The sequence below is a fragment of the Hemibagrus wyckioides genome, linkage group LG01 (genome assembly GCF_019097595.1).
Source record: "Hemibagrus wyckioides isolate EC202008001 linkage group LG01, SWU_Hwy_1.0, whole genome shotgun sequence".
NCBI lineage: Eukaryota > Metazoa > Chordata > Actinopteri > Siluriformes > Bagridae > Hemibagrus > Hemibagrus wyckioides.
Window position 1 is genome coordinate 17,350,748 of NC_080710.1, and position 144,179 is coordinate 17,494,926.

Below are 144,179 nucleotides of genomic sequence, written 5' to 3' on the forward strand. Positions count from 1 at the left end.
TCAACCCCTCTAATTAAACCTGTAAGTCCCTACAATTGCATCTCAGTTATTTAATTTCAAAACCAATGTGGTGGCATGCATAGCCATCATGACGATTGTGTCACTGTCCAAATATTCCTGGGCCTAACTGTAGATTACAAGTATTCATCTATTTCCTGTACAGCTTATCCTACACTGGGAGCCTGGAGATTATCTCAGGGGACTTGGGGCACAAGGCAGGTGACACCCTGGATGGGGTTCTAACCATCACAGGGCTCTCTCTCTCTCACACACACACACACACACACTCTCTCTCTCACACACATACTACAGACAATTTAGAGATCATCTGCCAGTCAGCTGACAACACCTCTTTGTAATGGGGAGGAAACCACAGAACCTGAAGAAAACCCCCAAGGAGGAAAAGCATGAAGAGAACATGCAAACTCCACACACAGGGCAGAGTTAGGAATCAAACCCCCAACCATGGAGGTTTGAGGCACATGTCCTAACCACACAGCCCTCTAATAAATATTCACTGGTGTTGTTTTTTTATTAGGATTAGGATTAAGGATTATCCTTATTGTCTAAAAAAAACAGTAACATATATTAAACAGGGGTGCACCTACTGAGGAGATGGTAGTTGGAGTCTCTCTCATATTTGAAGGTCAAATGACATGGTTCAGGTTCTTCAGCCACTCGAAGTAGGAGACGGTCACACCACCAGCGTTCAGGTACATGTCCTATTCAAGACAACAATAGAAGACTTTAATTTCCTGTTAAATGAAATGAGCACAATCATTCAACCACTGAAAAAATATTCCTCCTACTCACTCAGACTTATTTACTCTCCTACAAATCTAGCTTGCTCACATGCACATTTGCTCCTCCTGAACTCGTGAAATTCATCCTGCTTAAACTCTCTCTCAGACATTCTGTGAAAGAAAACTACCCAAGTGCTTAACTGATGAGAGTCTGCTAAAGAATGAGGAGGATGAATTGTGTAGTGTGATTTTAAATCCAGTAGATTTGTGTTGAATAAACTATTATACTCTTGACCTGGAAAGAAAGTAATGACGTGACTGTAAACTAAACAATCACCAGGATGGATGTCCAGCCCTGCTCCTGAGAAGTGGGTGAGATTGTACTATATACATTCCTAAACACTCAATCCAGTAAATTTAGATGTTCATAATGAGCAGATGAGCAATGCTAGGAACAACACATTCAAAACAGAATAAGTACATTCTTATAATAAAAACACTGGTTATTAAATGAACAACAGACTTACAGGAATCACCATAAGGACCATAAGAATCATGGAGGCTCAATGGTTAAGGCTCTGAGTCATTGTCCAGAAGATCAGGGATTCAAGCCCCAGCACCGCCAAGTTGCCACTGCCGGGCCCTTTGGCAAGGCCCTTAACCCTCTCTGCTCCAGGGGTGCTGTATCATGGCTGACCCTGCACTCTGACCCCAACCTCCAAGGATGGATATGCGAAGAAAGAATTTCACTGTGCTGTAATGTATATGTGACAAATAAAGGCTATTTCTAAATAAATAAATATGTCATGGCCATGAATTAAGTATTTGTTCCCACACCTTATGAGCATATTCATTATTAATTCATTCCCTTGTTTCAGTTCAATTCCTGCCATGTTTTACCAGTCTGTGCTCGTAGTATCATAAATCCGTCGTTCTTTTACTGTGCAGTGATAAAATATGGTGCATAAGCACTTGGTGGATTAGCGCTTAGTGCATAAGCACTTGGTGGATTAGCGCTTAGTGCATAAGCACTTGGTGCATAAAGAAATGGTCCATAAGCGCTTGGTGCATAAGCATTTGGTGCATAAGCACATGGTACATAAGCACTTGGTGGATTAGCGCTTAGTGCATAAGCACTTGGTGGAATAACATTTGGTTCATAAGCACTTGGTGGAATAACATTTGGTTCATAAGCACTTGGTGGAATAACATTTGGTTCATAAGCACTTGGTGGAATAACATTTGGTTCATAAGCACTTGGTGGAATAACATTTGGTTCATAAGCACTTGGTGGAATAACATTTGGTTCATAAGTACTTGGTGGAATAACATTTGGTTCATAAGCACTTGGTGGAATAACATTTGGTTCATAAGCACTTGGTGGAATAACATTTTGTTCATAAGCACTTGCTGGAATAACACTTGGTTCATAAGCACTTGGTGGACTAGCATTTGGTTCATATGCACTTGGTGGAAAAACAACAAGCTTGTACAGCAGGCTCCTCTCCCATGGTGGAACATCAGGCCAGAAGTGGGTAGCAGGCGATGCTGTCGTTTCACAGCGGTCCTCTTCGCAGTACTGCTTCTCCGGAAACTGTTTGCAGAGCTGAACAATGTCGCTCACGGACAGGTATTCAGCTGCCGCCAACAGATCCTTCACATTTCTCAGCGTGGACTTTGGACTTTGGTTTTTGTATTTATTCTTTCCTGTATCCCTTGATTGTAATAAAGAATTGAATGTTTGAGAGTTTTGTCGGGTGATGTTTTCCCACTGTTCCACACCTTGAAAAATGAACCTGTTTTGGTAGGGAGTTCCTGGGGTCTCCATTCATACCCTAGGTGGCGTAGTCGGTTGTAATGAAGGTTTTGCAAATTTAATTTAACCATTGTTGTGTAAGAAGCACAATCAAACCCTGACACATACATTAGGTGAGTGGAAGGCCAACACTTGTAGAAAGTGTGGTTGTTCTAGGACATCAGCAACTGGACATAGCCAGGACAAGGCCAGAATTTATTGGTCAGTGACAGACGATGACAAAAAATTAAGAAAACATAAATATGTTGCATATAGCGCTTGTATTCTTATAAAGTTACATGTATATTTTATATTTAAATATTTGATGTTTAAATATTATTTTTCTCTTTTGTTTATAGTTTAATATATTGCTATTTTATAATTCGTCCCTTGTATTTATTGTTAGGGTACATGTCATCTTTTATTTGAATTGTATTTGCACATTATTCAACTGTTGCTATATGTACTGTACTGTCTTTTGTCTTGCACTGTTTGCATCAAGTTGCACACGATGTACTTTATGTAGCTAGGACAGCTTACTTTCTGTCCTTAGCTCTGTGTTGTTTTGTAATTATATGTTGTTGTGTTGTTTATGTAGCACGAGGGTCCTGGAGAAATGTTGTCTCATTTCACTGTGTACTGCATCAGCTATATGTGGTCAAAAGGACAATAAAACTTCTTGACTTGACTTGATTTGAATGGATTCTTTGTTTAATCATTATTTATAAGTATTAGGAGGTTACTGCATATTTAGGTTTGTGCTTTTTCCTTCTTTTCCCTTCTTCCCCATTTTTTTTCCTTTCTTCCCCACCCAAAACAGACTATTATTCCCACAGACTATTGTTCCCACAGACTACAATCTGCTGAGGAGCGGTTATAGACTTGGAGGAAACAATGTGCTGCCCACTGTGATGACCAGGAACATGATGAGATTCTAAACTCTTTAAACTCCAAGAAGCAAACCATTTTTTTTTGTATTTTAAAGATTTTAATTTTGGGGTTTTTTTTTTGGCATTTTTGCTTTTTTGGACATTTTAGCTTGACTCCCTGAATCACAGTATGTGGTACGCGTTCTACCAGGTGAGGCACTTGAGATGCTTGAGATGATTTTACTTTCAATTAAGGCAATATATTTCTTACTGTCTTTGTTGCACTCATCTGCCAGCAGTTGTTCTTGAAATGGACCTCATCAATCTCTTTCCTGTTCTTCAAATCATCCCTTTTGATCAGACACTGGTCTTGTTCAGGATCAATATTGGTAAGTGGTTGTACATTTGACTGGTTACTGGTCAGTGTTGTAGTAAATTTGATTATTGCTTCAGTGGAGGCAACTGTGTTTAGACTTCATGTCAACAGACATAAAATAAATGCTAATGATGACTTGTATGAAATGTTTCTGAAATGAGAACTTTCTCCTTGAGACCATCAGTTATAAAAAATAACCTGCAAAACTATATTAATTATTTAATTAATTAATAAATATTGCCTTCGTTAATGTATAATTCATTGGAGCAAAGTTGAACATATTTGAACCACTTACTGAACAACTAGAAGGCTGTTTATCTCTCTGTAGGCATCATGCTCAAACACTGCATCAATCTAACATGTGCTTTGTGTATGTTTTCTGGCTGCAGAGAGGATCATCAGCCCACAGTGGACAACATGCAAGTCCTCAAGCTCTGTACGTGCTGTAGCTTCCAGTTTCTCGAACATCATGTCCAATTCTATCCCATGTCTTCACACAGGTCTGGACTCAGTGACTTATTCCTCTTGTTCAACCAGGGCAAGTTAGCCCTGATACATAATGTTTGTTTATTTCACCATGGATTATCCAATCATATGGACATGTGTCGTTTTTTCAAGATTTCATTACTAATTTGTGAGTATTGGACAAGTTATTTGATCAATTCAAACTGTTTTTAACACTGAATATGTACATGTTTTCTTGCTTTAGTCTGACTGATATTTTTGTGCCTTGGTTTACAATGGACCTTATTCACTTAGTAATTAATCATAAAAAGTTGTTGACAGTAAAATCTAGGCAAACCAACTGTAATGCATTATGTGTTGTACTGTGTTGTGTTATGTGTTGTTCTGGCTAAATTTGAACTTTACAATAAAATACCATAATATGATATACGGTTGTGTTGTGGTTTTTATCTGAGAAAGACTGTAATTAGGTTTACAGTATATTTGTTATTTTACAGTAGTTTACCCTAAACAGGTTTACATTCTGTCTTTTTTTTTTAACAGTAATTTGTTGTAAATAAAACAACAGTTCTCAACTGTGAAATTTACGGTTGCTAATAAAGCATACCGTAAAGTGGTGAACAGTGTCACCGTACAATTTATGGTAAAATTCTGGCAACCACAGCTGCCAGTATTTTACAGTAAAATATACGATTTTTTTTTTTACACTGTAACTATAATATTGTGTATGTTAAATGTAACATATGGCACTGATAAAATGTTTTGAAATGTATTCCCTTGAGATGGTTTCAATATCTTGTCTGCACCTTCTGCATAGCAATGTGTGCGTAATGAGGCAGACTGTGAACAGAATGGAGGAGGATGTGCTTATATTAACATGCAGATGAGGGTTGAGAGCTACAGGCCTACTTGAAAAGCATCTGTGCTCCAATGCCCCTGCAATCTGCCACTTCACTGAGAGAGAGAGAGAGAGAGAGAAACACACAGAGAAAAATGAATTATGTGGTTAACAGGGAACTCCTTGTTCAAACACACCACTAACATTTGTGGTATAATACCACAGCATCACCTCTTCTGTTTGGCATGATGAAAAAGAATGATTAAACTGAATTATATATTGTAAATATTATTGTTTTTGACACAACTGTTGTTCAGTTCCTGTACATCTGAACACCAGGGTATTATTAGGCCTCTTGAAGTACATATGGCAAGTTTTTAGCATGTGAGAATATATATTTCTCAGCACACATTTCTGAGGTCTTAGGCAGCAATATTATGTTCTGTCTATATTGTATATAGTTCTTGTTTAAATTGCATTCATAATATTCATAACTTATTACAATTAATTGAGTATTTTTTAAATGGATTGTTTGGTATTACACTTGAATACTTGCTTTGTCTATGAAAACGTTCAGAATGTTATACCTAGGCATCATCAGTATTTTATTGATGCTTGTTTGCCACCTAGTGGCGTAAATGTGATGTTATTCTGTTGCCACTGAACATGATATTGACATAAACTGTACTTTTCAGGAAAACTAAAACTAGAAAATCTGGCAAGATCATATCTCCAGTCTCCTCATAGTGAAATGTTTGTTGCCAGAAACATTGGAAAAGCACAGCAGCACACTCTTTATTAAAAATAATAATCATAAGCACCCTTAAGGTTTCTTTGATTTGCCCTTTAGTTTAGGGGTCTTCAGTCTTGAAGACTGTGTGGCTGCAAGCTTTCATTCTAACCAAGCAGGAGCCATGACTGATTCTACTAGTTTAATCAATTAATCTAACCAACATGTGTGCATGCCTGGCTAATTTGAGTGTGTGTGTGTGTGTGTGTGGTATAAAGTATAAATCAGAAAATTCAGTATGAAGAGGTCAAGTCATCAAGGTTGAGTGCCATCTGGTCCAGTGTAAATTCTCCTGCCTTTCCTTGAGGTTCCCAGGATCCTCCACATCCACTGCACCACTGACCAGTTTTTTACTAAAGATTTTACTAAAGATAAATGAAGATAAAAAAAATCAGGCTCAGGTATTAAAAGTTGGCACTTTAAAGCACACTTTGCATAATAATTTTGCAGATTACAAAAGACACAATTTGACTAAATATCTATGAGGAAATGTCTACTTCATTACAAAAGTTTATAGGAGCAGCATTTATGAATCTCATTAACATGTCATGAGAGTGTCATGTCACGAAAATGTCAAATTTTAGCCTCAAATGTCTGCTTGAGGATATCAGTATTTTCTATTTTATCGTTGTAAACACTCAGCAGAGACTTAATCAGCGCCATGAATCATCACTATGTAACTCCAGCATAAGGTGACAGTAAAAAGGAGTAACAAGTAGTATTTATTGGAAAGAAGCCACTAACACACACACACACACAAACACACAGACTTGTACGTGTTTATTTTTATGAGAGAAAAGAAAGCTGCAGTTTCTTCATGTGTAAAAATGTGGGCTAAGAAAAAGTTTTCTTCATGTGTCATGTTCTGGTCTTTAGAAATCCCAAGCGTGGTCATTGCCTCACTCTGGTGTGGGAGAGCTAATTACTGGGACTGGAGCTTTAATTAACAGACTTCTTGAAGTGTTCTCAAATGCCTTCTCCACCCCCAAGGCCAATGAAATCCCTATAAATTGCTAACATCCAGAGAGATTAAGGTAATTAGGGAACCATTATAACCACCAGATGAGTGAGTGTTCATGTCAGGCTGCCTAACACAAATCACTGCCCTTTTTCAGAAGTACTTTAATCTGCATCATTGATTTATACACATCCAATTACATACAGTATATGTAGCTTTTAGCACAAAACAGAAAAGCAGTGCCTTGGGTGTTACATACCACTTGGATTTTAAGCTGTGCTTCACCAGTCAAAGTTCACTTAAATTCATCCTTGTCAAGAACAACTAACAAGATAAACGGCTGTGATGCAAGAAACAACTCACTTTTTGTAGAGGCATGAAGGTGAAAAGAATTCTCAATATTTTACAGTACCCTGAATTATTCAACACATTAAATGTTACAGTGGCATTGAAATTATAGATTAGATTAGATTAGATTAGATTAGATTAGATTAGATTAGATTAGATTCAACTTTATTGTCATTGTGCAGAGTACATGTACAGAGCCAATGAAATGCAGTTAGCATCCAACCAGAAGTGCATAAGTGGCATATTTACAATAAATTAAAATAAGGATATACAGCTATGGAGGTGATATGTACAGGAGAATGGATGTCTTATGTACAGGTGTAGTGGGAAATATAAATTGTATATCATATATATATATATATATATATATATATATATATATATATATATATATATATATATATATATATATATATATATATATATGCATGTTTAAATAGTATTGTTATGTACAGGATAAAAATGTACAGTAGTGCAAAACCAGTATTTTTTTTAAAAATTTCTATAGTGCAAAGGTGCCAGGTGTAAAGCAGTGAGGTAAAGTAAATGTACACATTACAGTGTATCAGTGTGATCAGCTCTTCAGTAAGGAAACAGCCACGGGGAAGAAGATATTTCTCAGTCTGTTTGTACGGGCGCTAAGACACCAGAAGCGCCATCTGGATGGGAGAAGGGTAAATAGTCCATGATTCGGGTGAGAGGCGTCTTTGATAACGCAATACTCTGCAAACAAAGCTGTATGAAAACTAGTTTTCTTTTGGTTATTATGAGTTTAATGTGTTAGGTGATTTAGGATAAAAAAAATATCGGGGTGGAAGGTGTCACCAAGTGGGTAGACACACCTTGGTCAGCCCTGGACAAAAAACTTTTTTTTAAATTTTTTCCTAAGATGACAAAAACAAACATGACAAGATTTATAGAAACCTCACTTACAGATGTGTAACGCAGTGTCAATATTTTTTATAGCTGTATTTGGATTTAAACCAAATGCTCATGGCTTAAACTGGAAGGTTTTTTTAAGATGTGTGTTGGGCTGCTTATAATAATCTCACTTGTACAGTTTTTATTTTTGCTTGGACCTGCCTGGGACATTTCTTATGATTTAGCTGAAACTTTTTCCAAAATATACCTCAATCAGACAGTTAGCAAAGATGAATAAGTGAACCCTTAATGAATGTGGGCTTTCTTGGTCCTGCAGGCTTCATATTTGACCACTTGCTTGCAGGATCCCAGTTCCGGTGCACACCTCTCTAAGTCTTATCCAGACGTGAACTTTTCTGGCAAGCTATGGAAAAAGAAAACCTATGGAAAAAAAGCTATGGAAAAAAACCCCCAACCAAATAGTGCAACTCTTGTTTGTAAGTGTATAAGCAACTGTTCAGAACACATCATCTACATACCATGCCTCCTATTTCTATTTCTATTTCTATCTGTTTAATATATTATTCACTATCTGCTCATAGTGAATAATATATTCATATTTATTTACATCTCACTTACAAATCTCTCATAGGTTTAGTCACTTAGTGTCTCTTTGTATGACAGGCAAAATGGAAAAGCTAACTTTTCTTTCAAATCCTAACCTCTTATGTAGAATACAATATGAACTAGTTATAAGAAAACATCTAAACCCTGTTCTTCTTTTTTATTACATTGCTAGACTTGGAGAAGGCCTATGATCTTGTTCATCAACATTTCCTACAAAGGTACTGCAAGTGTATATGTTATCTGAATTTCCTGACCAGTGAGATCTAGTCTTTGTTTAAGTACACTGAGAGTTGTAGCTGTATTCCTGCCATTCAAAATAATTGAAGGTGGGTGTTGGACACTGTCAACAGTGTTTCTTGTCTTCATTCCTGTTTATGGTTTTCATGGACAGGATATCAAGAAGCGGCCAAGCTTGGAGAGTTATCCAGTATGGAGGGCTAGAAATAATATCCCTTTTATTTGTAGATAAGGCTGTTCACTTGGCACCTACAAACATTACGCACTCAAAAGTTTTGCTAGTGGGTGGGATGAAGTCAGCTAGGTCTGAGGCCATGCTTCTCTCCAGCAAAAGAGTGGGATGATACATTCAGGTGAGGATAGAGGCCATGCTCTTGCCAGAGGAGTTTAAGTATCTTGGGATCTTATTCCTGACTGATGGAAAAAGAGAAGGTGAGATGGACCAAAAGTCAACAGCAGCAGGGTTTATTTTGATGTGATTTGGGATAGGGTATTCTGGGTGGCCTGTGATTGTCTAAAACCAATGCTGTGGTTTGCTGTGCAACATTTATAATAATCTTAATCAGATTCTTCATTAAGTTATATAAACAATTGCCTCTAGTAAGTATAGGATTTTAAAAAGGCTTCATACAGTGAGGTCCAACAATCAGAGACTACATTCAAAACCTGGGATTTTTTTTATTTATTTACAACTGGAAATAAACGGATGCATTTTGATTTATTTAAAAAACAAAAAAGTAAATGTTAGAGATCATGAACATTTATAAACATCTATTTAATGTTCAAGATTCTTTGTCTATATAATGTAAGCAAGTTTGTAATATTGATGATGTTTATTGCTCTGAACAAAAGGTCAGATTTTCACCATGCCTGATCTGTTCTACTGAAGCATGTGTTCAATCTACACTAGAAAGGATATCATCTAAAATGGATCATAAGTTTTTGCATAAATATGCAGAGTCCATACCAGCTCGAGTGTACACTATTGTTAAAGCAAAAAGAGAACATAGCAAATACTCTGAAATTCATGTAAATATTTTAAATAATATACTTTTTGCTCAGATTGTTATCAATAATGTAATTTGATGTAATGAAAATTGAATGAATAAATTCATTAGAATTTTCTAATCACTAGTGCTCTCAGACTTTTGGATCCCACTGTACTGTATATATAATATTATTTGATATTCCTATGTAAACGAAAAGAAAAGCAAAAGCAATGGAGTTTTGTAGAAAATGCTGAGGGGGTGTCCATTTTGCAAAGCTCCCCTAATGCCCTACAGACCACGGGCCAGCCCTGACAATGAGTTTCACTAATGCACCTATAGGAGTGTTTATGTAGCACATAGTGTGTGGGTGCTGCTCCTGGCAATTTACTGCTCTAGAAAATTACCTATGCCATGGAATACACCGCTGGTTAGAGTGAATAAATGCACTTTTGTCGGGGAAAGGTAGAAAATGGTGTACAGCAGCCTCACTTACAAGCCAGGCAAACAAAGTTTATTTTCATAAGCATGCCAAATTGCAAATTATGAGTAAGTAAGCTGTGTAGGAAATCAAGTTATTGTGAGCCCAGAGCCTTTTTAACCTTAAATTATTTGAAATCTTTCTTTCTTTTGATCAAAAATATTGCACAAATCATTTCTTGTTTTTTTGTGCATACTCAGACCCTTTTCCCAAATCACATAATTTTTCTAGAATACACTTTCTGTTTGTTGGAAGGCAAGCAAGCACACACCTTGTGCCAAACTCATGGTCAATGGTAAATCTAAAAAGTCAGGTTCTTCATGCTCTCTGGCTAAATGGGTAATAGGTGAGGACAAATCCATGTGGAAGAAAGCCATGGCCCATTCCTTACTGCTACCACCACCCATAATAATGAATGCTTTCCTCCACGCTGATGATGGTTAATGGTGAAAAGCTTCCATTTTGAGCACATTTGACCATATGATGCACTTGATGATACCAATCATTTTGTTGCTTTGCTATAGTTGCCAATGTAAGAGACAGAAAACAAACGCAAAACCTTAGCAAAAGATTTCTAAAGGCAAAGCATAAAATGCTGGTAAGGAGATGCCATCTTGTTGTTTCTCATCTTTGCACCTTATTTAAACGATTGTGACTGGTCCATATTCACACAATGAAAAACCAAAAACAAATGTAGTTGTAGAATGGAGAATTCCACTGTAATTCCTCCACTGCATTAAACCCTCTTTAGGCGATTTTGGCATCTTGCTATCCTCTGCTTATCCACTAATCATCGAATAAGTACTTATTCAGTCTCTTCCTTTTTTAAACGTTTCTCCAAAGACTCTCCTTCTAAAGACACATAGGTACACAGCACAGTTATGTAGTAACAGAGAAGACTCAGCTAGACGTTTAGGATCCATGTGCAGAGGAACTTTTTTTTATAAAATCTGACCAAGGCTAGATATGAACAATAGACTAGTCAAGAAAAGAATTATCAGGCATAACATTATGACCATCGGTCTAATATTGTGTTGGTCCTCATTTTGCTGCCAAAACAACCCATTGACCCATTGTGCACTGTGTATTCTGACACCTTTCTATCAAAACCAGCAATTTGAGCAACAGTAGCTTGTCTGTTGGATTTGACCACATGGGTCAGCCTTCTCTCCCCACATGCATCAATAAGCCTTGGCCACCCATGACCCTGTCGCCGGTTCACTACTGTTAATTTCTGGCACCACTTTTGATAGATACTGACCACTGCAGACTGTCAAACTCACTCAAATCCTTACACTTGCCCATTTTTCCTGCTTCTAAGACATCTAACTTCTATGTTTGAGGTCAAAATGTTCACTTGCTGCCTAATATATCCCACCCACTAACAGGTGCCATGATGAGGAGATAATCAGTGTTATTCACTTCACCTCTCAGTGCCTGATCGGTGTATATGCATGCATGTATTTGCTTTAGATGTTTTAGCCAAAGCATTTGGGAGAAAAATGTTTTGACCAGGCTAAAAGTAGTTAAGTATAGCATATTTTGGAACATAATTGTTTATTTAATGCTACAATTTAATCATGGAAAGCAATTATTTCAATATGTCGAGATACAGCCATGCTTGTGAGTGAGTACATATATATATTTATTTTTGTCAAAACAGTACTCTCATGTCAATACCTGTAAGTCAGTCACTGTACATTCTTCAATCATTTCCAAGGGCAGTAAGCTGTATCTATTCTCTGCCTTTCAGGGGTGGATTCAGTTACATTTGTTCTTTATTTACAACATCCTCATAAGTCTGTGGTCAGATGCATAGACACTGGCTTTCAAAGATCTATTATACCAATAATTATCTATGCAGAACCGAGAACTATTTTCCACCTCAAAACATCTACTTGAATACCATATGTAGTTCGGATATGATTTATGAGTATGTAGTCTATGGTACCTGCAAGCTCAACGCTCAGTTCCTATGGTAACGTCCCTGCAGCATGCTCGGGCCTGAGTTTGGAGCACCATGGCCTTTTCAGTTAACAAGAGCTCCAATGCTGTAGGAAGGTGAGAAAAAAACAGATCAGGCTTTTGTGCTCCCACTCACACTCAAGTGAACAGACCTTGTACTGTGTTTGAATTGGCACATCATGGCTCGTCCTTGATTTTTGTGTTGCTTTTAGTTATATCAATATGTAAGTGGAGATTAACCCATGAATATTATTTCAAGTGTTTGAACTTTGTTTAGGTAGTGTTATTTAAATGTTAAAGCAATTAACCATAAAACAGCATGCATTTTACAACAGGTAGGCAAAACTTCAGTGAATTACTTGATGCATTTCAATTCTTGTTTTTCTCTTGATACCAAAATATGAAGTAAACAGAATAACAAAAGAGGAAGGTTTATTAGGATGTTCTTTGGGAGAGTGTGGTTAAGGGCAAGTCATCAATCTATTAAAATCTATACAGTCAGTGTGTAAACAAAGTTTTATTGCCAGGGAAACCTCTACTGTACATTTACTACACTGCACTTGCATTGCTTTTCAAAACAGATGCTAATGCATAATCATGATGTAGTCAAAGCCAGTCATCTGTGTGTAAATGAATGGGAGAAGGCTTCTACAGGCTCAGTGGGTGGTTACTTTAAGTACTTTCAGAATTTAACTTGAATAAAACTTGGCACAAAGAAAGCTAAAGTACACCAATATTTATAAAATTCAAACACCTACAATAATTCTGAAGTCTGCTTATACAAAAGCTTCAGCTATTGTTTTCATCAAACATCAGAATGGGGAAAAATGTCTCAGTGACTGATTAACACATTTTAATGTCATGGATGTTGGTGCCAGACATGTTACTTTGAGTATTTCAGAAACTGGTGAGAATGGGGCAAAAAAAATAAAAATACATCTGGTGCAGGGATGTCAAATATTATTCACCTGTTTATTTAACTGATCTTGGCTTTCAGTAGACTCAGGTGTGGCTTTGGCTCGGTTGGAATAAAATAACGCCCCCACACCGTCCCTTTGTGGATAAAATTTGACACCCCTTATCTAGTGAGTGGCACTTCTGTAGGCAGAAACACCTTGTTGATGGCCAGATTGGTTTGAGCTGTCATGATGGCTATGGTTACTCAAATATCCAATTCCAAAAGAATTTGAGAACACACATTTCTAACCTTGAAGTGGACGGTCTACAACAGCAGAAGACCACACAGAAGCTATGCACGGTACAAGCTCACCAAAAATATACAGTTCAAGATCAGGAAACATTTTTTCAATTTTTAGTTTTCCAGTGAACTTGTATAAACTCTAGAAGCTAGATTTAAAAAGCTCTTTTCCTCCATCTGCATGCTTTAATGCACTGTATTTTTGCCACGTGATTGGCTGATTGGATAATTGCACGAAAGTGTAGGTATAGAAGTGTTTCCTTTCAGATCTACGGATACAGAAAGTTACATGACCGCAGAATAAGAAGGCTATTGTGCTTCAGCCATGACACTCAGAGCCACACATCCTATCTTAATTTTATTACATTCTAATGCAGAGCTTTTGTTTCATTGTTGATCATCTTCATAACCTGGATATTTGTGTTAACATTATTAATAAATAGTCTAGTTTGATCATTTGATATTGATATGTACATCATATTCCTCTCCACTCCTGGCTAATTAATTAAATACAGGATGAACAGGGTTTTTTTTGCATGATGAGTAGGTGGGGGTCATAACAATATGACATTTAAATGTCATTCTCATCCACTTTCTCTCCTGAAACATAAGTCATGTGATCCTCGACTCCTACACCTTAATTTTTGAGCGTGCATTTAAGAGTACACATGTGCTCCAACACTTTCATTTAAGTTGTAGCCCTTGCACTGAGCTTCAGTCACATCTGACAAAAATCAAAAAAGATAGTGCAATAAGGTTCTCACTCCCATTTCCCCCCTTTATTCACCAATGCTTTACTTCAGTTTACAGAATTACATGTGGAAATGAAAGAAAGAAAAAGGGGTTACCAAGTGATATCTTTCCAGCAAATCATTTCTGCCGCCTGTAGCTCACAGTGGCCTTGGGATTGAATGGATATGCTTCACTCCTCCACAGCATCAGCTGAAAATTCACTTTGTGTTTACCTGTTGTCCATGGTAACATGGTGTGAGCAGAATGCTTGTAAGAACTCGTTTCTATCATCAAGAGAAAAGCATGTTGGCTTTATGTGCAATACAGTCCAGACACCTGAATAGGAACAAAAGTATCATTTAAATATGTTTTTTCTTTTTTTCTTCCTAATTTCCCTTTGTTGTCATGTAAACACATGTATTATTATCTAAATCACCCTAATAGCTTTCGTTATTTTAGCCTTACCTTCATTGCTGTACCCAAAGAGAACATTCAAAAAGATACAATATTGTTCTTGTTAGAGCTGGTCTTTCATCATTTCTCTATAAAATCTCACAACTCTCCTTCTCTGAAGAGCTGTTTCCACTCGGCCCCCCTTTTTCAAAGATAATTGGAGAGATGCTAAGAATGAAAGAGCACTATTAACTGCAGAATATCAGACAAGCCACCACTCTGATATTTACATGGATTTTACTGCATTGTTCCAAGAAATGAATTGCTGTGTAGACTTGAGAACAAAGGTGCCGAGAGTCCTGAAGCCAACCCCTTGATACTCTTATTCAGTTGTTCATTTAAACCTGTTATTATTAGTAAATGTCAGGAATTATTTAGTCACTACAGTCAATCTAATGGGATGTACATGGAGATTGTGAAAAGTACCTGTTGACAGGTACTAGGGGTTAAATAAGACAGGATAAAAATGTCAAGCCATGCCTCTTTCAAGAAGTCCAATGCTGTAAACCTACCTACTTCATTTGATACACACTGACGTTCAAATAACCATTGTTCCCAAAATGGCACTGCAGTAATTATGGTTTTGAGGTGCTATGTGCCACTGATACACTATGTACAATTTAAGTGGCTAATCACACGGATCAGGGGTCTATAAGGGAACACCGATGGAGGATCATCTCTGTAATTATGTGCTGCGCACATAATACTTTACAGTATGCCAGCTAGTATAATATCAAAGCTGCCGTTCTCTCTCTCTCAATCACTTTTTTGCCGTTATTTAAACCCCCTCAGATCGATTTGTCTAATGTAAGCTGTGAGGCTGAATATACTTTGGTAAACCATCAGCTAGGGAATAATGTTGTCGATGTGTCATTCAAGCAGATGCATGGATGAATGATCCTCGTATTAGCTTTACTGTAAATGTGTGTATCCACTCACAGCCTGTTGAACTCAGTGACTGCACTGTATTAAAGGCAATAATCAATTTATAAAACAGCACAGCAGAGCCAAAGCCAGAATCACAGGTGCAAATGTATTAACACTCGGGTTAACAAACAAGGTGGAGAGAGAGTGTGTATTGTGTGCTGTGAGAGCTGATAAGTGGGGAGGATCTCAGAAAGGGAGGGAAAGAGAGTAGGAAAGACGGAGAGAGAGAGAGAGAGAGAGAGAGAGAGAGAGAGAGAGAGGGAGCTCTGTGTTAGTGTTTCTCTGTGCACTGGCTAATGTGCAGGCCTGGGATGCAGTCAGGACTTTAGAGCTGTCATAGGGGTACTACAGAGGGGGCAGCCCACCTGCACCCCAAAACTTCTAATTCTTCATCTTGATCATCCTGATACACACACACACACACAACTAACACATGCTCTTCTGGACCAAGAAAGGAAGTTGTTCATACTCTCCAAACATCCATCTTCAAAGGACACTTGCAGAAGACTGACCACAACAAGTAAAGAACTATCGATCAAATCAAGATGACAGAGCCCAGCTCCAAAAAACAAGGATTTAAAAAATGTCGGAGTGCCACATTCAGCATTGATGGGTTCAGCTTCACGATCGGTAAGATTGGAAGAAACTGTGTGGGTTTGTGGGTCTGTAACACAACTTTTTCTTTTAATCCCATTACTGGCTGTTTGTATAGTGTGTTCCGATTGAAATGTCTGCAGTCTAGAATAGTAACGATTACTAAAAGTAATAGTGTTAATACCTGAACTACAAAAATAGCAGGTATTTGTGTATGAGGGAGTTGCTTGAAAGCGCACAAAGAAGTCTTTTTGTGCTAATGTGATGGTTTAATGGTGAATAAAACAGCACACTGTGAAAACTACTACAGTGAATGCTTTTGAGGGGCTTAGTGCTTCTACTAAAAATACTTATGTAAATAATGTTGTTTAAGCATTTCCTAAACTTCATTCAACAGAATCCTAATTTAAAATGGAGGCTTTACAATTTTTTTTTCTTTTTGGATCTGATGATAACTGTTGGATTTTACAGAAGTTTACATTTGTCTTATCTGACCTTTTGAAAAAGATTTTTCACATTCATGCTGAATAGAATTAGATTACATAATAGTCCCGTTTTTATGTAAAATGAGTCACAGTATCTTGCATTTGTATGGAAGCAGGCACAGAACAATACAAGCGAAGCGGCAAAATGACATGACAGTCGTTTTCAGAGAACGTGCAATGGTGGTAATTACAGCTTTACAAAGGTCAAGTGGCACCACTTATGTTACAGTAGACAATCAGTCTGTATGGAGGCAGCCAGAAACGCTAAAAATGCTCTGCACAATTTTACCATGCTTTACATCCGAGTAATCTTGCAGTCATTTATGAGATTCTGATGGCGTGCAGATGTGTTCTTCCATAGATAAGACACTTCCTCTGAGGACCTTCCTGTGCCATCGAGTTACCTTTGTGATTAATGTCTCCATGGCCACCACCAAAGTGGGGGAGGGGTGATGTCATCATTACACAGTGATTTTTGTCGCTTTGTAACAAACAAGTCAGTCTCATCCCCTGCCATATATTTGTGGGTTGGTGGGTTGCGGTTACCCAGCAGAGAGCTCATTAGAGTACCTGTTGGCTAATCAGAATCAGGTACAGGAGGTCACTAGAGAGATAGAAAAAAAGAACAGGGCTGGAGGAGGAGAAGAAGATGTGTGCCTGTCCCTCAGTGGGAGACCCTCAATCGTCATGTCATTACTGGAGTCGTCTCAGTAGCCCGGGGAGGAATCATTATCACTAATGAAGTGGCCTCTTCCTACCCCTGAGGACACACACATTGAACACAGTGCAGTCTACAGTCTACCTACTGACTAAGCTAAAAGAGTCCTTTACTGAAGACTTTGGATCCCTCTTTATTATCCATCTGGCACAGTGGAGGGCTTGTCCCTACTTACCACTGTGGCTGTTAAGTCTCGCTTTATCCGTCATTCCCTTTAGTTTCATTCTTCTTTCTGCGTATTGCATTTTACTCTTGTACCCACTGCCAAGCTCCACTACACATGCTATGTACACAGTCACCAGTCACTTTAATAGGAACACCTTTACCCCTGCTCAATTCGTGTAATAATCCAACAGCTTAATGCATAAAATCTTGCAAAAACAAGTCAAGAGCTTGGTAAATGTTCACAGCAACCATTAGAATGAGAAGAAATTTAATCGCTTTGACTAGGTGGCCTTGTTGTTGGTGCCAGATGGGTTACTTTGAATATACAGTATATGAAATTTAGTCAGAATGGTGCTGGGGAAAAAAACAAGCAAAATAAATAAATAAATAAATAAAAACTCCACTGAGTGGTAGTTCTGCTGGTGGAAATACTTTGGTGATGAGAAAGGAGAGAGAAACATTGTTTGAGAAACTGGTTTGAGCTGATAGGACAGATAACTAAAATAACTACTTTTTACAAATAAAAAATCCCATGCACCTCAGGGTTCGATGTGTGTGTATTCTGACTGCAGTGCATAAAATCAGTGCATGGTTCTGTGTATTGCACTGCTGCCATTTAATGTTTTGCATAATTTCATGAATGTGCAGTTGTACAAGTGTTCATATTTAACTGGATGGTGAGGGTAAATGAACTTTAAAGTGGTCACCACTCATTTTTGAAAATGTTAACTGCATATACAGTAGAGTCACATATTACATTCAGAGATACATCAATACATATGTATTGCATGGAAAGTTATCTGTATTCAGATTTGTTTCTTAGTTACAACTGAATGTGATTTGTAAAGACATTTTGCTTGATTATTTCTCAGCTGGTATTTGTAATGTAATGTCCAGCCCACTTTCCTCTTCTGTGTAAATAACACTTCCATGTGTGTACTGATTGACCTGCCCTGAGCATTTAAACTAATGTTATTTGAGACTTGCGTAGCTTGACACCATAAACAGAAATACTTGCTTTTAACCAGCAGATATGGCAGAAACGGTAAGATATATAAAATACACTTTGCACACACACACACACAGAGCACATGTCCACTGAACTGTTGACAGCCTGCAGTCCTGTGTGGGCTTAAATTATATCTCATTGCCTCATCTCAGTGTTCTCTCTCAGAGACAAGCCATTTCCCTCAGCATAAAATCCATAGAGGCCACTTACTGATGTTCTCTTATTTTCCATCATGACACCCACCCACACACACACATCCCTCCCTAGAGGCTGTCTTCACAACCAAACAATAATCTCCCTCCACCTTTACTTTCTGAAAAGTCCCAAAGGACATGTCGGAAAAAACGAGCCAGTTGCTGCCTGCATCAGAGCACTTTCTTTTTATTCCATTCAGTACTAACAGACTGAAAACTGTCAAGCTGCATTTCTTTCTTTTGAAAAAAAGACATATATTCATATATAGTGCTATCCTTCAGCGCTATAGGTGGTGTGTTTAATAGGTGTTTCATTCATCACATAGAGGTCAGTGAGTTAAACTCATCACCAGTCATCTTATTTTATATTTCAATCATGTGTGTAATGCAATACTTTGAAAATAATTCAGACCTGAATCTAAACAGAAGATTAATATCCAATCACTCGTGTAATGGTTATACACTATATTCTGTTTAGCTCTTTCTTTTGAGAATGTTAACATGTGAATATTTATGCATATACAAACGAGCAAAAATAATGAAAAAAAAAAAAACCCAGAATATTTTAATTTGCATACTTTTTTCAATAGTTTGCTTATTTACCTCTTCACTATGCCTCACTACGATACCTCAAAAGTAATAAAAACCTTTCCAACAATCTGAATCATGAGTGACATCATTTAAATTTTCGCTTAGTACTACAATTCACCCATAAACAATTCCCTAAAGTAGCTGATTTTTAGCTGTGTAAAATTTTACACAAGCATGTGAAGTAACTATTTTGCAGTAGCTGGTACTAAAGCTTTCATCTATAAGTTATCCTTTATAAGGCACTTTGTCTGCAAACTATGATGCATTTCCTTAAAGACTTTAGTGTGCAATTTGCTTGACACTAATTGGCGGTCTTAAAACTTCTGTTCCAGTGTAACAAAAGCTACCAAACTACAAAAATTCATGCACAGTACATTTATTAAGTCTGATGGAACAGATGTTTGTATATGCCATCCTCAAGGTATATGCTTATCTTTCTGTCACTCTTTTCAATCGCAGTCGCAAATGAAACAGGAGAAAGCCACCCCAGGCCTCTGGCACGCTTTGCACGTGAGTATCTGTACTACAACAGACCAAATATCAAATTCTTTATACAACCATAGATAAGATGTGCATAATAGAACTTTTAAAATAAATATACTGAAATCTTGAATTTGATTAATTGGAAGGAGTTGATACAGTTTCTATAGCAACACGGATCTGACAGCAGTTCAGCTTACAAGGCAAATCACTGATAATGTTTTAATATGTGATAACAGCAATTCATGGTGACTTGTATCACTCGACATAATCTAAGGCTAATCATAATTAAATATATAAATCAGAAATTAATTTGAATGCAATGTTAAGTGACTAAGCATAATATATTGTTGATATGGTGAAAGGAGCTGTTATTTAACAGAAAGAGTCTCCAGGGTGAGAGATTTGTCAAAGGTTAAGGGTAAAGCTTCAGTGATTTGGTTGTAAAAAAAAATGTTTGTGTGTGTGTGTGTCCGTGCGCGCGGGGTGGGGGTGGAGTGGGCGATGGAGTTGCTGGAGTGGGAAAACTGTTTATTTAGCTGCGTATATGCTAACGTATGGCATAACAGGACATTAGACATCATGTATATGTAACCAAAAACTATGTACTGTGGTATAACAGGAATTAAATATTTTGGGATGTGCTGGAAAATAATCAAATTCAAGGTGTAGGCATTTCTGCTCCATGTCAGGCCACATAACAATTTAATCAATGTCATTCATTATAACATTATTGCTTGCATAGTGATACAAAAGGCTTTTATAAATGTAAATTTTTATTTATAATATAAATCTCTCTACATATTATGTATTTCTGATATCATGAAGACATATCCTGACTGATAAGTGGTATTCAATTTTGTAATTTTCACTAAAAATGTACCTCCTTATGCTGTGTTTGGAAACGAGGACTTAACACTCAGTGAATGGTTTTCAGCCTGCATATGTGCAGCAAATAGGCTAGATGGCAGCATTAGCCAGCATCATGCTTTAGACAAGGAATTCATGTGCTAGTCACAGCTGGTTTTAGACGTGAACATCAGATCTACTTGCATAGATTGAACAGCAGGGGGAGATATAAATCTGTCAGTTTAGTGGTAGACCATGGAGGATTTTTTTTTAGCATACTGAAACAATCAAATACAGAATTTTATTTTATTTATTTTTTTGTTTATTTGTATATATCACATATAAAAGTTACAGTCAGACAACTTTATTGTTTATCTTTCTAATAAATTGATCTCCGTTGTAACTTTCCTAACCCTGTACCCTCTGATGATTGCAGGCTCGAAGTCCCAAAATGCCTTGTGGAACGCTATAACAGCAGGCATCGGGATCAGGGACAAAGATAAGAGAGGGATATTAATTGACCCGCGCAGTCCTGAGGAGATCCTCTCTGATGAGTTGCCTGCTGTGGACAGTCCTGATGCCATGGAGAAGACTGCAATCAGGTTTGGAAGATGTTACGGAATTTTATTCTTATTTTTTTTTCATCTCATCGAAACACAGCTCCTTGCTCAAGGATAAGGCTATTGGTGTAACCTTATGTCTATTCATTGCTTTGAATCTGATTGACATATGAGAGTGACCTAATGTTTTCAGAGCATACACCTGGTGTTTGTGAGTGCTGTCTCTTTAAATAGGGTCAAACAAAAAAATAATAAAATGGCTGCCCACTTTGTGTTGACAAAAAAGCTGTTTTGGGTCAATGGACATACTACACTGAACATGCTAGGATTATAGCAATCGAAATGTACTGTTTTTGAGCTCACTAAATGTTTGTGTGTGAACGCCTCTTTGTGAGTGCTTAGAGCTTAGAGGAACAGCTGGCAGGTGTTGATTGGAGGGTATTGACTGAACAGATCAATGAGACTTTAAGTCCATATGAGCATCACCTGATTGTTGTGTATGCTCTATGATAAAATGCTGTGATGGTTTCTCTCACATTTTCATTAGATATTTTATGTTGTTTGTGGTGTATACCGTTAATTACAAATGCTATACAGTGAAACAAAAAAATTCTTTTGTATATGACCACTCCTCATCGTAATAATTTACAGTTGCTATAATCACAGCCATTTACTTCACCCGACTGTATCTCCTTTTATAGCCAATTACCTGAGTCTGGCTAGCTGTGTAACTTTATTTATGTAAAGTCACTCTGGTTTTATGTGAATCTTTTACCAAGGGTGTAATCAAGTCATACTGTACATACACATATACGGTCCTACACACAGCATGTCAGGCATGCATTTCCGGGTTCCATGTTGCTACTTCCGGTTCCGGGACGCAACTTCCGGTTTCTGCCATTTTATGCTCCTCTGTCCTATATAAGCTAGCGAGCAGTCCATGCTCCTTGCCAGATGGTCTCTTCAGTCAGCCTTGAGCTTCTGAGACAGCTTCCTGCCCTTTTCTTCAGTTCCTGTCTGCCTGGTTTGTCTCTGCCTTCCTTCAATCAATGACTCTGCCTGTCCTACGTTTAACCTGTTCTCTGTATTTGGATTATTGGACTGTATGCTGCTTATGACTCTGCCTATCCTACGTTTAACCTGCTTTCTGGATTTTGGATTATTGGATTGTATGCTGTTAATGACTCTGCCTGTCCTACGTTTAACCTGTTCTCTGGATTGTGGATTATTGGACTGTAGGTGGTTGTTTCCTTTACTGATTCTACCAGCCTGCTGTATCCTGGTTTTTTCAGTTTCTTTTGAGAACTCTGCCATTTTTTGTGCCGTTCTTAATAAAGACTCTAAGTTTTGAACTCGGTCTGTGTTCTGCATTTGGGTCCTCACCTGCCACCCCTGACAGTACCATCTAGCCAACATGGACCCAGCAGAGCCACAGAACATGCAAGCCCTTCTAAGCTCCTTATCTGAGACCTCCACCTCTCACGAACGTCGTCTCCAGGATCTCGCCTCGGCTACACACGAACTGATCCGTCGCATGAATCAGCTTCCAGTCACTCCACCCTCTTCAGCTCCCTCGGCGACAACGACACCCACGAGCTCACCAGGTCATCTTCGGGAGCCACACCTGCCTTACCCCGAGCGCTTCTCCGGTGAACCAGGACTATGCCGTGCATTTCTCAGTGATCTTTGAACTTCAACCCTCTTCCTTCCCATCAGACCGCTCCAAGGTAGCCTATGTCATCTCCCTGTTGTCAGGCAAGGCCAAGCTCTGGGCAACCGCCGAGTGGGAACGTCAGTCTGTACTCTGCTCCTCCTTTGAGTCTTTTTCCAATGAACTCCGCAAGGTCTTTGACACCTCAGCTCCTCAGCAGGATGCAGCACGCTCCCTCTTTGAAGCCTCACAAGGGAGCCTAACCGTGGCGGAATATGCGGTGGATTTCCGCACCTTTGCCATCGACAGCGGGTGGAATGCCACCGCACTCTACGATGCCTTCTATCGTGGGCTGACTTCTGAGATTAAGGATGAGCTCGCTGCCCGGGAGCTACCAGCCGACCTCGATGACTTGATCGCCCTGGCTACCCGCATCGATCGACGCATTCGGGAACGCCAAACTGAAAGGTCAGCCCGACGTCTTGGACAACCCAACTACCGACCCACTGTCTCTCGCCCCCCGCCTTCTCCTACCCTCCCTGTCTCTGCAACCAGGAGCTTTCCTCTCTCCCATGCCATGGAGATCGGTCGTCGTCACTTATCCTCTGCTGAGAAGGACAGGCGTCGGGCCTCAGGACTATGCCTGTACTGTGGAGAGGCTGGACATTTTGCCGCTTCCTGTCCAGTAAAAGGCCGGGCTCATCGCTGAAAGAGGGGCCAGCGGCGAGTCTACGACCATCAGTCCCTTCCAAGCCACTGCTCAAGATCCACATCTCAGTTGACCAGCGGGGCTACGACCTATCTGCCTTTGTGGACTCCGGAGCCGACTCTGAATTTATGGATCAAGACCTGGCTAAACAACTAGGCCTTGAGACGGTGCCTCTGTTCTCGCCCCTCCAAGTTCGGGCCTTGGACGGCCACGTCCTCCATCATGCCTCCCAACGCACTAAACCCTTGCTTGTCACCATCTCTGAACATCACCAAGAGTGGTTGTCTTTTCTTCTGATCCCTTCACCATTTGCCCCTGTTATGTTGGGCTTTCCATGGCTCCGGAAGCACAATCCTCACGTGGACTGGACCAGTGGCCGTATTCTGGATTGGGGGACCTACTGCCTAGCCCATTGCCTAGGATCTGTACCTCCTACCAAGGTGTCTGACATGGACGAACCACCCCCTGACCTCAGCTCAGTACCCTCCGATTATCATGACCTGGGGATGGCATTCAGCAAGGTCAGAGCCTCCTCTTTACCCCCTCATCGCCCATATGACTGTGCTATTGACCTCCTGCCTGGCACTACCCCTCCTTGGGGTCGGCTCTACCAGCTTTCGGGACCCGAAAGAGAGGCTATGACCCAATATATTCAAGATTCCCTCACGGCCGGGATCATTCGTCCATCTTCCTCACCTGCTGGGGCTGGGTTCTTCTTTGTAGGGAAGAAGGATGGGTCCTTGCGTCCATGCATCGACTACCGTGGGCTTAATGCCATTACTACCAAGAACCGTTATCCATTACCCCTCATGTCTACCGCTTTCGAACTCCTCCAGGGAGCCACTGTCTTCACCAAACTCGATCTCCGCAACGCCTATCATCTGGTGCGTATTCGAGAGGGTGATGAATGGAAGACTGCATTTAACACCCCAACAGGCCATTATGAATATCTGGTAATGCCGTTCGGGCTCACTAATGCCCCTGCTATATTTCAAGCCCTGGTCAACGACATCCTCCGGGACTTCCTAAACCAGTTTGTCTTTGTGTACTTGGATGACATCCTCATCTTCTCCCACTCCCTAGAGGAGCATGTTCACCATGTCCGGTCGGTGCTCTGTCGCCTGCTTCAGAACCGTCTGTATGTGAAAGCCGAGAAGTGTGAATTCCACACCTCCAGCATCATGTTTTTGGGTTTCGTACTCTCGGCCGGTAGCATACAGATGGATCCCAGGTGGGTGGAGGCTGTGAGGGACTGGCAGTGCCCTGAAAGCCGTAAGCAGCTCCAGCGTTTCCTGGGGTTTGCTAATTTCTACCAGAAGTTCATCAGAGGTTACAGTGCCGTTGTGGCACCCCTGCACCGACTCACTTCCTCGCTACACCCCTTTTCATGGACTCCAGAGGCTGAGCTAGCCTTTGTCAAACTTAAGAAGCTCTTCACTACTGCTCCTGTCCTGATTCTTCCGGACCCATCACGCCAGTTTGTGGTGGAGGTGGATGCATCGGGGTGGGGGCCGTCCTGTCTCAAAGGGCTTCTAAGGACAATCGTCTCCACCCCTGTGCCTTTTTCTCTCACCGCCTTTCCCCAGCTGAACAGAAGTATGCCATCAGTGAACGGGAGCTTCTGGCTGTGAAACTGGCCCTGGAGGAGTGGCGCCACTGGTTGGAGGGCACTGAGCAGCCTTTCATTGTATGGACTGACCACAGAAATCTTGAATACCTTCAGACAGCCAAACGACTCAATCCTCGACAGGCTCGTTGGGGGCTGTTCTTTGGGCGTTTTAACTTCACCCTCTCATTCCGCCCTGGTTCTAAGAATAGTCGTGAAAGGGCATCCGGTTTACCATTCACCCCCGATGAGGATGACCCAGCTCCCGAACACATCCTCCCTTCGTCGGTAACCATCCATGCTCTTCATCTGGGGATCGAAAGGAGAGTGCAGCAGGCCATCGCAGGGATACAGATTCCAGGCAACTACCCCAGGAACAGACTCTTTGTCCCTGATCACCTTAGGTCTCAGGTCATCCAGTGGTGCCACAGCAGCTGCCTCTTTTGTCATCCCGGGGTTTCCCGTACCTTATCTACTCTCCAACAGCGTTTCTGGTGGCCATCACTCAAGCACGATATCCAGAGATTTGTGGCAGCCTGCCCCACCTGTGCTCAGCAGAAATCGTCCAGGACCCCACAAGCCGGGCTCCTGCGCCCCCTTCCGACCCCCAGACGACCTTGGTCCCATATCTCCCTGGACTTTGTCAACGGACTACCTCCTTCTGCCGGCCACACTACCATCCTTACGGTGGTGGACCGATTCTCGAAAATGGTCCATTTCGTGCCCTTGGCCAAGCTTCCCTCCGCCAAGGAGACTGCCCAGATGCTACTATTACATGTCTTCCGCTTACACGGGTTGCCTTGCAATATTGTGTCTGACCAGGGGCCACAGTTCACCTCGAGATTCTGGAAGGAGTTCTGTCACCTCCTGGGTACCTCCATTAGCCTTTCATCTGGCTTCCCCCCGCAGACCAACGGCCAGACGGAGCGTTTAAACCAAGAGTTGGAGACTGGGCTCAGAATCCTCTGTTCTGAAGACCCTACATCCTGGTCATCCAACCTCATTTGGGTCGAATATGCCCACAACTCTCTTCCCTCGGCAGCCACAGGCCTCTCCCCTTTCCAGGCCGCTTACGGCTATCAACCACCTCTGTTCTCTTCCCAAGAATTAGAGGCCTCGGTTCCCTCTGCCCTCGCTCTGGTTAAACGGTGTCGACGGGTCTGGAGGAGGACCCGCTTAGTGCTTCTCCGCTCATCCAAAAGCTATGCTCGATGGGCCAATCGTAAGCGCCACCCGGCACCCCCTTACCATGTTGGCCAACGGGTTTGGCTGTCCACTCGGGATCTGCCCCTGAAAGTCGCCTGTCGGAAGCTCGCTCCTCGCTTTGTTGGTCTGTTCCCAATCTCTAAAGTGCTCAATCCAGTATCCGTCCGACTCAAGCTTCCCCGGGCCCTTCGCATCCACCCTACGTTCCATGTCTCCAGACTCAAGCCTGTCCGAGCCTGTTCGCTGGTTCCCTCCACCAGACCCCCTCCTCCCGCCCAGGTCATTGATGGAGGCCCTGTTTATACAGTTCGCCGCCTTCTACGCTCCAGACATCGGGGTAGAGGTCTCCAGTATCTTGTCGACTGGGAGGGCTATGGCCCTGAAGAACGCTCCTGGGTGCCCGCACGTCACATCCTTGATCCCGACCTTGTTTCCCAGTTCCACCGCGAGCACCCTGATCAACCAGGAGGGGCGTCGTGAGACACCCCGTGGAGGGAGGGGTACTGTCAGGCATGCATTTCCGGGTTCCATGTTGCTACTTCCGGGACACAACTTCCGGTTTCGCGATCTCATTTCCGGTTTCCGCCATTTTATGCTCCTCTGTCCTATATAAGCTAGCGAGCAGTCCATGCTCCTTGCCAGATGGTCTCTTCAGTCAGCCTTGAGCTTCTGAGACAGCTTCCTGCCCTTTTCTTCAGTTCCTGTCTGCCTGGTTTGTCTCTGCCTTCCTTCAATCAATGACTCTGCCTGTCCTACGTTTAACCTGTTCTCTGTATTTGGATTATTGGACTGTATGCTGCTTATGACTCTGCCTGTCCTACGTTTAACCTGCTTTCTGGAATTTGGATTATTGGACTGTATGCTGCTTATGACTCTGCCTGTCCTACGTTTAACCTGCTTTCTGGAATTTGGATTATTGGACTGTATGCTGCTTATCACTCTGCCTATCCTATGTTTAACCTGCTTTCTGGATTTTGGATTAGTGGACTGTATGCTGTTAATGACTCTGCCTGTCCTATGTTTAACCTGTTCTCTGGATTGTGGATTATTGGACTGTAGGTGGTTGTTTCCTTTACTGATTCTACCAGCCTGCTGTATCCTGGTTTTTTCAGTTTCTTTTGAGAACTCTGCCATTTTTTGTGCCGTTCTTAATAAAGACTCTAAGTTTTGAACTCGGTCTGTGTTCTGCATTTGGGTCCTCACCTGCCACCCCTGACACAGCATATGTATTTGAACAACATACCATGTAGCTATTTTCATATACTGTACTGCATTACACAAGGCAACACACCCATTTCCATTAAAAATATAAATAAAATACTGTGTAAAAGTTGTAAAAACACCAGTTTCATTTGTATTTTACAAGTATATCAAGTATAACAAGTATATCCTAGCTAATAACATATGCGAACAGTGAGATGCTAACAGACATTAACAGCTGGCTAAATAGCATGCTAGTTTGCTAGTTTTTAATTAGTGTCATTAGTGAATAAATGAATAATTAAGATGAATACATTTTCATATTTTTCCTCAAAATCCCAGCCGACTGTGATAATACTTCATACAGATGATTTCTGCACTGCTAGCTACCTTGTTACTTTGTTTATATTATGAACAGTATATTAAAGACTGTTGTGTTTTTGAGCTTGCTTATTTCTTCCATAAGCAGAAATTAAATTAATACCAACCTTTATCACATTTTCAATCACAGTACTTGAAAATCCAGCGCACAAAAAGAAACAGTTGTGACTCTGATGGAAAGTGTGCAGTATTCAGTATGTAAATATGCCACGTTGAACACTGCCAAAATATAGCTTCAATCCTACCTGCTGATGTTGTCTGAGAGCGTCTGTGTATTTAGTCAGTTTTTGTTCCCTTTTATGACTTTTATTTTTGGTAAACACCATTACTCTGGCTAATGGATGCAGCCTGTCTAGAGCTAACCTGCTACACACACCATCCTACAGCACAAGCTGGTGTTTCTCAGCAAGGGAATAGTGTTTTTAATTGTCTTTAGGCCCGTCAAGCCAGGATGTTTCATGTCCCAATCGCAGTGTTTAGTTAGTACAGCCTTAGTAAATGTTTCTAGATGTTATCTCGGTCCATTTCTGACTCAGAGTGCCTCAAAGGTATTTGTCTATATTTCATACTGTCATCATTCAACTCACATTCCAGACTCATCAGACAACATTAGATAATTCTCCCTTTGAATATTTATGCCAAAACACCTTCTAGGATGAAATATCTTTAGGATCTCCAGTAAACTCCAGATAGCAGCCAGCGTCTTGACTTATCCTGACAGTCACAGCTAGCCTGCTTTAGTTCTAGTTATTTTGCTTGTATCCGTGTTTTGCTTTCCTTTATTTATGTTTAATTGCCATACTTACAGTACATCATACTTAATGTGTGTTGATATGTACTCCCTTGCTGTGGGGATGGACTTAACTGTGGTACCTCATTAATATGTATCTATATCACATCTAGACAAGCAGAATAGTAGATGAAGAAAAAATAGTTTTGAGTAAAGAGTAATAAAGACTGCAAGGGAATATTTGTTGTTTATTTCATAGAATCAGGTGAAGAACTGTGACTGTGAAGCAAAGGTGGAGGAGAAGAAGAGGAACAGCAAGCAGGAGCAGTCATAGCATCAATTATTTGATTCGAATTACAATGAATTTAACAGACATTGCCACTTTCAATGCAGATATCCAGGGTTATCTTCCTATCTTATGCTAGAAAATGTGTGTGTGTGTGTGTGTGTGTGAGAGAGAGAGAGAGAGAGAAAGAGAGATTGATATTTAAATGTTGCAGATGAAATGGCACTCAGTATTTCTGTGACTAAAAGATGCTTTGAAAGCTTAATTATTTTTCATGACCTTTCCCAACTCTTCTGGTGATTAGAAAACACTTTCAGCCAAGAAAATGTGTCTTCATGTATATCTGCTTGTGCATGAGTTTCTGTGCTTGATTATGTGTATCATTCAGGCTGTTGTGATTATATATGAAAATTATGAATAACATTTGGGAGAATAAAACAACTTAGCATACTCACCATACCAGCAATTCTGTACACCTAACAGAATTTTAGGTTAAGTTTGTTATCCATGCTCTTTGATTGGCAGGGATTGCACGATAAAGAGACCGAAGAGGCTGAATAATGAATGGCACTGTTCTGAAAGTATAATCCTCTCTCTTATCCATGTTGAAGTGACAGAGAGACAGCAAGAGTTATAGCAAGATGTACATACCATGCACAGAGACTCTCATTTTTAAGGTGGGAAAATAAAATTCCCCAAAATGCAGAGATATCTGTTTTTCTGCTTTTGCACAATTATTTAAATCCTTTCATTTCTATGGCTAGTTACACTGTTTCATAGATAGCAGCTACAATTACCCTTTTCATTGAGTCTGCGTCGAGCTGATGAGCATGTTAGATGTGCTAATCTACTTTACGAAAATAACAAAATTTCCCAATTTAATACTGTCTGTTTGAATGATCTAATCTTACAATTCATAACACATTTAATTTTCTAGCATGTCAAGTTGCTGAAAGGAAGTATGAAATCCTTCGGTGAGAATGAATGCTTGAATTTCCGATCGTGCATATGGTATCTGATTCTCTCTGGAACTTTTTTACACTTCGAATGCAGTTATTTTTCAGCAGACAGCAGTGGATGGTCCAGGGGGAAACTCATCATCAATCAGTCTAAGTGCGACAGTAACGGGGTACACACGAGAGACGGGTTTCTGCCTGCCTGCAACACAATGGCATTAGTTCTGACGTCAATGTGCCACTCGGCTTGCTATAAATACCCAACCATAAACAGCGCTCCAGTGAACTCTATAATGTTCTATTAGCACTTCATTGTGCATGTGGAGGCACTTGTGAAGGGACGCTGGGGAGCAGGCCTGCCTTACTAAAGAGCAGTACAGTGAATGTGAAAGGAGGAACAGTAGTTGTTTTGTAGGTGAGAGGGCTGAGCCATGTTAGCTTTTCATTGATACTACAAGCTATGCTGCAAAGAGAGAAAGATGAAAGATGAAGTCTGTGATACATAGTCCCTGTTTACTCCTCTTGCAACATGACATAACCCTTTAGTTCCAAACAGCACGGTTGAAAGAATGCTATCCAACCTTACTCTCTCAGGCTGTAACCTCTGTGCATACTGTCGAACATCATTTAGACAGTAAAAGCATCTCAGTGAGAACACACACAAATGTCACATCAACAGGGACCCAAAGCTTGCCTTTCAACAGAAAGAAAAGAGGGAAGAGGCTATCAGAGGCTCTGGGATTTTACCCCAACACATTGGTAAGAGTTTAGACATAGAGGACAAGAGGCAGCTGAGAGAAAAAAAAAGTTGTAGACTCTACCAGGGGATTGCATTCATGAAGACATTGTCAGGAAGCCAGGCGACCTTTCTCATAGTGTCTATATAAGAATCGTGATGTCACACCACAGATACTGCTATTCAATACAAAAGAAATCTTAAAATAATGCAGAGATAGACCTTTCAATTAGAATATACAGTAGAAACATTTCCCTTAGGTTACTGATGTATAATTCAAACTCATTAAGCAGATCGAACAATAATGTGGAAGATTAAAATACGGGAATCTCAAAGGAAATAAGGAAACCAGTTCGTCAACACTTCCAGTATAAACTGCAATCTGGTAAGCCACTGAATCTTTGAAGGTGAAAATAATATATTAGATTGTCTTGGTAACTTTCTTCTACAGATGATATGGAACATCTGTTTCCCTCCAAATGCCAAGTTATTTAGATGAGATATTAAGACCTTATCTAAAAATTCTAAACAGTAAACCCATCGTGACCTTTGGGTTGTCCATCACGTGTAACAGAGCAATTTCACAGAAGGTTACACTCACTGTTGCCGACTGCACAGTAGATCTCAATTTCTAAAAAAAGACCTCTCTTTATACATTGTAGAATAAGGAATTTGATTTTTAAAGTTTAATTACAGTTACATTTTTTTTCACCATTTCAGATTGCTCTCAATAGAATTTTCTTCCCTTTTGCTAGAATTCTTTACACATAGTAAACCCACAGCTCTGTCTCTGCATGTGGCAGTGGAACTGTGACTTCTGTATGTAAATTCAGATGTGATGCATTTGGCTGTCTGTGGCTTTACAGAAACAGCACCATTTGTCTCCCCTACAGTGGATGTATGGGTTGTTGCCTGAAGGTTTCTGTGGCATGCTTCTTTTGGCATTTTTGCATCATATAAACCAGAAGGGCTAGTGCATTTTGTGCATAACACTGCTGTACTGTGCTATTAGAAGTATTGGCCATGCAGACAGATGGCGCCTTCTTGAGATAAGACACAGTGTTACTGTCTTGCAATGCATGGAATCTGGAGAAAATAAAAAATAAATGAAGAAATATACAAAATTCATCTAATGTATATGGAAATACTCACAACAGCATGGTGACAGAATGGAGTCAGAATAGTCTTTCATTACGTCTCATCTGTCATTACCAGGCAGTTATTACTTCTTCAGATAGCTCTCTTTGCTAACTTATGGATGATTTGACCTTTGCTTTTTCTCCCCACTTCACAATCTGAAGGCACTCAAATCTTCAACAGAAGCGCATAAACGTTCACACAGGTGGGCGTAGCATTCTCATTTCACCCAAATGGCTTGGCGTTAATGTGCTTGCTCTCTGCGGCTTTTCTCTTGATTATCGTCTCTCTCTTAGCGGAACCTTTTGCCAGCTCCCTGATAGGACTGTGGCAGGCCAGGCTTATTTTAGTGGAGAAACCTAATTTTCCAGTTGACTGCCACCACCCTGGGGAAAATGAGCAGAGGGAAAGCAGAGGTTTGGATTGAGTGAGCATCTAAAGGCCAGGCCTACTCTCAGGGACAGAGTATGCAGCCAGACCAACCTTAGCCAATATAGTGAGCTGGCTGGGTTTGGGGTGTGGATTTAAGCCAAGTTGAGCACACATCACACAGATTACAGGGGATTATACTAACAGACCTCTTCCATGCTCTTTAGAGTGTTGGGATTATGGTAGAAATTGCATAAGTCAATGATGTAATAACGTTACCTCAATACACTGTGTATTTAACACTTTCCTAAAAGCGATAGTGTATAATATTTGAGCTGTGCTTAAACACATGCAGTAATTATTTGTATTTTCATTTGATTGTCAAATGAGGTTTGCAGTACCTAACTAGTGAGATTGGATTCTAATAATACTGTAATATTCTATACAGAGACTGCCAATACTATACAGAACTGAGTAAACTTTAGTAATCTGTGTGTGTGTGTGTGTGTGTGTGTGTGTGTGTAATTAAGGATTCAAATTAATTTTATTTGAAATTATTTTTTCCTAGTCTTAGTATATTTCTGTATCATTTAAAAAAACATTCGGATATAAGACAGTGAGTGGCGATGTCATGCTTGACCTTGTGTTATTCAGTGATGATTTGTGCTAAAGTGTCCTTAGATAAACCTTTTGTGACACACATCCTGTGACACTGCAGCACTAATGCTCACTGTGTAACCTCTAGCCTGAACAATGACCTCAATTAAAGATCAGTCAGATACTCCTTTATACGCTAGATTCAGCCACTTTAGGTCCTGAATGAAACTGAAATCAGTCAGAGATGTGTGTGTGTGTGTGTGTGTGTGTGTGCGCATGTGAGTGCACATTCTTTGTTCATGGTTTGGACAATTGAACATTCACAGCCTGTTTTTTCACTCGCCAGTGGTTGAAAATCAAAAAATCAATTGGCTGGCTTTTTGGGGTTGTCCTCAGACTCAGAGTACATTTAACTATCCACTTGATGGTCAGAGAAGAATAATTTATCCTCTTAAATGTAATGTCACCATGTTTGCCATGCATGTGATGAGGACTGGAGTAAATCACTGCTAGTTAAACACACGTACACAAACATATGAGCCCAGACCCAATTCTCATTATAAACATTTCCTCTGACCTGGCACTCAATTACTTTGGTGATATGGTAGATTCCCTGTGAAAACATGGTCTCATTAGCATGACTGCCAAGGTCTTTCAAAGGTGGAGAAAGATAATTCATGATTCAATTGAACAAGGACAAGGTGTCTTCGTCAACAAACACCTCATTCTATTGGACAAACATACTAGTGGGGGTTTATCACTGAACACATCATCTATTGACAGGCATGAGACAGGCAAGGACATTCCCATAGCAGCAGCCTGAAAGAAACAGCATGGTGCTCAATACGGAAGTGGATGTACAGCAGGTGAGTGCTAGATGCAGTGCTGAAGAAGCATTCAATCATTGAGGAGATGAAACTGCAGAGAGTCCATGAGATCATGTGGAGAGAAACTGCAGAAAGTACTCTTATTATCTGTAAATCTCAGGTGGGGAAATGAGCTACATGGCCTCTCTTGTGTTCTTGTCAATTTTTTCTCTCCACAGTATATATATAATGAACCATCCACAGCTGGAGGGTTGACCATCAGATGTGGTATAAGCAGAATAGCACACTTTTTCAGCACTGGCCTTATGCAAAGCACCTCACCTCACCCTCTGCATAAATTATTGTGCTGCATTTTGGTACTGAACCAAACAGGATCAAGGTCACAGCAAGGTCAAATGGCTGTTTTTTCTTCAGTAGATTCTTTCATGATTTAAGTATAATTTAAAGCTATTTCTGTCATACAAATTAGCAACATGAAGCATTAGACCTTGTGAAGCAGAAGCCTTTATTTGTTACATAGACATTACAGTGACATTCTTTCTTCACATGTCCCAACTTTGGAGGTTGATGTCAGAGGACAGGGTCAGCCATGATACAGTGCCCCATCAGAGGAGAGGGTTAGAGGGCCTTGCTCGGGGGCCCAGCAGCAGCTGCTTGATCAACAACCCAGGGCCGTAACTGCTTGAGCCGTGACTTAAGAAGTGGTGGTATCACTGTTGGTATCGAATTCAACTTGTATTTGTCTTTCCAATATTGATTAATGCAATAATATTCGTATGATTAATGTAGCCTAGTGTAACCTAGTGTAGCCGATCCACCCACAGGTATGAGAGGAAATCAGAGGATTTAGAGGAAACCCACACAGACACAAAGAAAATGCAAGAAATGCAAGAAAGTTCAACTGCAGATTAAACTGGGAAACCTTGAGCTCTGAGGTGGCAAGATTGTACCATTGTTTTATTCTTTAAATTAATATTTTCTAATTATTTTTGCTGTTTAATAAATGCTTCAATAAACCTGAAAAACAATCTGTGAAAAATTCAGCTTCATCATGAAGCATGAGTGTCAATCTTATTGATGAATGGACATTGTCTGCTAGTGAGTGTAAAACACTTTGTCACTCAATATGCCTCTTTTAAACTATGTGCAGTGCCACTGGTCATGATATCAGATGGGAAAGCTGCTGAAATCTAATATCAGTCAATAGCTTGACAATGAACTTATTAGGATTAAGCAATCCATATTATGTGGTCTCACTAATGCATAATAAGCATTATATACAGCAACTATTCTATACACACACACACACACACACAGAGATAAGCAGTTGCATTTGTGTTTAACATTTGCTTATTTTTTATATTATGTGTTAAAGATTATATGTTAAGCAGTTTTAGTTTCTCCCCCCAAACAGATTTTTTGGGAAAAAAGATGATAGAGTGAATAATGTGTGTGATTATAGACTATATTACATGTTACAGATGTGTCATTGACAAGGGCTGAGCAATATTATTCCATATACACAGCCCAAATACATATGAAATCTAGGGGGTGTGTCACTCTGAGTAATCATATGACGTGACCAATCAGCTTCATGAATCGACTTTTCCAGGATGCAAGGAGTCAAACCAGTGTACCATGCCATTCTGTCACTATGTCACTGGCAGTGCTGCTGCACTTGAAAAATGCAAAATTATCGGATTTAAGCTAAAATATTGGCTAAAAATGAATCTATATATTATACTGATGTCTTTTTGTTATTGAAAAACAATAATGCCTTGGCAGCTCATTATACCAGCCATCCCTGACTATGTGTATTGTTTTTGTTTTGCTTTGTCTAATGGGTTTTGAATAAGAGTGATGATTAGCACACAAATAACATGATATGACAACTGCATTATCTCATAGACTGCCACTGGAGTGGAACGTAGTGTCAAAACTGTAATGTTCCTCAAATAACCTGTTTTTTAATGCTGGAGAAAAGTGAAAAGTTTATATCAGGGCCACCTTTTTAATAAATTCATCTTTTTTTTCTGTGTTTGTTCCTTAAAGCATTTGATTTGAGCTTTATTTATCTCCAGTTAACCTAAATGAGCTTGGCTATGCTCTGCTAAGTCTGTCAACAGGGATGTCAGTCATCCGTGAAAATTCAAACTACTGAAAGGCACACAGTGAAATGAGGGCAATTAATCACTTGTTAGAGATATCAACATCCTTTCTTTTCTCGGCTTTGTTCATCATCTAATTGTTTCGTAAAGGGGACCCCGGAGAGTATTCAGTTCCCCTGACCTGCACACAAAAGAGACAAGACGTTGTGGGGTTCGTGAACGAGAGAGGGAGTTTGTCACTCAATATGCTCCTGCTCTTTTTAGACATCCAAACCATGCAGCTCTGAGCTGTCTGCTGCCATTCGGATAGGATTAAAAATTCAATAATACATGAGCCTGCTGGATGGTAATTAGCTTGTCCAGTTGGGTTTTTTACTCTTACCTTTAGATTCTATCAGTCCCTAAGGGTGGCACTGGTAGGAGAAACGAAGGAGAAGCACTAGGTTTTATCAGTATTCAAAATCTTATTGCAATAATTTAATCACCTACTAGGTCCAGTGCCTGATATTTGGTAGAAATAGATGTTTCTTACCCTTTCTTCCCTTCCCTTTTGTTGGTCTTTATTTCTGTAGGTCCATATACACAGAAAATCCATATTTCAGTAGCAATGTTCTTTTCTTGTTGTCTTGACCTACAGGTCTTTTTCTGGGTGCTCATGGTTTTCCTAGGTCTCCTAGGTTTGGTGTCCATGGTGTTCTCAGCTTAATCTTAATCTTTGTGTCCACAAAGTGTACCCAGGTCAGTTTTTCTGTTTTTAAGCCATCCCCAGGTCTGTTTTTGTGTTTTTAAGCCATCCCCAGGTCTGTTTTTGTGTTTTTAAGCCATCCCCAGGTCTGTTTTTGTGTCTTTAAGGTGTCCCCAGGTCTGTTTTTCTGTTTTTAAGGTGTCACGAGACACAGAAATACTACATGTTCAGTCTACAGTAAATGTGATTATTTATTTCACCTTTTGAAATGTAGACATATCCTGTGTATTGTAATGGTGTTGCTGTTTATACTGGTAGCATAACAGATGTGAGATTCTTTTAGTAATAGCTGTGTTTTGGTTGCAGTTAGGGAGCAATATGAATTATTTTTTAATGAACAGTGAATGTTCGGGTAGGGCATCGATTTCTGAATAGGCAGAGTGGTGACTGCTAGATTAAATATGCCATTGCTGTTTATTAATAATGCACAAAGGCTGTATTTCTTTTGTCTTCACCCCCGCATATCTATGTATGTGAATAAGTCATGCTTTTTAAAGAGTACAGGAGTTATACATAGATGTGAAGAAATCTAGGCACTGTTCAGCTGTTCACCGTAAAAGCCTCTATATGCTGAATTGATAAGACTATTGGACTGGTCAGCATCTGGCATCCTCTCAGAGGAAGTGCTGGTACAGATGAGCTCTGTTTTGAGTTTATGAGTGTGTGTGTGTGTGTGTATATGCATGCGATGAGGTACGTGGACAACATGACTGTGTCCCTAGCGGACCACAGAGAAAGCCACCAGAACACCGCTGGTCAAACGAAATAAGGTGACATGCATCTAGCACTTTAGCCCATTGCTTTCATGCTTTTCATTATTAAAAATTTCATAAAAATTGAATAAATTATTTACCAATTCAATCATTGTGTCTTTCTCTCCAATAGCTTTTTCCCTTTAAAATAGAACTTGCAATTGAGAAATCTATTTTAACATATTAAATTTGGTTCCAGATATTTTCAGAAATTACTGCATGTCATTATGGTGTCAAATGTTGAAAGATACTATGAAAGATAATTGTAATTTATTTACCTTATCCCTGGCTTCTGTTAAGCTGCTCAGTGTTAAACTTGCAGTAACAATAGAAATTGTAGCAAAAGCATGTAATGGCCCTTTGAGAAAGCTGAAGGAGCAGACATCTCATCACTGAACAGTTTCTCTGTAAGCAGCAAGCTGTATTTATGTCAGAAGGCCCATAAAATACTTATATTATTTAGATGTCTGGACATTGGAAAACCAAGACATTTTATCATAAAATTCCATTAAGACATAAACTGGCTAAATTGTCAGTGTTAATTTGATCATGCCAAGCACCCAAACTAAAATCCTTAAAACTGCACAATTTTAGCAATAAATGTATAAAACAGGTCAGAGTGAAGGAGCTGTTGACCATTAAGGTCAATTACTGTTGTCCAGTCCACATTTGCACACATGCATGTTATGTAGAATTGTGTGGTGTTCTTACTTCTGTTTTGTCTCTTGTAGCTGTGTATTTTGTGTAGCATCATGCTCCTGGAAGAACGCTGTTTCATTTCACTGTGTACTGCACCAGCTGTATGTAGTTGTAAATGACATTACAAGCTTCTTGTTCTGAACTGAGTTGCCGAAAAGTAGACAAACAGATTTGATGTAGAAAAAAAATTCTAAAAAAAAAAAAATCTAGCTCTAAAATACACTTATAAATGTTAAACACTGCTTTTACGTTGCTATCCACTTGTCATGTCATGACTGGCCGCAATCTCACTTTCACCTGCTCAGATTCCCTGGACTCCTGACACACTTTCACACACTCGTTGCAAAGTCCTGTCCTCACTTTACTAGTGTCGTTACCAAGCCTTCTGTTCTGCTCTTGACTGTGACTGCTTTATTGAGTTTGTTTATGTTGTTTTGGCTTTGCCTAGTTTTTCAGTTTTTTTTTTTGACTTTAGGGGTTGGATTGTGTTTTTGGATTGCTTTCTAGTGTCCTTAATAAACGTCAACTTGCATTTGCATCTGTCTCCCAGTGTACCTGACACTGTCTCTTTTAATGAGGGACGTGTAAGCAGCTTCTTCGAGGACAGATCTATCAGACAAAGTAGCCTTCTGAATCCTGCTAAGTCTGTTTTGGGTTAATTATTTATATGAACATTTACAGCATTTAGCAGAGAGCTTTATGCAGAGGGATTTACAAAAGTGTTTTGTAGTCTGTAATGTATCCTTATTCTAGTTCAGTAGATCAGGTCTAAGAATAAGATCTTGCTAAACTCAGTTAAAAGGGATAGTACAACATGAAAATAAATGAAAAGATGTCTGTGGATTTCTGAGAAGAGAAAACGTATGGTTTTTATTTAACTTGATCAGGTCTTATTTTGTTTTGCAAGCAAGTGTTGTCTGTGTTAATATCTAATATTATTAAGTTGCTTTTTTATAAATTTGTATAAGCCCAGGCAACTGGGCCACCAGGTTAATGCCTCAACAAGGCCATATTATTAATGCCTTTGTATCCAACTTACCCCTCCTACGAAAAAGTGCTAGAGCCAGCCACGGATGAGGGTTTCCACAATCCAGATCCTTTTAAGAAGCGTTTGTTGGAAATATGGTGCATGGGTCCTGTTGTTAATTGAATTGCTCACAGCTCAAGCCCTCAATCTGAATCTCATTTCAATTGATTTCCCTCAATCACCCCTTTTACCCCACAGATAAGCCACAAGGACTGCACAGTCTGAGATCATGCTCCAATATGCACACAGACACTTAGACTCACACACACTCTCTTGCTCAGAAATGACTGGGTTAATGCTAATCTTCTCATTGAGGAGGAGAAAATGACATTAGAGGAGTTTTCCATTCAGCAGTTAGAAACGGAAAATAATTGTTTGACTTGGTTATTTTCCAAAGGGTGCTCTCTTGTCCTTTTAAGACATTCCTTCAGCATCATGCTGATCTCTCATGCTCGGCTCCCTGTAGTGAAAATGCATGGAGGGAAACAGAAAGACTGCAAAAGAGAGGGAAGGAGGGGATGATAGAGAAGAAGAAAGTGAGTTGCTTGATGGAAGGGTAGTGAGCTCCTGTGACACTTGAAAGTGAATTGCTCTATTTATTCTTGCTTCATGGTGGTGTCCCCACTTTACATGTGCTAATTGAAAAGGCTGAGTCACCTAGAAAAAGTAGGAAAAAGTGTTGCTTGTCTGTGTGTGTGTTTGTGTGTGTGTGTGTGTGTGTGTGTGCGTGCTTGTGGACAGGAAATGGGTTTTTTTCCTTTTGATAGCATGTGACTTTCAGTGCTGCTTTTGCATAGATTCAGTTCTCTAGTGTAACCATAGAGAGTCCGGATTTTACGCTGGAGGTTGCAACAAAAGTGTACTTTTTCTGACTGCTGAAACTGAGTTATACTAGTAGGAGTAATATTCATATAATAAAAAAAATCAGTAATAATCAAATAATAATACTAATAATCACATGTCTTATGCCTTTTGTTTGTTTGTTTGTCTTAGTGAAATAAGGAATTACATGACAGTATCATTGAAAGTATTTTAATATTGAAATATTTTAGGGCTTGTGGCATGATGAACTCCATATAATGTTTTTGTTTGTTTGTTTGTTTGTTTGTTTGTTTTGTCATTTTGGTGACATGCAAAACCATATAATTTTTTTTTCTTTCTCGGTATGGAACCTTTATTGTGCTTTCTTACTTTTATTTTTTTCAGTATATGCTTTATTTAATAAATTTCCTTACATTTGAAGTTAAAGGAAAAATGAACTTGTGTGCTAAAGAGAATGCCTAATGAGACAAGGTAAACTATCCCCAATTAGTGCCATTAATATCTTTAATGCTTCCTCAGTATTTGTCATGTCTCCGTCAGTATTTACCGAGATAATCTATTTAATGTAAATTACAGAATGTTGGTCTCATAAATGGTTTAAAATGAACAATCTTGTATTTTGTGATGTGTAGATGTAGTAGAGGATGCAATGTGGGTTCATGGGAGTTGCACTGAAACCAAAAATCATTCCCACAGTCCAATTCTGAGGTAAAAAACAAAAAACAAAAAAACAGACAAGCTATATTAATCCATAAGCATAAATATTTCAAACCAGTGGGTGGTGAAAACAATAAATCATTTAGCTACATTATACCTGCTTATACATAGCTTAGATTCATCAAGCAGGAATAGACTTTGCAAACTCAACAAGATACACACAGGGGTGTAACTAGTGAAAATAATATAGTGGTAACAAGAGACAAAAAAGAGAAGATGTGTGAACAGAAACTAAAACAAAACACACAGCTCCTGAAGCACAGCAACAGGGCAGACAGGAATGTGGACTATCTAAAGATGACAGGAAGACTGGAGGTTGGCATAGCTGGGGAGGTGTGGTGATGGGTGCTGATTGAGGCATGGAAGGCTCAATGATATCTGCTAGCAGTAGACACAGGTTAGTGAGACAGGGTTGTAAGTTAACAGGTCAGGTTAGCTAAACTGCCTTGAGAACCAGGAAGCCAACAGATCAAAAATGGTGCCAGAAGAATCAAGTACCCAGATGCCATCTGAACAGCTATGCCATCTGGAGGCTCAGGGAATGCTTGTGTATATTAATACTAAGCCGTAACCTACCTAGGAAATTACAAATGATAAGAAAAAGCAGAGCATTGACTCTAATGTAAGAAAACATAGATTACAGTATGTCACAGTGGTGCTGGTCAATGGGAAGGTTGCCTGCAATAGGCAGAATAAACACAGTGACTCTTCGAGATGAGCTAATTAGTGCTCGCTGACCTGAACATATGACAGAAAAATGCACAAGGCGATTCAACATAGATGTTCAAATGACAACTTGAAGGAGCGCGCCATCATTTTTCAACCATTTCTCTATCCACTGCATCAGTAGCTTATGGTTGAATGCTGAGAAAATAACATTTAGAAATGTCTAAAAGCAGCTATTGAGCTCAGTCAATAGCTATATAGTGCACATGATTACACACAATCAGTGCTAGAGAAACACAAGAGAAAAATGCAAGTGAAAAACACTTCCCTTACAGGTTTGTCATGTGCATGCACCATCAGGAAAAAATGAAGACACCTCCATGTTTCACTGAGCTGCACTGGTAACACATAATCCCAGGTTATTTCCTCTAAACAAAATAAATGAAGAATTCATAACATTCTGCAAAAACACATTGTATTTAATGTTCATTGACTGCAACAACAATTACCCTTAGGATTCCATTATCAGTAAATGCCGAGTAAACAGACTTTAGCTTTTAGCCCATGTCAAAATTTCTGCTCTTGGTATGTGCAAATACACTACAGATCCAGTAGAAGGAGAATAATTTGAAAATGGAATATCCCTTTAAGCACATGATCTCAGTGTCTTCCACTTGTTCCATGTAGTCACTGAGTCAGACAGGCTGCTGTGAAGAGTTTTGCAGTCCAGAGCTGCTGAGGTAAACCGTCTTGATCCTGGCGACCCAGCAGACTAAAACAGTACTTTCCTCCTCTTCTACTCATCCTCGCTATGGGAACAATTCTGTGAGGATTCTGGATCAGGTGGTGTAATGTAATGTGTTTTGATTCCCGCCATTAAGATAAAGATTTAAGGTTTCCTGACAGAAGAAAACCATAACAAAGCATGCCTCAGAAGTGGGGCCTAACACTTAACACTAATGGAGGGTCTCTATTTCTTCTAACAATCTTTGAGTCATCACTTCGATATGTCAGGAGCTCAATTTGCTGTCATTATGGAGCTCTTTAGAAATGCTCTTCTTGTCTCAGCCACTTTCTGGAGAGGACTGGCTCATCTTTTTAAGCCCATACACTTTTAACAGTGTATGTGCATAAGTCTCATGAATATTTTCCTGTAATTGTATTATGTCTTCTTTTTCTCAATTATGCTGAAAGGATTATAGCCCAACTTGCTTGCTTGTTTTGCACTGCTTATTTTAATTAAGCATTTTATTTACATTTTTAAGTCAAGGTTTTATCATTTTAGCAAGGTGATGAATCATCTCATCTCCTCAGGTTTTATATCATTATTAATAAAATGATGCATAAGTTGGTGTTGGCTCCAGGCAAACAGATTCATGTTCTAGTATTTAAGTTTCAGTCACACACATGTACACACATGAACGTAAACACATTGATTTCTGCTGTTCATTCAATGTCAGAGTGTGGTTCTTTTTCTTTTCCTCATTTCAACACTCACACATTCTCTCATGGGCTGACCACACTTTCATTCTCTTGCTCAGAATTGGTTTATTTAGAGGAAACTCTCTCTCTCTCTCTCTCTCTCTCTCTCTCTCTCTCTCTATCTCTCTCTCTGCCAGCCCAAACAGTATGCTCTGTGCTCAGTGTGCATTGATTGTGTCCCTGCTCTGGCAAAAGGCAGGCTATGGCACAGGCATGCACTGGTAACTCATTGATGCATAGATCGTCAGCATTGCTCTAATCCCCTCCGTCTACACCTCCCCCCTCCTTCTCTCTCTCTCTCTCTCTCTCACTCTCACACTCTCTCTCTCTTCCTCTTTCTGCATCGTGTTTGTTAGAGCAAGCATGGCCCTTCACAGCTCTTACTCTCTCTCACTACAAACCTGACCACATGACCACAGAGCTGGTGACAAACACTCTCTCAGCGTAGCCTGCCGAGGGGGTTGCCTGCCGATAGAGAGAGTGAGAGAGAGCGAGAGCAAGAGAGAAAGAGAGAGAGAGAATGAGGGACAGACTCCAGCTGTCACTCTGACAGACTCCGGGCTGTAGCCCGCTCACACTCCCACTTTGGAACAACACTTCAGCTGCTGGCTCTGTTCTGACCATCGGATAATCCACGTTCATGTCGTTTTGCCTGGTTGACATTTTTGACATGGAATCACCCACCAAGGAGATTGAGGATTTTGAGAACAATTCTCTGAAGTATCTACAGCCGGAGCAGATAGAGAAGATCTGGCTGAGATTAAGAGGACTGTAAGTAAAGCTTTTGCACTTTTTCTCTATAGAAATTTATATGAGTGTCTCTGCTTGCTCTTGTATATGTATTTTTTTTTTTTTTTTTTTTTTTTTTTTAAATGCAGGCTTTTAAACTTTAGGCAAAAGCCTACTCATGATTCACTCAATTATGTTTCAATTTCATTTGTTATAATTACAGTAACAGATGCTTTATTTCCTGACATTTTCAAGAGTACTGAAAAATTTATTTTGAAAGCATCCTCTCACAAAAGTATGTATACTCATTTATAGTAAATCTTTTATATAGCTTTCATTCAAACATTGACTTGGATAATATGGATGGAGTTTTCAGTACACTGTTGTACTAAGTTGATGTAAACAAAGTTAACTCTTTGTTAAGGTTTCCCTGAATTTAACCACCATAATTATTCTATAATAATAATATAATAATGTATAAACAAAACTCCAATGACCAGAATTGAATTACGTAATTCATGACTTATTACAATACATGGAAATAAGTAATTGCTTAGGTTATATGTATTGATGGCAGCTTCATGTGAAAATTCTAGTCTGTTTCTAAACCACAAAAGGAAACATCATAAGAATTTATCTAATATTAACAAGGAAATTAGAGGAAATTAATTTATTTATTCTCCTGAATTTTTCCAGTGCAAATCCAGCCTCTGTATGATTGGCTGGTTTTCCGTGTTTGTGAATGTATATATGTATGTGTGTGTGTATGCTAATGGAAGGGCTCTGTGTGTGTGTGTGTGTGTGAGTGTGTGTGCGCCCTTCTGTGTCGTGACAGCCTCAAGACTGATCCAAGTGCGTTCCCATGTTTCAGGGTAATATTCCAGTCTCTGTATCCAGGTGCTTTTATATCTAACGGTATATATATATATATATATATATATATATATATATATATATATATATATATATATATATATATATATATTAATAATTAGGTAGCTAGTTAACATACCTATCGAAACAGAGTAATTAAATATATACATTTTTAATAAAGCTGGTTATAATACCTGATTTTCCTCCTTTTAATGAAATTCAGGTGATCCTTTATAGCAACATGCGGTTTGCTTGGCTTTTTCTGAAGGCTGAAGCTTGCTGCATCATTAAACACTGCGATTTAAAGCGTGCATTTCTATTACTAACAGATTGTGTTTCACAAATGGGAAAATATTTAATCTCATTGGTTTGGAAATAAATCATTTTGTTTTCTTAGACTGAATTTAGTATAGATTTAATCTGACAGTTTATAGTCAAGGGTAGCTTTTATATAGTGATTGGACTCTAAACAGTTAACCCAAATTGGTAACTCTAATTTCTATGTAATCTGCAGAGGTGTGTGTGTGTGTGTGTGTGTACGTACTTATGTGTGTCACTGTGTGTGGGTTCATAACTTTACTGATTTGAGATGAGCAAATTATGTCTAAGGTGTGAATATTACATTTGTATGATGTTAAAATATGTAAAATATCACAATTTAACGTGTCCAAAGTGAGAGGAAAAAGAGGACAGGAATTATGAAAGAGGTATGATTTTATTTCTCTTTTTTTAATAGGGTAAGAGGCATTCACTATCATCCCTCTTTACACTGAGCCCAGGTTATGACTAAAAACACACACTTGCCATAGACAAATCAGTGCTAGGTTTTCCCTAGCAAATACTTTTGCAGGACCACAGTGCAGACATACAGATTCTCCATAGAGCTGTTGTTCGACTGTTCACTATCTTGACCCATCAGCAGTGCAATAAAGCCAGTCTAATGCTGATAGAGTGGTAAAATGTAAGCCATCATCCATGTTGCACCAAATTGCGTTTCTCTCCTACATTTGTTGAGGCCAGCCACAGGACAACAGATAAGAGTGCTTAAGGAGGGCAAAGTCATGTTCTGGCTGGCTTTATTTCCTTCCTAAATGCTTTTACTGGGCTGCTTGGTATTTTATGGCCCCCTTGGTACTACTGGGAGAATTGGGTCTGTTGATGACATACAGGGTCACGGGGAAAGCCAGACTGCCATATGTCTGATGGTTGTAGTAATGAGAGGAAAAAGGAGCAGGGATACCTATCAAGATCAAGATCTAAAGACTGAGAGGTGTGTGTGTGTGTGTGTGTGTGTCTTTGTCTTTGTGTGTTTGCTGTTTGTATTATAGAGATTAGAAGAGATAAGAAGCTTAAGTGGTTGAAGATTGAAAGACTAGGGGGCCTCCTGTTCTAGTGATGATGATGATGTGATGAGAGAATTTTATCACATAGAGGTCATATTTTAAGTTCACCCATATTTATTTATTTTAGAATTATAAAACTGTATATGCACAGATTAATTGAAGTATAACTTTAGCAGAAATCCTAACCATAAAAGGTTACTGAGTATGCAATTAACTGTGAGATGGTGCATGGTGCAGCTCCACTTAGATCATAAGTAATCAAGAAAGTAAACTAAGCAAAAAAGATCTATTGAATCTATGCTGATATTTGTGTCTACAGTTATAGTGCAAAGTGTAATTAAAACAATCTGAAACATGAACATAGAGGATCGTTTAGTAATATTCTCTGACAAGTGCCTCGCAGTTACAATGGTGACAGTAACAAAATCTTAAAATGTCAGAAAATACATTGATATTATTACTTATATTTTCCAAGCATCATAAACATGTTATCTTTAGTAACATATGTATACATACCTTTGTTTTGATCATTTAAAAATGTATGCTTTTTTTAAATGATTGAATAAGTATAATGCATAGTATTAAATTAGGCATAGAATTTCATTAGCTTTCATGTCTGATATATAAATTAGCATGTGACTGCAGTATCATTATGATAATGCATATCTTATACATGCTAGAGTTTCTGCGTGAGTCTGCTTGACAGGGTACAATTTATATGTGCTGAGATGAAAAATGGTAAAAACATTCTAGTTTTATTGCTGCAGTAAAGCAATGGACAAGAAACACTCTTCTACGTTATACAGTGTACCATATGTAAGCAGGTGCAAGATAGAGGGACTCATCACTCCAGAGGTTTAGGTCTAGACTGGTCTACTTTAGTGCCTCGCTTGCTCAGAAATGCTGCATAACTTGTGTTAGAGAGGAGAACTCGCCAAACTCCTTGGCCCTGTTGGGCTACAATTAGGGAGCCCTGGTCTAGTATGCTATAAGAGAACCATATGTCTTTATTTTGAAGTACAATTTTCATCAAATCTTTGTGTATTCTTTACTGAAAATAAAGCAGGACTAGGCTATATCAAAGTGGATATTGATAAGTAGCAAAACTGTTATCTCAGACTGTTATCACTAAGTCTGATGATTCAGGGTTTTGTGAAAGCCGACTTACTGTGGACTAACGAGGATGTTCAGTGAGAAAGCAGCAAAACAACTTTCAAGACCAGTACAATCCGATAAAATCCTGTGACCTCATTCCAGCTTATCAGTTCACACATTATGGTAAAATAGGAATTGTTTCACGTTTCTTTTCTCATATTTTTCAGGAGAAAATATAAGAAGACATCACAGAGGTAAGATCTATGCCATTTGAATGGCATCTGTGCAGTGAATGTGATATCACTGTGTAAAGTGCTTCCTGTATAAAATAAGCAAACAAAAAACTGTCACAGTGTCTCACAGTAAACACACTTCTTCCCATATGTATGTGTGAATGTATTACATTCAAATACAGTACAGTATCCCACTAGATGATATTTAACCATGTCACTGTTTGAAAAAAAAGTTTTTGGATGCCCTATTTATTGTGTGTTTGCTAAGTGGAAGAGTATACATGTTAGAGCAGGCAGAAAGTGTCATTCATCTTTAAATATATTGTGTCCTAGTTCAATATAAACCTCAGTGGCTTCCTATGTATGTTGATGTATATATTTGTTTGTATATTTGTCTGCACATTTGTGTCCTGCATTTGTGTGTGTGTGTGTGTGTGTCTTTGATAAACATAAAGTTATGTCAGACATTTAGGGGGTGAGTTGCCAGCAGGATTATTAGCCTAGCTGATCTGATATCACTGTTGTGTCATCTCTGACCTTGGTGTAGGCCTATCATTCTTTTAACACATAAAACACACACACACACACACACAAACACACACACACACACACATATATATATATATATATATATATATATATATATATATATATATATATATATATATATATATATGTAAAGACGTAAACAGAGGTCAACAAAAATCCTTTCATAACATTACCCAGAACACAAACCCATGAAAGAGTTCTGGCCACAGCTGAATGCAATCCAGCAAGTGAGCTGACATGCAGACGGAAACAGCCAGCAATAGCTCCTGTATCTCCAGCCCTCCTTCATGTGTCACTGTTTTACGGGTTTGTATGTGTGTCTGTTGATAAGTGTTTGATGAGCTGGCAGGGTGTGTAAGAAGAATGTGAGGGCGTCTCTGTGTGTGTATATGAGTGTGGACCAATAGCTTTGCAGATGCTGATAAGTGTAGTCATCAGATTTAAGGGCAAAGCATCAGACGAATAGATTTGCACATGTCATAATTGAAAAATAACAAAATATTAATAATTCTATTATTCTAAATAGTAATAATTTAACCTATTGGTTTCTTGATAATTTCATTTTCCCACTTGTGCATATAGAAGAGTAGCACACAGGACAACATTGTGCCAAGAGAATAAGTCAGATGAAACACTCTGTTGCCTCCCGGGTGTGTTTGTGTGTGTGACTTTGGTCTCAGAAGGGTTGTTTTATTGCACATAATTATCACTATCAGCCAGGTTTGTTTGGCTTTCTGTTGCGTTCACACTCAGATAATGCCCCCCTCCAACCCCCACCCATCCAAATCCCATCCCAACCTCTCCTCTAGTCAGTTTCACATACTTGCAAACCCATTGATCTTCTGCCCCTGAGCTAATAGTGTTGACCAGTGTTGACTCTGCAAATCCAGGCTAGGTCACTTTAATGCAGTTACAGTGATCCAAATGAGATGTTCCATGAACTCCAGCAGTCATCTACTGTAGGATGACTCATGCTGTCAGATGAATATTACATTTTGGTCCCAGGTTTATGTGCAATCAGTATGGCTTGAGAAGGTGAGGATGCTCCGAGACAGAAAGACAGATTCATTTAAATCCCAATCATATGGGAGACGGAATCACGACGTCTGTAGCTAAAGTGCAGAGCTGAGCTGTCAGGCTCCTATTGCATCTAAAGTAATCAAGTTCTCAGATGGGCAAATAAATTTACTTACATCTCATTTTCCTTTTTCATCAGTAGACGCTTCATTAGATTTCTGAAGCGAATTGCAGTCTGTAGCGCTATACATGGTCTAAACAAGTAAAGTAATGTAAATGATCCCAGAAAACTCTGCAGAATGTTAAGTATCTGCACTTTTCTGGTTGCTGCATTTTAATCATACCTTACTGTTAGTTCTGGAATAACACATGCTTCTTAATGATGCCCTTAGTGACACACAGCTCTCTGAATTATTCTATCATTGCATTATTCGAGGCACAGATACACCGCCTATTCTGATCATAGATTAAAACTATTTTGAAAAACAGCAAAAACAACAACAACAACAACAAAAAAAACAATCCGACAAATGGTAGTAGAAGTGTTTCCACCTGTTTGTCTCTCTCTGGCTTTTCACTGATTACTCTGCATTGTTTTAAGAGAAAACAGATTCATAAGAACTGATTGACTGCATGCATTCATTCCCTTGAGGACTTAGCTGAAGTCCTCAAAGCCAGGACCTTCTCATATCCACCCTGCTAATATGATCTTATGGGTCTCTGTTTTCGTGTTCTAGTCACATTGCTGTCTGGCTCTCGACTCATGCTGTTGAGCTTTCTTAAGAAAATCTGAAAGCTTTATACCATGAACAGTGACTACACTTGCATTTAGCTGCCTTTGAATCTATTGTCTACTAACTGAATATTACCCGAACTCATTTATTATATCCTATTTAACATCACATCTTCTGTAGTATTTCAAGTTGGAGTCTCTCAAGATATTTTTGACTTATTCCACTGTGTCAAGGATCTCAGACTTCCTGATTTATCTAACAAGTAGTTCTTCATTCTAATCCTTGTTGAAGTCTTTGACAAAGCACCTTTGATCCCTCCTGCATAAGTAATATATTAGATCTCAACCCCTATCTTAAACTGTTGTCTCACACTGTCACAATTCTTTGTCAATTCACATCCAAGAATTTATCGACATTTTATCAAAACAATTTTTGGCTACCAGAGATGAAATATTTGAATTGGTGTCATACAGTTTTTAATTGAACTAGCCGTCATGGGGGTTTCAGCTCTCAGCTCTCTAGCACCGATGTTTTTCACTACTTGTCTCTTGACCCAAACTCATTTTCAAGCTATTGAGAAACGGCTCACAGAGTGCATGGTGGATTTAATGGCCATCAGTGTGGCCTTTTCTGATAATCTAATTAGGGCTGGCTGCCCAGTTGGAGGCAGCTCATATTCACACAGCCATAGCAGACCCCCCGAACCCTGTCGTTGGCTCAATCTGTTTTTCACACATGGTGTAATAAATGTGACGCTCAAACAGAATGCCCTCCAGATGGGTTTTGTTTACATGCCCTTGTCGGCTATTAATTATATTTCTCCCGCCTTTCTTTTTAACCTTTTGGCTCTGCATTTCTGGGTATCCTAATCCAGAACTAACTGAATGGTGAATATGTATTCCACCGATTTGCTATGGCGGTTCTCAGTGCAAAGCAGTTAAATATTTAGTGACTGCTCTCAAAGAGCAAATTCCTTTTACACATCTGAATGGATTGCAGTGTCTTATCTTTAGACCATAATATTACAAACATGAGTTAGTCAATGACCTAACACCTTGTATGGTGTTTTTATGAGTGCTATTTTCTGCACTTTCAGAATGCCTAGAGTTGAGACATCTTGCCTTGTCTTGCCTCTCCACTGACTGATTTTCGCTTCTTAATTGATTACTTCACACCCAGTGAATCACAGTCTACACATCTGATAATTAAATGAGATAATTACTGAGGCAAACCTGATGTATTTACCCAGTGATTGCACCTCACAACTTGACTTTTTCTCCCCAGTACACCCATGGTTCTGTTGTTCTGTGTGAGATGAATGTAAAGAAGGACACTTCAGACAGCAAAGTAGAGTTTCCTCTCACTGACATTGTCATTCATGCATTGTTTCTTCCACTTCCTCATACACCGTAAATGGATCACAAACTCTGCATGCATCCCATAATTGCCAGGGGCTAGTGGGAATTAAAAATTGTGGTGTTTGTCAAGACAATCCATCTCTTCCTCTTCTCTCCTACTATGCCTGCATTTACAGGCAGAGCATAAATGACTTTTAAGTTTATCTTATAGTGCAAGGAGCACTGTCAGATTGGCCTAGACCTCCTCACCCTCCCTAGGTGCTTTGAGTACAACAATACTAAGCTTTCTGTTCGTTATTTCTGTTTGCATGGCCAGGTGTTTAGACCTTGAAATATCAACATGTGACATCAATGAAGAGCAGAGCAGATTATCACTTGGTCTATCAGTCAAGGCTCCACATCTTATTATTGAAGATCAGAAAATTTGTGTTCTAATCTATAATAATGTGGAGCCAGTAATAGATAAACCAGTACTATATTGATCAAAAACTCATTTTTGGCCAATACAGTACTGGTTTATTTTCCATCCATCCATCCATCCATCTACACAGGTAAACCTGGTTACTGTCCCAGGGAACTTGGGGCACAAGGCCCTGGATGGGGTGCAAACTCATCGCAGGGCACAATCACACACACTCACACACTACATACAATTTAGAGACGGCAATTAGCCTATAACGCATGTTTTAGAACTGGGGAGGAAACCAGAGCACCTAAAGGAAATCCTCGACACACAGGGAGAACATTCAAACTCGAACTGGTGTGAGGAAGCAAATATGCTAACCACTAAGCCACCGTGGCTCCTGTGAGGTATTTGGAAGTTTAGAACTCACTTTCATGGAAAAATATGGCTTGCATATTCCAGTAATCCTCTAATTTATTCAAAGATTGAAGTTGTTTATGTGCTGCTAATGTTTTGTGCAAGACATTTAAAACCTTTTAGGCTGTTGTATCTCTAAACATATATCTAAATTTATAGCCCATTTCTTGGCTCTCTCTCCCTCTCTGTCTTGCCAAACTGTATTGCTTCTGGTCATTACTTGAATGTAGTACTGTCCATGACCCTGGTCAACAATGTACATATCTGGAGGAAATACAAACTTAACCTAACCTTCTCTCAGTTCCAAATATTGCGGGGGGAAACAGCAGCATGCTTTCTGGGGGAGGAAAGAGCTTTTGGCAGTGAAAGAAGCTGCAGCTTGGCAGAACTAACCCAGCTGGACTGGATATGGCCACAGCTGACTGATCATACACAATACTGCACATCAAGGGTCCAGGTCGTGGGAGCGCAGCAGGGGTAATGTGAAAATATTTTATTTGTGACAGCACTCAGACCCCAAAGCCAGAAACTAGAACTTTGGTCACAGGAAGCTATGTCAACTTTTGGTCCTTGTTCTCCACTGAGAATTGGATTCTTAAGCTTGTTAGGCAATATATATGGTTTCTTTGTTTGTTGGATATTACTGTATAAACCTAGTGTATTTTAGTGTTTAGCCTTTGTTCAGTGGAATATTGTGGAGAATTGTATTCAGTTGTGGATAAGTGTACACAGCTCTGTCTACATGCATTGTAGTGTGATCCAATAGTTATACTTCAGTAAAGTAAAGACACTATATTGGGAAATGTACAATAAGTGAAAGCTAAAAGTAACCTGATATTATATGCACTTCAGTAATGAAAAAACCTAAATATCAAACATATCAGTCAGCCATCTTCTTTGTGTTATAATGTGTTGTTGTCATATTAAAAGTATTGCCAATACCACTAAGGGTTTTCTAAGCCTATTTTTAAGATCCTTTGCTTTTCACTGGTGGTTGATTTTGTTCGTATTATTGAGACTATATGGCCACTGAAGCTTGAGTATAGCTAACTGATACTCTCCTGCTTAGACTGAAATGCTTTGGTTGTATTCATAGCATCACTTAAGCTAGAGGTGGTCAAAATGACAGTAGTGCTATATAACCCAGTAAATTAGTGAGAGCACTACTAACAGCTGATTTTGGAAAAGATTCATTGAATGAAACAGTGTGTGTTTTTTGTTTTTTTGTGTGTGTGTGTGTGTGAGTGTGCTTTTATATTCTGTGACAGACTAAAGTTGCTGTGTACTTGACTTCAGTCCATTGCAGTCTTTAGATGTAGCTGATAGTCCGCTTGCCCGCTTTAATGCTGATGTATTACTTCCAAAATTGCATGCCTTTGCTAAGTTATGTATTTAGGAGGTTAATTTGGTCACCATTATAATCTATAAACCTATCAGCAACTAAGATGTACAGCAGGGGTGGTAGAATATTATTCCTAGAGATCCTAAATTTTCACAGAGTTAAAGGTACACAGGTAGGCAGGACAAATAAGCTAAAGATAAGCTCCAAAATGTACACTGGATGTAAAACACACCACTGTTTAGGGTTAGAATGGAATCAAGATGAGTCATGTCCTCCCTCAATTTGAAAAACAATCAGAAACACTTTATGGGAAAATAGGACGAAAAAACGTTTGGAACAATAACCTGGTTGCATAAGTGTTCACACCCTTTTCTAATTTTGGATGTGGATGTGTTCAGTATGAACCAATCAATCTCAATCTCATGTTCAAAAGTAATTAGCTGTCATCAATGAAATTATTCTGATTAACCACAAAAAGAACTGCAGGAATATCTGAGAAGTACTGATTACTCTCTGCATGTGACAACAATCTCTCATATTCTTCACATGTCTATGGGGCTATGGGGTAGAGTGGCTAGATAGAAGCACTTTATCACAAAAAAAAACATTAAACTAAAAGTCATCCTAAACCATGTGGTAAAATGTGTTGCAGACTGATAAAAAACAAATTCCGAAAGGTATAATAATTCCAGAAGGTAATATTTGGTGCAAAATGGTACATTACCAAAAGAACACCATACCCACAGTGCAGCATAGTGGTAGTGGCAGCATACTTTAGAGCTGCTTTTCTTCAGCCAGAACATGGGCTTTTGTCAAGGTGGAGGGAATCATGAATAGCTACAAATACCAGTTGATTTTAGTGCAAAACCTTCAGGTGTCTGCTAGTAAGCTGAAGATGAAAACGAATTTCTCTTTTTAGTACAACAATGACCCAAAGCGTACACCCAGAAAGGCTTAACCTAAAACAGATCAAAGATGAATGATGGAGCCCAGACCTGTATCCAACTAAAAATCTGTGGGGTGACCTGAAGCAGGCTGTGATACAATTTGCTGGCTCTATGGTCACAAAAGGTTGCTTCAAATAATTATTCGTTTAGGGGTCTACACACTTTTTCAATTATGTTATTGTAATTTTTTCTCCTATTTTTCCTAAAAAGTTTCTGACTGTTTTTCACGGGGTTCTCCTGTTTAGCAGTTTTTCAGAAACAGTGAGAGACTGAAAGACAAAATTTCATCAGCTCTATTAATCATTCTTCCAGAACACAGGAATGTCACGTTTTGACCCTACAAAGTATAGACTGTAGTTTACTTTACTGTTTTCTCTAATTTGTTGATTTTACAGACTGGAACTGTATGGAGATGCTACAGAAAACATAATTTCTACCCCTTTATTACACACCAGTAATTTTAGTATGGTTGTGATGTTTGGTTCAAACTGTGATCTGTACTGTTTACAAATGATGAAGCAAACATGCTGTAATCTTATTACTATAATTCGAGTAGACCACTTAACCTGTTACTTGTGATGAATTCATTTTGTTTCTCAGTTGAATCCAGCTGATGCCAGTATTGGAGCCACTCCCATTCTATCATGTGCTGGTCCCTGGGGAAATGATGTCAATACTCGAGCAATACAAAAGGATGTTTTTCTTGATGAAGGACCCTTTGAAACTGCCGCTGTGCTCGCAAAATGTCATGTTGTGAAGCATTAGTGAATAAATACTTCCTGCAGCACACAGTCTAAACACATTCAGCTTCCAAGAGTTTTGTTTACCATCTGTGTGTGTAATGCACACACACAGAGACACACACACACTCACTGAAAAGTCATTAGCTTACTGACTAGTCTTTGCTTCATGATGGAGTGCACTGGGGAGCTCGCTTGATCTGTAACCTTCCTCATTGCCCTGGGTGCCATTAAATGACACAGACTTTACCTTTTAGTTTAGAGTATATGGTCATGCACTTTGAATAGGTGTGTATTCTAAATACTCAGCGAACATCAGAACTGTGAATGCTTTGAAAGTTTTGTTCTGCTTATGCTTTGCTGTTATAAAAATCAGAGCAAAACAGATTGCTTTGAATAATACATACAAACAGCCTTCAGGCAGAGAGCAAAGTCATGATTAAGGAGTGGAAAACAGAGCTCGTGTACAGCCATTGATTCTGTTTTTAGGCTGTAATGATATCCATCATTTAAAGGAATTAAGCATTAAATATTCTGTATTTCATATTTTGTATTCTGAGTTGTTATAGAAAAGCCAACTGATGCAGTAGAAAAGTAGCAGATTTAATGATATCAATTAATGCCTGAATTCGATTTAGAAAAATATATTCAGACATGGCAATTCAGATCTGAAATTGAATTATATGATGGGAATCATGAACTGCTGTTGTTGCTCGCAGTGTTATGGGATTGAGTGAGGAGTTGAGTAATGGGTGGCTCTACAAGTTTCAACCCTAGACACCTATTAACCTATTCCACTAAATCACCTCATACAGAGAACACAGCAAACACAAAAGGGAACAATGCTCATATTTACATGTTTCTCACCATTGCCATTCCCTCGCCATCCTTTTTAGCATTCATTAGCTGATGTGTGGCTATAATTGGTGTGCCGTTACACTCATTAAACTCTTCAAGCACAGTTATGATTACTAGCTGTGCTCCCACGCACTGCAGCTGTTCCTGTGGCTGTGGTTACGGAGGACTCCCCCGATCCCCCCCTTCCACAGTGACCTCAGGGGTGTCTTCATTGCTTATCCCTGTTTCAACAAAGACATTTCTTATTTCTTGCATTTATTACAGTTTTGCATGTTGATTGATCGGCCAATTTCTCTGTTGTAAATTTATTTGATGACTGTCTGAACACTTTTACCAAAGCTCATATCTTTCACATAATCAGAGTGCGTATGTCATCTGATCTGTCAGGTAGAATGGAGTCCCTGGACATATCACACACATTCTGAAACTCAAACTCCACCTCATGATGTCTCTCCTCCTCATACAATCAGACACCATTTATCATGTAGCACTGTGTGTGTGTGTGTGTGTATGTGTGTGTGTGTGTGTGTGTGTGTGTGTGTGCATGTTGGTGTATGCCTATGCATGCATATATGAGCCTGCATGTATGTCTATGAGCATGCTTCACAGGTTAGTGATGATTGGGTGTGACAACAAAACAGTGAGTGAGTGAGTGAGTGAGTGCGAGATAAAAAAAGAGAGAGAGATAATGGTTTGCCTCTGGTTGCTGGCTAAAGCTGAGCTCTACCACTGAACTGGATGGTCATGTTTACACACAAAAGCCATCTGATGAAATGACCAACACTACAGTAGCAGCCAGTGAGATCTATGTGATCACAAAAATAAATTCTCTTTAAATCCCAGTCATACAGGAAATGAAAATAATATTGTATCTGTTTTCCTCTGTGAGTGTATTTGCTATGATAACATTTAGAAATGCAGAGTAGGGTGGCTCAGGGGTTATGCTTGTGCTGTGGTGAGAAGAGGCTGGCATGCCGGTATGGAATCTTGTTTATGCAGACTCACTTTGAATATGGCTAAATTTAATGCACAGGACACAGAGGTCATAGAATAGCCTGGGTCATGCTTCATGCTTCAGAGATATGCTACTGTCTCTCAGGCTATCTTTAGACAGCTCACTGTATTGCTCAGGTCACAGTTTGTTTTTATCATTATTTTTTCACTGGAAGAAAAACCTCTAGGCTAGTACGACCTCTATCATCTGACCTTTACAGGAGAGAAAGAGAGAAAGAAAACTAAAGGAGAGGAATAACATCCATTTGCATAAATTACATGATAGGAAGATTGACTATATGTGCAGCGTCTATTGAACCTGAATCAATTAAGGACGTTAAATCTAAATTCACGAAGCACCAGTCAGGTGTTACAACTCCAAATAGAGAGGTGAATATTTAATGCATCCTTCTCTCTTCCTATTCTCTCTCTCTCTCTCTCTCTCTCTCTCTCTCTGTTTGTTTTTCTTTCCTAGGAGGGACTTGTTCATAAATAGGTACAAATAAGGACAGTCAAAGTCAACATCAGAGCTCTGAAATCTGATGACCATCACTTGACTCAACATAGAGCTTATTCCAAATGTCAGCAGTTGTTAGAAAAAGCCAAAGCTTGTTTTCAAAAGGGAAAATGTTTGTTGTAATTTACTTAATATCATCAAATAATGAGAATAATGAGAGCTGCTTAAAAAGTGACCTAAAGAGATATCAAACAGTCCACCACCAAGAACTGTTTCTCAAAATATCTTGGAGGAAGAGAACACTGATACAATATGGATGCAGATTCTCTATTTGTCTAACAATCTAATTAACACTTTATTCAAAAGTATCGCACTAGTAATCCTAAGCAGTTAGTACCACTAACAACCATAATGGTGCTTCTTCCTTTCCTTCAGTGACTGCTTTAATAGAATAAAAATATATTGTGGTATATTGCAAAATACTATGTTATATTATTAGAGCTGTCGAAGTGAGATTTGTGTGAAATTGAGAGTATTCAGTTTTACCCAAATGCACCATTGTTGTGCTTGCATAATCATGAATGTGAAGATGAAAATGATCTGCTGTTATCATTGTGAACAGAAGTGTTATGAAAATAAAATCTTCATACTTTTTATTGATTTACATTATGTAGAAAAGATATTCAGATCCATAGATAAAATACATGCACTAAATGTAATCAAACGCTTCAAATGTCTTACTGTTGACTTTTACATAAAGTTAGATAAAGCACAGAAAAAGCTTACCTAAGTTAGCATGCTAGGTAAAAAATGAGGATGAACGAAGGAAAAAAGAGGATAAACACACATTATTACACATACTAAGAGTGAGCAGGAGTATTGATCAGCTTCCTTTGCCCATTTTTCCAAGTTTGAAATGGAAAAATATGAACAAAACAAATCCATTAGTGACTAGCTGCTTATCATGAGGTCTTCATCTAAAACAAGCTGACTATTATTCACTATCTACCCACTAAATTAGGGAAGAAATAAATGGCTTACTTGTTAAGCAAGAAAAATTGTAAACATGTATGAATCCATTTTTTTCTTTTACATCTAACTATTTCACTCTCTCACATTTGCTTACTGTCCTTCTCCTGATTGGCTGTGGATCCAGCAAATGATTGTGAAGTCAGGCTTCTTTCATGTCTGACATTAGGGTATAAAGGCATTTAACACACAAGCTCAGTAAAAGTTGATGTCATTGAGGTGTATAGGCCCTACTCTGAGCCAACCTCATGCAACATTCATCCTTAGCATTTAACATTCATCACTAACATTTATCCATTCCAACCTCAATCACCTGGCTGTAGTTCTCAATAAATCATGTCTGATTATGCCTTGGAGGTTTAGTTAACCTCTAGCACGAGGTAATCACTAGAGAAGGAGGTGGGGGTGATAAGGAAAAAGGTAATATGTCATGGTGTTGTTAGATATGGTGTGCATGGGGATGACTTTGTTGCATATGATGGTGCAGTGAGGATGATGTTAGGGATGCCGGGGGATAGATACACAGTTTTGGTCCCTTTGCAACATCCAGTACTGGGCTGAAGTGCTGAGGGAATTCAGGATATGACAGGAACGGGGGACAGAGACGCAGAGAAACAATCTGTCTGGCCAGCAGCCTGATCTTTAGCGTCTTGCTCATCTTTTTTCTTTTTTTTTTCCTCAGATAGCAGCTGCTGCTGAAAAAGTCCATCAAAGTGTAGCCTGCACTTCAATCCTCTAGTGATGAAAGTAGCCTCTGTCTACCTGAATTCACAAAGGCTTACTGAAAAGCTTCCTAATACATCTACACCGTTCAACAATGGAGCAATTATTCCATAGCAGCAAGTGTTTTTTGTTAATAAAATTATTTCATTTCAGTAGATCTTTTTTGTGGGTTAAATAATGATTTGAAAACTCCTTTTAGAAATAGGATTGTATCCAAATTGCCATTTGTTAAGCCTCAGTTCCACCCTTTAGCCTTAAACTGCTCACTGTATAAGTAGAATGAAAAATAACATGGAGACAGTATATTAGCATTAAATGTGTGGGGGGTTTTTTGTCCAGAGTTTAAAAGCCATAATTTGACTACCAGCAAACTCTGCAAGTGTAGTTATACCATTGTAAAAGAATAAAAACATTGATCAGTTGTAATGAGAGTTAATTTGTTTTGAATGACTTATGGGTTTATCTGATGGGACTAATGTAAGCTCATAGAATTGATGTTCCATACTCCATTTGTTGTGGCACTGATGTTTTCAGCTCTCATAATTCAATTCAGTTCAATTTATTTGTATAGCATTTTTAACAATGGACACTGTCTCAAAGCAGCTTTATAGAAATATAGAAACATAATAAAAATGATGAAGTTTAAAGTTAAGTTACTGTTTATCCCTAATATTTACCCCTAACATTTATCCCATAATAATGATTTAGTTCAGGTACACTGACCATTTTCTACTCTGTACACATTTCTGGGTGCTGGGAATACTCTATTGTGATTCTATGCCAAGTTTGTGATAAAGTAATTTTCAATTACTGCTTTGGGGATTTTTGCCTGCTCTGTTATTTTGTACATGAAATGCAAGGTCACTGGGATTCAGGTCAAAACTTTCCATGTTCTGGGCCTAAAAACAAGCATATTTATCTATATGTCTTGTCACCCACAGCATGATAACCCACAGCCACACAGTTGGAGCTGAGCAGTTTAGGTATATCTATACCTTTCAGGAAATCACATTAACAAAGAAAAACTGAACCACGACCAATTTGCTATACATACCCATGTGACCATTATTCCACAAATGATATGCCATGCTTGTTTAGTATGTCTCAAAATCTATCCATAGGACCATACATTTCTTTCTCAGAACTCAACAGATGTTTATGTTGTCTTACCAGTAATTTAAGAATTGTGTAAAACCTAAAGATAGGTTGGTGCATCCTTTTCTTGATGGTAGCATGTAAGGCATATCCTGAACAATTTTGTTGTCAAGATTGAATATATTCTTTATCTACTTTTAATTTTTTTCTGATCTGGGCATTTGTTATTCCAAAGCACTTGCCTAGGACCTTGCTTGATATAGACATTGGGATATGTCTTTGATCTTGACATGGAGATACAAAACCAACAAACTCCAAATGCAACATTTTGTAGGAAAATCTCTCCAGTCTATGAAGTAATGGTAATGCACAGCTGGAAATAAATTGTATGATAAATGTTTAATGATTTTAGTTTTCACAAGTGAAGGTAAATACATTTTTGCTGCCTTAAGCTAAAATGTTTTTACTTACATCAGTCTACACTCTATACCCCATAATGACAGAGTAACACCCAGATTTGTGATAACTCACACGAGTTAAAAAGAAACAACTGAAATGTCACATTAACATACACTATATTGCCAAAAGTATTCGCTCACCCATCCAAATAATCAGAATCAGGTGTTCCAATCACTTCCATGGCCACAGGTGTATAAAATCAAGCACCTAGGCATGCAGACTGTTTTTACAAACATTTGTGAAAGAATGGGTCGCTCTCAGGAGCTCAGTGAATTCCAGCGTGGAACTGTGATAGGATGCCACCTGTGCAACAAATCCAGTCGTGAAATTTCCTCGCTCCTAAATATTCCACAGTCAACTGTCAGCTGTATTATAAGAACGTGGAAGTGTTTGGGAATGACAGCAACTCAGCCACGAAGTGGTAGGCCACGTAAACTGACGGAGCGGGGTCAGCGGATGCTGAGGCGCATAGTGCGAAGAGGTCGCCAACTTTCTGCAGAGTCAATCACTACAGACCTCCAAACTTCATGTGGCCTTCAGATTAGCTCAAGAACAGTGCGCAGAGAGCTTCATGGAATGGGTTTCCATGGCCAAGCAGCTGCATCCAAGCCATACATCACCAAGGGCAATGCAAAGCGTCGGATGCAGTGGTGTAAAGCACGCCGCCACTGGACTCTAGAGCAGTGGAGACGCGTTCTCTGGAGTGACGAATCACACTTCTCCATCTGGCAATCTGATGGACGAGTCTGGGTTTGGCGGTTGCCAGGAGAACGGTACTTGTCTGACTGCATTGTGCCAAGTGTAAAGTTTGGTGGAGGGGGGATTATGGTGTGGGGTTGTTTTTCAGGAGCTGGGCTTGGCCCCTTAGTCCCAGTGAAAGGAACTCTGAATGCTTCAGCATACCAAGACATTTTGGACAATTCCATGCTCCCAACTTTGTGGGAACAGTTTGGAGCTGGCCCCTTCCTCTTCCAACATGACTGTGCACCAGTGCACAAAGCAAGGTCCATAAAGACATGGATGACAGAGTCTGGTGTGGATGAACTTGACTGGCCTGCACAGAGTCCTGACCTCAACCCGATAGAACACCTTTGGGATGAATTAGAGCGGAGACTGAGAGCCAGGCCTTCTCGTCCAACATCAGTGTGTGACCTCACAAATGCACTTCTGGAAGAATGGTCAAAAATTCCCATAAACACACTCCTAAACCTTGTGGACAGCCTTCCCAGAAGAGTTGAAGCTGTTATAGCTGCAAAGGGTGGACCGACGTCATATTGAACCCTATGGATTAGGAATGGGATGTCACTTAAGTTCATATGCGAGTCAAGGCAGGTGAGCGAATACTTTTGGCAATATAGTGTATGTCCAATAAAAATTATATTTAAAGTAGGCAGGTTACTTATATTATGTCAAAGAATTTATAGAAGTTTAGAATATTCTTGAGAAATACGTTTTTGGTTTAGAAATAAATCACAATAATACACAGCATGTATGCATTTTTCCCCACTATGTAAGGCTGAAGTTTTTCATACCATGTGTGCTGTTCATATCAGGCACACAATGTCAGTGTGTTAATGAATAATGCTTGAGTCTACTCTCTTACTATACAAACTGCCAACAAATTAACACTTGACCTCTTCATTTTAGACATTTGTAAAAAGACTCCTTGAGTAATAGTTTTCCAGCAAGGATAGGCAGAATTTCACTATTGAGTAAATGTTGAGACTACTAGTGTTTACAATGTAGCTGCAGGAAATCAGTTAACTATTGAAAATGCTGGTGAATTGTACAGTACTGTACTGAAAATGTAAAAGGAGAATAGTTTTCTGAATGGACGGAATGAAGAAAACGTAACATTGATCACAGGAAACAAAATGTATCTGCTGTTAATCAAGTTAGTCAGGTTTGCTGTGGCGTGCAAAATCTTAATTACTAGTGATGCATGTTGTAGTCAAGGTTTTATTTACAGATAAATAAAATCCTTTGATAAGTAGTATTTCAGACGGCATGTGACAACATGTTGTGCATTGACAATCCAATTTCTCTGCCCTGGGCTATTCTGCCTCTGCTTCTGCACTGGCTGTATAAGTCTCCTGTTCCCTTCTGGCTTTACTCCTATACTCAAAATTCTTTATATCTGTGTTTTCTGGTTTAAAATGATATAGTCCTGGGACCTTTTTTAAAAAAAAAATCACCTTAGCACCTGGTCCATTTTCATCCTGAGAGTAAACATAATCTGTATCTGGAGTGGAATCCCACAGGATTGGTCATATATAAAGGGCTACTAAACCCTGAACCCCTAACTCCCATCATGCACTCTAGCCAATAAACACACACACTGCCTCCTTCACTGTCACCGGACTTTGAATTAGAGTCACCTGTTTCCATTCACACACACACATACACACAATCTTCTTTCATTCACCGATATGTCTTAAAGTATACACTTTGTGTTTTGATTATGCCAAGCATGATTTTTGATCCAGTTTGCCTATCATTCCTGTGATTTTGCCTTCCCTTCATTGCCCTTTTGCCAATTGCCTGTCCCTTAGATTCTAAGCTCTACTGTTGTGTACTGTTTTCTGTCATGTTAATAGAATGCCCTACCTGCAATTGCATCTCCATCTCATGACAAGTGTCTGCAATCTTGAACACTAACTTGTAGCTCCATGTGGTGTTGTAGCCAATAATTCATTTCTGGAGAGATGAGAAAATCTACTAAAAATCACTGTGTGACATGTACAGTAATACTGGAACAATATTACTATAGGACTATATATATACTATATATATACTATATACTATATATATACTATAGGACAATATTAATAGGACTATACACTGAATGGGATACCAATCCATTACAAGGCACCATGCATACACACGCCAATATTTTTTTTGGGAGCAAACCAGAGCACCCAAGGGAAATCCATACAGGCTAGGGGAGAATATGCACAGAAACTTCACACAGAGAGTAACCCAAAGTCAGAATCAAACTGGGACCCTGCTCCCACCAAATTAGTAACCATTTCCTATGACATGCTGTAAGTTACGTTCATAATCCTTAGTTTTGCGTACTGTCGTTTTTTTCATTTGCTCAAAACCATAGATTATAATCATCTAAATATTTTTTGAAAAGAAATAGAAAAAATAAATTAAACAACAATATCCTCCTTTACCAACCTTTCCCTTACCTTGCACAAACACTCATTTTACTGTTCAGTTCATCCAACTCTCCAAAAACAGACAATTCACTCATATTCTCAGCAATAACTGACATTCAGCCCTGGCATTTACACAATGACAAGCGCAGTTCTGACATTGATGAACCCAGGCTTTATTGCATGCTCTGACATATTCGGCTTTGAGATTAACATACGCTGACATTGTGTAATAATTCATATCCCATATATTTGCTTTTCTATAACACAATACAGATGGTAGAATATCACATTTGAAAGTCACAGTGATTTAATTAATGTGGCCAGAACAAATGAATGCTTTATTAATATTTGTGTGTGTGTGTTGTGATTCCTGATTTAAGTGGATTAATAGACTCTACTATGGGATTCTGGCAAAAGGCTGTAGTTAAGCCTAGGCATTAATAGGTTGTCATACAGCATAATGGTTAGGACTTGGTGTCAGTTTAGGAATCACTTCCATTATTATGTCCTGGCATGAATTAAGAGCTTCTGGTTGCTGGACACTTAGAAAGGTGTAGGTTTTATGTGATAAGGGAATTTATCACTGGGAATGGATGTAGAGAATGGAAATCACCATTAACCAATCAACAATTAAAAACTTCCTAGAATATACTGTACATCTGCATGTTTCGATTTATCTGTGATTATAGGTCTGAGTGAAATCTCCATATATATATATTTTTTTTTAAAAACAAGTGAACAGGGTTTTGCTTGATTAGATTAAAAAAGTTGATTAACTCAGCCAAATACACAGAAGCGCTAGGAGATGAGATGTTGCACATCTCCTCTTCCTCCAGCAGCTCCTCCTCATCTCCCTCTCTCTGTGCTTTTCTTCTCTCAATCTTACTCTGGCTTTCATCAAGCCTTTCCTTTCCTCTGCTCTCCAAATGATCCATCCATCAGCTTGTTATCTCACTAATTGAGTGCTTAAATGAATCAGGCAGCATAGACTATAGATGAGAATGAAGAAGGATGAAGGTTCCTCCTCTGCTCTCTGCTTGCTCTGTTCACTCAACAATAATGTTGTTTAAACAGCAGCTACACGGTTAACGTCTCTGCTTGAAATCAAGATCCAAATTGTTTCATTAGAAAACAATGCCTCATACCTTTCAGTATGTGTCTTCTTAATGTGCTGCCGATTTTACGTGCTAATTTTGCAGTATTAGGCTGCAAGAGTAAAAATCAATGGCAAGAATTTTAGATTATTTTAGATGAATATTATTTACACAGAGTTAAACAAGTTATACAGAAACAGTAAAAGGCGGTGACTTTGTATAGTGCTTAATAAGTTACCAACATGTAAGCGCTTATCAGTATGCATACTCTGAGCATTTAGTTGAACAACCTATAACTTTTTGAATAACATATATCAAAGGTTAGATTTTTATTGCACTCTGACCTGTGTTATAGTGGCATTAGAAGATTTTGTAAGTCATTGATGTCTGTTCCTGTCTTTATTTGCACATGAATACTTGTGGCAGAATCCAATCAGGCTGGGGTTAAAGGGGATTATTGCAGCACTTAGACCAGCTCTCAGGAGCTTGATTAAAGGGTTTAGAGAGCTTTTACGTGCAGACCTGTAAAAACACGTCTGCTACATGGACAGGTTTAGACCCAAAGAGTTTATATTGCAGATCTAACATGTGGATTTTCCAAACTATATTAATGGCTGTTCTTTGAAGCCATGGTCCATAAGCTGCCAAGAAGAAAATGTCTCCTTTATCTTGTGCTATGCCTCCTCCATATTGCTGGATATTGGTTCAAATCCAGTGCTCATGATCCTATCAGTGTGGGCGGTCTGAAATCAAATGTCCTTTAGTATGAAACCATGTCCTGTATTGTCAATAAAAATGCTTCCCAATTTTTGAGTTTGGTGGCTGACATGTTTCCAGACACAGAATTACAGGATTCACTTGTACTATTTTAGAGCTCTTTGTTACATCTCTATTGCACTGGAAGTAAGAAGAAAAGATTTACATGGCTTAAGCGATCCCCACTAATTCATCCTTTTCCATCTGATGAAGCTACATTCTGCTCTGTTGCTGAATTCAAGACTGCACTAGCAATCACTTCTTGTCCTTCTTTCTTGTTCAGCAACATCCGGCTAGAGATTTAAGTCCATATGTTTGGACCCTGGCTCCCAGCATGCCCTTGTGTTCTTGACCCCCTTCAGTGAGGCAGGAAGGTGTTTTGCTCCTCTCCCATGGTCTGCACATATGTCCTAGGATGCGGGAGTCTTATGTAGATTACCTCACATGTCACTTTGGCAACTACAATGGTGCTGGAACATAAAGGCAGTGTGTAGTGTTTTACAAAGTGTGAGACCACTGGCTAAGTATTGTTCACTTGAACACAGCTTCCTTAGTGCTCAGTACACTTCTGCTTCTATACTATGACCTATAATGATACAAAGCACTGGCACTCTACAGCAATGCCGACTGACCTTGCATAGCAGTCGATAAATATGGAGAATGTCTGATTGCACGTGCCGAATGAAGAGATGAGGTAGGCAGGAATGAAAGATTTAAATGAAATTGCTAAACAGTGGGAGAGTGTGATAGGAGATAGGGAGGAAGCAGAAGCTGGTATAGTAGACATGAAAGGATGGATTAAAAGTCACCTTGCAGCATTATAGAGATGAGAGGGAGAGGTGAATCCTGTGCTCTCCCAGAGATGCTGTGTGCGTAGCATGCACGTCAGTTCTTGGCCTTCCTATATACCTATAAATAGACTACTGTCTGCTAAAAAAAAGGTCTTTGAGGATGATAACTGACTTTCCAGAATTTGATCTTTATCTATAATATTTATCCTTTATTTCATAGCAGCTTATCTTTGCCAAGAAACATTTGCGACATAGTCAGTGTCTGTAGCTGGCAAACCCACATGCCATATATATATATATATATATACATATATACAAGGATTAGATTAGATGACTATGTTAGTCGATATATATATAGTCATCTAATCTAATCCTTGTCATCCAATCTAATCATCTGATCTAGTCATTTTCCTTGGATGACCTTTTTGGTGTCTGTTTTTAGTACACCAGTGGTTTCTTCCAATTTAAGGACAGACCACATTGTTGTATTTGGCTATGACCTTGTGCATGGTTCTAATTAAGTTTCCATCTTTTCTCAGCTTCAAAAAGGCTTGCTTTTTTCCCCATAGACAGCTCTCTGGTCTTCATGACAGTTTATCCTTTTTAATAACAGATGCAGTCTTCACAGTTGAAACCCTGGGCTCAAACCAAGAGTAGACATTCATATTTTAAACAACACAATAGGACAAATCTGGACAACATGAAACACCTGTCAGTCACATGTTCCAATATTTCCTATCACTTAAAAAACAAAAAAAGAGGCCATTTTTAACACATGCAGATCTAAATATGAGTAACTGAAGGCTCAGAAGATTGTCTCATGTCTGTTCTAATACTTTCAGAGGGGACTGGATTTTCTAGTTGCTCCAGTATAGCTGGTAGTATTCTGCATTTGTATTCTAGATTTGTGTAATATTCATCCACAAAAGCATTTTTGTTGGTACATTTCATTGTGCTTAGCACAAACATTAAGACTACACATGCTGAGTATTGCATAGTCAAAGACAATAGTCCTCACATTTTTACTGTAAAAAGTTTATTAGATCAGTACTGAGAAACAATGATGTATTTGAATGCTCATAATGCAATTCTCAATGATCACAATATTCCTATAGGTTTTTAAAACCCACAATTCTTTTCTTATAAGTGTAAACTTATACAAGGATTTTTGTTTTCTGTGTTCTGAATAAACTGTTCTTAGAAATATCTAGAAACAACAACTCAACAATAGCAGTTCTCTTGACTTATATATTCTTGCTCTTGCTACATAAGAAAGGTCATATATTATGTGGTTACGGTGGAGCCTGCACGTTCCTAAAGGCTTTCTTCCTTATCATTCCTGCTTCCACCAGGTTCTGAGAAGTATTAATCCTTTAATGGGATGACATTGATGTGCGGTATTGATTGCCTCTTTATCTGCATAAGGGACCACCCACCCACCTCCCGCTCATCACCTCACTGATTTTGATAACATTGTCCAAATGTTGCATCTTCAACCCTGCTTCAGACGTCCTGCTGTTCAGGCATGCATGAGCACACAATACATTGCAACACAACAGCTGAGTGAGCCAGGTGGAGCTCTGAACAGATGTGCATGACTCGGAAATGCATTACCAGTCATCCCTCAAATGAGTAGCGTAAAAGAAACAAACTGATGCCACTGGACAATCATTCATTCATTCATGCATTCAGAAACCACATTGCTCTGTAATCTGGGAACGCTAGGGATAAGGCAGGTATAACCTGGGAATGCTAGGTATAAGGCAGGTATAACCTGGGAATGCTAGGGATAAGGCAGGTATAACCTGGGAATGCTAGGTATAAGGCAGGTATAACCTGGGAATGCTAGGGATAAGGCAGATATAACAATGTGCGTGAGCCACCACACCAGCCCATTGAAGTACTCTCTCTCTCTCTCTCTCTCTCACACACACACACACACACATACACACACACACACACACACACATTTCCAACAAGGGCCAGTTTAATGTAGCCAGTTCACCCCTGGACATATTTTTGGGAGGTGGGAAGAAACTGATGTACATTCATTATAATAAAAATCAGGTCTTAGTTGTTAATATTTTGCTTACCTATTTTTTATTCTGAAAGCCCCTACAAAATACACTATATTGCCAAAAGTATTCGCTCACCCAGCCAAATAATCAGAATCAGGTGTTCCAATCACTTCCATGGCCACAGGTGTATAAAATCAAGCACCTAGGCATGCAGACTGTTTTTACAAACATTTGTGAAAGAATGGGTCGCTCTCAGGAGCTCAGTGAATTCCAGCGTGGAACTGTGATAGGATGCCACCTGTGCAACAAATCCAGTCGTGAAATTTCCTCGCTCCTAAATATTCCACAGTCAACTGTCAGCTGTATTATAAGAACGTGGAAGTGTTTGGGAACGACAGCAACTCAGCCACGAAGTGGTAGGCCCCGTAAACTGACGGAGCGGGGTCAGCGGATGCTGATATTGCGGATACATAGTGCGAAGAGGTCGCCAACTTTCTGCAGAGTCAATCGCTACAGACCTCCAAACTTCATGTGGCCTTCAGATTAGCTCAAGAACAGTGCGCAGAGAGCTTCATGGAATGGGTTTCCATGGCCGAGCAGCTGCATCCAAGCCATACATCACCAAGTCCAATGCAAAGCGTCGGATGCAGTGGTGTAAAGCACGCCGCCACTGGACTCTAGAGCAGTGGAGACGCATTCTCTGGAGTGACGAATCGCGCTTCTCCATCTGGAAATCTGATGGACGAGTCTGGGTTTGGTGGTTGCCAGGAGAACGGTACTTGTCTGACTGCATTGTGCCAAGTGTAAAGTTTGGTGGAGGGGGGATTATGGTGTGGGGTTGTTTTTCAGGAGCTGGGCTTGGCCCCTTAGTTCCAGTGAAAGGAACTCTGAATGCTTCAGCATACCAAGACATTTTGGACAATTCCATGCTCCCAACTTTGTGGGAACAGTTTGGAGCTGGCCCCTTCCTCTTCCAACATGACTGTGCACCAGTGCACAAAGCAAGGTCCATAAAGACATGGATGACAGAGTCTGGTGTGGATGAACTTGACTGGCCTGCACAGAGTCCTGACCTCAACCCGATAGAACACCTTTGGGATGAATTAGAGCGGAGACTGAGAGCCAGGCCTTCTCATCCAACATCAGTGTGTGACCTCACAAATGTGCTTCTGGAAGAATGGTCAAAAATTCCCATAAACACACTCCTAAACCTTGTGGACAGCCTTCCCAGAAGAGTTGAAGCTGTTATAGCTGCAAAGGGTGGACCGACGTCATATTGAACCCTATGGATTAGGAATGGGATGTCACTTAAGTTCATATGCGAGTCAAGGCAGGTGAGCGAATACTTTTGGCAATATAGTGTATATCTGTCCACTACATGCCTAGGTCCCAAAACATGTTTGTATCTGGAGCATTCAAGATGATCTTCTCTCTTTTCACCAACCAGTTTCCTGCTGGCTGTGAATGGGTTAAAACACTTTAATCTGAAGTGCATCGTTTGTGCTATCCCTCTACAGTCCACCCACTTTAATGCTGATGGACAGGAATTGGGTCAAACCATGTGTACCACATACAGGCACCTTTCATCACAACGGTCTCCACGTCAGCAAAGACGTCAGCTCTGAGAGGCTGAATACACCTCATAAACAAAAGCTCAAACGCAAACATGGTGATAGAAGAATAACACGCATTTCAGCCGCCACCAGACACAAGCCATTTGTCCAGCCATAGCGGTGGCAGCTGTGTTCTGTTTATCTGCTGGGACTGAAACGAGTATGAAGTGGTGCAGACATCACTGAAGAAGACACACTATGATTTAGGCATTCAGCCACTACGTCAGTGTGAGAGTAAGTGCTGTCTGGCAATCAACATATTGTAGGCAGTGAGAGTGGAGATGAATTGTTTGTTGGCTGTCGTAGTATTCATTTGTCATGTAGAGCTGAATATAAAATTATTTCAAGTGGTACAGACATTTACAGGAGGGGACCCAGCCCACGGGGCCAGAATTAGTCCACGGGACCAAAAAAAATGCTCTGTGTGTGAAAAATACATTAAAATTCTCTAACTGTCTTATTAAATTTTTGCTTGAAAACACAATGCCATTTATGAAGCAGGCCTCCTACTGGTTCAGTAAACAGCTTTATTTATTTATTTATTCTTTTTATTAAAGTTGTTTTGTTTGTTGTGTTTCCGTGCAGATTACGATGTCTGGTGAAACAGCTGGAGCGGGGTGAGGCCTCTGTTGTTGACCTAAAGAAGAACCTGGAGTATGCAGCTTCTGTACTGGAGTCAGTGTACATCGAGGAGACACGGTAATATGAACACCAACTCCACATTTGTCTTTCTGTTGATAATATTACAAATATAAACCAGATCTGTAATGAAAACTCTTTATACTCAGTCCCTTTGTAGCACTGTGCTTGCTATTTGTGAAAATGTAGTCAGATTTATCCGAGTACCAGAAGTCTGAGGCCAAAGATATATGTTATTAAGTGCTGTAAACAGGTTCATTGCACAGACATGCTTCAAGCTTCAATGTTATAAGGTTCGAGGAGTGGCATGTGAATGATTGAATGTGTTCAGTGTCCTAATCTGACCATAGATCTCAAGTTGTTGTCCTTACTGCCACATTTTGATTTCTGATTTTGTGATGAGTGACATGTGTGTTTTTTTTTTGTGTGTATTGTCTCCTCCAGACGACTGGTGGACACAGAAGATGAGCTCAGTGACATACAATCGGATTCGGTGCCTTCAGAGGTGCGGGACTGGCTGGCCTCCACCTTTACGCGACAAATGGGGTTGATGCTTAGGCGGACAGAGGAGAAACCACGTTTCCGCAGTATCGTCCATGCTGTGCAGGCTGGGATATTCGTAGAGAGGTATGTAGTAGACTGGTACACCATCAGTATCACAAAGGCAACAGAAGTGAATGATTTACATAGAATTTCACTGGTGCATAGTACAGAAAAAAGTAATCGTGACGTCCTTGTGTAGTATTTTGTAGGTAATTTATGCTTGCTCTAATATTTGGTAAATTTATGTTATCTCTCTCTGACAGAATGTACCGGCGGACGTCCAACATGGTGGGATTAAGCTATCCGCCCAGCGTGATCACAGTACTAAAGGTATTAGCAGTTCAAGCTAGGGCCAGGCAATATGACAAAACTATCTCAAAGCCTTGTTTCTTGAAGCCATTTCTATAATAAACAATATGTATTATGTCATATAGGTTTGTGAGCAGGTGCTGTATATATATGTATATATATATAAAACTTAAATAATATTTTATTTCATTTAATGTTATATTTAGCTCAAGCTGCAGGCCAACCCCTGCATTCTGACATACAGCAATTTTATTGCCAGTCACCAGTCGCTGTTGTGTGAAGTCATCAGTAGGCGTTTCTGCTATTGGTTGCCATAGTAATAACGTTTATCAGCAGGTGGCGCAACTAGCATTCCAATTCTTGCCACTAAAATCATCAGTATATACTGTATCTGCATCATATCATAGGTGATGAAGGAGAAGGAGCGTGTGCTCTTGGCCATGGATCACATGCATTCTACTCTCTTTACTCCTATTGATTGTTGCTGCACTAAGTCTCTCCATATTTGTATAGAGATAAAGGTTTCTCAACTCTCAGAATGAATGGTCTCCATTCGCTTTGTCAGTGTGAGTTGCTGTATGTGTGAACCGAGCATTATGGCTCAAAGATTAAGTAAAGTCAACCTTATCTAATCTCAAGCCCTTCACATTAGTAAGCATATGTTAAAATGTATAACATATGTGTAATACACATAGTGTCTATGTTTGCGAATCCATGATTTTATGTTATAGTATAGTTAAGGATACTTGCTTTGCAGTGAACACTGTGCTCAGTACCAGAGGAAAATAATTGCTCTACTGGGAGATGTCAGAATCTCAGCAATACAAACACAACTGTTTAATCAACCAAAGTGCAAAATTGATCTGAGTTATATGGCAAGCCAAAGGCCTGAAGGAGTTCACCTGTAAAAATAGATGAAGAAATAATATACAGCTATAACAGAAATAATAAGCATTCACAGCATATTCTCCGTGTTCATTATCCATTTCTACGTCCTCTATAACCACTGGGAAAGCAGTGTGGGATCGTCTAGCATCTCGCATCAATATCTATTAGCATTAGCATTATCTATTAGCATTATCTGCATCTGTCAGGGTTATTTACTTTGTGTAGCTTCCCCAGTCTTTGCTAGTAAAAACATGCCAGTGGATTTGACAAATATGGCTTTGGATTTGATATGATGTCTTAGCCGCTGATGTTCTGCTTGGCCCAGGGTGTCTGACTGATGGATTTTGTTCTCTGGGCTTCAGCAACAGAGGCATGGTGTTGCCATTGGTCTGGACCCCAGGGTCCTCTAAGCCTCTCGCCTCTGACAGAGACTGAGCACAGGAGAAACCTTTCAAATTTGAAATGTAAATTTTTAATGTGCCATATTTCAGATGTTAGCTGTGCAGCACTGTCAAATCTATGTGGAACTTTATTTCACACTGAAGGAAAAACAGAGTGGAAAGGAAACAAGTTAGTTCAGTAAATTAGCCACAGGCATTGTGTGGTGCGGTTCGGTTGCTGTGCGTTATTATTGGAATTCATTTAATAAGTCCAGCAACTCCTACTCGAATGTTATAGAGAATGTCCACAGGTTCACTGAGAATGTTCACTCTCTCTGCCTCATCCCCTTATCTTTATTGTAATGATGATTAGCTAATCACCCCATACAAATTAGGTTTTTGGAACCTTGTGTATATGAATCAGTTCTGAAAATCTCATCATATTAGGACTGTTGAGCAGCATGTACCCATATGAATAAACAAAAAAAGTACATGGTCACTAACAAATCAACAAGAAATTCTATATTTGACTTTTCCCAGATGACATGGCAAACACAATGTCACCCTGAATAGACTGATATTTTTATATGCTAATAAGAGTCTTATTGTTCTTTTTCTTTTAGCATGTGGATACATGGTCATTTGATGTGTTTGCGCTGAATGATGCAAGCGGAGATCATGCACTAAAATTTATATTTTACGAGCTCCTCACCAGATATGATCTAATCAATCGCTTCAAGGTAAGCTATTTAAAGTAAAATGTTCTTTTCCTTTTTTTTGTTTTGTAACTGTGCATTGCAGAATGTTAGGCCAATCAAAATATAGTTGGATGTGCTGTATAAGTAAACACAGTTTGTAAATTTGCTGTAAAAATGAGACAATAACTGTTCTGTTTTTTCACAAACATATGTCTGTTCCATGTGTCTGTGCTGCTTTAAAATTCCTCAGATCCCCATCTCTGCACTGGTGTCGTTTGTAGAGGCTCTGGAAGTGGGCTACACTAAACACAAAAACCCCTACCATAACCTTGTCCATGCAGCAGATGTTACTCAGACTGTACACTACTTTTTGCTCAAGACAGGCATGGTGGTAGGTAAACCTGAGAGCTTAGAGCTTGTAGAACTGCATTTACTTGTGTGTGTTGGTCTGTATATATGAGTGTGAAATGCATTAAAACTAACAGTGCAGAATATATGGGGTATGGAATCAAGCTTCCAGGTAGGCGAAGTAGAATGAACGCTTGGCTCACACCACATTGTTGTGCTCGGGTGCGTATCGATTGGGAGTTAATCTCCCTTGACTTCCTCAGAATGAGGCCTGGCAGTGTTAGAGTCATGCTCATTAACCCCTCAGTGATGTGTGTTGCCATTAAATTGGCATTCAGAAGAATGATAGTAATATATCATTGAGTATGATTAGTCATTCTTCTGGGGGTTGTATCAGCAACACATTTAGTGTATAGTAAAAGGGTAAATATCCATATTATATTAAATATTTTTTTCTTAATTCACAATTGTGTTTTTGTTTATTTTGTATCTACAGTATTTTAAAAAACTGAAAGGCCATTTGTTTATTCATTCATCTTCACTATACACTTTAGTCAAGGTCATGGTGGATCCAGAGCCTATCCCAGAAACACTGGGTGGGAATTCACCCATTAAAATGAGGGAATGGAGAAATCCAAGTTTGCTAATTTTCCTTGGTAATGGTTTTAATGTAAAGCTGCATTCGGCACAGCTTATAATATTTTACATCTGGTTCTGGTGATAATAACTTGACTGCACCAACACAGATCTATTCAACTACCTAGAAAACGATCATATATTACCAAGAGGTCTAAGTATTTAAAGTTATCTCATTTGATATAGCTATGCAATTCAGTCAATCAACATAATTTCATTAAAATAAATGATTAAATTAAATAAATATTTTAGTGAGCAGAGGTTGCATACTCTCCCTTGCTTCAGAGATTTTCTGCCAAGTTCCTCCAGTTTCTCCAGTTTCCTCCCTCAGTCCAAAGACATGTGTTGAAGGCTGATTGGTATCTCCAAATTGTCTGTAGTGTGTGAGTGTGTAAAATTTTTCACTGCAATAGGGATGGCACACCGTCCGGTGACTCTCCTCAAACCTTTGTTGGACATGTATGTATATATGGATGGATGGATGGATGGTTGGATGGAGGGATAGATAAATATATTTATATAATTGTGTATATATTTAAATATGATCATTCATTTAGTTCTTGCTAAACCTTAATGTCTGATATCTGATGACTGCTCTTCACTTATAAGAAACATAATATTAAGACCACATATGGAAATCTGTGTTCTAAAGTTGGTCAATTAGAAATAAGTGAAATATTTGTCATTTTACTGACAGTAAAAAAGTTTTATAAAAAAAAAAAACTTATGAAACAGATAGAAACAGATGTTTTTCTAAAACAAAAAAACAAACTGTTATGTCCAAGCTTCATGATCATATAAGACATAGTGACTTTGGAGATATATTTGTTATAGAAACACACTCCCTCTTCTTCCTGAGTTCTTTTCTCTGTTTTTGCAGCACTGGCTGACAGAATTAGAAATCTTTGCGATGATATTTGCAGCGTCAATACATGATTATGAACACACCGGGACCACTAACAATTTCCACATACAAACAAGGTATCGAGTATTTTTTTTTTTTAGAAAGAACTGATTAGTCCAAAATTGTGAATGGCCCAGCACATATTATGTTTTATGTATTTCATTAGATCAGACACTGCAATATTGTACAATGACCGTGCAGTGCAGGAGAACCATCACGTGAGTTCTGCTTATCGACTCTTACAGGAGGACGATGAAATGAATATTCTCTATAACTTATCAAAAGATGACTGGAGGTAAGGGATTAGATTTAATCAGCATAAATAAAATATAAGTACTAATGTGTGTGTGTGTGTGTGTGTAGAAGCTACCATTTCACTCTTCTTTTTACCGCCTTTAGAGAGTTCCGAACACTGGTAGTTGAGATGGTTTTGGCCACAGACATGTCCTGTCACTTCCAGCAGATCAAAGCCATGAAGAACTTCCTTCAGCAGCCAGAGGCGTAAGTGTGTTACCCTTTAACAGAACTATTTATAATAAAGCAATCCAAGATGAATGTTGAAAGAATGTTCAGATGAGTCATTCTAGCTGTGGTCTGTAGGATTGACAAACCAAAGGCTTTATCATTGTTACTACACACTGCGGACATCAGCCACCCTGCCAAAAAGTGGGATTTGCATCACCGCTGGACCACATCTCTGCTGGAGGAGTTTTTCAGACAGGTTTGTTCCCTTCTTTACACACGCCACACATTCCATTCATCTTCATTAAGGGTTACACTTGCAGCCTTGTGGTTATTTCTTTTGCCAACAACACTATTATAAGCCATAGCTGTTAGTTCGATTAATGACTACAGTGTGTGCAAAACCAAATGTTTACCCGTCTTAAATGCCTTAGGGGGGCAGTGTGAACCACCTGGATACCTATTTGTGTATGTGCGCACACATAACAAGATCTTCCAAATAGCAGCTCAAAAAATATGGCTGTCATAAAGCCATCATCCCATTTATTTTTTCTTGTCTATGTATGTAGTAGACTACACATATTCAGTATTTAGCTGCTCCATAGCTACAGTCAGAGCTGCAGTTAGTCTGTTATACGATAATGAAAATAGCCTCCTCCTCTTCTTTTCTACCTTGGTGAATGCTTTTGTTTTAAATAATGCCACAGACTTCCATTGCATGCATTTACCATTGAGTGTTTTTTTCTGCCGGTTAGCTTCAATGCCTTGCCTTTAGCCAGTCACTTGTTAGCATTATTAACCCTGGAATTTTTTAGTTAGCAATGCTAAACCTCATTTGTATTGCTTGCAAGGATTTAGGTAGTTATTATTCCTTGTACGCAGATTATCATCTCTATGAGTCCTGTATAGGTGAATGTTTTCTATCCACAGTACCAATGATTTGCCTTTACTGTATTCTATAGATGGTGGGAGTAATGCTATTTTCCCTGCAGTTCTAGTGTCTCCTTCTGCATTTTTGCCAACATTGATAGCATAGTACAGTGGTGTTCCCTTGGCAAACATTACTAATATTTATTACTAATCTGCTAACTCTATTCACTTAAGTGGAATTAGTCCAGCATTATTGCTTATTTTCTTCTGCTGAGTCAATTTCTCCATCTTATTTTGTTTCTTATTAAGATTTCCACCAACTAACTGTCTGCAGAGCTTGTAGAAAACATTGATAATGTGGCAGAGAGAACCTTATCATTCTACATGCTATTTATTGCTGATCAAAATAATTCTGTCAGGTCCAGCCTTAGCATTTCTTCTGCATTCTCTGCTTAGTGACTGGTGAAGGTTTTGGGTTTTGGCTTCATAAAAACATCCACTTTCTCAATACATGTAGGTCATTTTCCTTCACAGTGGATAAAAATGCTACAAGACTTGCATTCCTGCAGTCAGTGTTACAGTCTCTCCAATCTGCAGATGGCAAATGAGGATGTAAGGGATTTTGATTGACGCTTCAGTCTTGGCAGTGGAGCCAGAATATGGGGCCATGTGCTTCACCAAAGCGTCTGTATCAGACTTAGCCAGACTGCCACAAATGGTGCCACAATCTGGCAAAGATGTTTGGACTGGTGCCATCAGCTGGATCAGTTATCCCCCCGGGTGTACTAGAACAACAGGCATGCCTGAAAGTGGGGTGTCACCCTTCAACTGGACCCAAAAACATGACAGGCAGTAATGTACATTATATTACCAGCCAAAGCATGGCTTGCAGGTTGTAACAAAAAGAGTTCAGTTGGGAGTGGTGTCCCACTGAATTGTGAAGAATCCCTACAGACACCTTCCTCACAGATTGCAGAGGGCTACAGCAACACTGAGAACATGTCCCCCTGGATTCAAACCATATTAACCAGCTGTTTTTCAAGGTGGTGTGTCTGATCCTGAATTTCTTTTTGCTAGTTCACATACAGTATGACATTATATGCTGGTTTGTTCAATCAGTGTTCTGTTAGCTATATCAAACATCTGGGTAGATATAGAGGTTCTCCCCACTCTCTCTACACAGGGCTCACTCTGCACTGCCAATTCATCCGGAGCTGCACAGTAGTGCATTGGGTGAAATGTTGAGACAAATGCATGTTTATATGGGTTCATCTGGGTTTAGAGTGGCATCTGCACCAGGGTTAAACACTTTTACCAGTGCATACGGCTAGCTCTACTCCTGACTTTTCACAAGATTCATCAGTTAGGCCAGTATAGTCCTACTCGTGGTTCCAAAATCTAGCTGAGTTCCCTGGGTCTGTGGGTCTGTAGCAGTCCAGAAAGCACTTAGTACACAGATTTACCCAAAACTATACTTTTGGTGGTGGTGTTATCAGCTAGGATTTTGGCTTTTTCAGGGACTATAAAAAGTTCACATCCACCCTAATTGTATGTGGCAGCCAGAGGATTATTTCTACTTTTCTGATGGGAACAAGGCACCTTAACCCACCACAGTCCCTTGGAAACACAGATGTAATTAAAACTGTAATTGAAAATTCAAACCAAAAAGGTTCCCCACAAAGTCTGCAAGATTCCCAAATGTCAATGCAAAGGAGAAATTAATCTCATTCAGAGAGCAAATACATCCTCATTTCCATTCAGCAATCATAATCCCTTTCCGCTGTGGTATAATCCTACTCTTACTTAATATTCACTAGCTCCTCACTTCCATGAACATTAGCTTCATCTGATGTATCCTTGCCCCCTATTAATGAAGTGATTGACCAAAATAATTGCTACATTGGAATCTGAACACCTCCGTATTCTCTAAGCCCATTAACAAGTCTGCCAAAGTTAACACTTTAATGTCTTTTAATGATGTTTTAAAGCAGTCTTTTTGTAAAATAATTAGTTTTGCAAATCCTTTCTTTCAATACTCCAGCACAGCACAATTTTTGATTTAACTGTCTTCATGATGTTGCAGCATAAGATAGAAAGTCTTTGGAGAGAATTATTAGTTAAAAGGGAAAAAAAGGAAACTACCATTTGACTATTAAATACTTTTTTTCTGTTTTCTAAGGTACTATTTCAGCATGGTTGTATTAACGAAAAAGTTTTTAGATAGAAATTATCATTTTACACAAAAATATATACTGGCCAAGTCTGTATTCCACTCACCTACAAGCAACTGCCCACACCATACTCACAGAAGAATAATAACTGTTTTATCTACCCTTTCCCCTGCATCTAAGTGGCCTTATGTCTTTATAATTGTAATTGATGTGTGTATCATCTGCTTGCTAATGTGGTGAAGTAATGAGGCATTTCATTGGATGAAATGCTGTTCTTAAGAGTACAAAAATGAACTCCGTGATGTGATAAAATAATATCTAATAAGTCTTTACTGCTAATCATATTCAATAGCAATGCCAGGAGCAAATTAACGTGCTTATTATCAGTAAAAAAAATTAAAACATTCTCTAAAACCTGCTAGCTACACACCATTGTGCAGTGCACAGTGGATGATTTGTCAGCAAAATTCTTTATAGTTAGGCTACTTAATAGAAAAAAGTCTTTTTCTGCAGCCTTACAGCCTTATTAGGAATGATAACTGGGGATATTCATCTGTAGGAATTGAAAATAACATTGCCATTTTGTAGCCAAAGTAATAAAACATATACACTCTACAATACAAAACATAAAGTAAAATCAGTTTGATGTTACACAGGGCAAGTTCAGCGTGAATCGGATTGAATTGGATGGTGTTGCAGATCACATTATTTCAGTTTGATAGAGATGGTCTCCTGTACCTCTTGTCTTTTTCTTTTTCAGAACATGTTTTTTTGTCCAGGAAAAAGTCATTGGTCATTCAGGTATAGACAAACATTTAGGTGCAAGTCCTAAACTTAGCAAATTGTGTACCTATGCTGGGTCTTTCCCTTATAAATTGACTGTTTCATTTCACCAATGTGCAAGCCTGTTCTTTCCTCAGGATAGCTTATGTTGGTCTGCTTGTCTTTTCTTGTCTTCACTCTAAAGCCAGAAAACTCATTTGCACCGTTTGCTCTGTTCTTTCTTTTCAGTTGTTGTTCTTTTGTTTCTGTTAGTCATACTGTAACTACTTCTGTCAGGTGTTTGCTCTCCTAATCTTTGGACCTATTTTGGAATGCAAAGACAAGAACAGAGCAGTCCAAATTCCTAGATGTGATAACATAATTTATTTCTGGAGGTATATTCTATATACCCTGGAATATAGCAAAAAATCTTTGTTACACTTTGTTGCAATTAAGTTACTACTACAATTAAGCTACTTAATTATACAGACTTTCTCCATTTGCCCAAATACCCAAATGGGGCAATAATAATAATAATAATAATAATATTTATATTTAATATTTGATATTTATAATAATATTTAATAGGATAAATAGGGATAAATAGTAACTTAACTTTAAACTTTATCATTTTTCTCTATGTTTTTATACTTCTGTAAAGCTGTTTTGAGACAATGTCCATTGTTAAAAGTGATATACAAATAAATTGAATTGTTCAATTTATAATAATCACAATCTGTTAACATCACTTCAAGGTGACATAATAAATGGTGTCTATTCCAGGGGGATAAAGAGGCAGAACTTGGCCTTGCTTTCTCTCCTCTTTGTGACCGCAAGTCCACCATGGTGCCCCAGTCTCAGATTGGTGAGTGTGGGTTGTGTGCCTGCTCCTCTTTCCATTGTAGAACAATAACAACTGGAATCAGAAGAATGTATTTGGTTTTTTTTCCAACCTTCAGGCTTTATTGACTTCATTGTGGAGCCCACGTTCACTGTGCTGTCAGACATGACAGAGAAAATAGTGACTCCACTCATTGACGAGGCATCACGCTCAGGGCTGGCCAGCTTCAGACGTTCCAGGTGAGCTAGCATAGTTATAGATAAAACTAAATAATTTGTCCATCAGATCCTCCTACTGAATGAGTTGGACAAATAAGTATGAACTGATGTACATGTTTTAGCTTTATATGGTCATGTTTGACAAGAGGTAATGAAGACGTCTGTACAGTCACTAGTGCAGGGCTGAAATCCAGTAAATGTATAAGTGTGTGTGTGTGTATGTGTGTGTGTGTGTGTGTGTGTGTGTGTGCGCAAGGACAGCACCTAAACTAGGCTGAGGAGTGGAACTGTCATACATAATTAAGGATGTTGCTGTTCTTGTCTTAGTTATTAATCATCACATATATACCTTATGCTAAGTACAAGTTAATTTCATTCACTTTCATGGACACACATCCCATGAAAAGCTGCCAGTGTAACAAACTACGACACTAAGAACACACGAAACACACATAACAGCCCAATGTCATAGCTTACAATTTTCAAACAAGCATTTTTACATTTTTATTTTGAGAAAAATGTTTGTTTTTTTTTTTACTTGAATCTATGTACTTAAGAGCATAAGAAAATATGCTTGGCAGTAAATCCTTATGGATCTATGAAGAAGCAATCAAGAGGTACAACAAGACAGGAAAAAACCTGCGGAGGTTAGACAAGGACACTTTTATTACCTTGTATTAACTGCACCTGAAGACCAATAGGAACAGGTGACAATATGTTTTCAAACATACAGATAGCACTTATCTATCAGTGTTTATGGAAAAAAATGCATTATAAAAAAAATAACTAAAGTTTGGAAGAAATATCTATTCCTCCATTTTTTCTATTTCACTTTCTAAAAATCTCTGTTATTCCACTAGCAGCAATATTTCTACATTTCATTGTAGGTTTTCCTGCTTATCTTGTAAATTAAAACATCAGATGAAGAGCTTTTTCCATTTGCATTTTTCTCTGTTTGAAATCATACTACATTTCTACACACTCAGTTGGGCAAGCATGCTCTCTATTTACCCGATTCCTTGCTTCTGTACTGATCTCCCTGAATTCCATCTCAGCCAGCACTGAATGTGTAAATGTCCAAAAAATCTACATGCAAAGGACCTTAAAAACATTTCACTTTACCTCAATGGCTGTGTGAATGGTAAACGATGAGGTAAACAAAATGATGTCACCACACTGACTCTGACACTGTGAAACCTTGACCCACAGCCATGTTAATAGCATCACCATTTGGTGACTTGCCTGTTCAGTTCAGAAACATATTCAGCGGATTTTAACTGAAAGATTCAAGAAAAAAACAGCATGCTTTGCAATATTTGGATGTAAGAACAATCAACACAGATCAAGGAATCTCTTTTCAAAGCACAATAGCCTTCATGACAAGGTGACAGCATACTAAGACTTTGAACAGCTCTTATTATGGCCCTGCCTGTACTCATGTCTGCTTTGTACATTTCTCTAGGCATCCCAGCATTCTGTACTCTTATTCTTCCTAGCCATCTTTTCTCCTTTGTTGCCAGAAATGTTTATACTTTCTTCAACTTTTAATTCTCCATGCTATCATTTCACTTCATCAACTCAATTTTGTTATCACTTATCTGGGTAACAGAAATAAAAAAAGTACTCTCTTGAATCAGGCAAGTCTTCAACCCTCAAGAGTCATATTCCATCATCCTTCCTGCTGTTTGTAGGCAAAGGCATCCTAATACACTGATAATTAACTAATCATTCACATTGTCAACTGTGTTCATTTTTTGACCCTTCTTCACTTTCATGCCCAGATTCAGTTTTTCACACTTTCACCCTACAAATCCGCCTATCTGTAATTATCTGTTTCAAGCAGGTCTTTAATTGAATCCCTTCACGCCTCCTGCAAAGACCTTTTGACACAGTTCACAGGAGCTTATCATCCTGGCACACTATAGCTGCAATCCAGACCAAGAGATACACGACCTCTGAAAGGCTTGAATGAAACAGCATGCGTCCATCTAACTTGGAGTGCAAGGTTTCTTCGTGACCTCTTTAGGGGTCTGGCTATTCAATAGCTCCTACTCAGGATTCTATAAAGGGAGGGGGGCTGGCAATCTAGAAATCTAGCGCTTTCTCGATTTTTATACTTCCTCAATCATTCTACAGATCTTTTAGTTGATGCCGTGTTAATATGTATTATGCAAGCTCTACAGTTTTAAATATTACACATGTTTATAACGTACAAATGACAAATGCATTCATTTTTCTCAGTAAGCAGCACATTACAAATGTGACTAACAATAAACACCCCTCCTTGTTGTAAAACAAGTCAATTTAAATTAATTTATGATTTATATATATTTAAGATACTAAAATACAGTTTGATTTAATTTATGTGCAAATATAGTTCTTAGCATATTAGATTACACATTTTAGCATATGTTAATTGAGTACATAAATATATTAGTAAATAAAACATACTTAGATGTAGTTCATATTTTTTTAAATATTTATTTTAAAGTGCATTTTTTTCACTAGTGTCTGTATGTGTCTGCCTTTCTTGTTGTGTGTGACGGTGATAGTTTAGCTAGATAAAGAAGCTTAAATATCACATGGATGTTTGCAAGAAGATTATCATCATCCCTTGCTTCAATTTTGCGGTGTTTCATACACACAAACCTCTTCAGGCTTCTGCTGTGTCCCTCATTAAGTGTTCTAATTCAGCTCTGTATCATCCAAATAAACTGCTTTAAAGATGTTTTTTGTAAAAGAGCTTTTTGCTGCCTGCAAAGCAATTTGCAGTTGCAGTGAAAACACTGACAAGCTTCCTCTTCACCACACCACCCCAGTTTCGTTTAACAGAAAAGGGGTCAGGGTTGAGTAAATCAGTCATAGATACTTTTGATATGATTATTAGAGGTCTAGAAACACTTTTTAAACAGCCACTATACAGCTCTGTCTTTTCTTAATACAGCTTCCTACGTTAGGTTGGCTGAAAGTGCTCCAGTGGGTACCATATAGTCCTATTATATTCATGTAGAGGATTCTCCCAGTGTCAAGCTGTAATAGTTGCCATGACTTTGTAGACTGGTAGAAAACAAATATAAATGACCTTAATATAAATTACAACACTCATCAAAAGGTTCATTTTTGTGTGAAAATATCTATATTTACAGCCTGAATAACATCCCATCTGATGGCAAGCGGGCCAATGTGAAGAGCACTGGCTCAGAGGGCACCACTGCTCACAACTGCTCCCTGCTTAGTGTTGACTTCAAGAGTTTCAAGGATACCTGGAATGAAGAAGTGCATCAGAACAGAGAGAAGTGGAAAACCCAGGCAGCCAAAGGTGCCTACATCTGCTGGGTTTTACCTGACAGATACCTTTTGACAGAAATGTTTAAATTTAGGTATTGAGACATTTGGCATGACAATGTTTATACCAAATTGGGTTGATGTTCTTGTTTTCTCATACATGTAGAGGAAAAGACCAAAAAGGAGGAAGAAGAGAAGGCCAATGAGAAAGAGCCTGACAGGAAACAGGACACAAGTGAGGAGAAAACAGACACCACACAGGACAAAGACAAGACTGAGAAAGACCCAAAAGAAAAATCCCCCAACAAAGACAAGAAAGATTTATCATTCACAGAACGCAAGACAGTCTGCAAACAGAGGGACACAAAACCAGCACCAGCAGACTCTACCAAGGACAAAGCGGATAAGAAAGAGCCTACAGAACAGCAGCCCAAGGAGGTGGAGGGCAATAAGGACCCAGGGGGAGTGAATGGAGCGAAACTGGAGGCTGCTAATGAGCAGGTGGATGCAAAAGATCTGGACACCAGCAGTGATACAGACAATAGTCAGCAAGTTCAAAATGGTACGTGTACAAAATTTCATATTAGATCTGATTTCTCATATTAGATATGTGTTCAGCGTCAGACATACTGAATATGTTTCTCCTGTTTAGACTTAAAAAGCACACTAAAACAACTTGCGTATTGATGCCAACTATTTCTCCCTTTTGTATTCATTCTTCATAAAATGAATGAATAATACAGGATTCTGATGGCACGTGGTTAGTATTGTTAGAGGTGTTAAATGCCTGGATGTAGAAATAACAGGTGTATTTCACCAAAGGTGGTATGAGTAGTATATAAACAAGTAACTGGGTTTTTATCTGAATGTCAGGGGAAGAGCTGGACTTACCCGACAGTGACGACAGTGACACAAAGAGCTCGGATGGTAACTCTAGCATTTCCTTTTCCCCACCCATGAGTCAGCATCACTCAGTTTCTCCATAACATCACACAGCTTTTCCATAACCATTGAGGCAGCCACTATTTAGATATTTCAGCCGAAACTCAAGGCATGTCTCATCTACACAAAATAAAGAATACGGTTGTTTGCTTTGTACACTGTTGTTGGTGACAAGTTTAGGCCACCTCTCTTCCACTTACATGCTTGAAAATATTTTTTGAACAATCTGGAGGGGCTGTTTATTGAGATTGCACAGTTTTGTGCATCATCATCATCATCATCATCATCATCATCATCATCATCATCATCATCATCATCACATCTTCAGAGTAGCAGGTTCCGTTCCTGAAGTGATCAATAGTGTAAGCTCACAGTAAACTAAAATGCAATCATGTTGAATTTGTGTGGGTTTGTACCATTGTGTCACAGATATGTACTGTAATTACAGCCTCTTAATAACACTCCTGTCATTCCATCCCATTTCTTCACCCAGCAGCTCAGGAGAAGGCACCTGTGCCATTAAATGTGCCATATATCTCCTCTTTTCTACAGATGCAGATGAGGAGCACAGCACTCATGAAAGTTCAGCCACCTCCCTTGTAGCCAGTGCTGCAGCTGCCTCCACGCCTGATGCACACTAACCACTCTTTCATTTTTCAACAAGGACTCCATCTGCTGGGCAACACTCTCACTCCTGCACAATGGCACCATCTGGTGTCTGCTTTGATATTTATAGAACTGATTTTTTGTTTTGTTCTGTTTTGTTTTTGTTTTCTTTTTTCTTGGTTTTCTTTTGGAAATAGACTTTCCTTTTTTTTTTTACTTTTATAATTTTTCTTTTGTTGCCTAATACTCTCCTGCTTTTGCTGGAATGTTTGTATGGCTCAACTGTCAGGCTCAATATTGCAATGAAACCCAAAAAGGGTGCAGCGTGAAGAGCTTGGCCTAGAGTTAACCCAGTACAGGGTCATATTAGCCCAGTGGGTGTTGCCATAGAGGCACAGAGAGTCTATTAGCACTGGAGCCAGAAGGGAGCATATGGCAGTATGGCCATCGTGGTATCCCCTCCCAGCTGAGATCTCCCTAGAGATGATGTACTCACACGTATACACATGTATACACACACACACACACACACACACTCATGCACACATAGCAGATTGGCGTGCCTATAAAGCTGCAGATGTTGCAAAGCTGTACAGACATTGCCAGAGACGGGTACATGCACAGACACAGCCTAGAACTGATACACAGCCAGCTGAAATGGGCTTTCATCCCCACTGGAATGCTCTTCCTGCGACAGAACCCAGAGCTAAATGCACATTTGTATGGAAAAACAAGCTGAAGAATGTCCGCTTAAATTTGTTATGTTGTTATTCTTTGTATGAAACTACCTGGTTGATATGCATTGTGTCCTGTACAATATGCTGATCAGGACTTCACTAGCTCTACAGCAGTATTCAGTAAATGTGCGTTCTTGCATACGCTTTTGTTTACTGCACACGTTTGCCGATTGATGTGTTCTCACGTGTCTGAAAAAACATTAGATTGTGTCTGTATAATGTCGCTTAGAACTTAGAACTTTTTTTTTTTTGCTGTTGATTATTTTATTTGCCAGTAAATTAGTTCTAAGTGCTTAAATTGTGTGAAAAAGTGTAAATCTGATAGGTGCCATTTGGGTAACATTTCTATTTTGCCAAAATAAGGTAGATTTGTGTGGTACAATATATTCCTGTGAACATAAAACTTAAAAAAAAAAAAACAGGGAAAAGATATTTTAATATATAAAGCAGGGCAGTTAAACCTCATAATTTATTGACCAAACTTGTGGCTGTGTGTCCATCTCTCCGGTATGGTAAGCTGCATTTGTAAATCTAGACACTGTTGCCATCTTAGGTACAACACGGCTCTATGCCTCACTGTTAAAAATGTCAGTCGATGGGAACTTGTAATATAGTACGTGTACTTTCTGATTTGAAAAGTCAGTTCGAATTTTTCGAGCATTCTGTAAATATTTACTGTATATAAATAAGAAAAGTTTATTTATAAGCAGTTGTGTACAGATACAGTCAGTAGACTGATGACTGCGATCAGCAGTGAACATTCGACTTATTACGATGTGGAAGGTCAGCATCATTATAAGTTCACCAAGTTTTGTTTTGTTTTTTTGATTAAAGTGTAGTATAGGAGGGAAAACATTTTTATTTTTCATATGTCTGGAGTTACTGCTCCAGCTGTTCTCAGACTGTTTTATCTTACAAATGATGAAATAAAAATCATGCCACTTCCTTTGATGCACTTAAATAAATTCTTAAGTATATGAGCCACCATAACATCTCCAAGATAGCTATTCCCAAGCCATAATGATTGTGATAAATAAGTATTTTGTATTTTAAATTTCAACATTCCGTTTGGCATGATACAATATGGAGGATATTCTCTAATAGGAACAAATTGCAATGGGTAAAGGTGAATGTAATCAAAAGCACATGCTGACTGTGCTGCACATCAAGACTCGAGGAAAATACCACCAGAAATAATAAATAACATCTTTTAATTTCTTTTATATTATTGCATATGTTAAGTGGTCAACAAACTCACTGTGTAAAATGTTATTGCTGCCTTTACCAAAGAGATAAATAGATTTATTTTGTAGATTAATCCTTTGTCCCTTAGCACAACCCATTTGAGAAGAGAAAAGATTCATGAGATACTGTGCAAGTTGTTTTTATGAGGTTTATTATGCTTAACAATAATTACTGCCTTAAATTCATTTTATTGTACCACTGATGTGCGATCCTTCAAAACCTCAATGTAGTGTCAGTTGTTTATTTTCGGTTCCTTGTGGAAAGATTTTGTTTTCTCACAAGAATGTATGCTCATTATCAGTATGTATGCCAATCATTATTTGTGTCAATTGTGTGTTATGAGACAAATATTTAGTCTGTTTTCTATTTGTGTAGTGTTCAGTGAAAACCAGGCAATCATGCCTCAAAGCAGTCACCAACATCACCTTTTTCTGTCTCTGACTGTCGGTAAATGTACTGTTTTAAGTGATGTAGTAAGCATACATCAAATAGTTCTTCATGATTATGCTGATATTAAATGTGAGTGACTTCATTTTTCCACATATCCTCTCACCAGCAAGCTCAGTAGGCTGTTACAGAGCATTAGGCATGGCATTATAACCTGTTAAGTACAGTACTGTACAAAAGGTATTAGGCACATCTAGAAAAAAGTCTGTGATGCAAAATAACAATTTTTTAAAATGACATATGAAATTAAACATTAAACAGAAAATGAAAAAAATAAATAAATATTTTGACATGATGACACCATTTAATATGAAAATATTAATTCTCTTAGGTCATGCAGTTTCATAAGGAAAATGGTTGGTTGCCATTCAGGAGTTCAAGCATGTTGGAGAATGGTTCTTGGCTCAAACGCCCTGGTCCATGGCTCCCATTTTCTTCTTGGAAAGAAGCATCATCTGATGTTTTGTATCTGAAGAGTGGTCTAAAATCCTCCTATCTTTAATGACACATCATTTTTCTTATACATTTTAAAATCCATTTTCTGCCGATGCACTAATGCAGAGAATCTAAATGAAACAAAAACTAAGAAGGCCTGCAAAACTTTTGCACAATACTGTAAACACATGCCTAGTGCTGCCGTTACAATCCAAATGGCTGTTAGAATTCTATTTCTTCTGACATTAAAGGTCACTCTGAGAGTACTATAGCCCTCAGGGGTGAGATGACAGATAGACCTGTTAACTGCATCTGTTTGCTTAGTAACCACTCACCTCATCAGGAATCAGCCGTGACATGCAGTGTGCAGTGAAACATCCTTGATAGAATACAGCAGTAAATATGGTACAGTGAAATATTGCCTTAATGAAATTGTTTTTAGTTTTAGTTTTTGTTTTGTTTTTGCTACTTTATAAGAACTGCCAGGTGTTTAGATCAATCATGTATGATTCTGTCATGGCATTGTGTGGTTTTCACTCACTTCTCTGGAATTTGTACTGACAAAATGTGTATAGGTGTAATAATAATAATAATAATAATAATAATAATAATAATAATAATAATAATAATAATAATAATAATAATATATGATCTTACTGATAAAAGTGAAATGTGAACTCAGATGATCAGGATCAGATTTATTTAATTAAGAGAAGCTCGGTAAACAGCTCAGTGCCATCCCCTGCAGGTTGTCTTCTGTACTGCATCATAAGCAATGAAAGCCTATTTTAATCATATGATGTTTTTTAAGCTCAGTTTTGTGCATTCTTTCCAAAGCATAAGCCATATAATGATCTAATTGTATGTATCCTTTGCAAGTTTGACATTTTTAGACTTCACACTGTTCAAACCTTTGTTTTTTTCAAGTAGGGGAAACAATCACAAACCAAGAAAGACACGTGGTGGTGCGATCCTGTTTGTTTCAGATGCTCCATTATTGCACTGTTGTGCCAATAAATCTAAACTCAAAGGGCTCAGATGACGACTCTGTGTTTTTATTTTAGCTACATTCCTGCATCTAAGATGTCTATCTTGACATGTGGCAAGACAGATATTCTGATCAATACCACGGCCCACTCAAGCTAACAGCTGGATCTTTTGTCTTGCAGGTGAGAGGCCACGGTACCTGATCCGCTTCACTAAGAAACCCAGCTACTGTGCCAGTTCCTACTCACTGCCCCGAGAGAAAGGAGCAGAGAGCAAGCTCACTGATGCCCGGAGCAAAGCCATGCATCTCCAGTGTATATCTCTTCGACGTGGGAGGTGACAAACTACCAAGCAGCAGGGTCCACACACTCTTTACAGCATTCCCATATTCACAAAGCCATAATAATAATAATAATAATGATAATTATATATATTGTACAAACCAGACACGATATGTAGGCCACCAAATATGCTTTTTCTTACAATATTCAGAATAAAACAAAACTGTTCAACATAACAAGGTTGCAGAAATTTGTAAACATGTGAAACATTAAATTAACCATAGAAATGTCACAGACTTTAACACACACAGAGCAAATCATGGTAACAATAACCACACCATTTTAAAAGTCTAAAAATTCAGCTATTTCTTTGTCTCCTTTTCTTCATCTTCCAAGTGAATCAGACGTGCTTCCCCTTTCATTAACCTTACCCCTGGTGAAAAAAGAACCATCACAAAAAAGAACGTTTGTTTACAATTCTAGAAGATATTACTTTTAAATATTTTCAATCATGAAAACAAGCAATCTACCTGGTATGAGAGGAGGAGAGTTGAGCACAGGCGTGTCTTTCCTGCGTGGTTTCTTTTGTCCCAGTTCTTCTTGCTGATTGTCGTCTGAGCTTCTGAGCTTCTGACTGTCCATCTCGGTGTCCTCATCTGTATGGACACAGCAAGGGTGTTTTAGGACAGTATACTAAAGTTCGACAAGCACTCCCTCCACATCCAAAGACAAGGGTTTGTGTGTGAGAAGCAGCACACCATCTGTCATGCCCTTTGTTGCTCCCAACTGATACGTCTCCCGTTTTAGCATTGACTCCACGATGCTTAGATTTTCTCCTAAAATTCTAAGTAATAAAAGCAGATGAAGGGAAACACACCCACACACACCAACACCCACACACCCCCACACACGCACACAGATAGAGAAAGTGGGAGAGATACAGAAAGATTACTTACAGGGATGCTCCTGCTTGTTGAGTCTGTGCTCGGCTGTCTCTGAGAGTGACCTCACACAGACTGTAGACATGCTGGCAGTCTGTTCACATATCAGATAACAGCTTACTCTCTCACTGCACCCACATCCATTATTTAGGCCACAATCACTACCATGGACTCACACATACAACACTTTAAATGCAGTGTGGTTTTAGGCAAAAACTTAAAACATTAAAAGGTCAGTGTAATTCTAACTTAATGCAGATCATTAAGTGAAAACATCTATCTCTTCACAATGTAGAAGAAAATAATGGAAGAGTTCTAGAAAGACGTCACTGTGCAACTTTGTAAACACACTGATTATTTTGTTTAGAAAAGAAAACACATATTCGCACAATAGTATTTTCCAAATAAACATAATACATTTTTTTAAAAAAATCTTTAAAAAGATTATTTAAGAAATTAAAGAGGCAATAATGTGACACTTACCCCAGTGGTTCAGAGCGGTAGAGATGCAAAGAGTGGAAGTTCACATCAAAGTGAAGATGCTTTATGTACCAAAGAGGAGGGGCACACTCGAACCCCGAGTCTATTAGGGCCAGTTGTCACGACGACTGAATACCTTATGATGTGCCATGTATGAACATCAAAGGGTCTCTAATGAACCTATTTCAACAGTTTTAATGATTTTTTCCAACATGGTAAGCAGAGTGGACCTTTGCCTCATACAGAGAAAGATGTACAGGGAGCATACCATAAATGGAGAAGGGTGGGCCTGGAGGGACATAAGGTGAAAGAAAACAGAGAGAGAATTGTCTTCTTTAAGATCATGAAGATGTGCAATCCCAATTAATCAGCTGAATGTATAATACTTTAATATTAATATTTAATAATACAGCTATATGCATTATTATTATTAATATTATTAAAGAAATAATCAAATGATACACCCAGGATAATATATCTTTATAGTAACAATAATAATAGCTTAGAGAAGATAAATATACTAAGTGTCTGTGTATTGTTGGTGATTCACTAAGTGGCACCAGTGCTTTTGGCGTATGAAACAGAATGAGAGCTTTGATGTCTATGAACCGTATTTTCTCCACTTCAGCACTTCAGTGAAGTGTGTGTCTGCACAGGATTGAAGGGGCTTTGGACATCATCTTATGATAAATGAGAAGTTTTGGAATACTGTATGTTGACACACACCAAATTACCCTTATTTTACTACCTGCAAAGCAAACAAGCAATAATCACTGGATTTATTTTTTTTAATTATTTTTTTATTGGTGTTTTCAAAATATACATACTAAAAATATTTTCACTTAAACCACCAAAATATTTTAGAATATAATATACATTAATAGTAAAATATAAATCTTAATATAAATATTTAAAAAATAAAGAATAAAAAAAGTGTCAAAATGTATAAAAAATAATATAAAGAGGCTTACACCTCTACTCTTATGCACTTTGCTTCTCTTGCACCCTAAAAATCTTGTATGCTAGTGCTACTTGTATTGTTATTTTGGGGCACAAGAGCAGATACAAGCTGTGAGGACAGTGCAGGAGGTTGTTCTTTATTAACAAAAACAAAGAAGAAAGAAGCAGATCAGGAACAGAACAGGCTCGGCACACTAAGCTTGGCAAAACAAAACTCTGGCTAGGTTGCTACTAGACATAATGGGAACAGGGAACGGGTAATACATGCATCAAAATGCTATACACAGAAGGCTAGGTGATATCATGGACAAAAACGCACTGTATGTACACTTTGACTATAACAAACACAAGGGCTTTAAGTAAGATAAGTAACATAAATCAAAGACAAAACTAAAAACAGGTGAGTTCAATAAGGACACACGAGAGGAAACAGGAAATGACATGACGGGGCGGAGACAGAACAGGAATCAAAACAAAGATACTTGGCAAAGTAAACAAACCCAGAACAGGGTGGAACACAAATCGAGCACACATGGAGATGCTGTGGTGCTACCGGTATTTTTCGGATTTGTGACAATTGGTCTCTGCTTCATATATCAGTTTGCTTGTAACTCCTTATTTTTAAGTCTCTTTAGATAAAAATGTAAATGAATAAATGATCATAGGAACAATACCACAACACCATAGATGTCTGTAAATTTCTTACATTGACTGATTTTATTGGTCTTGCATTCAAGACATACATAATATTTTCATAGAATTTGACTACAAAAATAATTGAGCTTATAAAATATTTTACAGTGGAAAAATATAATTATAATAACACATCAAAATACTACACCAAGATTCATTTATCCTCGTCACTCTTGATGTTGGAGAACTGAAAAGAAAAAAAAAAAACATTTTTATAGCATGTTAACTCAAAAACACTTTAATATTTTCCTTAACCTTTAAATTGACAAATCAGAAATTATTAAAATAATTTCATTAAAATCCAAACAAATCACAAATATTTTTACTAAACACAAAGTAGCAAAGCATTATTTTACTGATACTTACTTCTCATTCCAGTGAATCATTGTTGATGGATCCATCCTTTAACTGAGAAGAAACAGAGCAATGAAACCTCAGTATATAAAATAATATTCATAATATTAGAGATTTGGAAAGCAAGTAAATACGTACGCTTTTGATAAATCCTACAAAGTCCAACTTGTCTGCCTTGTGAATTAGCCTCGTGTCGTCTGTGAGTTGTGTAGAGAGACATGACTTGGGGCTGTCTGTCAGCAAGGTACATTGAATGCCCACGCTTTTTTTGGAGCTTTGTCCCGGTTGGGGTGTAAACCTCAGCTGAGTGCACAGGTGGGACTGTTCATCCAAAAGTCTGCTCATCTTCTACAGAACATTGTACAAACAAATACAATAATAAAATTTCTATAATATAATGCATTTGAAGTTAGTTGTATAAATTAGGGTAGTGATATATTCACAGTTAAACCTCTGATCTTATGACCAGGCACCTTTAAGTTCAAAATCTCTAGGCTCTACACTCCAGACTTGTTGGATCTTGAACAGGTTAGAATACTAAGCTACAATGTGAAAAATCAAGAATTCACCCACAGAGGCTAATTGAAATGTGATGGGTATTACCACACTTTTCCAGTTCATACAGTGTTGTTAACAGAGCTCAAAATATCAGCTGATACCCAGTACTGAGCGAAAAGCCAGAGACACCACAGGCACGAAAGACAGCATACGTTATGATCACATGCAGGATGTGTGTCATGTCATTCAACAACAATATTAAAAAAAAAATGGAAAACCTCAGTGAGATCTGCTACTAATCTAGACTTTTAGTCTTGGTACCAATACTGGTTACATCCATTTTATATCCATATGTCATTATCTAAAGCTTGGAATAAGATGGATTAATGAAAAGGAGTGGGATACCATTTTCATGTTGTCATCATAAGCCTGAACCAGCTCACTGAGCTGTTGTTCCAACATTTCAGATTCCTGCTTGACAGCTGTTCTCAGCTTCAGAATGTCCTGCACCTCTGCCCTGTGTTAGAGAAAAACATTAAGTCAAAACACCTAAATTAACAATCTAAATAACACTCCACTGCCCAAAATGGGCCACGAATTCCTGAACATCAATATACTGGTAAAATCCTTTGTGTGAGAAACAGGAAAGTGGCCAGTGACTTTTTTGACCTTGCTGTGACCTTGACACTGTATTGGTTAATTCCGATAAGTTCATTGCCTGATTACAGTGATAATCCCATATAAATCTTATAAACATTCAACTAGCTGTTGTTGAGACATGATTAACGAGAATGTGTTATGTATAATGTCTCCCTTGTCTAGTGGCTGAGGCATATAAATATACATATTGAGTCTCTGTATACAATAGGTGGCAGTGTGTAGAACAAACAACCAATTAATAAACTGAGTAGCGAGGACTAAAACATATTCTACTCATTGCAGAATAATTATTTTTGCCTTCTATGCTAGGACTAGTATAAGAGAAAATCTTTTGTAATTTTCTAATTAAACACAGGCGTCAAAATTAGTTGATTATATTGTTATTAGTTGCATTTCACATTAAGAAACAAAGCAATAAAACAAATGGTAAGAAGTTATAATCTAATATAAAAAGAAAATATTTAAATAATACATGTTGTCTCACCCTTTTAATTCCATATGCTTGTATATAATGTCAGTAGTACAAAAGGCTGTTAGACGATTGATAATTACTGTAATGCGGAAAGCATAAAGACCAACCTGTGTTCATCTGAGAAAGAACTATTTACAGTCTCCTGTTCCTCCTCCAGCCTTTCCTCGATCTCTGTCAACATCTTCCGGAACTTCCACATACATCTCATCATGCTCATCAATTCCTCCATGGAATACTGTAGAAAGAAAGATAAAGCAGAACAATGTTTCAGCCACTTGAAGCCTCTGCTCTTTGTGTGCTAGCAACGAATGTGTTTGAGTGTGTTTATTGGTGAAGTGGTCAGCAATCTCCACTCCCTTGCATCACACATGCAAATAAGCTATTCAAATGAAAATCTTCTCCATTTATGAAAGCCAGCCCTTAACCCTTTTAATCAACACTTCTCTTTAGAAAAAATGAACTGTGTAGTTTACACTGGATCTATAAAATAGCATACAATTTGCTTATTTTAACACCATGGTAAAGGCTATCTATCTATCTATCTATCTATCTATCTATCTATCTATCTATCTATCTATCTATCTATCTATCTATCTATCTGTCTACCCACCTATCTATCTATCTATCTATCTATCTATCTATCTATCTATCAGATCTGGAAAAATGTCACACATCCATTTTGCCTTTCATCTATCATTGAGTTATGAGTCACTCACAGGCAGGCTGGAGGTTGGGTTTAGTTGCTCTGGACTGCCAGAGTACTGTTTCTCTCTGTTCTTATTCTGGCAGCAGCATCGCTGTTTGTGCCTACAGGAGACACATTTCTGAACTCCTGACCAAAGCACTGCCTCCCACCGTGGGTCATCCTCATAAGACCGGCCTTTGTCGAGTGAATATGGTCCCTTGAAGCTCTCCTGAGAGTGCCATTGGTTGGATAAAGTGTGTTCCATTGTTGTCGGAGTTTTTGTGCTTCGGGCATTGTCTGAGATATTAGCCACATCTGAGTCCAACTGTTCCCTGCTCTCTCTTCTAAGGTGAACATCACTGGTGGGACTGTGCCCTGCTGATGAATTGTGGCTGATGAGGCCTCTTAGAGAACTCTGGGAGGCCAAGCTGGAGCACATTTGCACTGAGACAGAACGTCCATAGTATCCTCTTGTGAAGGATGGGACATTGTTTTCTATACCTGCTTTTGGGTCAGTGGAAGAAGAATCCGTTTTATATAAAGAAACATCTGATTTCCATATTTTCTTTTGTGAATCACTGTCCACAACCACATCGTCAGATGGATTTAATAAGTTATTTTGAAATTTATCACTTTCTCCAAAACTGGCACCGTAGTCATGTAGAGCTGGTGAATCCTTTTGTAATGTGGTATTTTGTACAGTATTGGCACTGTAGTCAAGTAGACCCGGTGTGTCTTTCTTTAATTTCGTACTTTCTCCCACACAGTCACTAACGATGTCCTTCTGAACAACTTCTTTATTTACCAAACAATCTGGTCTATCAGTGTCCAGTAAGTGGCTCTTTGTAGTGTAACCTGTACTTATTATCATCCCATTATGTGCTGGTCCCTTTGCTCGATCAATACTTGAGTCTGTTGATGAGGATTTGGTCTGTTCAAGCAACTTATCAGAATCCTGGGTATGTGGAGAATGGACTGTCTCCAGCAGGTCCATACTCTTCTGTGGGCTTTCCGTACTATCCCCTGACATGGCATTCAGCACCTGCATCACACATATTAACATATAGAACAGATTAGTCCAAAAAAACTGTGCAAAAATATCTTATTCCTGGAACACATTATTTCCATAGCTGCAAAGGAATTTGTAGTAGTCAGTCTTACCTTCATGAGCTCAGGCCCAGGGTTGGGGTAAGCCGGAACGAAAGGTTCCTCCAAAAATCCACTACTGTCAGACTGACAGCTATTTGTCCTCACTCGAGAAAGACATGCCCGCTCGTTACCTACACAAATCACAATAACATCCATTATTGTTGATCGCTTACTCCATTTTAAACTGTAGACCTCTTTTAACACCATATAAGAGCATTAAATATAAATAAACATAAGTTATTAGTGTTTCTGTATAAACACACAAAGCAGATTTTACATCACCAATGGATTAAAAGCAACTATTAAACTATTAAAAGCAAAAAAAGTCAGCACACAAACCTAGCTGATCAGCAGTGCCAGCGCAGGTTCCTCCTATGCTTCCCTCATCAAAGCTCTGAATCTGAAGACAGAAAACAAATAGAACTAATTAGGATAATTCTAGCCCTCTAGTCAGATAAATATCTTATGACCCTCACATACTTTTCTTAATGATGTGTTACAATCTGGCACTTTACCACAGCAATCCTGTTAATGGGCTAATTTGAGTGTTTTTGGTGGATGTTTGAACTTCATCAAGGGCATGTTAATTAGCTCAAAAGCTGAGTCAGGTGACTTGATAAAATGTAGTTCATGGAGAACCAGGATTAGGAAATACTGCACAAGAGGAAAACATTTTGCTGCAGGGTTTAATGATTGATGCTAGAGGGGAGTCCCAAAACAGGAGCAAAGTAGAACCATACAATTAAAAAAAAAAGAAAAAGAAAGACTTGGCATTACCTCTTCTAGTTCAAAAGACTCCGCTGGCACTCCTGTACCCCCTTTTGCAGAGGCGATGACTGATGTAACATTTTTCAGTTCTTTACCTCCCCTTGGACTGCTGCTATTAACCTGAGAGGGGCAAGTGGACTCGGTGGACTCATCTCCTTCTGGGATTAATGTCTGCTCCTCTACCAGAGGACTAAGGCTGCCACGTTTCAGCGGGATTCGTTTGTCAAGAGGAAGATCTCCAGGCAGCCCTGGGCTGGATGGTTGGCCTGCCAATGAAGGGGAGAGTGCCTCCTCGTCTCGGTATTTGGCCAGTTGGCTAAGCGACTTCTTGGAGGCATTTCGGAAAAGCATGCCAACCCGTTTCCTCCTCACCCTGGCTTCTTCAGAAAGTTCCACAGGTTTCTGTGCACCTGGATTGGCACCTCCGACCAAGGAATTGAAGGCTGTAGTGACCTGCTGTAGCACCTCTATCTGCCTGAACCGATCTGCACATAGGAAGAGACAATTTTAAGTAACATTCAAACAGGCACCAGTTATCAAGCCTTCACCACACTACAGTCATCCAGAAAAAATAGACATTTCACTCTGCTGAAAAGTGCTGTTTTACAACAACAGGCTTTTATGAACATTTGTAAAATGAGCTAATCTCTAATAAGATTAAGTTTTGCTCACTTCTGACATCTGGATTCTCTATATCTACGCGGTTCTGCTGAGCCTCCAAGAAGACTTTAAGGTTGATGCCACGGGCCTGGGACTGATGGTTGATAAAACGGGCTGGGATCTTAACTGTGATGTCAGGCTCCTCAGCACCAAAGCCCAGATCCAACAGCAACTCCTCTGGATCATCCTGCCACAGGGTCAGGACATCCATGGTACTAGAAAAGTCACATTACTGAGAGTCTCAAATCAAAAATAATCCACAATTAAAAAACATGACTAAGTGAATGAACGTAAGGTACCTTGGTGGTCCAGAATTACTTGAAATTCCTGATGTTAAGCTGTTCCAGGCAGAGGTCAGAGGAGGTCTTTCAGGATATGAACTGATGTGTGAACAGACATTATAGCACATTAGAAAATTCAGCCCTTCAGTGCTCAGTGCTCACCTGAAGACACTACACATTAGAACCTTAAATCCTGTTTCCAATCCCACCCTGTTTCCCACATTGCATATCTTTCCCAGCAAACCTCATGCAAACCAACACAGTCTGAACATTTGCATGGGAAATATGAGGCACTGTCCCATTTCATACCAACGTCACAAACATCACATGCCCTTCAGGCACATCCCTTCTTTCTCACGTGTCACATCCTGGGACATCACAACAGCAGGGACTCCCGATACTGCTTAAGACCAATCCTGTAGTACTAATTTTAGTGCTTTCCCTGAACTGCCACACCCGTTAAACCCCATTCACTCAGGTGTTACAGCAGGAAAAACACTACAGTACAGTTCTTAGCATACTCACTACTTGAGAAACAAATTCAAATGAAACATCAATATTTGTGTGATGACTGGGCTAAATCCGAATATAATGAATGTTGTTTTTTTTTTATAAACAATGACTTGCTATTAGAAGCTGATAGATAACCATAAACAAATACTCCTCTGAGCCTCTCTCCCACATACACACAACATACACATACTCTCACATATATACACATACGCATATACACATGGGCTGACAAACAGCACAGACACTCAGAGTAAAAGACATATACACTGTGTCATAATAAATAATACATTAAGAAGAAATGAAACTGTAAAATGCATATTATTTAAATTTCTATATTATTTAAATAATAGCTTTTCTGTTCATTAATCACATTTCTACTTATATTTTGTTAAAACGGAAAAACAGATGAAAGAAGATCTTACCTAAGAAATCCTTGCACTGTCGTTTTACCATATAAAGATGCTGTTTTGGAAACAGGCAAAAAAAGAGAATGTCATCCACAACTACAATAAAACAAACAATGAAGCCCAGTCTCTGTTTGGTATCATTTACATTATGGCAGTACAGTAGCTATATTAGGTAATAATTGCTCTCCTTGGTGCTTTCATTTGGCTGTACTTTCACATTGCACCATCAAGATCTTTCCTTCAGCTTGCTCCTTTTGGCATTATGTCAAGGACAAAGTGAACCTCGGTGTCTTCTCATAAGAGCATCTTTAATGCGGGCCTATCCTATTATGTCGCCTCTTCTTCTGCCAAGCATTAGCTGTGTTTGATTCTGTGGAGCATTGGCAATCTGTTCCTTTCAGAGTTTTCTTTCCCTTTCTAAGACATATGATCTTCTTGGCTGCCATTTTAAAACCACTGGTCCAGATCCATTAATAATGATGTGCTTGACAGCAGACAAAGAACCCAGAAAGATGCACGAAGGTTCACAGCATGCATTTCTGTTTGTGGAAATGCAGCACTAACAAATCGGAGACATATCTGAACAGATAAATACACACGGAATATGAAACAGCTACAGTACGTAGCATTGAAATCCAGTCCATGATTTCTAGTTACTGAGTATAAAAAAATTGTGCTATTTAATCTGAGCAACATAGCTCCACAAAAACACAACATTTTAACCAATTACAATTCCTGTTCCTCAATCACAAAACTGCATTCCTGTTCTATTTCTCTTTTTTTGAGTTACTGAATAATTCACAGCAACTACTGCAATAAATAACACTTAAATAGCACAAACAACACTTTAAATGGCTAAGCAGCAACACCATCTCAAAGTGATGCCAATAGCTTTTTGTGTTAGCTGTTACAAAATCGCTGTGGTGTTGGCATATTTGTGGTTTCAGAGCAGGTACGAGTTGTAGCTGTTCTAGCCCTGTGAGAAAGGCTTGCTGACGTTGTCCACGATAAAGGAAAACAGAATCAAATCTCCTCAATTTCTGCAGTCCGTTAATTTCATCTTGCGCCTTTCTTACCTTATTATGTCCCTTCCTTGTGCCATTTTATAAGGAGCACCTAAAGCAGCCATGGTGATTCTTTACTTGCATAGACACACAGAGCCAAATGCTTGACTCAGACAGAGGTGACAGACAGCAGTGTACTGGTGTGTCTCACACCATGATGGTGTTTGGACAAGAACAGTGTGCTAGTTCTTGCCAAACTAACAGAGTTCCTCGGTACAGTTAAACATCCAGTCAGGGCAGAGAGAGAGGCTTAATGCTGTATCCCTGAACCTATCCTCTATATTCCACATGCCCCAGTGTTGTGCCAATACATTTCACTCTATAATCTAAATAAGCCAGCATTGGAATGAGGTTTGCTCTGTGTGTGTCAAAGCTTGAAAGCTAAAATAATGAGACTCAGAGTACCTTACAGATAAATCAATGGTATGTTTAAAACCAAACGTTCTATTTTAGCCCAGTACGTTCATTTTAACTTGTCCTCAAAGCCTGAAGAATTCAAAATAGAGCAATGGGTTTACCTTTTGATAACAGTGCTAAGTCATCTTCAGACATGCCAGTCTTGTCCAGATTCTGTGCTATAAACAAAGTGACTTTGTTAATTTTACAGCATATACAAAATGAATTACAGTGTAAACTAACAGTCAGGGAATCACCAAGCCAGCACGTTAAGTACAACCCCAGTTTAGCTTAGCTGCTCAATTGCAACAGGTTTAAAATCAATGAGCTTACCTCTTCAGCTGCATACTGTTTTCTTATCTCTCACATGACCAAGCACTACATCATTACTACACATCTATTGATTGCATATTTCAGAGTAACAGATCCCAAACCTCGTGTTTGGTGGCAGTAAGCCTCAACAGATTGAAATGCAATGAAAACTTTCCAGTCGAGAGATGTTCCAGCCCAGGACTACTTTGCATGTTGTTTGACTGGATCAGGCATACAGAGCCACTGCCCAATAAGTGGCGTCTTAAAATGGCTAGAATTAGTTCCCAAGGGAAAATGCGAACACGCCATTTGTAATGTCATTTTAAGATACCTAAATCAAGATACCTAAATATTACAGCATTTCAATATCACAACATTCATTTTCAATTAAACATACCATTCCATTAACATACTATATATATTCCCATTCCAAAACAACACTTTAAACACTGACAAGAGATGCTTGAGGAGTCAATTGCTTTTGAAACATTTCCAAAATCTGTCTTACCTGCATATTCCTGGACACCCTTTTGTTCAACATCTTTGCTAAAAGTAGAAGTCAAAATGATAAAAGATTTTAATATACTGTATTCAGCTATGGTGTATCTTACTCAAATGCAGTTTAGACTCACACAGCCCTGATACATTATGAATCATTTAAAATGTCATGAAAATCATGCTACATGTGAAAAGATTTAAGTAGCTGGGGTCAATCGAAATAGTTGAATGAATCAATACTTACTCAGTAATGTGAATATTCCACTGATTAATGCTGTCCCTATTATACACTTCTGTTGATAACAAGAAATGATTAAATATTAATACTCAATGCTCTCTGAGTTTACATTTATTATACAGTACAGACAATTATTAGAATAACTATGTCGGTTTTATGTAAGGACACTTGGATTAGCTCTGAGACGGCTAAATTGTACATGACCATGCCAATCATTCACAAATGAAAGCATAATGCTTTTTACACCACAGTCATAGGCCAGAGTATAAGTCTGTCAAGCCACCATTATTCCTAAGGGCTCAGCCTACCTGTAATGGCCCTGGTGAGTGGCTGAGTAGTAGTTACGTCACCAATTTCACTCCATCTCGTTCTTGACGCCAGTAGCCTTGCTCTTTTATCACCCACATGATCAGCTTCCATTTCTGTAGTCACAAAATCCATCTCATCACAGGTCAAAAACCTCATCATCGACAGATACAGTTTGTAATCCAGCCAACAACTTGCAACCAACCCTGAAATGATGGCTGAACAGTGACTGAGTCAGACCTGAGTTATTCAGAAATCATCCAGGTATGGTTATAGTTTCCTGCTGCACTGTTAATCAGGACTGCGCAGCCTAGCTGGAGATTTTTCTGCAGAAAACACTGACCAGAACAAAAAAATATATATTTTAATCTTCCATACATTTTTCCCTTGCGCTACAGAGATTTCTACTCAGAGTACAGCAGTAACCATGATTTTCATAATTAGAATTTTATATTTTCCTTAAACTGAGAAGGGCTCTGAGAACATGAGAAGAGGGCTCTGAGAGATTGCCTCGAGTCCTAAAGCTCCTCCTGCTCCAAACACACCTAATTTAACTAACCAGCTGAGTTTCAGCCCTTCCTGGTTTGAAGTATGTGTTTCAGCACAAGGAAACACTAAATGTGCAGTATATAGGATACTCAAGGAAAAAGGGAAGAGTCACTGTATAGCAATAAAGTATTTCTGACTGATGTTTTTATCCCGTGATTAAATATTGCTATCCTTATGGGAGTGATACCTTCCAGGATGCCAATGTCCATCCATAAAGTACAAGGGCTTCCTGAAACGATTGATGATTATGAAAATGATGTAAATCACATTACAAGTCATTATCCTAAACGATCATCTAAATATCAATGTCAGTGTCAACAGATAGATAGATAGATAGACAGACAGACAGACAGACAGACAGACAGACAGACAGACAGATAGATAGATAGATAGATAGATAGATAGACTGGCAGACAGACGATAGATAGATAGGTAGATAGATAGATAGGTATATAGATAGATAGGTAGATAGGTAGATAGATAGATAGATAGATAGATAGATAGATAGATAGATAGATAGATACTCTAGTGATCCCGATCAAAATTACGGTGTTAGAGCAGTAATTACAGATAAGCATATATTATAAAATACCATCATGAATAACACCACATATTATAAAATCCCAAACATCATGTCATGTATGTCATGTAAAGTAGCAACACATAAAGAAAATAAACAGATCAGTAACAATAATAAGCAAAGAAAATATATAAAAAGAAGTAATTATAATAACATTTTGCTGTATTATATTAGCATCGTGTCGGTCACTGTACTAGTAGGTCATAAAGTCGCTGTAGGTTGATGCAGTAGTTTTAAACGCCGGATTAAAGACATTGCTTTAAAGCTTCCACAGCTTCCATTCAGTCTTTATCACAATTCACTTAGCAATATCGAGGATCACATTGATGTACCTTAAATAGAGATTCCTTGTAAATATTTGTAAATATTTCCAACGACTAAAAAGCCGACGCGCTCATTCTCCTTGTCCTTATTCCTAAAGGTGTCCTTGTCCTTCTACCTTGACTATTCCGAACCACAATTATAGACTTGTGAAAGTTTAACAAGTCAAGCAGACAACATGCTCAATCTGGTCAAATAAATTCCAGCACATAGTTAACTCACCTTAACTCGTATCCATATATTTCGCCTGTCGGGTCTCCGTTAAAGCCTATAGCTTTATTTTACGGTTATTTGACTTCCGGCTTCAGGTTGTCTAATTTGGTCTCGTGCCCACAGGTCAGAACTTTATTCAAATAACTTAGTCAAAGACGTCACTCGTAGAGCGCGCGCCCGCTCATTCCAGGCACAATAGAAACTTCCAGGCAAAAGAGAAACCAAAGGAGCATCAGATAGGATTTGTGATTCAGAAATATTATCGTTTTACCATAATTCATGCTTAGTGTGTAAAAATGCTATGCAATGTAATTACCTTTTTCCTGACCAGAATGAGGTAAAAAAAAATATATATATACGGAAATATGATGCTCCTTGTTGTGCAGGTTTGTGACAGCAGATGGCAATAAAAGACCACTTGGAAATTTATGGAGCTTTGAAAGTCCTGGTATATACAGTATACTCAGTAGAAAATTTCTAAAAATTTAATTATTAAATATTAAATATCATCCTGTCTTTAAAATATCTTTTTTTTGTAATATATATATATATATATATATATATATATATATTGATAGGTTGATATTTAACAGACCAATTTAAGTTGTACCTTGTAATACCATTAAATATCCTTTAAAAAATTAAGGGTATGATGCATTAAACAGTACACTATAGCACCTTCTTAGGTAAAACAATATGTACTGAAAATACAAAATATCTCCACTTTATGCTACCACTCCAGCAGCAATGAAGAAAACAGTTTAGTACCTTTTCTTGTCTGAAAGTTTGACTGTGGAATTTGGACCAGATCGCAGCTAGGAATTTTAGCGGTGACCCCTGAGAACAGGATATATCGGCCACTCCATCCAACCACAGTCCAACCTTTTTGGTTTTAGGACACTTCGACCCCAGATAGACACACATTTTAAGCTTGACTACAGAATTTCAACACATTTTTTAAGTTGCAGGTTAGTGGACCTAGTATTGTAAACAAAAATCTTACATTCAGATATAAAACAAAAATTCACTGTCAGTGTATTGTAATCTAAGGCCAGGTGTAAGATCTGTTCATAAATCAGTTTTCACACATAAAATATATTACACTAGCATCTAACACAAAGTACCCTCTCCCTCCAAACCATATGTGAAGAAAACAAAAGCACAGAATAATTAAGCAGCATTGGCTGGAATTTGTTTATAATGGTACACATTCTTGACGCGACATGAATATTTGAACAGCCAGCAACTGCTAATTTAATCATTCAACATCTGTTACGGTTACTCCAGCTTCCACACCAAGCTTTGTCTAAAGGCATTAAGCTTAGGGAGAGAGAGCCTTACTGTGTAGAGCAAAAAAGGCCCTGCACCTATGGGATTTAAACATGTTTCTCTTTATCTTTGACATTTTCTGTTCATTTAATTAATTCACTGTCCAATTTATAAGACACACACACACATCTTTCTATATATGTGGGTTACATTTTCTTTCTTTTTCTTTTTCTTTTTTTTTACAAGCACCCTATGTATTCTTGTAGTGAATTTATTCAATTTGATATGTCTATTTTACATCTTGAGTCCATATCATGTGTGACTATGTGTGGGATTGAAGCCCATTTGTGGCCAATTGTCAAGGATCTGTGCAACAAGAAGGTGGTGGCAGTTTTGAGCGCACTGTTGTGTTCTCGCTGGTTTTGGACAGGACTGGCTACAGCCTGTCTGTGGGTGGCACGCACAGAGCCTGGCGAGGCTGTTGGGTGGTCACAGGGTCCAGACCATGACTAATCCAGACCCCAACCAGGCTGACCAGATGGGGCCATCAGATTGGCTGCGAAGACAAGCAGGCCAACATTTCAGTAGAGGCAATAACAAATACACTGCAATGGCAATGTGACTATTATGTAACTTTTTTTGTACTATATACTGTAGGTACTATACACACAATGGGAATAATCACACACAAGGCATAAAAATGAATCTGTTTCTACCACTGAGAATCTCAGCTGCCTTAAATAACCATTATGATCACTGTTTCTACAGGTACCCTGTAAATAGCTGTCTAAGATCTTTGTTCTTACATATGCTGTACCTAATGATTTTACCAGAGTGTGCTATAGATGAGTAGATTAACCGAGCCATCAGTGGGCAGGCTGGGAGCTACATTGCCAGAGCCTTGTTTTCCACTGAATTCACAGGACCCACAGAGGGAAGGAGAGTGGAGATGAAATTAGAGCTTAAGTGGGGACAGCTGCCTGCTGAAACCAAGGACATTTAGGCCTGTTCCTGAGGGTCCAGCAGTGGCCATGCGTTCCAATACCTCTCTAGCACAAATCTCCAAGCAGTGGTACCAGCAGAGGTTAAATTAGTTACATCAAGGAAGAGATTACTACAGCCAGATGGTTTGGTACACAAGTGGAACAATGTATGAGCAACGCTAAATAGAACAAATGGGAATAAAACCGTGTGTGTGTGTGTGTGTGTGTGTGTGTGTGCTTGATCAATTGTGCATGAAACATAAAATAACAATAAAAATAGAAAACAGGAATCAATATATAAACAATAGAAATATCTACAGAACTTTATTCATATGAAAGCACGTACACAGATTTGTGTTTGAATTTGTGTTTGAGTGAGCTGTATCATTTGCATTTGATCCCCTTTCTTTCTCAAAACTACTCCATTTCCACATGGATCATTAGCAAACACAATTAGACAGCAAGACTATTAGCTGCCAAAGGCTTAATATAATACCTCCATCGAAAGAGGACAGCTGTCACTAAAGTAAGGATGTAAGAGTCAAGTAAGGAGTAAGACAGTGGGTAGAGAGGTGTCCAAAAATGATGCTCTCACATGTTAAAAGTCATGCCTCAAGCGTTTCTCTCGTCCTCTCTTTCGATTTAGGAGTGTATAATAAGTCACAGTGAAAGGGTAAAATAGGATTGCTTCCAATGTAATATTTGTTGTGTGTCTCTCTGTGCAATGGGGTGCCATTCCAGTTTAGACAATTAGATAAGCTTGGGAAAGCGTCTGATGGCAAATGATGAAATGACATTCAAAGAACCAGCTGGGGCCACACCAAGTCATAATATTCTCACATTACTAAAACAGAACAAAAGCATCTAGGACATCAGAGTTGCTACCTTACAAATGTCATAATGATACAATATAAACCAATTTTAAAATAAATAAATAAAATAATTAACAACAACAACAACAACAACAACAATAATAATAATAATAATAATAATAATAATAATAAAACTTTCTCTTGCAATTTTAGCAGTCACAACCTTTTACATGTTTATGTTTCCTTTGTCATTATCTCCTCTGGTCATCAAATGTATCTGAGTAATTCAGAGCTCCAAATTTTGAAGCAATCATTAAATGTATGTATAGGATATACAGGCATCAAATTGACCTTCCTATTCAGAGCAACATGTGACCACATGCAGTCACCTGACAGCAGTACAGGAGATACACTGTGCTCTTATAAACACTCCTGCAGGACTGCCAGCAGCCAAAGGCCGGGAACAAAGCGATTCCTGATGGACAGATCTGGCACACTCCTGATATCAGCAACACTCAAATCAACATTCCTGGCACCATGTAACACTTCCTTGCTCCCTCACGCCCACACAAATACAATCTTGCATGTCTCTCCTGTGTTATCGTCTTATAAAACATTACTATTAAATTAGTAGGTTAATGCAATTCTATATTTGCCAATGTTTTTTTCTTAGTTCTGAACCAGCCATCAGTAATATTTACCTTTACAAGCATATCACTATAAATTACTGGTTATAGTTTGAATTGCAAATACCATTAATAATAAAATAAAATAAACTCATAACCTTACAAATCAAGTAAAAAAAAAACACAGTTTATATAAATTTGTTCAAATGTGAACCAACCAGGATTCCCTGAGAAAAGAAATATCTTTTAGATTCACCAAACAATTTTCTACCCAAACAGGCTAGTTTTAATTATTAGTATGTAGGGCAAGCTCAACATAGCTATTGAGCTAATGGCCTAGCTAGTTAGGCTATGCTAACAGGTAAGAGTTAGCTGCTTATATATTAATTACAGTACAGGAACATAAAAAAACTTTAGATGCACTGACATCATTAGAGTTCATATCGTCCATTTGGACTCCATTTAGCTACTCCATGCAGCTTGGCCACAAACCTGACAAACTAAATGAGTCACTCACAAAATGTCCAGTTTTCCCTGTGAATCACCTTTGGCCAAATATATATTTCTTTAAGTTGAATATTTGAGATTTGTATTTAAGGTTCTGATTATTTATTTATTTACTTATTTACTTATGTATTTATTTATTTATTTACATTTCATAACCTTATCCTATAATTTCCCATATAAATATTCCGTAATAATTTTGAATTTTTACGGGGTTTTTTTTTTTGGGGGGGGGGGGGGATCCTACTCCTAGCAAGTTCAGATTAAAAAAAAAAAATAGGCTAAATGTTTATTAACTAAATACATGAATGTGTCATGTTCATAATTCAAATGGACAAAATTCATATTCAAATGCTTTTGTCACAAAACACTGCTGGATTAAACAGCCTTCAGATCAGGCCAACAGTACCCTTTGTACATTATGACAAGTCTCAAGCGGCACAGGCTTACATATCTTCCTTTTTGCTATTTTTATAATTTATTCTCTGCAATATATTGGTTAATAGATCTTACTAAAACTGAAACTAACTAAATCTAATTATTAATTTGTTGTGACTTTTGGTCTTTCAGATCACCATATTCCCTGGTGTCAAGGAAGCCAACTTCAAATCATTTAATATAATAGAATTATACATTATTACCTTATAATTATGCCTCAGATTTTGTTAATAACTAGAATGATGAAAACAGTGGATTACATTTACAAGAGGAATGATTTATCTCTGATTTCAAAGAATCCCTAGCTGGTTCAATGAGAGGACATATTCCTTTGGAAAATGATATTTTAAAGCAACAGTTTCCACTGCTGGTATTCCTCCTGCACCTCTGAGATATTAACATTATGCATTTTTAAATACATACATTATTCATTTGCCATTGACACAGTGACACCTCTTACACCTTTGTACCTGTCTATGTTGACACATTTGATTTTATTTTATCATATTTTATCACTGGAACAACATTATGCTGGTTGATGATTTGGAAATGCATAAACTAGTAAAAATCTCTAATACAGGCCTTTTCCCTCCAATGCTAGAAATATAGCAAATATTGATATACTCGCTGATTAAAAATCCAAATATGTTTTCAGAAAGCAAGCGGAATATAATACAGTACACATCCCACATGCAGATAAAAGCCTTCCTCTGGAGTAGGTCCCTTCACTATCCAGTTGGTGTCATGGCTAAGCAGGCAGCTGAGATTCTCAAAAGGCCATCTTTAGCAGAGCTGATCTCAATGAGCGTCTGCTTTGCATGTGTGTGTGTGTATATGTGTGTGTGTGTGTGTGTGTGTGCATGCCACTTGATGTGTGAACATCACTACCTTCATTTGCATCCTGGGCCTGGTATCCCTCTGTCTTTAAAAGTTGATAATGTGTTAATTAAATCACTGGCAGACACCGTGTCTGATACATGTGCTCTCCCTGTGAAAGCCCCATTTCTCCTCATTTTGTCTGCTGGGTCTGAGGCCTGTGATGCTGGGGAGCAGGCGTCAACTACGCATCGCTTTTAGGGAGCGTTTCTCTATTCTTTTTTTGGCAGCAGGCAGAGTCTATTTCTAAGTGTGCTTGCTAAATTTTTTATGTGAAATGGGCCGGGTCTGCAGTCTCTCCTTTCTCCTGCACCATGATTTATTGCCCAAAAAGACCAGAGAACTAATTAACAGAGTAATTAATTAATATGAATTTGCATATTTGCATTTGCAATTAGTGCAGTCAAGTGATTAGTCTGAAATAGGAAGTTTGACTCATCAGATGTTGGTGTGTGTACTGGACCAGAAAGCCCGTCACCAGCTGAGGCATGAGAGGGTGGAGGGCAACGATTTATGTTGTTGTTATTGTTGTTGTAGTTGTTGTTTTGTGTGTGTGTGTGTGTGTGTGTGTGTGTTTGTGTGTATGTGTGTGTGTGTGTGTCTTTGTCTTTCTGTCTGTGCATCTGTGCTGTGTGAGACCACAAAAACCCAATAATGTAAAGAGACACATAAGGCAAGTTTAAACTGTTATGGCGCTACTAAATGCAGTCTAACCCCTTAAACCCCTTAAAGTGCTTAAATTTCTCACTGCCATAACTATAATTTTTTTAGTCTCTTTGTATTTATTAAAAGTTGTTGAATAACGCATAATAGTTACTGAACAGTAAGATTTGATATGAATAGCTAATTAATAAGATCAGAATTTAAGAAGTTTGAATAAGTTGGCCCAAGTTCACTTGGTCTAACTGACTCACACATTAATACTTATGTTTGTGCCTCACTGCAACAAACAGGCACAGCATATCAAACTTCACCATAACCTCAATGACAACAATTGCACAATACAGAGTACTATGTCTAATAAATGATTCTTTTTAGTCATTGTTGACATAGTATTGTAACATCAGGTTAAACAACAGAGTAATCACAAACAATAATTATGTGTATGTTTTTGTTTGCCATGTATTCATGGTTTGGCATTTCTGACCGCCTTTCAAATCTGTGCAAGGTAGCACCTGGGGCATTTTCATAAACTCTGTCTCTGATGCGAATAATAAATGAGTTGTGTGTGTGTGTGTGTGTATGTGTGTGTGTATGTGTGCGTGCGTGCGTGTGTGTGTGTCTACAGGAGCTTTCACTGATAATGGAATGTATGGGTGTCATGTCTCAGCATGGAAAGAGTCACAGCGCAGGCCAATTACTGCTACAAGGAATGGCCAGATGCACAAGTCACCAAGGCCATCAGACCAAAATCTGTCTCTCTTTCACTATTAGTATATTTGTGTGTGTGTGTGTGTGTGTGTGTTTGAGAGAGAGAGAGAGAGAGAGAGAGAGAGAGAGAGAGAGAGAGAGAGAGAGAGAGAGAGAAAGAGAGAAAGAGAGAGGGGGGACAGGGAATACGGACTACAGATTTTGCTTAGCAGGACTCAGGGGGTCTGGATGAGATTCAGACCTTTTCCACCAAATGCTTGGAACAGCAAGGACAAAACAATTATTCTCTGCACCACGTGCAAGGCAGAACCAGTGGACACAGATTCATTTTTCACTAAATTTAAAATCAAAGGACTATAAAATTGTACAGTTCTCTCTGCTATGCACATCCTCCAAGTGTTTTTTCCCACTGATTTTTCTATTTCTCTAATCAGCTTGTCTTCATAATGACATTCAGCTGAAAGTCAACTCTGGATGGCCTTGATGGTGAGAATCAGCACAGGCTCAGCCAGTTGGCAAATGCCCTTGATGGGATTGACCCAGCAGACAACAGCTATCAATCATCCAGCACTTGCTGTCATGAGGCTTTTTTTTTAACAACAACAAAATAACAGTTTCCATTTTACTGCATTTAAAACACATCATGGTTTTCTGGTTTTCTAATCATTCAACAAAAAATAATTAATATTTCACTGTTTTGGTATTATGTGTACTATGCATTTGGCCCAATATGGAAGATGAATTTCCCTGTTACTTTACAACAGTTTTTAAATGCAGATATTTTTTATTAAACACATCTGATTTTGATGGTGTGAGGTATTTCTCTGTTGTCGTTTTTATTCTGGTTTTACCAGTGCTACCCAGCTACAGGCATGCCAGATGATCAGGGAGAAATAATGTCTCCAGGGACCAAATCACGTGACGGCCACTGCCACGTGACGTCAGCAGCAGATGGCATGGGTACCAGCTCTGGCAGTTGGCATCGGTGTCATTTCTCTAAGAGCGGCGGAGAGGTGAGAGAATTGCGTTTGGCCGGGCACGCCTGCAGCAGGCAGGAGAAGTTCTTAACACTGAGAAAAATGGACATCGCCTGTTGACCCAGAAGATCCAGGTAGGCTAAAAGTGAACGCGATTTCAGCGTGCTACTGTGCGCGCGTGTGTTTTGTCATGTTTCTTGTGCCATTCAAACTCGCGCATTCTGGAGATCATTGACCAAACGTTTTGCAAGAAGATGCCAAATAGACAAGACGGATGCTTTGACATTGGTCTGTGTGGACAGCTCTGCATACAGGATTTTTACCAAATTTTTTTTTAAACTGCCATATCTTTTAGATAGTTGTATATTTTATATGAATAGTTGATCTGTGTATTTCTCGGTTATATAGAAGTATACCTATGCTGATCTTATATTCGTCACTGGTTTAGGTGAGCTTTTACAGAAAAGAAAAAAACAAAAAAAATCAGACACACTTTACCGTGCGCAGGAGCTTGATAATGTTTTTTAGATTTTTTTAGACTACGGATAAATTGTCGTGCAATGAACGCCTTTCATGGCCATTCAGTATAGCTGTTATTTCTTCACCATCTCTAGCAGGACTACAATGCTGACTTTACCGTTTGAAGAGCCGGTGATGATGGACACTCAGTTCGTGGCAAACTTTCCGCGGGACTGCGTGGGTGAAGCGAAAGTCAAACACGACCCCTTCAAAAAAGAAGAACCGCTCTCGCACACGGACCTTAAGGTGATGGACGACGACGAGTCGGAGAAGGACGAGGACGAGCGGGACGAGGGCCCAGATGAGCACGACGCGCCACGACGACGAGGCCCACGCAAAAAGAAGCTGACCAAACAGCGGTTCGACCGCGTGAAGATGCGGCGCCTGGAGGCCAACGCGCGAGAGAGGAACCGCATGCACGGCCTCAACAACGCACTGGACAGCTTGCGCAAAGTGGTACCGTGCTACTCAAAAACGCAGAAACTGTCCAAGATCGAGACACTGCGTCTAGCCAAGAACTACATCTGGGCCCTATCGGAGATCCTCAGCACTGGTAAGAGGCCTGACCTCTTAAGCTTCGTACAGACGTTGTGCAAGGGCCTTTCCCAGCCCACTACCAACCTAGTGGCAGGATGCTTGCAGCTCAATGCCCGCAGCTTCATCGCCGATCACGGCGCCGAGGCGTCCTTCTCAGCCAGATCGCCGTACGACGCCGTGTATCCGGCCTACCACGACGACCTGGCAACTACCGGGCACGGCGGAAGTGGCGGTAGTGGCGCAGCGGACGGTGTTAAACCCTTCAGGCCGTACGGCTACTGTGGCGCCTACGAATCATTCTACGAGTCGGCGTCTCCTGAGTGCGCGAGCCCGCAGTTTGACGGACCGCTTAGCCCGCCGCTGAACTTCAACGGGATTTTCTCGCTCAAACACGAGGAGCCGGGTGACTATGGGAAGAGCTGCCATTACGGCATGCGCTACTGCGCTGTGCCCGGCCGCTCTTCCCTTAGCCAGAGCGCGGTAGCGCGCGCCTCCTCCGACCTGCACTTCCCTTATGACCTCCACCTGCGCGGCCAGTTCTACCCTGCACAAGACGAACTAAATGCCACTTTTCATAATTAGAGCGGGAAAGGCAAAGTTGTCCTCCCTTCCCTTTTCCTTCCCTTCCCTTTTCGGGGTAATTACTGAAAACAACGAACTTAAGCCCACAACATGTATTATTTACGTCGCGCTCCATTAGGAGCTTTTTGGTTGTAGGCCAACTGATGTTTTATGTATTCGAGTTAACTTGATGGAGTGACTTGCTTAGGGCGGACATTTTGGCGTGGAATGTCCTTGAAAAACAGAACCATAAATGATGTTCTTGTTTAGTTTAATTTAATATCATCATTTAAAAAAAAATCAACAAAAAACAGAAACAATATCATGATGCTGATAAAAATCGGACACGTTGGATATGATCATTATAACGAGTCTCTATGTAGGCCTACTGTGTTTTTTTCCCACTTGAGTATCCTGCAATATTTCTCCACTTTTCATTATGTTCATGAAAATTTACAGCAGTAAGTTAGAAAAAAACGTCCCATGCAAGCAAAACATCAAATACAAAGCAAGGCTCTTAATTTTGCAAGTTTGGAATAAAAAAACAAACAAGAGCAATAAATGCAAAGGCATCTATGCAACACACGGCCTTTTTCAAGACAAAACCAATGATAACGTCACCAGGCCCTGCATTTCTCCAGTTAAATAGCCTGATGTCAAAGCATCCAGATCATCGGTACGTCTTTTAGTAATATCAGTTGACAAGTGGGATACTGCTGACAATTTCGTTTATGTATGTACATCTATTTATTTACATTCCGCAGTTAATTTTACTGATCTTAATGCTACAAGGAAAAAAGATGCCATTTTCAGTGTCCGTTGTTTGTTTCCTGTTTGACACGTGAAATGTGTGAACGATTGAATGTCTGGATTGATTAGTTGGCGTATAGCCTATTCCATATCTTCAAAGAACTAAGAAGTAAAGAACTTATATAAAATATATACAGAAATATATATATATATATATCCCTTAAAAGTAACAAGTTGACAAAGCTTATTAAGGTCTTATTTATGGTCTTAATTATGGTCTTAATTTTTGTTTTTGTGTTTGACCGTGACAATTTGGGACGTGGACAATCTAATTTATAGCAGGTGTTGTAGCTATAACAAGTTCACACCTCTTTAGAGTTTTCTACAGGCCTGTCGAAATAGTGCGCACAGAAAGTAACAAGCGTTGTGTTTAATAAATTAATGACATTCAATTAATGGACAATGGAAACTTTCCAGCTTGTTAATGTAAGTTAATTATGCAACAGTTTGTTCGATATTTCTTCTGTTTGTATCTTTTTTATAATGTACAGTCAGTTCATGATATGATGTTGGAGATATTGCGCACAGGCTCGAAACAATCACCTTACAAATTTATTCAAATTTATTCGCAATTTTTTGTTTATTGAAGCATGTAAAATGTTTTGATTGAAAGGTTTGTGTCATGTATAGCGAACTCATGTCATGGGAATTCCTTGCCTTAATGATTATAGTTGCCCATCAGTTATGCAATGTAATGGATGTTTTCAGTGGTGAAATCTTGTACATCTTTCTCACAACACTGCGACGAGAGGTTTCGTGCAAACGCCTAGGAGTGCACTGAAACTGTTCTGTGCAAATTTGTACACTGCCACTGAGTTGTTTTGTAAAAATAAATACATTTAAATTGAATATTGTTCGTAAATTCGTTTTCTATTGATGTAGATTATTATTCTCCACCTTCCATAGAGGCATGGAAGTAGAGGTCGCATTAACTAATAATAATAATAATAATAATAATAATAATAATAATAATAATAATAATAACCAACCCGTTTATTATTATTATTATTATTATTATTATTATTATTATTATTATACTCAATATAATTATATATCATTTGTACCTATATATATTATATAAATGATGTAGACCTATATATTATTTCGATAATTGAGGCATAGTTTATGTTTATTTTCGACTAACCTTTACCTGATATAAAGCAAGTTGATATTATTACACTGGGGAGGTAACGTAAATAACCCATTACTAGAAAACTGAGGAATAAATAGAGAAAAAATAATGTGTTGTGAATAATAAAGCAATAGTGTTTGATATCTGTCCATCAGAGGACAGTGTAGGGTTTTTCTTTTCAATTCTTTTCTCTTTTTTTGACCCCTGAGTTTGGCGCAGCAGCTGGAGCACAGCCACACAGAGGATGAGGTCCTTCCGCCAAACAGACAGGGTGCTGCTACAGGTTCCGCTAATCCAGAGAAATTAGTGCCACTGCATGCTAATTCGCCACATTTGGACAGGTTTCTGTCAAATAGTCCAATGCGCAAGGCTGGAGGCCCAAGAGCGGATGGCATGTTACGAGCAAATATAGACTGATACTTCGAGCATTTCTGAAATGTTTCGTTTAGGGTCAAAGTACTTTACGGGCAGTTTGTATTTAATAGGACATTTGCGAAAGCTTCAACGTGTATATATCATACTCACTGAGTCTAACTAGCCGAATTGGTAAATTGATGCGTTTCGGAAACCCAGGCTAATTAAAGTTTATCAACTGTTGGGATTTTTGTGGAAAATTTGCTGACAAATCAAGGTCATAAACGAAATTTAAAAAACAAACAAAACTAGGAACTACGAAATAATTGTTTTGAAAATTACATCAATAAATATTTACGAAAATAATGCTTATAATAATAATAATAATAATAATAATAATAATAATAATAATAATAAAGGTTTGAAAGTAAGTCAATGTGGCAAAAATGATAGATCTAATTAAATGCAGCGATATTTCTTATATATTTCGTTCAAATAAAACAGAATGTAAACATTTTCAGAGCATGCGGTACAAGAGTATTATATCGGTGTTAAAGTCAGATCTGTTTTTTTGTCGGCTGAGGGAAATAAAATGAGGAAAAGGCCCGTCTCTCTGTGTGAGTGACAATAGCGCGGCGCCTTCGTCTCCTGCTCATGAGCACAGCGGCAGATGGTGCGGGTTAGAGCTGAGATGTGGAGGTAGACTTGCACCCTTCACTGCGAGCTATATACACTGCGACGAAGAGTGACATGAAACGCTCACTAACCATACACTGCTCTTTCCAATTCAGCGAGACAAGCTATTCTTCTGCAGAATAAACCCAAACCAATTGCTCCCGTATATATATATATATATATATATATATATATATATATATATATATATACACACACCTGTAAATCTAATATATATATATATATATATATTAGATTTACAGGTGTGTGTCACAAATTAAAGGAAAAACATTAAGCGTCTTAGATGTTGGGTGTTGGGTCACCACAAGCTGCCAGAAAAGCTTCAACTTCATCTCCTTGTGATTTGAAATCAGCAAATTACAAGGAGATGAAGTTGAAGCTTTTCTGGTTTCAGTTAGGTTAAGCTGTAGTGACCGTCAAGGCCACTGCGTATGATTTACATAATTCCCATACTTATCAAACCCCTAAGTGAACCCTCATGCATGGTAAAGCTGGGAAATTTCAACCTGGAAGAGGCCACTGCCATCAGGAAATAAATTTTTCACCGTATGATAAAGTTATACAAACAGGGTTTGTAGCGATACTGGAAATCGGTGACCCACTGCTGTAAGGTGACAAATGGTTCCGAATGATCCCAGCAAATTGCTTCCCACAGAATAACAGAGCCACCACTATTTCTGTATTGTTTAACAGTTATTTCTGACCATTTGAAATAAAATACCAGCACACAACTTTCTTGATATGATATGTCATCAGTTTAAAATGTAATTTTGAACAGCATTAATGATATGTGAGCAGTGTTAATGGTGTGATTGAACATATGGTATTGCAGTGTGTGTGTGTGTGTGTGTGTGTGTGTGTGTGTGTGGAGGGAGGGATTGGGTGGCTGGTTGTAGGTGAGTTGCTTAGGTATCTGAATCATTTGTGCTGTTGCTCAGCGCTCATTGCTCATCCTTCATGTCCCTGTCATCTCAGCTTCTGCCTTTATCCTACATAAACTGCATTTTCTCATTGTATATGCATTACATAGATATTTACATGTAGCGCTGGTCAACAGAACATATTAAATGCTAACTTTCTTATCATTAATAGTAACATTTGAGCTTTTTTCTGGGTTTTTTTATAGGCTCGGATACAGTATGCACATTCCAAAAAGGCTCCAGTGTGTTCACAATCACTACTAAAGGCTCACTCAGTAGCCCTGGGTAACAGACACCTGAGTGCCTGTGAGACAAGGCTCAGAATGAATAGCCTGTTAATAATAACGTCCGGGTAATTAAAAGTGAAAAATGTTGTGCTCGCGTGATGTTGATTTATCTGTGTGGGGCTATGGCCTTCTCTTCACACCTCCACCTCCACTTGGCTGAGAGAAAGCTGTCATTCTCATTCACTCTCTCTCTCTCTCTCTCTCTCTCTCTCACACACACACACACACACACATACACACACACTCTTTCTCATCCTTTCTGTCATCGTTCCCAAAATTCTCCACAAGTCCCGGGTCGCAGATGGTGTGGGACACAGAATTTTCCCCATTAAATTCCTAATAATCTTTTTTGCAATGCTGGTGGCAGAGGGGGGTGAGGCAGAGGGATTTCTCATTTTAATTAGAAGGTTTAAGGAGCTAAGCCCCTTTGAAAAGCGTGTCCTCTGAGAGGTGGGTGCAGGTGATCCTCCAAACAGAAGTTGCAACCACATCGTCAGCCAGCAACTCGTTTACATATTAGATTGGTGTCAGGTTGGCACTCGTCCTGGTTGAAAGAACACCCCTATTTCTGAACTTGGCACATTCTCCCATTATCTTGGCATGGTGCAAGTGTTTTAGTATCAAGAGTTATGAGCTATCCAATGTATATCCTGACAAAGATCAATATGTACTTCATAACACAGAAGTGATTGGATTCTCACAACACATATTTGTTTATAGATTTATTGATTTATTGTTTAAACACCATACTGGGCCAATTTCATCTTTTTAATTTAAGGACACTTACAAGGAATCAAGTAAGTTATAAGCATTATAAAGTTGACCCACTATGATCCAATTAATCAGAACATTGATCTCATCAGCCCACAGGGCTCTTAATGTGAATTTAAAAGCCTGATATTAAATATGTAAGACCTATTCCCATTTGGACAAATTACATGAAGTTTGTCTGCACTAGACAACGGCTAATCAGAAGCACATTTAATGGCCATTTAAAAAGGAAATCGGACAAAAAGGTCATTTGTATTCCACGTTTAAACCAAATGGGGGAAAAAATGACTGGAGGCTTCTTATAAATATCTCGTGCACGAAAAGATCTGCCGTGAGATTTCTTGATTTCAGTGTGCAGTAGGGTCCAGCCATTACTGAAACACATGTCTGACCCGAGGTCTTTGGCTCAATACCCTGGAAGTGGTCCAGACAATTCAGCTACTGTGAAGTTCAGAGAAGCATTTAACCTTGTCAGATCAACAGTTTATCAAATATCAGGAGCATGCCAAAGACCTCTAACTGCATCCAAAACGTGATGGCTATAATGTATAGGACTCATAACCAGTAAGATGCATGTGCAGAATTGCTTTATTTGTGACTGTCCAGGACACCTGGTCAAAATGCAGCCAGCTGGGGTTATCAAAAGCAAATCTATAATATTTAAAGAGGAACAGAAAAACAAACATATTAAATATTTAGAACATGGGAAAAAGTCAGGCAAGGAAACTAGGCATACAGCCAGGCAGCACAGGTATAAACCAGCAAGACTGCAAAATACTACAGGCAACAGGGGTGTATATATGTGTGTGTGTTAATGAGCACTTGAACTGAGAACGAGTGCAGGTAATAAGGAGAGACAATGTCAGGGCCGAGTCAGAGAAGGAGGGAACCAATCAGGAGCTGAGGATTCACTGTTGGGTCTCTGTGGGGCGAGACTCTTTGGCAATGGCATTTGAATTTTACTTTCACTGTCAACACCTTAGAAAGACATTGTGAAAATTTCTCATTCACCTGGTGAATCACTGCTCACATGAGTACTAATTTGTTAAAACCTCTAATTGTGTTAAACTGTGAATAGAAAGAAAATGCTGTCAGATTTTAACCACCTATATGATGGTTAAGTAAAGGTATTAATTAATATCTGATTTACAATAAAACAGAAAGGTTAGGCAGGAAGTGAAGGGTCAGAGCTACAAAATATTCTGGTTTTCTAAAGTAAATGAACATTGTGTCTGTGCTCAGTACTTCCTGTATTATGAAATAAAATAATGCGGCATTAAACCGACCTGTGTGTTATGGTCAGAAGTAAATAGAGAAGGTAAATAGTTTGGGTGTCAATGTGTTGTCTATCGATTTAAAGGGAGAATTATTAATATAGGTTTTTCATATGTTAAGAAGATGTTCTACAAAAATGATGTTCTTAATGATGATAGGTAATATGTAATAATTAAACCAAAGTGAAACTCTGAGGTTTTAATACTGACCAAAATATTAATGTGGAAAAATAAAAGAATTGTGTGTGTGTGTGTGATGAAGGGGGGTGAGTCTGAGAGTGAAGAGGCACAGACACAAGGACCAAATGGTCTCTTGGCATCAAACTGAAAGCTGTAAATTTTTGTCACAGTATACAGTGCAGACAATTTCTAAATGCTAAGCCCGTGTTCATGGCTGATGTAACTCCATTGTGTGCAAAACTAAAGCATTTTCTACATAGAAATGTTTACCAGTATAACAGTATATCATTAGGGCTGTGATGATGTATATACTTCATGAATTGATTATGGTTAATTGGTGCAATAATTTTTTTCCCACTTTTGTCTGCATGAATATTCTTATGTGAACTAAAATGAGCCTGTGAGTCAATTGCCACAAATTAATTTCAAATAGTGAATGATATATCAAAGAAAAAATGTGAATAAAAAAAGGGTTTTGCAGATAATTATACAGTATCCTATATTATTATTATTATTATTATTATTATTATTATTATTATTATTATTATTATTATTATTATTATTATTATTATTATTATATTTTATTTCATTTTTCTACGAATGTTCCCAGGTTTAGATGACTCTCACTTACTAATTGGCTGTATTGTAGTAGTTATGTGTTCACATATGTGGCATGTTTTCTGCATGTGTGTGTGTATTTTCAGGGAGGAGAATAAGAAGGAGGTGGCATCACTGAATTATAATGTCTGAATCCCCCTGCATCAACAACAGCAGGGGAAATGTTCATGCTTTAAAGGAATTCAGCCAGTTCCACAGTCCAACATCTGTTAAGGAATACCACAACAAAAAAAATCCAATGAAACTGCATTATTCCAAATTCATCCTTCTCTGAATAGAATTCCCTTTGAACTTCTTTAATATTATTTAAAGGCACTATATGATTATTGAAAAAGATGTTACCTGTATAACCAATAGACCTCATCTTTGTTACGAAGTAGCTTTTCTTCTCACATCTACCCTCTCTGCTGGGAATTTATTTTCCTGGATGTTATTAGTAGGCATTGCAGAGAATGCTGTTCTCTAGTCACTGGACCGGATGGTTTTTCGTAGGTGTTTACTAAGCAGACTGGCTGAACTTTGCAGGTTTTATGTTGTAGTAAAAGTGGTTGAAGACAGAAGTGGGAGTGGTTTTTCTTCTTGGGCCCACTCCAAAAAAGTGTCATGGTCGAATGTCTATCACCAGCTGGAGCCACAGCCCAACCCCTCAGTCTCTGTAGTGTCAGACGCCACCTGGAGAGGAGGAGAAGAGAGAGAGTGATACACACACACACACACACACACACAGACATAATGGTAGTGGCCACAGTAAAGGTTCAAACAACATGATTTCAGCTCTTGTTGGTTAGTCTTTGCCCTTTTACATCGAGCTATTCCACAATGCTAATAAACAGACCTTCATGTTGTTCTGTTCTCAAATACAAGTGAGCTGAACATATTTCATGCTTCCCATGTCAAAATAATTTCTGCCAAATGTGAACATTTCTCAATTTCAGTTTGTCATACAAGTAAAAATCAAATGAAAATGATCAAATTGCAGAATTGAGCTGTAAGCTGCTTTCCAGAGCTCAAGTGCATTCATTTGTCTTTTAACAACAATTTTTAGATTCTATCAAAGCCCTAAAAAAGTGTGAGAGGGTTATGAAAATTGTGAGCAATAAACAGGCAGGCAGGTGTTGATGATGCAAATGAAACAGATGACAGATGGTTAGCGGCTCCATCACTCACTGTGCGGATAATGGATAGAGGTAATCAAATTCCTCTGTGAATTTGGGACTTTCTTCAGAACTTTCCCCATACCACCATCAAACACTCTCTGCATGGTACCAGTAGAACGATGCACAGCGTGGTCTGGATTCTGTAAGGCTACGCCATGTTTTGCTTTGAATTACTGGGGATGTGCCACCTTCAAAGGAGCCTTCAAGTTCCTCAAACCCTGTGGCATTTTACTTTTCAAATCACAGTGGATGATAAGTTAAAACGTTGGTGCTGATGTTGCTGTCGGGTCTCAACCCCTTTGACAAGTTAGAAGAAATGATAATTGGGCCATATTGCTCTAAGCAAAACATTTTAAATTCAATTCCATTCATCAAGGGGGGGAAAAACCTTGCATAGCCATGCACATACAAACAAATGAACACAGAACACAAAATAAAATGAAAGGTTTTATATTAAAACTCTGCTGTAATTTTCTGAATTAATAATGTAACCTATTTTTTCAACACAAAAACTGCGTGGGCTTAAAGATAAAAACCCACACAATGAATGCAATTCCTATATAGAAAATGCCTAAATAGTGATAGTGGAAGCCCTTTTTTGTATGAGGTTTCATCAGTTTTATATTGTCTTCCTTCGGTTTCATCACAGGGAGCCTTCAGCCCTGGGGTACACCATTATTTATACATTACATAATAATGTTTCAGATGTGCATTACTCAATTCTTTAGAAAAGCTATAGCCTCTGCTCTCACATAAATGCTGATGACTGTGTGTGTAGATTATATATATATATATATATATATATATATATATATATATATATATATATATATATATATATATATATATATATATATATGTATGTATGTGTAACAACAACTTTTCATCTGCTATACAAACCTTCTCCTCCATAAATATCATGAATGAATCTACAGCAAGCTGTGATGTTTTGTGAAACATTGCACTCTAGAATATGTTGAACATATGTTGTGTTCGGCTCAAATTATCACACGTACACGCAGTCAGAATGAACTCAGGTTAGGCCAACGGCTGATTTCTCTATTCCAGAACAATTTTAATGAACCTCTCCAACGTGTTTGCAAATTGCCGTCACCTCTTAATTGTCCCATATGCAAAGAAATACACCCTCATAAATTTGAACTGACAAGAAATGATAAACCCATAGTACTTTTTCACAATTCAGTAGCTGCCTTTATGCACATTACAAGCTTGATATTCATATACCAAAAGAAAAGGGAAAATAAACAAACAAAAAAATTCTGAACTCGCCTACATATTGAGAACAAATAGAACAAATACTAAGCATAGACTTGTGTGCAAACACATGCTGCGCCAAAGTGCACACTTAAATGCCTGCACAGACAAATGTGTGTACTGGTGTGTGTGAAGGGGTGGGGTTGTACGGCTTGATTGTCAGTAATGCTGGTATCCTCAGGCGCTGTGTGCCAGGCTGCCAGTCTGTGCCGTTACACCTTGCTGCCTTTTAAGATTGCCCTGCGGAGACAGTGAGAGAGTGGAGAGAGCGGCAATTTCTACACGCCACAGTCTGCCGGCCCCGGAGAGCCGTGAGTCAGGGAGCACTGCCAACTCTATACCCAAGAGAGTGTGGAGGGGGTAGGGGCATGAAGCACAGGCACAGCCCGTGAGCAGGCAGCACAGAGCGGGCACACCATGTAGAGGCCAAAGAAGAATTTCTGGAGCTCCTTCCACCAATATCTTATTATGATAAATTTTAACTGTGCAGTGCCATATATAGAGTTAAACTAAAAGAGAGGCAGAGGTCTATTTCAGATGATGCATGAAGATAAGCACATGCATATGTGCGTGCCCTATTTTCTTTATTTTTCATTTTCATCTACAAAAGGCGGTGGATGGCAGAATGTAAATGAGATGGTTATTACACCAACGTTCATCAAGCTGAGCTGGAGAGACTTGAATAGCTTGATGAATATGCATGCAAATTTGTTAATTAAGTTAATTATTCTGCTGAAAATTCATTTGTCTTCCAAGGACTTTCTTGCAATGATTTTAACATGTTTCCATCGTTAGTCATACTCCATGCTATTTAAAATCACTCTGGTCCACTTCCTAAAAGTTTGTCGACAAGTAAAATGTAGTTTCGAGTGAGAAAATACAAGAAGAGAAAGGAAAAAGAAGAAAAAAAATGTTTTTGTTGTGTAGCATTTTAGACCACATATAAAAATGAAATTAGGGAAAATATGACTCCTGTTATAAAGAAAGCTATTCAGATACATTGTAGAGACATCAGCAGTTATAGAATAAATTAAGCCCACTATTGAACAAAAAACTACTTTCAGGTTAACTGAGAATCTTTGGTATCCATGTCAATGCCAGTGTACTAAATATGCAAAGAAAATATGCCTTTTGCTAATCTGTTACCCATGTTAGTAATGTTGTAATCCATTTAATAAATAAAATTAAAAAAGGGGTAGCAGGTAGTCATATCATTCACATATTTGAATACAATATTTAATGCAGAATATTTGTATAAAGAATGTGTATGCAATATGTTGTGTGTACAACTTATATAAATAATTAAAGCAAATAGACATAAAAACATAAATAATAAGGAAAACAGTCCCTTTGCATATATCACACTTATTCCTGATGTACTCTTAAATAACAAATACTCATCCCAAATATTGTTGGGGGAAAAATAGACTAGTTTAGAGCAAGACATGCCATTATGCAAGAATGTTTTCTTGATGATGAAATTGTTATAAATTTTAAAAAAGTTTTAAAAATCAGATATTTGACCCACATGACATTTTGAATATTTTGGATGTGGTATATGGTGATATGCCAGTGTGTTCAAAGAACAGTATTTGCTTAGCCAAGTGCCATATTTTACCATATATGTAATCATCCTTGTCTGACAGTGATTTTTATTTGCTTGGTAAGAAAACCTCATTACACCAAGTTTTATTTCCTTTCTAACCCTCCTTTTTTATATCAACTAAGCTGTTAAACATTGTTTTTCTATATAAAGCTCCTACAGTGTCTATTTAATCACTCACTTCTTGAAAATGTAACCTCTGCAACTGATGAAGGTTTGTGCCACTGCAGATTTGCACATCTGTTTTTCAGCACATCTGTTTTTCAGAGAACATTTAAAGAGCAATTAATGGGTGAGCTAAACATTTTTTTTCCTATTACTAAATTACAGTGGTCAGCTCATACATAATGAACCACATATTCACAGCACAAACAATTATCAGATACAAATACGCTTCAAAAAGCCTTAATACAAATTAATCTAACATACGGGAGACGGTATGAAACAGACATGAACGTTAAATCAAGTCAAGGCTAATTTAAACACACTAACACAGACATGAGCTTCATAGAGAATGTGTTTGCTGTAGAGACATAGCAGAGATAGAGGCAATAGAGTATAATGCACATTCAGCAGCCATGAACTAATCTTCTATAATACAGATCTAATTATTGGACCATATTCTTTAACTCCTTAACTATTTGCTTGGACTGCATTGCATTTATCTTCAGTAACCACTTAATCATGATCACGGATGTGGTGGATTTGGAGTTTATCACTGGAACAGTGAGCTTGAGATTGGAAAACACCCTGAAGAGGTTGTCAGTCCATCACATGACAGGAAGCACACACACACACACACATCGTCCACCTGCATGGGAGGTAAGAGGAAACTGGAGAACCCAGAGAAAGCCCACACAGACAGTAATCTTAGTTTAGGATAAATGCTAGCAGCTGTGCTACTGTTTTCTTGGTCAATAATTTAGTACAGCTGTGCAGAGAGAATAACTCAGGAAATGGTTTTGGACACGTCCAACATTTGTATTTTGGAATACAACTAAGATCACCAACCAAAATATAGTCATTTATATCCCAGGACCACCAAGCTGCCACTGCTGGGTCCTTGAGTAAGGCCTTAACCCTCAAATGTTCAGTTGCATAAACAGGATTCACTCTGGATAAGACCATCTGCAAAAATGTCATGAATTAAATAAAGTAAACTCTGTAAATGATTTCCAAATGGTCTTACTTTTCCTGTTGTCCCTTATAAGCTTCTGTAATTATTGACCAGAACTTTCTACAGAAATGTATCATTCTTCTCCAAGTTTTCTATATTATATTAGCTGTGCATATTGAACACTCCTTTCTTTGGATGAAGGATATTTAACTTTAAACAAGAACAAGGCAACAAAACATCTGACAAGGCAACAAAACATATGCTTCATTACAATCTGTTTAGAAATTGCCTAGACATGCCACACTTTGGCCCTGATAAGACTTGGCACTAATGTTCGTCTCGGGTGATCTAGTCAGCTGAGTGGTTTGATATTCACACCTTTAATTTTCCAATTGAATTAGGAAATGTCACTTTGTTATATATAACACTTATAAACCATACTATACGAACAGTTGATCTGAGTCGTCTATTGGCACCGGCTAAGATTTTTTGGTTTGGATTTGAACTGACATGGGGTTGCTTTTATCAGATTTGGCAACTCTCAGTACAGACACATTAGATTAGACAATACCAAGTCTGAACAGGGCTAATGATCAGAAGATTAGACACATTTGACCCATTCAGGCTCGTTTTTTACCATTGTTCACTTGTAAACCACTCACCTTAAATGGATGTTAATACCCAGAGTAAACAGGGCTGGGAAGGTATCTCATGCCAGCTTGACTGTGAATGGTGGGTCATTATGTGTCTGACATCCTCACATCATTTGGGAAAAAAAAGGAATTTGATAAATAATTTCCACATGGAGAGAGAATCCTTTTGGCATAACCACAGTGGAGGTTATCATTGTATTTTATCACAATATACAGTATATTCACACATATTTTTTTAATAGTGCAATCTATTCTGCAAAACACAAGTTTTGCCAAAATTATCACTACCCTGACATCTTGTCCGGAGAGAACAACATCTTGTAATGGCTTGAAACCACATCATACTGTACAGGGATCTTGGACCCACTCCTAAATGCAGAATATTTAATGTCCCTTTATTCTTAGTTTTATGCACATGGACTTCCCTCTCCAGTTCAGACTACAGATTTTCAATAGTTGAAAAATTAAATATTTCTGTGTTGATATAGATGTATATTTTGCTCAGAATGTATATATTATTCAGAATATTATCTCTGGCTTATCTGTTTTGTCCCAAGTTTGGTCTAAAATAATGTGCCACTTAATAACAGTCTTCAGTATTCATAATAGCTTTTATCATCAACTGGCATGATGATAAAATCTACAAATCAATAGTTGACCAACGTATTTCAAACTAGCTATAGCTTTTACGATGGCTTTTTTGAATGTGTGCATAGAAAAGATTTGAACTTGTTTTTGTTTTTCTTGTGGTTTATGTTTGTTTGTTTGTTTGTTTGTTTGTTTGTTTTATTTCTTTTCAAAGAGTCTAACTGTAGTTCCAGTGGTTAAGTTCAGGAGCTGTAGATGGTACTGTCACTAGACCCAGAATCAATGAAATTCAACCAAACTGGTAACGCTGGGCTCTTATTTCAACCTCACTTTTCAACTCATTTTCCATGCTTCTGTGCATCTACTGGCAAACTTGTGCAGATCATTTTCCATCTGTCTCTTTTTAATTGAAAGGTCTTTCTTTCATTTTCCAAATAGTGGTGAATTAAGTGATTTGTCCATGTCTGCAACCTCATATTCAGTCAAAACAGTAATAGTTTCTAGAGGCTGAGAGCAATAATAATAATAATAATAATAATAAAAATAATAATAATAAAAACAATGAAAATATTTGCATTAAAAAATTACTTAGGAGGGCATGGTGGCTTAGTGGTTAGCACATTTGCCTCACACCTCCAGGTTGGGGGTTGAATTGCCACCTTTGCCATGTGTGTGTGTGTGTATGGAGTTTGCATGGTCTCCCCATGCCTCAGGGCTTCCTCCGGGTACTCCAATCCCCCACCCGAGTCCAAAGACATGCAGTGTAGGTTGATTGGCATCTCTAAATTGTCTGTACTATGTGTGGAATTGTGCCCTGTAATATACTGGCATCCTGTCTGGTGTGTTCCCTGTCTTGTGCCCTGAGTCTCCTGGGATAGGTCTCTGGTTCCCTGTGACCCAAAATTACGTGTGGTATAAAGAATGGATAGAAATTATATGCAATAATCTCTAATAATTTATTTTTTCAGTTTTTCATTCATTCATTTGACATTTTATTAATTTTGTAGTTGAGTATACTTGTGATATAATTTGATCTTTAAAAAGGTACACTTGTCCCTTAATGCTCTAAGTAATACCCCTCAAAATAGTCCATAGAATCTTTGCTTTACATTTTTGTTTTAAGATAAAATCTATCTATTAACTTCTATGCAACCTCTATAAATGATCCAGATTTTTTTGCAGTTGAATATCTATTGACTCCAAGGTGGATATGGTACAGAAAATGGATGGAGTTCCAGCTGTGGCTGTCTCAGCCAGTCATGTCCCTGAGGTCTTGAAACACTTGATTTGACAACATAGAGATCTAACACATTTTGCTTTTCACACAATCATGAGTGTTACACCAAGAGGGGGTGACCTTTTCTCTAGTGTAAGCTTTAATTGGACCTCTAAAGTCCAATTTGCAATTTTTCAAACGGCAGTCAAATTCACCAAGGGCAGAGTGCTAAAAGTGCAAGGTGCCTTACGAGCAAGAATGAAGTTCACTTTTAATGATTGGCCAATAACTTGTAGGTGGAAAGCACAATTCTTGACTACTTACACATTTCACAACATCTATGTATATATATATATATTCTTAACTAGTTAGCTCATTTTCATCACAACTACGTCTTTAAGGTACTTCTATAATCTCCTCATTTGACTTTGACCTTGGAGACTATTTGTTTTTACTGAACTTCAGATTCTCTGAGTGTGAATCTACTTTATGTATGTGACACCCAACAAGTTTGAGCTGGCCAGGAAATTTCTGGTCTGAGCACCACTGCAAATCTGCCGTCATTCATGTTTATTCCTGACTGTAGTTCAGTTGCATCTTAATGCCATGTTAGACTAGGATACCATTTGCAATAACCCTTTTAAATGTCAAATTCATTCTTTTGCTCAGCAAACAGAGACACATTTACACAGGCAGTCTAAAATAATCTATAAGGGACCTAGGCATGCATATTCATTCCAGAATTGATCGTGTTCCAGTACACAATGCTGAACCCAACAGCTGATAAACTAGATGAAGCATAATGATATATGCCAGATCAGTTGTTGCTGAAGACCATCCTTTGCCAGCAGACACCCCAGTGGCCATGCAGCAAGTAAATGAAAAGGTCAAGCATAAATTCAACTTGATAATAATAACAACCTACAATAGATGCTGTTAAAATTAATGCATGTGTTCTGGAAACAGAGAAAGCAGATGATCATATCATGGTCATTGAATCTCAGTGATCCTAGGAATAAAACCAAGGGTATTTCCTAACATTTTAAATTGTTGAATTATTGAATTATTAATGTTTTTAAATGTTGAATTTGAATCCTGTTTAAAAAATATCTTTATTATGGGAACCAACCCACATACAGCAGGTGAGTGTATGAATTATATGGCCTGGATGCAATTACCTTATGAAAATTCTCATTATTTTAAGGAATGCAAACAAAACCCCATAACATAAGACTGTAATAAAAAGCACTGGTTGATATAGTGATTATATTTGTAATGATAAATGCTTATAAACATTATAACAGAAAAATCATATAACACCAAACCTTTCAAGAGAGTGTTGAAGGCAGACATTTCTTTCATTTTTAAACCCATTTTTCTTGCGATCTGAGGTGTTGCCAATTCACACCCACTAGCTAGTTCTTCCTCATCACACAACTACCAACCAGGGAGGATGAAGGCAAGCACATGCTTACAAACAGCTTCTCATGCAACTTCACAGGTCTGCTAAACACACTTGGAGGAAAGCATTAGTAGCTCATAATCAGATCGGCATCAGATTCAGGACTGGAACCCAATGTGGTCTTCTGATATTGTAGCCCAACCACCTCAGTTTCCCTTGATCCTTTGTGCATACTCAGATAAGTTTCTGCTCACCAAAATAAAGAGTGATTATGAGTTACTGTATCCTTCCTGGCAGCCAATCTATTAATTTTACTCTGACTTCTCTTATCAACAAGACCCACAGAACTGTCACTCACTTCATGTTTTCTTTGTTTTGTTTTTTTTTGTTTTTTTGCACCATTCTGTGTAAACTCTAGAGAGTGTTGTGTGTGAAATTCCCAGGAGATTTATGAAATAATCAAATAAGTCCATCTGGCACCAACAACCATGCCATGGTTAAAGGCAGAGATCACACTTTTCCCTCATTCTGATGTTTGAAATGAACATTAACTGAAGCTATTGACCTGTATTTGTATGATTGCTGATTAGAAAACTGTGTGAATGTGCAGTTGTATAGTTACATACAGCCATTACCTGTAGGCAGTGGTGGGCAGTAATGAAGTAAATGTAATTCGTTACTGTACTTAAGTATCTTTTTTCATTGTCCATACTTTACTAAAGTATGGAGACTTTTTACTTTCACTACACCATACTTTGAAGTAACATATCGTATTTTCTACTCCACTACATTATGCCATATCTCTTCTTACTTGTATTAAAAAAAAAAAATAAGCAGTTATCCAATTACAGCACAGCAAACCGAGGTACAGCACGCACATTATTTTTGACCCACTTATCTTTTCGGTTTCATTAAATGCAGACAGTACAAACAGTTAAGTAGAGCATCAAAACGGCATTGTCACAGCCTGAAATACTGTAGCCTACACTGGAAGAAAACCCTGACCCCATCCCGCTACCTGCACACCCATGGCCTTACCGGCAGGATTTGTTTTAAGTTGTTGAACAGAAGAAAGAGTCTTTAATATTCAGATTCCTGCTCTGCCCGCCTCAGTGACAGATTTCATCTTACAAGAATTCAACATCATATTTACATCCTGTGATAATCATAATGGTCATTTACTTTAATATGAAATCTAATATTAGCTAGCAACAATGAATTTGAATGATTGAATGATTTTATTGTGTATGTGAATAAATCTGTCATCATCTGATCTCTGATTTATGCATTATGAATTAATGGCATTAAAATCCAGTTTATTTATGCCAGTTTTAGTCTGCTGACACATCCATTATCCAGAACAATTTGTTTGATTCTAATAAAAGACCCAAATTTCCACATTCACCTTCCTGGCTGCTCATTGATTGTTAACAATCTTCACACACAGAACATTTTCTCACAAAAAATAAAAACAAAAAAATCAATTTATGACTGCTGACATGTACATGCTAATGTACCCCAAGATGCCTTCCAGCAGCAGTAGAAGACATAGCTCTCCCGGAGTGTTAGTGATCTTTTTATTGATGATTTCCTTAAATGTTTCTAGCAACTTCAAAATGAATCTTCAGAAAATTACAATTTTTTTCTTGTATTTGGAAAATAGACATTGAAACACGAACAAGCCAGATTCTATTTACCAGCCATTTTCGTATTTTTAGTAAAGTTAATGTATGGTCAAACTGTTACAAGCATGAATATAGGGTACGAACATACAACAACATATCTGGAAGACTGTATTAAGACACATTTAGAAAAATATTTAAAATAGTACATTAGACTTCATTACAACACGATTACATTGTAAGTCAGTGTCAGACCCTGGACACTCCTGCCTCTACTCGACCCTATCAGCATTCAACATTATATCTAATTATCACTCACACCTGCTTCCACTTACAGACTCATTTAACTCTGAGCATGTATACTTCATGATTCTCAATGTTACCTTGTCAAGTTCTTCCATTACCGATTGCATTTCTAAGTTTCTAAGAATCACACCAATTTTTCCTGTTTTCCTGTTTGATTTCCTTTTATGTGTGAGTGTTCAATGGAGTTGGCTAAATATTGAGACATGTGCCCAGGTACAATATCTAGGACATTTGGATATGTGGCTGAATACATCCTGAGTATCAGTAAAATGGACAAAATTATTTTATCATCAATATTCTAAGGTTTAAATCTGTTTTGTTCCTTATACACTGATCAGGCATAACATTATGAGCACTGAGAGATGAAGTGAATAACACTGATTATCTTCTCATCATGGCACTTGTTAGTGGGTGGGATATATTAGGCAGAAAGTGAACATTTTGTCCTCAAGGTTGATGTGTTAGAAGCAGGAAAAATGAGCAAGCATTAGGATTTGAACGTGTTTTACAAGGGCCAAATTGTGATGGCTAGACCACTGGATCAGAGCATCTCCAAAACTGCTGCTGTTGTGGGGTGTTCCTTGTCTGCAGTGGTCAGTATCTATCAAAAGTGGTCCAAGGAAGGAACAGTGGTGAACCGGCAACAGGGTCATGGGCGGCCAAAGCTCACTGATACACGTGGAGAATGAACGCTGACCCGTGTGATCCGATCCAACAGACGAGCTACTGTTGCTCAAATTGTTGAAGAAGTTAATGCTGGTTCTGATAGAAAGGTGTACCCATTCTTCCCCAGTAGAGCATTCTTTTAAAAGCTTTAACAGAGGCACGTTGGTTCATTGGTACAGTGCCATCTACTGGGGGAAAACAGGATTTTTCATTTTCCTGCCCTTGATTTCTTCATGTCAATTAGTCTAAGAATGCAGCGGCTTAAGTTATTAATGTCATCAAGCAAGTCACAGAACAAATAATTAAATAACTCTTAAATTAAATCTTTTCTCATTGCAATGGCCGAGAAAACTGGTCAGCATTATGAAAGCCAAACTACATTGTATCAATGGCGTAGAAATTTCTTTACACTGTAACAATTCTTGTTTTGTGGAAGATAGACCTTTAAATAAATAAATAAATAAATAAATAAATAAATAAATAAATAAATGAAAAACTTTGTTCTGGCATGTAACAATTATCAATATACACATATGCACAATATGCCACATAATGTCTGTAACATAGCATTATTATTAGGATTACTGTTTTTAGTACACACCATGACAAATTATACCAATAATCCAGAATATAGTGATCTTGTTGTAATTCTACAGTGATGTCTGCCGTGTGGATAGATAATATCATGTACTTGTACTGACAGATCAGAATCTCTAGGATTAAACACAGTCAGTGAAACATTTTTTCACTGAAGCAGCATTTAATACAAAATGAATTCTTAATGATTATTCATCAATAATTGTTTGGTTAGTCTACTAGTGCAATGCTGGAAGGACGTGAGGAAAGTAAAAGACATTAAGGGGTCGTGTCACATCAAGTCAGTCTCTCTAATTGTTTAAGCAATGAATGTGTTAAGAAAAGATCTATTGCTTGTACTGCAAACCTTACATAGGTACACCTTTCTAATTTTTTAAGTATTAAGTTTTAAGTATTCCATGGAGCAACAAAGTTCTTCAAGTAACCTTTAAGGTTCGATCTAGGACAGTGTTTCCCTTTTAGAAAAGATTGTATGTAGAACCTCTTTGTTGAAATAGAACAGTTTACACTCATACTTTGTGATATTATGTACTATTATTTTTCACCAGTGTCGTGAGCTACATTATTAGGTAACTCAGTTTTATACTCTGTAGTTCACTTTCATACATTTCAGTAAACAGTAAACAGGAAATTGCACAGAAGGCTTGGCACACAGACTGCTTCAATTCATCTCAAAGATGGGATTCATCCCAACATATGGGGTTGAGGTCAGAGCAGGACTTTGAAGTTCTTCCACTCCAATATTCCAAACCATGTCTTTATCGATCTCACTTTGTGCACAGTGGCATTTGTCATGCTAGAACAGATTTGAGCCTCTCGGTTGCAGTGAAGCAAAATCACAACACTACTTTTTGACAACAGTTTAATGTTCCAAATGACCAGGTTTACTTTCAGCCATATAGTGTATCTGAACAACAATTCACATTTTACTTTTCACATATACAGAAATGTATTCATTTTCATGAATATAAATATATATTCAAACATTCAAAATATAAATATATTCAAACAAAGCAAGGTCCCATATATGAGGCTGGAACATGTTTAGGCCTCTTATTTCCAATGTAGAGAAATTCCAATACTATAGCATACAAAAACATCCGATACAAGGGTGTGCACAAAAGACCGACACTTTCAACACCATTTGACAACATAAAAAGACTCAGGACTCAGTGTAAAATCAACACAGATATAGACACACTTTTATAGCTCCATGTGCAGCTAAGGGAAGCACCGTTCTCTTTCTGGTATCATAAATGTAAATGTACTGGAGCTGGGCATTTAAAAAAAATACCAGTCCTTTCCTACAGAAAGTTTGACCAGTCAATACTTCCATAAGAAATTTTGACTAATCATGCCCTTTTCTGCAAAAAGTTTGCCCAACCCCACCTGCTCCTGCAGAACATTTAACCAATCAAACCCACTTCCACACAAAGTTTGCCAAATTGCACCTGCTCTTAAATGAATGTTGACTAGCCCTACTCACTCTCTCAGACACTCCCTCGTACCTGTATTTGTCAGAGGTTGGAGATCTTGAAGTGTATTTTTTCTGCTGGAAAAAATAGTCCAGTTATGTACTTTAAATTCTATTCCATCGACAAGGAAGGTTACAGCATTTTATGCTTCTAAGAGTGTATCTGACTGGTCCCACCCTTATGAAAGAAGAAATTTTATCTTATATTAGGTCACTCATGCATTTATCCATCATGTGACAGCAGCGTATGCATACTGTAAATTCAGGCAGATACAGGTCAAGAGTTAATGTTCACATCAAACATCAAAACAGAAGACAAATGTGATCTCTGTGTCTTTGTCTATAGCATGGTTGTTAAGGAAAAATGGGCTGGTTTGTGTATTTTAGAAACTGCTGATCACCTGGGATTTTCTCTTGAGTTTACATAGAAAGGTGTGTCTTATCGGGGAGCGAACAAATATCCAGTAAGGGGCACAGTTGTGGGCAGAAACACCTTTTTTCCAACCTTGTGTCAATGGTTCAGTCTGGTGGTGGTGTTGTAATATTGTGGAAAATGTATCCTTTAGATAAATAGAACTAAAATAGAAACTATGCAAATATGCTTAATTATCATAGCTTTACTTTACATAGTCACTATAGATCTGGTAATATTGATTACTTTGCTAAATAAATATTGAATTTGTGGAACCAAACAGTAAAGACATATAAACAGACTGTGCTGCTGTCCACACTTCAGGACAGGTGCATGATGCAGGACTCACAAGGGCCTCATTGGACTGTTGTCTGTCTGACTGAGTGGAAGCGCACGGCTGTAAATCACTCCCAGTCTCTCTGAAGCACCTGTCAGTGTAGTAGAGTTGCTCAGCAGGGGGGCCTTCCACTCACTCCACACACACATGCACACACACCTTGCAAGAGACTGGATGCAACATACACTGATGGAAATGGGCTGAATGCCGTATGCACTCATGTATGGAGCGTATCAAATTCCAAGCAGTTTTATGAGTGATTGTGAATAATGCTGTCAGTTTATAACAAGGCATGATGTTACATCCATTTATTATGAGCATAGCAGCCTGTGTTATAAAACTCACCAGAATTATGTTATCCTTTCTTATTTCATATTGTCACAATGAAAAAAAAAAAGATATTGTGTGGAGAGTAAATTAGATTCATGGTGCTGTATAGAAAATGTACAGTGATTTTGATGACGCCTCTGGAGACAGCATGAAGATGAATCCAGTCTGACTAAAATATCCTACTGAATTCATTAATCTATTAGTCATGAATGCTCATTAGAATCCGAGCTATTACATTCTCTTCATTGTGTGGTGCTAATCAGCTAACAGAAATAAGCTCTGTGCCCACTATATCCACAAGCTCGTGAGGCCACAGCATGAAAACGTGAGACACATTTACACATGTTGGTTGTGTCTTACCAATTAACCCAATATAAGGATGAGCTGCATAAAAACCTGGAGTACATGGCTGTGTGTCAACTATTACATGCATATGGTACAAAGACACTCGAACGATCCTTTTTCTCCACCTCTCATCTCTAAAAACGGAACGCTCAAAGGAACATATTGCAATAGAACCAGACCCTGCCTTTCTCTGGCAGCGGCCAACACTCTGAGCATGGGCCAATGAAAACACATAGTCCCCCGTCTCCACTTTTAATTGGGATATTTTAGGGCTATTAGCAGCGGAGGCTGTGTGCCTACACACAGTTCCCAAGGAAACACTATTAACCCACTGCTCCATCCTGTTGCTGCACCAGGTACTGTTGGGTGATTTTCTTTAACCGGATAAACCAGGTAAGAGAGCATGGGTTTGACATTTTCAGCAGATGAAACGAATGAACTGAGACTATTCCAATGCCACCTCTTGTAAAGCTGCTGTTTTAAGTGTGAGTTTGGAGAAGGGAATGAGCCATTTGTCTCTGTGGAATAGACTATAAGTCTACACCATATGTTATGCCAGCATCAATTACAGTTTCATAAGGGCCCACCTTGTTCGGCAAACAAAGATTATCTGAATATTTGAGGATATGCTTTTAACATTTAGATGTCCAGCCAAAACACCTGATAAAGAGAAACATATTAAATACTTGGTGTATTATATCAAAAAGTATAAATTGTCAAGGTAGGTTTGCTGGTACCAATTACATATTGCCATCTGGTGGATGCAAAAGTAATGACGGGCAATTTAATCCATACAGACAGCAGCATTTTGACACGAAGCCAAATGCAAACTAGAGAAACTTGAAAACTTTCATCCAAAATAAAAATCAGTGTATGTACTCCTGTAGTCCACTGCTGAAGTACACGACTAAAGACTGCTTCTCTTTAAAGAAAAAAAAGCACAATATCATTTTAAAACATAACTCTCTCTTGTGCTGAAGGAATTTAGATATGGATAAATGTATCACAGGGAATTGTACTATGGTTCAATTGTTCCATTGAAATCCATTATGAAAAAATACCCAAGCATCATCAATGCCAATTTCAAATATTGGTTAAAACACTGGTCTACTGATCGTCAGCTCATGCTGTCATGTCTGGGTCCTGAACCCTCCACTGGTCAGTTGTATAAATGTCACACTAGATTATGGAGTATGCTGTAAATGTACATTCTGAGTCAATTCTGCATTATTGTCATTTTAGAAATGCATCCAGATTTGTACATGGAATGTACAGAGTACATCTTGGAAACTGATACTAATCTAGAAGTGATTCACACGTAATTAAATTATGTTTTACACACACACACACTGAGAGAGAGAGAGAGAGAGAGAGAGAGAGAGAGAGAAATCTATGTGAAACCAGTGAGTCTTGGAGTTATCGGATAAATATAAAAATAATAAAATAGGTTTATTTAGTATAGTGTGTTTTTATTACCTCAAAAGAAAATAAACATGATTGTTAACACCCTAATTGTAAGTGCAGGTTGGTGAATAAACGTAGGCCATTCGTCTGTGGAAATCATTGGGATTTGTAGGTGTGCACGTAAAATTTTTTGATCAGCTACTTCACCAGTAGATGGAGATTAAATGGCAAAACACTGTTCAGTCAACCATTTCACTGTTAATTTTGAAGGGAATTATAAATCATGGGTATGATGAATGATCTGGCCTCCTGGCAGACCAGAGGTTTGGCCGACATATTTTTGAAAATTCATGATGCATGACTCATAATAGTTTTTGCAAGGGTCCTAGGATGACTGACAGCTAAGTTATCACCGTATTTTACCGAAGATATCATGCTCTTCTGATATTTTGAACCTGATTTTTTTACACAACAGATATCTGTGATGACTGCCGGCAAAAAGTTCTGTGTTGGCCTCATCTGACCACAGTACCCAATCCCAGTCAATGTGCCAACAGCATTTGGCAAACCCCAGGCGCTTCAATTTATTCCTCTGAAACAGTAGGGGCTTTCTTATGGCAATCCTTCCAAATAGCTTTTTGGCATGGAGGTTTTGACAAATAGTGTTTTTTGAGCTGGCAAGACCAGAATGCAAGCAATACTTTAACTGTGTACTTTATGTTCTTCCTACCAAATTAACCACTTAGTTCTAATAAGTTTTCTAAATTATTGCTATGACAGGGGATAGTATTACTTATAAGATGTAACTTGCATTATTTTATTTTTGAATGTCAACAGTGATGAATACTTATTAATTATTTACCTTTCTAATGCTAACATCAATTTTGATTTTAAAACATCAATCTATATTGATGGAAAAAAAACTCTGAGGGCTGTCATAATTTGTCCAATGCAAGCTTGATATGAACTAAAAGAAGTAAATGTGGTTATGGTATTCCCAAGAGATTTCATACCAAATGTCGATTACTATGTGGACTGTTGTATTATGACATTCATGTTTTTTTTCCCCCATCATATAAACATCAATAATTGGCATATTTCAGTACAGTAGTGAATATAAGTGAGTTAATCAGAGGCATGATGTAAGGATGTATAATATAAGAATATATAATATAGAATAACGATGATGTATAAGAATGTAATAAGGATGTATAATAGTAGAATTTTATTTTTCATATTTCACAACAATAAGGTTAAGCCTATAGGGTCGTCAAGAAAAGTCATCAAATATAGGAGATATAGGAAGGTGGACTGTGAGAGCTGTATGCCATACAGCATTAATGAAGCTGGTTGTGGAAGTGTGACAGAAAATATTACTATCCGGCAAGCTGTGCTGATCAAAAGGTCACACAAGCACACACTCCAGATGTGTGAATCTCAATTAAGTCCACACCTGCGATGGATAAGTGCAATAATTAATACATGCAATATTATTCTTTCAAAATGTGGGTGTAATCTTTGGGGGGAAATAAAAGCGCCATCATTCTCTTAGCTATTAACAGACACATTTTAATTAACTGATTTCAGAAAGTCCAAGAGTTAATGCAGACTTTCTCTAGCTGTTTATTTATATACTTTGATTAGCAGCTTTGTGGTCTGAAACAATCCTCTGCGTGCTGCAAAACCCAAACAGAATTAGCACATAATGAAGTAGCGTCTGATCTTTATCATAGATGTAATTTGGTAGACCAAGGGCTCATAGTCCTCCGCTTGTGACAGAGGCTGGAACCATATCTTTTGTACTTCATAGCTGTAACTTAGTTTGGGTAATATGGTTTAAAAACTCAACTGAAGACATCCTGATAAAATTGTCTTCACAACGCATTACATGGTAGAAAAACCTATTTCTCTGTCTCTCTCTCTCTCACACACACACACACACACACTGAACTCTAGAATGATTAGTTCCTAAACAAGAGAAATGTAGGTAATACATTTAAACTAAGAATAAAGCATTTTAAATAAATTGATTGTTTACTTAGAATTTCAGGTTCAGTTTAAGCAACAAAGACAAAACATACCATATTTTTCCATTAAATGTAAGGAATTAAATATATATATTTACCGCCAATTCTAACAAGAATAATTTTGCTATTTGTATTGATAATATATCATCGTTGGAAGAGTTTTGGATTAAATCATGCACAGCTGAACGGCTGTTTTAAGAAGCATTTTTTTTCTTTTACATTAAACTGTTTGGTGTGGATTCACAGCTCCATCTGCTGGTCAGATGTAGCATCACAGGTTATAATGCAGAAACAAAAGATCGCCGTCATTGACCTCCTCTATTGAGGAGCATAGTCATTAATGTCCCATCTGAAGCGAGCATGTTGGCAGGAATAGAAGAAGAGAGGTAGGCCAAATGAAAACGGAGGGGTGTGACCGGGTAGACTGCAATCAAGACAATAACAGCTGGCTGGCCTCTAGCAAAAACCGCACAAAAACAACACAGTCTGCCGATTGTGGAAGCCAGGACTGAATAATCCTGAGCTATAGTGTGTCAACCTCTCAAGTAGAACGCATATGCTTGTCCATTTCCATAGGTAATTAGAGATATCATAAACTTCTTACCAAAGTATGCTATAAATGGTTTCCAAATGGTTTCTTAAAAAGCCACCAGGCACTTTCAGCAGCTTGAGACTATTGATTCATTCAGTGTGGCCTTTGAAGAGCTGAGAAAAACAAAGATATAAAAGATGAAAATGGCTGGTGACTAATATGAAGCATCCATCATTAACTTTGTACATCTTTCCTGCATCGTCTTGCAGAAATTAATTGAGTGGCACAGAGAGGCCGGTGGACAGCCCGAGGCTAGACTGCCTCCACCGTCTGTTCCTTGTGTCTCACACAGACATGAGCCCACTAAACTGCTGATGCCAAAAACTCACTAAGCCACTCTGTGCAAGTCCACTTCTCACTAAAAGGATTGCTCCTCCTTGCATTATATACATTTCCAATATCAAATTCAAGATCAGTGTGCACATCGCCACCAGATCACAATTTGTATATGGGGAAAACCTACACTTATTGAAGATTATAAACTGATTATTTGTTTATTCATGCTTTTGTTCAGTGCCTGTGGCACAGTATAGAAAACCGAGCCAAGTATCCCATTCTGCTTGGTTGTACCAAGTATTTTAATATGTCTTAAGGATGGGCATGCTACAGAGAATCTTGTTTCTTATCCATACTACAAAAGAACATAAAGTATGTAGCATGACACAAGAGCAAATGCAAATTAAGGCACATCTCTAATGAGATCATTTTTTTTACACTTTTTTTAAAACTAGAGCTTTTAGAGAGTCTTAACCTACAGTCATGAGGACAAGAAAGTACACCCACCTTTGGTTATATGCTTATTGTGTTGTGCCTTACCTTCAAAAAAATAACCAACCAAAAAAAAAAAACCTCAAGTGATAACAAAAACACAACAGAGTTAATTAGAGTCATTTATCCTTTAATACTAAGTAATCAACAACTGGTGTTACAAACGAAATACACAAGACAAGTTAATTGTCAATAAAATGATTAACCTCTATGAAAGGCGAACTTTTTGGCAATTTGGTGTTTTGAAGCACTCAGGTGTATGTCTCTATAACACAAAGAAGAAAGAACATCAGCCATGACCTGAGAGAAGCAACTGCTACACATCCCGAAACAATCCGAAATTCGCCATTATAAAATTTACAAATGGAGAGCCTTCATGACAGTTGCCAATCCTTCCACCTTCTTCCACTCCTCTATGAGCCAGTTCGGATCCTCGCCTGTACACACTCTGACTGGTCTGCGTTTACGCAGTCCCATACGCAGCAAACTGCGACGCACTGTGTGTTCAGACACCTTTTTTTCACAGCCAGCATTAACTTTTTCTGCAATTTGTGCTAAAGTTGCTCTTTTGTGGGACTGGACCAGATGGGCCAGTGTTCGCTCTCCGCATGCATCAATGAGCCTTGGGCGCCCATGACCCTGTCGTCGGTTCACTGGTTGTCCTTCCTTGCACCACTTTTGGTAGATACTGACCACTGCAGACCGGGAACACCCCACAAGATCTGCTGTTTTGGTAATGCTCTGACCCAGTCGTCTTGCCATCACAATTCGGCCTCTATCAAAGTCGCTCAGATCCTTACGCTTGCCCATTTTTCCTGCTTCCAAGACTAGCACTTGCTGACAGTTCACTTGCTGCCTAATATACCTTGACAAGTGTCACTGTATGAAATTAATAATATTTACTTCACCTGTCTGTGGGTTTAATGCTGGTATAGATGGCTGTTCATTTGGCTGGAAAATAATGACCTTATTGAAATCTGTGGTCTTAAAAAAACTGTGGCCTTAATCATCTAGAACGCCCATCGCTTTTAAAGCTGTTAACAGTTCTTCATTCAAAGTGTTTACCTGTCTGGGGACAGAGACAATAAAATGGAATATTAATAAATTAATAATTATTTACAGCAAATACAATAGCAATAAACAAACAAAATACTAATAATTACAATAACAATAACAATAATAATAATCATCATAATAGTAATAATAATAATAATAATAATAATAATAATAATAATAATAATAATAATAATAATAATAATAATAATACAAAAGACAAGAAAGTTTCACCTCAAGGAGAAACTGGCAAATTCTTTGGTCAGCTTGCAACTGGATCACCTGACCATATCCATGATGCTCAAGCACCGTACCATTGCAGGCAAATTTCTGCCAAAATAGTATGTGCCACTTAAACATAATACATCAACATAAAATAATATTAAATAGAACAAGAACATCTATACAGTGTTATCCTACAGTGAAAGAAATAAATCATTTCTTCTTTCAAAGAAAGGAAGTGGTCGCTCATAGTTGCATCAGCAATGGGATCTGAGTGGGAAAATGGAAAATTACATAATAGTTAAGCACATACAGGCCTAAGACCCACCACATCCCCACACCTCCACAACTCTTTATATAATCTCACATTCAGAAAGTACCATTCTAGCCAAAACTGTAAGCATCTACAAAGGTTTATATTCTAATGAAAACTGTGAAGAGATCACCAAATGCTTTAGAATATGCTCACACTTTAAAAGGTGATGTACAGAGAGTTCTTTATGTGTACAACATCCAGACTATAACATTACGGTACATGTGGATAGTATAGGTGGATAGTTCCTCAGTTTCTGGCTTGAACGTCGGGGACATTCCCTCGGTTCACATTTTTTTCCAGCCTTTAGCTGTAAAAATTCCACGGACACCAATTTTATGAAAGTAATCCACTGCTGAATGTGTACTGATAATATCTTAGCCATTTGTTAGAGCAATCAAGTATTGTTTTAGCCCCAAACTTTCACAAGGTGACATTAAGTCTTACTTTTCAGAGGTCTGGATTGACCCAAATTCATTTAAAAGTCTGTATGGCACTGATAGTGTTATGGTTGATGGTATCTGATAAGTTGGTTACAGAGAAAAGAGGGAACAATCACCAGGTCTTTTGTCTTCAACTATCCAGTTTGTGTCAATGATAGCCTTAGATTCTTGTTCCTGGCTTGTCAGGAGTGGAACCTGATATGGTCTTCTGCTGTCGAAATCACACTGGATTTCACTTCTGTCAACCAAAACCGAAAGCTAAGGCTTCAGTGGGCACAGGCTCACCAAAACTGGACAGCTGAAGACAAGAAAAAATGTCTGATGAATGTTGATTTCTGCTGAGGCACACAGATGGTAGGATCAGAATTTGGTGCCAACAGGCTGGTGGAGGTGGTGTAATTGTATTGTTGCTGACCATGTGCATCCCTTCATGCCCACAAATGACCAGTCATCTAATGACATGATCATAATGCACTATGTCACAAAGCAAAAGTCTCAAACTGGTTTCAGTGTGCGGTGTAACTGCAATAATGTGGATGATAAACGTAACCTTCAGCTCAACCAAACTGACCGTTAATATTTACTTCCGGATCATGACAGTTCAGCTCTGTAGATACATTTTAGCCGGTTAGGCTATAAATAACAAAGGTGTGATAGAAGTGATTACTTAATACCCAATTAGGTATTATGTACAGGTATTATCATAGCACATTAGCTTGGTTATACTGTTTGCGTCTACAAATCTTCGTCATTGGTAGCAAACAGGCCTCAGTGGAGAAAAATGAAACTTACCAAAAGACAAAAAGAGGTTCTGGATAGAGGGCATGCGATTTAATGTCAATAACTGTGACTGCCAAACTGATCAGCGTTACTGCCGTCCAATTTATCTGGGACGTTTTGATTAGAAAGTAGATTAACCAGTAACCAAAAAAAGCAATACTGGGAACAACAACAACAGCAACAACAAAATAACAACCAGATCGCCCAAGAGTAGTTTACACTTCCACACAGTGTTGTTGTCACTCTATCAGTACCGGAAACACGATTTGCACTGCGCATGTGCGGAAGGTTTTGTTCTGCGCATGCGCGAAATACCGCCAATGGCTTCTTTTGCGTTCGGTAGAATATGAAGGATGATTTCACAAAAGCATACGCATAAAAATTGAATAAAACTTCGTAATATATGCCGTGAATTTAACATTATCAATAAAGATGAAATGGACCCTCTTGCACCACCCTTCCCTTGTATTTTTTCTTCTTTTTTTTGGTATTAATTGTTTTCTCCTTCTCTCTTTGTTGATTGAGTTGTTCATGATCACATGGTATCCCATAAATACTAGTGTACTTGTTTTGTAAACTTGTTCTGTGCCTTGTTTTGTTTGCATTGTAATGTTTCAATGTCAAATTGTTTGTATTATAATAATAATAGCAATTAATAATTGGCAATTAACATGAAGGATGGATGGAATTAATTCATTTATCAGTAAATGAATGGAATGAATAAATAAGTATCTGGTGTGTTTCTTAAATGCAGAGATTATTGAAAGTATGCGGAAATATGTAGAACATATATTTAGAAAATTAAATATTAAATGTAAAACACACACACACTTACATACACATATGTATTCCCCAAATTGAGTCTAGCAAATGTAGGGGGAAAAAATTCTTGTATGTAATTTTATTTAATCAATTTAATTTGTGCCAATTTAATCGATTACTCATTTTAATCAATATAATTTAATTGATATATTCTACCCAAAAAAGTGTATATAGATCAAGAGAATCACTAGTAAACAACTATTTCCGGCACGGATCGGGTAGTGTCAACAACACGTTATAACATCATATGATTAATAGTATTATAACAACAGTATTATAAATACGCGAAACTGCCTTAAATCGATTCGTCATGGTTCATACAAGAGGTAAACGCATTTCCGCACATGCGCAGTACAAATCATGTTTCCGGCACGGACCCGGTAGTGTGAACAACACATGATAACATGATATTATTAGTATAATTAGTAGCATTCCATCACTTACATTTTCTAGTCTATTTATCCAGATTGATCATGATAACTGTTCACTAACCCAGTATATTACATAATTCATTCTTCAATAACTAATTTCTCCTGTTCAGGTTGCACTGCATCACAGAGCATTGGAACACACACACACATAGGGCAATTTAGAATATGAAGGATGATTTCACTAAAGCATACGCATTAAAAATGGAATAAAACTTAATATATGCCATATATGCGGTGTAGCTGGCACTTTTTTTTTTTGCAAATTTGTAGGAAACCCACATGGGAGAACATTAAGCCAAGCTCAGGACTGAACTGAGGAACCTGCACCCATGTCCCCTGACTCACATTTATTTAATAAAATATGTCTAATAACACACAATAATAATAATAATAATAATAATAATCAACAACAACAACAAAAAGTAACAACAGTAGACAACATAACGCGTATCACATAGTAACTGATTGGTAATAAATCATGGCAGTACATTTGGCACAATACAAACCCTGAACATACACATATCAAAAAAGAGCACTGCAAACA

General features: G+C 38.3%; 5 protein-coding genes across 14 annotated transcripts in view; 2 read left to right on the forward strand and 3 right to left on the reverse strand.

Moving 5' to 3' along the window:
• The first annotated feature begins 15,917 nt into the window (after nt 1–15,917).
• pde1ca (phosphodiesterase 1C, calmodulin-dependent a) lies at nt 15,918–89,406 on the forward strand. 5 transcript variants are annotated; one of them, XM_058393180.1, is made up of 18 exons: nt 15,918–16,279; nt 19,865–19,915; nt 21,171–21,336; nt 70,119–70,232; nt 70,617–70,799; nt 70,979–71,045; nt 72,916–73,032; nt 73,241–73,381; nt 74,855–74,955; nt 75,045–75,173; nt 75,278–75,379; nt 75,479–75,599; nt 79,927–80,008; nt 80,103–80,223; nt 83,349–83,521; nt 83,654–84,049; nt 84,361–84,414; nt 84,982–88,936. In XM_058393180.1, the coding sequence occupies exons 1-18, from the start codon at nt 16,195–16,197 to the stop codon at nt 85,068–85,070; spliced, it is 2,292 nt and encodes a 763-aa protein (XP_058249163.1). In that variant the 5' UTR covers nt 15,918–16,194; the 3' UTR covers nt 85,071–88,936. The 5 variants fall into 5 exon arrangements, with proteins under 5 accessions (XP_058249163.1, XP_058249156.1, XP_058249169.1 ...); XM_058393173.1 differs by lacking the exons at nt 84,361–84,414; nt 84,982–88,936 and adding an exon at nt 89,069–89,406; XM_058393186.1 differs by lacking the exon at nt 84,361–84,414.
• Nucleotides 89,343–90,668, reverse strand: ppp1r17 (protein phosphatase 1 regulatory subunit 17). Its single transcript, XM_058393212.1, has 4 exons — nt 90,592–90,668; nt 90,124–90,202; nt 89,698–89,823; nt 89,343–89,600 (listed from the first exon to the last, which is right to left on the reverse strand). Exons 2-4 carry the CDS (start codon nt 90,191–90,193, stop codon nt 89,530–89,532), a joined length of 267 nt encoding a protein of 88 aa, XP_058249195.1. The 5' UTR covers nt 90,194–90,202; nt 90,592–90,668; the 3' UTR covers nt 89,343–89,529.
• An 826-nt stretch (nt 90,669–91,494) lies between these two features.
• itprid1 (ITPR interacting domain containing 1) lies at nt 91,495–103,314 on the reverse strand. Of its 5 annotated transcripts, none has more exons than XM_058402482.1 (18): nt 103,175–103,314; nt 101,743–101,840; nt 101,505–101,618; nt 101,203–101,251; nt 100,969–101,006; nt 100,271–100,327; nt 98,704–98,743; nt 97,787–97,867; nt 97,500–97,702; nt 96,837–97,312; nt 96,399–96,459; nt 96,072–96,190; nt 94,942–95,952; nt 94,333–94,460; nt 93,499–93,610; nt 92,734–92,943; nt 92,608–92,649; nt 91,495–92,428 (listed from the first exon to the last, which is right to left on the reverse strand). In XM_058402482.1, exons 3-17 carry the CDS (start codon nt 101,614–101,616, stop codon nt 92,611–92,613), a joined length of 2,736 nt encoding a protein of 911 aa, XP_058258465.1. In that variant the 5' UTR covers nt 101,617–101,618; nt 101,743–101,840; nt 103,175–103,314; the 3' UTR covers nt 91,495–92,428; nt 92,608–92,610. The 5 variants fall into 5 exon arrangements, with proteins under 5 accessions (XP_058258465.1, XP_058258448.1, XP_058258456.1 ...); XM_058402465.1 differs by having other exon boundaries at nt 101,708–101,840; XM_058402473.1 differs by lacking the exon at nt 101,743–101,840 and having other exon boundaries at nt 103,175–103,296.
• A 5,849-nt stretch (nt 103,315–109,163) lies between these two features.
• On the forward strand, nt 109,164–114,297 carry neurod6a (neuronal differentiation 6a). Its single transcript, XM_058379647.1, has 2 exons — nt 109,164–111,155; nt 111,636–114,297. Exon 2 carries the CDS (start codon nt 111,646–111,648, stop codon nt 112,657–112,659), a length of 1,014 nt encoding a protein of 337 aa, XP_058235630.1. The 5' UTR covers nt 109,164–111,155; nt 111,636–111,645; the 3' UTR covers nt 112,660–114,297.
• Nucleotides 114,298–139,579: 25,282 nt separating this feature from the next.
• irgq1 (immunity-related GTPase family, q1) overlaps nt 139,580–144,179 on the reverse strand; it is an 8,093-nt gene continuing 3,493 nt past the window's right edge. The window contains exons 4-5 of one of the 2 annotated variants that reach the window (XR_009204313.1): nt 140,859–144,179; nt 139,580–140,640 (exon numbers count right to left, since the gene is read on the reverse strand). The exon at nt 140,859–144,179 is cut by the window's right edge and continues 1,429 nt beyond it. The gene's annotated coding sequence lies outside the window, so the exon portion shown is untranslated. Of the gene's footprint in view, nt 140,641–140,858 lie in introns of those variants that run through there. The other variant, XM_058385687.1, reaches the window with a different exon arrangement.

What these genes read in the sequence shown, in the direction of transcription:
- itprid1 (XM_058402482.1), bottom strand. Translation starts at nt 101,616, where the DNA reads ATGGAAGCTGATCATGTGGGTGATAAAAGAGCAAGGCTACTGGCGTCA. An exon ending in AGAGAATCCAGATGTCAGAA is followed by an intron (nt 97,313 to 97,499) that starts GTGAGCAAAACT and finishes TCCTATGTGCAG; the next exon opens with ATCGGTTCAGGCAGATAGAG. An exon ending in CTGGGCCTGAGCTCATGAAG is followed by an intron (nt 95,953 to 96,071) that starts GTAAGACTGACT and finishes TGTGTGATGCAG; the next exon opens with GTGCTGAATGCCATGTCAGG.
- pde1ca (XM_058393173.1), top strand. Translation starts at nt 16,195, where the DNA reads ATGACAGAGCCCAGCTCCAAAAAACAAGGATTTAAAAAATGTCGGAGT. An exon ending in GCGTGATCACAGTACTAAAG is followed by an intron (nt 71,046 to 72,915) that starts GTATTAGCAGTT and finishes TTTTTCTTTTAG; the next exon opens with CATGTGGATACATGGTCATT. An exon ending in TGCTCAAGACAGGCATGGTG is followed by an intron (nt 73,382 to 74,854) that starts GTAGGTAAACCT and finishes CTGTTTTTGCAG; the next exon opens with CACTGGCTGACAGAATTAGA.
- ppp1r17 (XM_058393212.1), bottom strand. Translation starts at nt 90,193, where the DNA reads ATGTCTACAGTCTGTGTGAGGTCACTCTCAGAGACAGCCGAGCACAGA. An exon ending in CAACAAGCAGGAGCATCCCT is followed by an intron (nt 89,824 to 90,123) that starts GTAAGTAATCTT and finishes GTGTCCATACAG; the next exon opens with ATGAGGACACCGAGATGGAC. An exon ending in CTCTCCTCCTCTCATACCAG is followed by an intron (nt 89,601 to 89,697) that starts GTAGATTGCTTG and finishes TTTTTTCACCAG; the next exon opens with GGGTAAGGTTAATGAAAGGG.
- neurod6a (XM_058379647.1), top strand. Translation starts at nt 111,646, where the DNA reads ATGCTGACTTTACCGTTTGAAGAGCCGGTGATGATGGACACTCAGTTC.